The sequence below is a fragment of the Acanthopagrus latus genome, chromosome 23, assembly GCF_904848185.1.
Source record: "Acanthopagrus latus isolate v.2019 chromosome 23, fAcaLat1.1, whole genome shotgun sequence".
Lineage (NCBI taxonomy): Eukaryota > Metazoa > Chordata > Actinopteri > Spariformes > Sparidae > Acanthopagrus > Acanthopagrus latus.
Window position 1 is genome coordinate 10487815 of NC_051061.1, and position 139840 is coordinate 10627654.

Here is a 139840-nt window from a genome sequence, read left to right on the forward strand (position 1 = left end):
TAAAACATCTTTATCAGACAACTGTGCCTAAAGTATCAATCAGAGGCAGGATTTTGATCTTGATTTTGATTTGAAATTACATCAGTGCACTGAAAAGGTCTACTTAAATAGGAAATGAGTCATTTTAAATTGTTTCATTATTTCACTTTATTGTTTCAACTTCATTACTTCTAAAAAATAAAGTTTTCATACATATTGAACAACTTGTACGCTGATACTGACACATCTGTGATAGACCGACTGATTTAACAGTCAGGCCTCAAAAGAAAACATTCAAAATACACATTCAGGTGTTTACTTTAGTTCTGATCACTGCAAATTACTACATACCTAATTAGATAGCCTAACGTGCATATTTCAACAAAATATCAGAACAATTGTAATACAAAAAAATCATTGTCTCAACATAGGTAATTAACAGGGGGAAGTTTCATGGTGAAATATACTAGCTAAAGATTTTACTGTAGTCACCTGCAGTGTTTGCCTTTAATTGTCATCTACACGTTACATAGTTAACAAATAAGGTTTCAATAGTTTTGAACTAAAATGAACTTACTAATCGTATCAAGAAAGAAAATTCAGGTACAGGTAGTTGTTTAATCGCTTCCAGTAACCAGCGCTGCAAACAAAATACATCTTAATGAGAGCGCTTCGTCCACACTTGGCAGTGGATGAATTAGAAACATCACTTTCACTTTGAATGTTTTACTTTGAAAGTGTTGGCCAGATGGACAGTGGACCTGGGTGCGCTTACAATCATGAGCGTTCACTGCCCCCCGGTGGTCAAAGGGGGGAACTGCAAACACCTGCCACACCTCCTGCCTCTGCGCGTTCATGTCCCAAAGCGAATATAAACGCGATACACACACACATGCGCTGTTTGCTGGCTGTTTGGCGATCACCTCATAGAATTTGAACGCACTGATGGCGATTCAAATGTGTCCCCCACTGTCCATCACTGTGCGCTCGTCCAGCCTTCATGGTCAGGGATCCTTATCATGTGACATTCACAACAGTTAGCCGATTCTACAGATCTATGTGGAGAATGTGGCTATTTCTGTGAGGAGGAGGCATCATACAGAAAACATATGCATCTGAAAATGGCAATGTATTAAAATAATTGGGTTGTGAATAAGAGACTAAATTTCACCTTCCCAAGATTAGTCATTTGTAGGACATGTGTTGAACGTTGTCAAACTCATGTAGCCTACATTCCCAAGTGACTGTTTAGATCGGCAAACAAGAGAGTTTCTGAGGCTTTTATTCAAAACGTTTTACCGCTGAGAGACTACGTCCCCCAGCATGCACCGCGCTTGCAACATGGCGCCCCACACCGCCGCTTGACCTGTGTCGACGGGACCAAAGCGCGGCAGAAGGTAAACAGCGGTGCGTAGCGAGCTTCGACCGCCGGTGCCGCGGACGGGAGGATGAGACCGCGGCTGGCCGTGTTGACTCGAATCCGCAGAGCAGCTCTGTGCTGCGGTCACACGCGTCGCCTGAGCTCCTGCGCCGGCAGCGGCCTGGTCGTCGGGTCGAGCCGGGAGGTCGTGCAGAGGCTCGGCTCTAAGGTGGAGGTGAGGACGGCCTTCATCAGCGAGGAGGAGGAGGGGGCTCTGCTGCGAGAGCTGGAGCCGGGCCTGAAGAAGAAACGCTACGAGTTTGACCACTGGGACGATGTAAGTGACGTGCAGAAGCGCGTGGCTGACGGCTAAAAGGACCGCTGCACCCAGGTGTATCCACCTACAGCCACCTTACGCGTGGACTTTATTCACTGTATGTTTCAATGTGTTGTTTAATGTGAATCCGTTTTTTAAGAGTGTCCTGGTCCTATGGAGTGTTAGTGTAAGGGCATTTACTCAAGAAGTGCGCTAAAGGTGCAGTATGCGACACCTGTCACTTTCACGCTCCCAAGGAAGTGAGGGCAGCGTAGAGCCAGAGTCTCCACCTCCCCAGATCTGAGTTTTATTAGAACATTGAATGGTGGTGAACGGAGAGAGATAAATTCTTTTGAGCCCACTTCAGTTGTGCCATAAATCGCACATGTGATGTCTGCCAATTGAGAAAAAAACAAACATTTTCAAGTTGTAGATAAAGTTTGTTTAGGTTTTGACGTCAAACCTGCTGTTTCTTCGCATTCTGCCAATACTTTTGGCTCGTTTTTGAGTGTTTTCAACCGAAAGTCTTAGATGTTGCACCTTTTAAATAAAATTGAAGGTACTTTGTGGCTTCAGACTTGAGCTCCCGGCTGCTTTTTGGAGACAAACGTAGTAGGCTTTATAACTTTAGGTTCTAGTTTCTTGGCTGATTACATTAGGGCGGAGTATCACCAGGTACCCCGTGATACGATACTATCACGATATTTTGCCCACGATAACGATAATATCAAGATTCAGCGACTCTGCGATAATCGATATATTGCAAGAAATTTCATCCACGATACATCACGATATCTGTGTCACTGGGGAAATTCAGAATTAAGTCACTGCACTGAATCCATTTCAGAGGAATTACAAAACACTGTCAATCAATTTCACATAAATGACAGCCAAGTAAAACAAAGTGTATCCTGCACAGTCGCTCTTCTTAATACACACAGATCACAACTTAAATATTATTAAATATAGAAATTTGGCACCAGTGTATCAGTAACGTACCTCAAGACGAAATATTGTGATATATTGTAGTATCGATATTTTGATACACCCCTAGATTACTTGCTGCATTAGACCTCAAGTGAGAAATGTATCCAGAAGATATTGTATCTGAAAAGCAGTCAACCTACAGTATACAGTGTATTTTTGAATCTTGTACTTTTAATATATTTGAATGGGTAACTTTATTACTACCAAAGTAATATTCTAACACAATATATTTTACTTTTAGTCAATTATGGCTGATGGAACTTTTTACATCACTGTAAAATCACAATATAAGCAAGAATGCAACACGTGTAATGGACTTGTGTTTTTTCTGGGTCAAGGGGGCAAACGGTAAAAACAAAGTATTTCTGAACATCATCTCCCAAAAAGATGCCATCATTGGGAAAAGCCACACACTCTTGACAAAAGAATGATTCACGCAGGCAGCTTGTCAATGCAATGGCTTTTAAATTGAAAGACTGTGTAAAAAGGTAATGCGCAAACATGTTTGAAGTGAAAGTGACTTTATTTGTGCCGTGATCGCTTTCCCACATTCAGGCTATTCACGGGTACCGTGAGACTGAGCGTTTGAGCTGGGGGGCGGCGTGTGAGGAGGTCCTGAATCGGGTCCGATCTGCAGCATTTCCTGAGGGCAGTCCACTCCTCGGGCCTGTGCACATTCTGGATCTAGACAAGACCGGCTACATCAAGCCTCATATTGACAGCGTCAAGGTAGGTTTGTATGGAGTTGGAGAACTCCACAAACACACAAAACATGTTTTATTCAGGCCCAATGATTCACAAACAAACTCAGTGTTGTATAAAACATCATTCACAAACTACTGCATTTTGTTTTGCTTATAAGAAACATACCGGTCAAACAAATACATCATGCTTCAGAAACAAATACAGCATGTTTTACACATACAAAGAAGCATGTCTCTTTAATTACAAAAAAAATCCCTCAAGTACAAAAAACTGTCATGCGACTTTTGGCACTAATTTTCCACCTTGCAGATTCACACACAAATGCCAGCGAACTTTCTAACAAGTTTCCTGTAATTTGCACTCAACAACAGCAGGTGGCGCTGTTGAGTCAATGTAAGGCCGCTAGGTCGATTCCCCCCCAATTTTATTTTATTTTTATTTTATTCAAGGCCACCAACAGGAGATACCATAGACCTATATACGTAGACGCCTCATTTAAATTTTGTGCGGGGATGGGAATCGTCCTGGCGAATCTTTGAGTGTGAGCTAAAAATGTTTTGTGTGTTTGTGACGTTTTGGCATGATTTTAATTCCATAGGTTTCCCTTTTTCTTCCTCTTTTTTGTCATTTATCAACAACAATCACTAATGTCTGGTTTTCACATGGACACTATCTTGCATGGACTGTGCTGCTATCCCAGTTGTGCTCTGCCTGTAATTCTTCCTGTCCACTCTCTGATTTTTCAGTTCTGTGGGAGCACCATTGCTGGATTGAGTCTTCTGTCTGATAGCATCATGCGCTTGGTAAAAGAGGGCGCCGCCGATGAATGGCTGGACCTGCTGCTGCCCCGACACTCCCTCTACATACTGAGGTTATATATATATTGTACTAAAATATTTTTACCTCACAATGCTGTTCTGCCTGTTGCTCTACTACAGGATGTCAAAGGCAGTGAACCAACACATACTTATGAATACACATACAGGTTACTTATCTCCAAATCTGGGCACAAGGAAAAGAACTCTGAATTACCCTTTCTTTTCTTGGTATCCTATTATGATGCAAAGATTGTGTCAGTGCAGTATTTGTAACAGTTGTATTTCTGTTCTGAACGATACGGCAACAATCATTATACCACATGTGACTTGTGTTCTTAAACAACTGTAAAAGAAATTGTCGCTTAAACCAGCGCAGTCCTGTCGTTCCATCCTGTCCTCTTCACACCCACACAGGGACGAGGCCAGATATAACTTCACGCACGAGATCCTGAAAGATGAGGAGTCCGTGTTCAACGGAAAGAAAGTGCCTCGGCTGCGTCGTATCTCCGTCATCTGTCGCAACCTTCCGAGCTGACACCCTCTTCGCCTCAGCCTGGATTTTAGAGAGCAACTCCACCAATTTTACGTATTAAATGTTGTGCGGGGTACTGCTGCATGTGTGGAACAAAGTTGGAAAATGGCTCCAGCATAGCAGAGATATTGTGTGTTTGTTCCACACATTCTTTCTTGCTTTTGAAAGCCTGATGCCTACATTGCCCACAATGCAGTTAAGCCACTGAGTGACATAACTGGAGGCAGTTTGTCCGATTACATGCAGCTTCTTCTCAAGCAACAATTCGTACTCCTTGAGATCTGTCAACACACTTCAGTGCGTAAAATGAACAGAACATGAATTCAAAGGATTATGCAGGTGATCTCCATTTATTTATATGTCAAAGGTGACATCCCTAAACTTTTCATGGTTAATGTATTTTCACCATATGCATCTATGATGAAGTGTCCAGGACATTCACGGCCGTTGCAATGATTTACACTGTGTGCATTATGAAATACTGATCAGAAGGTCAGGTCACACCTGTCACAGTCGAGGATACCGAATTGATCTGTTCGTCGCACATGTATTACAGTATTCATATTTTCATTACAGGGATTGAGTCCACCATTATGGGATGTCATTCATTTGGGCATCAAGTTTTGCTAGCTAGCAGCAATTTTCTACCACAACCTTCCACAACAACTCCATCATTTTGGCCTGTAGTTTGAACGTCATTTCAGTTTCCTGTCACTTCTGGAAAGGATTTCAGTTTAAATAAATAATTTTTGTGTGTCCTTCTAATTCTGGATAATCCAGAGCCTCTGTGTACATAAAGTGAAATGCAAGTTAAACTTGTCAATCATGCTCAGCGGCTACTGATGGTTTTGTGTTATTAAAAAAATGTAATCTAAATACTATTGATAACTAAGAGTTTGTAGACGTGCAAATAATACAATTCCTCCATCCTGTTCTCTACATAGTAGAAAGGAGTTCTTGCCATGTTTTCTTCCAGCGTGCTCAAACAGGTTCAGTTCAAGTATCTCTCACAAAGCTTTGAGGCGTGTTTGGTCCTACTGCAGTATCAAGTCAAGTCAAGTCAAAGCTAGACTAAGGTGTAAAAAGGGGGGCAGTGCATGGAAGTCAAACATTTCAGGAACTCAGAGACAGGCCGCACCCTCTGCTTTGCATCTTTGTACAGAGAGATTCAGACTGCAGCAGGACTATGAGCCCAAACACACCTCAAAGCTTTGCAAGAACTACTTGAAGACCAAAGAAGACTAAGGAGTCCCGACTTCACGCTAAAACTCTGAAGCTGACATTATCACTTGTAACGAAATATAAAAATAAAAGTATTACGTTCGAAACAGAAGTATTTCCACTAGTAGTCTGTTTGGTCCACCTGTATTTGCAGATTTAACTTCATGACGTGATCAATCTACACGTTCTTTTGAAAGAGTATATATACACTGTATTGCCACAAGTATTCGCTCACCTGCGTTGAGACTCGCATATGAATTTAAGTGACATCCCATTCTTAATCCATAGTGTTTAGTATAATGTTGGTCCTCCCTTTGCAGCTAAAACACCTTCATCTCTTCTGGGAAGCTTTCCACAAGGTTTAGGAGAGTTTATGGGATTTTTTTGACCATTCTTCCAAAAGCACATTTGTGAGGTCACACGCTGATGTTGGACAGGAAGGCCTGGCTCTCAGTCTCCGCTCCAATTCATCCCAAATGTGTTCTATCAGGTTGAGGTCAAAACTCTGTGCAGGCCAGTCAAGTTCATCCACACCAAACTCTCTCCTCCATGTCTTTATGGACCTCGCTTTGTGCACTGGTGCAGTCATGTTGGAACAGGAAGGGGCCATCCCCAAACTGTTCCTACAAAGTTGGGAGCATGGAATTGTCCAACATCTCTTGGTATGCTGAAGCATTCAGAGCTCCTTTCACTGAAACTAAGGGGCCAAGCCCAGGTCCTGAAAAACAACCCCACACTATAATCCCCCCTCCACCAAACTTTACACAATGCAGTCAGACAAGTACTGTTCTCCTGGCAACCACTAAACCCAGACTCGTTCATCAGATGGAGAAGTGCAATTCATCACTCCAGAGAACACGTCTCCATTTCTCTAGAGTCCAGTGGCTGCGTGCTTTACACCACTGCATCCAACACTTTGAATTGCACTTGCTGATGTATGGTTTGGATGCAGCTGCTCGGCCATGGAAACACATTCCACGAAGCTCTCTACGCACTGTTCTTGAGCTAATCTGAAGGCCACATGAAGTTAGGAGGTCCGTAGTGATTGACTCTGCAGAAAGTTGGTGACCTCTGCACACTATGAGCCTCAGCATCCACTGAGCCCGCTCCAAGCATGGGCACACATAGGGCACAAGGGGTGTTTGAGCCCCTGCCCTTTTTGTGTGTGTGTGTTTTTTTTTTGTTTTTTTTAATGAATAAATACATTCCTGTTTTGCAAAGGGATGTCAAAAAACAAAACAAAACAAAACAAAACAAAAAAACAGCGGTATGAAAACACCACAGTTATCAAACACATGCATTTCCTTGTTATATGATGTTGTGCAGGGACGTCAAGATTTAGAGGGGCAGGAGCTCAAAGTCAGAAAAGGGCAGTACCTACAATTTTTTTTTTATCATAAAATAAAGTTTAAAAAAAAACATATTATTATTATTTCATTTGTTTGCATTCATTTCCTCCCGTTTTTGTATCACTCATATACACATAAAGTCAATGATGGGGAGAGTGGTGGCGGCACAGGTTCAACTACTGGGGCGGGGAGCAGGCGATTCATATTCATAGAGCAAAACCAATGCAATTAGTCAGATAAAGTCAATCACATCACAAATTCATTCCACATAAATCACATTTCAGTCATAATAATATTGTGAATAAAAGCTAATAGTTTCACATAATCCATTATTTTTTTAATTGTGCTCTTCATGCATTGATCATTTATGTTGTATTTTAATGCAAATGCAGGGGCACTTTTTAAATATTTTGGAGCACCCTCTGCCACCAGCCAGGATGAGGAGCTATCTACCTCCGCAGCAACACATATGTCTCCACAAATGCTGTCTGATCCTGAGGATGAAGACCCAATTACCTCTACTTCTCCCCAGCAAGACTCCTCAGGTGAATTTGTGTGCACATGTCAGTGAGTGTGTGTGTGTGTGTGTGTGTGTGTGCGTGTGTTCGCACGCATCCCTGCAAAGCATGTGTGTGATCTCTTTGCCTCAGTGGTTGTCAGGAAGTCAGATTAGTAGATGGTTAAATGGCCATTGTCCTGGGGAATGCATGATCAACACCAACACCTGTCATGAGGTCTGTTGTCCTGTTGTTACCATGACAGTATGTAAGGCAAGACAATCTGAAAGTCTACAGAGAACATTCTGCTTGGGTCTTCTCTCCATCTGATTCATCACACCGAGTGTGTGTAATCCTGGAGAGAATTAGCAACTCTCAAAACCTCAAAAAAGACAATTTGCTATACAGCACTCCTTTTTCTCTTGATGGCATTTGGGTGTGGCACCAGACAAGAACAGAGTAACAAAATAACGAAAGGGGACAAAAGACAAAGGCTCAGCCACTCCACCCTCCGACGAGATGTTACTAGTTACTAATTACAATTGACAGGAGTTGCAGAGCAGCATCGTTGCCTTTGTCACCATGCATGTGCTGGTGACTGATGGAGCTGGGACGGCCTTGGCTGAATATCTAAAAGAAACAAATGCATAATGGCTGAAGGGAGAAACCAGTTCTGTTTGTCTGACAGGTTGTCAGCAGCATTATAAAGACCGCCCAGTGTTGCCCACCTCAGTTTATCAACTCAAAGGTAAGGAACAGAGAGGCTGTTTAGTTTACTGATATTTGTTCAGCTGAGAGTCTTAATTTATTATTGTTATTATTATCATTAATGTTATTATTATTTCCTCGTAATACAGAACAACCAGCACACATAGAGAAGATGGAGTCGGACACCAAAGCTGGGCCAGTGCGTGTGATGGTGACTGGTGGATCTGGGATGTTGGGCAAAGCCATTGAGCATGTGGTGATGAACGAAGGTCTGAAACGGGAGGGAGAGGAATGGATCTTCCTCTCTTCCAAAGATGCTGATCTTCGGTAATGAAGTTGCTTCAGTTTTACTTTTGTACCAGCGGCTTCCTGCAAACAAATGACATGAACGTAATTGATGTGTGGTGGTGGAGAGTAATTAAGTAGTCTACTGTAGAAAAAAATGTCCCACCTTAGTAGATGAATTTACATATGTACACAGATATAACTTCTATTTAATTTTATAATATGCACCATTGAGCAATGTTGAGCATTTCTGCAGGTTTGGGATTTTGTGGTTGTACTGAAAATGTTACATGGGCTCAGCTAGGTGTGTTTGTCCTCATATTATTATTAATTCTGAACAATTCTGGTGCTGTTCCTGGTGCACAGTCTTTAGCCGGTTTATCTTGTGAAAGTCGTTTTTATCAGCTGCCAATCACAGTGCAGAGCTTATGAGATAGAGATGAATGTTCCTGTCTGACCTGCTGGTCTCACTGTTGTTATGAAAACAATCATGTAATTGAGTTTTCTGTTTAAACAAACAGCTGAGTTAACAGTGTAGGTCACCACTCCCTCTCTCTCTACAGAAACATTCTGGCATTGAGCCTGACATCTACCTTCATATGCTGAATAATGGAAACTTCCTTTAAGGAAGAGGCTGGTCAACAAACATGACCCACAAAAGGGTTTCATGAATACTTGTCAAGCTCGTCAGCTTAGGTATCTTTGACGATTAAATGTTTGAATACTGAACTTTTTGAAAATTGTGTCATTATGAATGGCAGTACGGCAGCATCGGGGTGGGATTAGAGAATGTGTGGGTGGGCCGAGCCTCTGCCCCATATCTGTGTTTGCACATCTCTGGTTGAGCCTGTATGCTCTCACTGAGCTACGCCCTTGTTGATCTCATCAGACATGTAATGTGTTAGCTTTGAGTCTACTCCACTGTTGTAGGGAGTTAACAACCTTGCTCAGAGGCACCTAAATAGTTGAAAAAAGAGAGCCACTGATTCTCCTATCAGACTTCAGCACAGGAATTCAAACAGGCACCCTGAGGTGACAGAGTTCTTTTTCTAACATGTATGTTTTTACAATCTTTACAACCAAATTTAAACAAATGTGAACAGAGACCTCGGGCAGACCAAAGCTGTGTTCAAGAAGCACCGTCCGACTCATGTCATCCACCTCGCTGCAAAAGTCGGGGGCCTCTATGAGCACATGAGGGACAACCTGCTTTTTCTGGTGAGACAATCCTAGCGTACAGTACATAAATGATTCACTAGCACAGCTGTCTAAAATGCAAACTGTAAACTTTTGGATATGTGGAAACATCTACATTGTTTTTTTATCTGCAATGGCCAGTCAGTGACAGTTTAACACCTTCACAGAGCGACAACCTCAGAATCAACGACAACGTGCTGCAAACAGCCCACGACACGGGCGTCATCAAGGTTGTGTCTTGCCTGTCCAGTTGCATCTTCCCTGACAAAATCACATACCCCATTGATGAGACCATGGTAAGCTTTTCTTGAACCCAAATGCTCTTTTGTCAGACACTCTGCCTTTATACTGATCAGTAATGTTTAGGTATGTTTCAAACTTGATTTTAAAGCCATTTATGAGGGTATCTATTTAAAGACCTGGAGAAGGCTGAAAAATATGCTTTTTGTGCAAATACAGAAAAGTCATTGAAATCAAGGGACATCAAATGTTCTGGTATTGTTTTGCTCAGTCCAAGTACAATCACAATTCTCAGTTTTGGTTTCTCTCAGTGACATTAATCATTGGTGTGCAATGTGAACAGAGCCATCAAAAGGCCATCGTTTTACCTTTGCTTTATCTGTATTGCATATCTCTGTCCTAGATACACAATGGATTACCTCATGACTCCAATTTTGGATACTCCCATGCTAAACGGCTGATTGATATTCAGAACAGGTAAGCAGATGTGCAGCGTAAACAACTACAATAAGCTATAAGCTCTCATCAAATCAAAAGCTCGAGTCGAGTTTTCCACATCTAACTGTGTTCAGAAGCAAGGAAGATTTTTGCAGCATACGACTCATTACAAACATGGACAAGTCTGCCAGGGCAAGCTATAATATCAGAATAATATGAGGAAGTTGAACACTTAATCCTAGCTAAAAGCAACACAGTCACAGCTGTCGAATGCAGCACGGATAGCTGACAACAAATTCATCAACTGTGTATATGAAATTGGCCTATAATGTCACAGCCCCATCATCAGTCTACCACAACTGCTTGGTTGGGTTGTTGCACCTCTACTAGACCTAGGTGTCAAAACTAATTGATGAGGTTTCGGCACAAAAACTTCTTGGTCAGGTTTAGAAACCAAAACGACTTGTTTAAGCTCAGGTCAAGAAACTACAATGTTTGTTTTAAGTACCAAACTACAATGTAAGGTTTGCCACCAAAACTATTTTTGGTTTGGGCACCAACACTTCTCAGTTAGGTTGTAGCACCAAAACAACTTGGTTAAGTTATTCACCAAAACTACTTGATCAGGTCTTGGCACCCCAACAAGGCTTTGATGCCAAAACGTTGGACACCAAGAAGTACTTGGTTAGGCTTAGGCGTCAAATCTACTTGCTTGAGTTATTCACCTAAACTGTGCGGTCAGATATTGGGACCTTGACAACTTTCCTTGAAGCTGCCGAAACAACTTGATGAAGTTTAGGCACCAGAATGACTTGGCTAGGTTTAAGCACAGAAACTATTTGGTTAGGTTGAGACACCAAAATTAGAAGTTGATGGTAATATTAAGATGGTTTGGGTGCATATAATATTGTTGGCTACAGACACCACGGTGCTAACGGCAGCTGCCTAAGCAAAACGGGGGCTATGAAGTTTCCAGTTAAAGATGACATTTAATGCTGTTTGATTACTGTTGAATGTCGGAAATCGAACATGAGTCATCTGTCGACTTTGATGGCCACACCTTTCAGTCACTTAGGGGATACAAGAAAACACAAATTCCTCTTGAAAAGTGTTCATTGGCATTGTATGTGCGTCTCTGTTGACAGGGGATACTTCGAGCAGTATGGCCATCGTTACACTGCAGTCATCCCGACCAATGTGTTCGGTCCCCACGACAACTTCAACATAGACACAGCCCATGTGATGTCGGCACTCATCGGCAAGACATACAAAGCCAAAAGTGAGTAAATAAGACTCCCCAATCCATCTCAATGCATAGAAGCTGTGAGCAATGAATAACACATAAGAACTTATGTCTCTCTTACAGTGGAAGGAACTCCTGTGACTGTATGTGGCACTGGAGCTGCAAGAAGACTGTTCACCCTTTCCTGGGTATGAAATCTACAAGCTTTAACTGTCGTGTGTCTACTGTATAGGATGGGATTTAAGAATGTTAAGTATATGTTAGTGGATAGGTTTGGATAAAATGTCTCTCTGACTGTACGAGGAATAAATAAGTATGATTACATTATTACATGTCAGCTAAGAAAGCCTACTAGGTCTCATGATCTGTGTTTCTTATCAGGACGTGGGCCGTCTGATTGTTTGGGTCCTGAGAGAATATGATGAAATTCAACCAATTATCCTCTCTGGTGAGTACAGACGTTGTTGCTTCAAAACACAGTGATGCGAGGCAGAGTCACTACATGTGCAGCTCACTCAGTCACTGTTCATTTCTTTTCAGTGGGTGAAGAGGATGAGATCTCCATCAAAGACGCTGTGGAAATGATCGCAGAGGCTCTGGACTTCAAGGGCGAAATAAAGGTATCCTTTCAATACTCCCAAGTGATCCTGCACCCTGTTCTTGATTCTAATTAAACTATGCTGTACGCAGCCTATTTAGCTCAAAACCCACAGAGTTCATATCAAGTCTCTCTTTGACCCATATCATCAGTATGACACCAGCCTGTCGGACGGCCAGCTCAGGAAGACAACGAGCATTGCCAAGCTAAGACGCTACCGTCCGGACTTCACCTTTACGCCCGTCAAAGAAGGTCAGAGTTCACTGTGCATCACTGTGCATCTTAATGATACTGCTGTTGCTTTAGCACAGAGTTTCTTAAGCATATCTAGACACGGTGCATATATAGCAGCACAAAGACGGCAGAATAAACACATGATACTAATAGCTAAAGTTCTAACATGTTGTGTTTAGGATAATTTTCATATTTGATTCTGCACTGTAAGCGATGGCTTTTTTTTTGCAATCATCATGAAATAACAAAAAAATTAGGCACAAGTTAGTTTTGTTCTGCTCTAAATACAAATTACAGCTTTGCATAAATATTTGCCTCCATACCACACCTGCTGAAAGTGACACATCTTTGTTTTTCATCTAGGTATAAAGATGACCTGTGACTGGTTTGTGGCCAACTACAACAGTGCCCGCACATGAGGATATAAGTAATAAGTAATACATATGATATTAGTAATATAATTTAATACCTGGGCAAGATTTCACATCAAGGAATTATTACAGGGCTTATTGTTCCTCAACTTTTCCTAAATATATCATGAAATTGTTAGATGATTTGGAGAGAACCTGATATTGAGTCTGTGTTATATACACATGTATATATTTTATACATCTAATCTCTATCTGTATTATTTGTATTCAAAGTTCAGATTGCCATATACATGTTTTTGTATAATTATTCTAGATGAAACATTTCAGAATGTCCACATGTACAAGAAATCATTTGACATACCATGAAAATAAAACTGTGAATGACAGAAAGGGTACAAAAAGAAACGGTTATTTCGTACATACCCTTGTGCCAAAGTTAAAATCAGGTGAAGTATTTTATAATCAGTTTGGAGATGATACACTGATCTAAGTTCCTAGATCAGTGTAATCCAAAATAATGTAGTAAAAAAAAGCTGTAAGTTACTTTGTATTTTTGATGTTATTTATGACACACTTTTGTAGATTTGGTTCTCTGGCTCTAGTTCCCAAAGTTATTTCGGTATAAGTAAATAACTTAATATATGAAGACTGGTAACAATGTACGAGAGTCTCTCTGAGAGAGAGAGAGATTTCGATTTAATGGAGCAACAAGAGGAACAACAAGTTTCAGCTGGATCCATCATGTGTCCTGTTTTGAGTTGCATGAGCACACACCTTGCTCTAGTTTACTGGCAGCAGCACGGAGTGTACTGGAGGTGGAGGCGGAGTCTATGGATGGTGTCCCGGGGCGACTGCCGGTCCTGGAGCTGCCAGCAGAGCCACGCCCTCCTCCACGTTTAGGAGGCATGCGCTTCTTCTGAGAGACGGAATTAGAGACAGATATTTGATGAGAACAAAGAAAAACAGAACTATTCATGCATTCACTGCCAAAGTATAATAGCTGCTAAAACTCAACATTAGTCACTGCTGGTGTATAGAATTTGCTCTGAGCTATGACAAAGCAACAATACTGACTCAAGAACAGCCACGCATGCACAAATATCAATCCAATAATCACCATGAACAGAGCGGAGGCCGTCTCTCCTTCGATATCACTGTCGTCTGAGCTGTCTGACTCGCCGCTGCTGTCTGTGACACAAAAATCTTATTTTTTACCCTTTTTATCATTTGAAATGGATTTTTGCATATATCAGCTTATTTGTATTCAATCTTTTCAGGCATGTGTTATATGTGTTTATGTAGGAATACAGTTAATAGAGTGAGTTACAGTTTGCTGACAGGTGAGTGCAGGTGTAAAGCATAAAGTTAAGACAGTGTAATTAAATAATATAAAATGTTTATAACAAAAAAAGGATTATTTAGTGATTTATCGACTACCTTTTTTCTTCTTCTTTTCCATCTGGACCGGGGTTTTCTTTCCCTCCTCCTCTTCTTCCTCCTCTTTTGCCTCCTCTTCATTCTGCTTCTCCTCCTCGCTCTCTTCCTCACTTTCAGATGCCTCATCAATCCCTATGAAAGGACAGATATGTGACAGTCAAACAGTTTAAATACAAGCCATTCATTCAGTTGAGACAGTCAGAAACACTGAGATGCACTGAAATAGATGTCTGTAATAATGTTATTCCTCACAGCCAAGTTATTAATAGCCCAGTGATCATTCTCTACATTTAATTATGTGCATTATATCTTAATGATTTGTTTATGATCATCAGTGTCTCTTCTTTATTCAGTAAAAGATCAGTAATGTTCAACAGTCAGACCTTTAGGATGCTCCTCTGCTTTACTGGGTTTTCCTTTTTCTGGCTCTTCATCTGAACTGTTTTTGGAAAACAAAATTAAATGAAGTTAAAGAGTTGAAGAAGGGAAAAACACATTGTCCTTCCATGAAGTGTGAATCCTTTAGTGCAACATCTGCAATGATCTGACCTGCTTTCATAGACCCTCATAATCGCCGTCGTCACTGTCCTCCAAGGCCTCCTCGTTGCTCTTCCTCTTCTTTTTCTTTCCTTTTCCTTTCCCCGTCTCTTTCTTCGCCCTTGTCTTGCTCTCCCCATCTGTCCAATAAAGAGAGGGGTGGAAGAAAAAGAAAATCTGTGTAACACAAATGATACAGTATACTGAGTTAAGATGGGATTCCAGACTGAGGGAGTTTAATGATGTCTCTGCACTTATTCTATGAACTTAATACTTGTGTATTTCTTCTTCACGATGAGCAACCGCTCATTCTCATTCCTTCCCTGCCTCACCTGCCCCACTCCTCCTCCGCCTCTTCGGCAGTGAGAGTTCGGTGCTTGGCCAGCGGTATGAAGTTGTACCAGCCGTGAACAGGGAAGGCTTCAAAATTTTTCAAGATATTCTCACCACATTAACAGTTGATTCAGAACAGTTGTGTACACTGGTAAAACAAAATATTAAAGAAGAAGAGTTGCATTTAAAAAAAAAAAAAAAAGCTTAAATTAACCACTGGTTTTCTGTTTCCACTGGGGTCAGCAGGCATTAAACTGCTATAAAACAGATGCAACATAAACCTTGATAATGTCTTTCAAAGAGCGGTATTTCCTCAAAAGATTCCTGTGCCGTTATTGTTAGCACCTGATGCTAAAGTAAACAGCAGCGAGCCGATTTAGCTGCAGTCTGTAGCTGGTGCTGACCGCTGCTGGCACAGCCCTGCTTCAAGCTCAGGTGACGTTTATGTGAAATAAAGGTACAATACAAGTTGTGAAAACACAGAGGAAGTAGTACTAGCTGCCTGCTCCATCATTTGTTTCGTTGTTTGGCTGATGGGCACTTTGTTGGCCCTGCTCTCACAGTGAAAAAAACAAAACATATGCCATAATTGTGACTACTAGAGCAATGAAAATGTCTGCTCCATGATTATTACTTCTAACTCCAGTGTCTGCGACGCTATCATGTCTACCTCACAGTATATTAGTAATATAATTTAATACCTGGGCAAGATTTCACATCAAGGAATTATTACAGGGCTTATTGTTCCTCAACTTTTCCTAAATATATCATGAAATTGTTAGATGATTTGGAGAGAACCTGATATTGAGTCTGTGTTATATACACATGTATATATTTTATACATCTAATCTCTATCTGTATTATTTGTATTCAAAGTTCAGATTGCCATATACATGTTTTTGTACAATTATTCTAGATGAAACATTTCAGAATGTCCACATGTACAAGAAATCATTTGACATACCATGAAAATAAAACTGTGAATGACAGAGAGGGTACAAAAAGAAACGGTTATTTCGTACATACCCTTGTGCCAAAGTTAAAATCAGGTGAAGTATTTTATAATCAGTTTGGAGATGATACACTGATCTAAGTTCCTAGATCAGTGTAATCCAAAATAATGTAGTAAAAAAAAGCTGTAAATTACTTTGTATTTTTGATGTTATTTATGACACACTTTTGTAGATTTGGTTCTCTGGCTCTAGTTCCCAAAGTTATTTCGGTATAAGTAAATAACTTAATATATGAAGACTGGTAACAATGTACGAGAGTCTCTCTGAGAGAGAGAGAGATTTCGATTTAATGGAGCAACAAGAGGAACAAGTTTCAGCTGGATCCATCATGTGTCCTGTTTTGAGTTGCATGAGCACACACCTTGCTCTAGTTTACTGGCAGCAGCACGGAGTGTACTGGAGGTGGAGGCGGAGTCTATGGATGGTGTCCCGGGGCGACTGCCGGTCCTGGAGCTGCCAGCAGAGCCACGCCCTCCTCCACGTTTAGGAGGGGTGCGCTTCTTCTGAGAGACGGAATTAGAGCCAGATATTTGATGAGAACAAAGAAAAACAGAACTATTCATGCATTCACAGATGAGCAGGAATATGATTGACAGTTACAAGTAAAGAGATGGTAAACAAGCACATTTATTAATACATTCTTTAAAATTAACTGACTTCCGTTTGGTTTGTAGGTTTGATATGTGCTTCGGACACTTTCCTCTTTGCCCTCTTGGTTTATGTTAATTATGTCAAGCTACCTTCAATTGCACCACGTAACACATTCCAGTTATCAGGCCTGAAATGTTCACAAGATTCTCTCAGCATGCTGTGTATTTAGAATCGTGGGTCTTCTCTGCCCTCTATTGGTCACAGTCAGTCAGGACCATGATAATTAAATGAACGTCAATGTTCCCAAGATATTGATTTGAATAAATAAGTCCCAGAATAAGTGTTTTTCCACAAACAACAGTAACATTAATGCCAATATGTGGTCTGGGGACCATTACCAAAGAGCATAGATTTCTCCATGACACATGAACGTGACAGCTTCTAATACAAGACTGATACCAACACTACACACAGAGCCACTCCACAGATTACAAAGAGCCAGCATAAATGGGTTAGGGTTAGGAATTTAAATTACATTAACAGTCTCATAGTCATATAAATAGCCCACTAGTTTATCTTTTCCTTATTTCAATTGAAGGTAGCCTGACATAATTAACATAAACCAAGAGGGCACAGAGGAAAGAGTCAGAAGCACATATCAAACCTACAAACCAAACGGAGGTCAGTTATTTTTAATGAATGTATTAATAGAAGTGCTTGTTTACCCTCTCTTTACTTGTATCTGTGTCAATGTCAATCACATTCCTGCTCATCTCGGCTTTGGCCGGCGGTAAGGTAGACAATGGGGAGAGTTAGAAGTAATAATCATGGAGCAGACATTTTCATTGCTCTATAGTAGTCACAATTATGGAATTTGTTTAGTTGTTTTCACTGTGAGAGCAGGGCCAACACAGTGCCCATCAGCCAGCCAACGAAAGAAACGATGGAGCAGGCTGCTAGGAACCAATATTTCTCGTCTACGTTTCCCGTCGACTACTTAAACTAACGGAACAAATACGGGAGCAGTGCGCGCACAGGATAAATCGCTGAAGTGATTTTCTGTTACATATTCTTAACTCTGTGTACTTCTCTGTGTTGTCACAACTCGTATTGTACCTTTATTTCACATAAACGTCACCTGAGCTTGAAGCAGGGCTGTGCTAGCAGCGGTCAGCTACAGACTGCAGCTAAATCGGCTCGCTGCTGTTTACTTTAGCATCAGGTGCTAACAATAACGGCACAGGAATCTTTTGGGGAAATACCGCTCTTTGAAAGACATTATCAAGGTTTATGTTGCGTCCGTTTTTTTTTTAAAGTTATTAGTTTGATACCTGCTGACCCCCGTGAAAACAGAAAACCAGTGGTTAATTTAAGCTTCTTTTTTTTTAAATAAACGCATCTCTTCCCCTTTTTTTGTTTTACCAGTGTACACAACTGGTCTGAATCAACTGTTGATGTGGTGAGAAAATCCAGAGAGAAGAGCAGCCATGACTTCACTGGTAAGTATTCACTCAGCTTCAGTCTCACCAGCAGAAATAATCTTAGTGTTATTAATGGGGTCTGGTCTTGGTGCTGTAATCTGATGAAAAGCTACCTGTGCTGTAGCCTTCACATGTAGACCCCCAGGGCTGTGATAAAGACACCACTGTCTGCTCTGTTTTGTACTGCATATCTTTTAAACTACCTTACAGATAGGGAAAAATCAAACTCCATTAAACAAAATCCTCTGAATCTGTCTGTGTTGCAGGGGAGCAGCAGTTCCTCAGCTACAGAATACACTGTGCGAGTCCCCAAGTGAGTATCATAGCTTGACATCCAAACACAATGATGCTTAAATCCACCTTGATTTATGGAGGCCATAATGTAAATGTTCCTGTGACTGTGGTTGTAAGTTAGTTTATGATCTGCAAGCTGTTCTTGTGACCCTGACTAGGAATAAGCAGATGAAGTTAATGGCTTTTTGTTTGTATTTCTGTCCGACCCACAGAAACACCAGCAAGAAGTACAACATCATGGCTTTCAATGCAGGGGACAGAGTCAACTGCTCAACCTGGACACAGGTGGGCTTCATTTCAGTGTGTCGACAGATGGTCTGAACTGCACCACACCATTCTCATACTGAGAGCGAAATGACAAGCAGTGTGCTTGCAAAAGGAGAACTCACAGAATACATAAACTCCGAAAAATGAAGCCATCCTTCAGTTTTACATTTCGCCAACCTCTCCCTCCCTGTCCCTTCACAGGCTCGTATGGAAAGGGACATGAGCGCTCGGCGGATATACGGGGAGGAAGAGACGCAGGAAGGTGCGGCTGGCAGTGAGTTTGGCAAGAAGCAGCGTGAGGAAGCACGGCGGAAGAAGTTTGGTATTGTGACACGTGAGTTCAAAGTGGAGGACCAGCCCTGGATTCTCAAGGTCAATGGCAAGGCCGGCAAGAGGTGGGAAAAAGACCCAGCATATCTAGTTTTGAACCTGTCTACATCCAAAGAAAACCCATTCATACTTATGATGATAGTGTCATAGTGTCTCCTTGAACCTCTGAATGTGTTTTCAACAGCAACTCTCTGCCTCTGTGTTTATGTTTGTTTCAGGTTCAAAGGTCAAAAGAAGGGTGGTGTTACAGAAAATGCATCCTACTACATCTTCACACAGTGTCCTGATGGAGCTTTTGAAGCCTTCCCTGTTCACGGCTGGTACAACTTCACACCACTGGCCAAGCACCGAACTCTCACTGCCGAAGAGGCGGAGGAGGAGTGGGGCAGGTGAGGCAGGGGAGGAACGGGAATGAGTGGTTGCTCATCGTGAAGAAGAAATATAACATATATGTAATTAGTTTACAGAATAAGTGCAGAAACATCATTAAACGTCCTGAGCCTGAAATCCCATCTTAACTTAATCTTAATCTTCAAATTTGAATTTAGCTATTACAGAACCATTGTAACTGAAGAATTTTTAATGTCAAGTGAACATAGTCCCTGTCCTAAATGGAAAATATCTGCCAAACATAGCAGAACCACTGTTTATAGGTTTGTATGTCAGTGACATTGACCAAGGGGAACAAAAAGAACCCTGAAATATTATAATTGAAAATGCTACTCAAACCGGGATTTTGGAAAAAGAGAAACTATCGTCCACGGTGGAGAGGCAAATACTGACATTAGTTTTAACATTTCCCAGATCATGTATTCAGACAGATATATCTTCTCCTAAAGTAGCAAAAAGGACATGCTTGTCTTTTCTTGTCCAGTATAGCTACCTGGCTCCAAGTGAAGTGAGACAGCTGTCAAGGATACAAGCATCAGTTGGAGGAGTGACAGGATGAGGGTTAATTAAAGGCTTTAGTTTGCAATTATAAAAAGAATGAGATACAATGTCTGAGAGAGGAAAGGACACAGCCATGAGATCAGGAATTGCTTCTATAACAAGAAAATAGGATTTTTCCTATCCTAGAAATTGAAGATAGAACTAGCAGTTGGTTAAAAGACCTTGGTTGTGTCAAAGATTTAATATCGTACACCCCTCTCTCTTCTACAGAAGGAACAAAGTGGTGAATCACTTCAGCATTATGCTTCAGAGACGTTTCCGGGAGCAGGAACGCGGTGAGGATGACGAGGATGAGGCTGACAAGTCGGGGAAGAAGAAAAAGAAGGCGGGTGGGAGAGGGGGCGACCTGCGCATTCACGACCTGGAAGACGACCTGGAGATGAGCAGTGACGACAGCGACAGCAGTATGGGGGATGGTAAGACGAGCATGGTTAGACAACCACTCCTGAATCGTCTCCCATGAATCGTGACATCATAAACTTGTCTGTTAACGGCCACATCATGTCATCGTGTGATTTTCTTTTTCTTCCACCCCTCTCTTTATCGGACAGATGGGGAGAGCAAGACAAGGGCGAAGAAAGAGACGGGGAAAGGAAAAGGAAAGAAAAAGAAGAGGAAGAGCAACGAGGAGGCCTTGGAGGACAGTGACGACGGCGATTATGAGGGTCTAGAGGTGGATTACATGTCAGATGAAAGCAGGTCAGATCATTGCAGATGTTGCACTAAAGGATTCACACTTCATGGAAGGACAATGAGTTTTTTCCTTCTTTAACTCTTTAACTTTATTTAATTTTGTTTTCCAAAAACAGTTCAGATGAGGAGCCAGAAAAAGGAAAACCCAGTAAAGCAGAGGAGCATCCTAAAGGTCTGACTGTTGAACATTACTGATCTTTTACTGAATAAAGAAGAGACACTGATGATCATAAACAAATCATTAAGATATAATGCACATAATAAAATGTAGAGCATGATCACTGGGCTATTAATAAGTTGGCTGTGAGGAATAACATTATTACAGACATCTATTTCAGTGCATCTCAATGTTTCTGACTGTCTCAACTGAATGAATGGCTTGTATTTAAACTGTTTGACTGTCACATATCTGTCCTTTCATAGGGATTGATGAGGCATCTGAAAGTGAGGAAGAGAGCGAGGAGGAGAAGCAGAATGAAGAGGAGGCAAAAGAGGAGGAAGAAGAGGAGGAGGGAAAGAAAACCCCGGTCCAGATGGAAAAGAAGAAGAAAAAAGGTAGTCGATAAATCACTAAATAATCCTTTTTTTGTTATAAACATTTTATATTATTTAATTACACTGTCTTAACTTTATGCTTTACACCTGCACTCACCTGTCGGCAAACTGTAACTCACTCTATTAACTGTATTCCGACATAAACACATATAACACATGCCTGAAAAGATTGAATACAAATAAGCTGATATATGCAAAAATCCATTTCAAATGATAAAAAGGGTAAAAATAAGATTTTTGTGTCACAGACAGCAGCGGCGAGTCAGACAGCTCAGACGACAGTGATATCGAAGGAGAGACGGCCTCCGCTCTGTTCATGGTGATTATTGGATTGATATTTGTGCATGCGTGGCTGTTCTTGAGTCAGTATTGTTGCTTTGTCATAGCTCAGAGCAAATTCTATACACCAGCAGTGACTAATGTTGAGTTTTAGCAGCTATTATACTTTGGCAGTGAATGCATGAATAGTTCTGTTTTTCTTTGTTTTCATCAAATATCTGTCTCTAATTCCGTCTCTCAGAAGAAGCGCACCCCTCCTAAACGTGGAGGAGGGCGTGGCTCTGCTGGCAGCTCCAGGACTGGCAGTCGCCCCGGGACACCATCCATAGACTCCGCCTCCACCTCCAGTACACTCCGTGCTGCTGCCAGTAAACTAGAGCAAGGTGTGTGCTCATACAACTCAAATGCACATACCTCTGCAAAATTATGAATAAAAACAGGGCTCATGACAGATCCAGATGAAGCTTGTTGTTCCTGTTGTTGCTCCATTCCAATGAAATCTCTTTCTCTTTCTGCACAGGTAAGAGACAGACTCAGGGTCCTTCTACTGACTCACCAGCTGCTAAAAGGCTAAAGATGGAGCCCAGTACTCAGAGCCCTGTTCCCTCTGGGAAGAGTACGCCTCAACCCCCATCAGGCAAATCCACTCCTAGCTCAAGGTACATTGTTACCAGTCTTCATATATTTATTTTAAGTTATAAGTTATTTACTTATACTGAAATAACTTTGGGAACTAGAGCTAGAGAACTGAATCATCATAAATAACATCAAAAATACAAATTAATGTAAGCCCAAACAGAAATAGTCTGACTGGGTGTTTGTGAGCGGGTTAAAAATGTTTCTATCCGTCTGCTCCACAGTGATGTGCAGCTAACAGAGGAAGCGGTCCGGCGGTACCTGATCCGTAAACCCATGACCACCAAAGACCTGCTGAAGAAGTTCCAGACGAAGCGCACTGGTTTAAGCAGCGAGCAGACGGTCAACGTGCTGGCACAGATCCTGAAGCGCCTCAATCCAGAGCGTAAAAATGTGAATGACAAAATGCACTTCTACCTCACAGAATAACTGATGGAGGCAAGGGGTAGAGAGGAATTTTGTGTTTGTTTAAAATCCAGAAATCTCTGATGTGTCGAGGTGATGATCTGACATGCCACAGGATCAGAGGTTGAAACTATCTGCATAGTTATCATTGAGTATTTTGTGAAGCATCTTGAGTCAGTATTTCAGAGTCAGAAAAACGTGTCAATACTGAGAGAAAAGCAGCTCAGTCTCTCTCTGGTTCTAATAATTTGATTAAATGAAACAATACTTTGACTTTTTTTTCTTTGATCAAAACATTAATAATAAAATGTTAAACCTGCTGCTCTGTAAGTCTTTATTCTTTATCTCTCATCTCTCATTTACATACGTTTTTTTTACTACATTAGTTTGGATAACACCGATCTAGGAAATTATCTTTGATCTTAACTATACTATATTTATATAAAAGCCAATTAGCCTGACCCAAATATTTTCAAGAGTATCTTAATATTACTTTAATTCAAGTAATTCAGTAATATTTTGTTTACTGTACTTTTTATTTTACTGTGCAAACCTGTGTTTGTTCTTGTACTGTATCAAAAAAAAACCCAAACAGACTGAAATGATAATAATAATTAATTTCTCTGTCTTTGTTAGCTGTTTGTGAAATATGCTTGCGCGCTACGTTCTTTGACATCCAGTTCATCTCTTGGGGGCTAAGCTTCCCCGTCCTTAAAACCTAGTGATGCCCGTGCTACCTCGTATACTCATAATATAAAGCAGAGCTGCACAGCATTGCTTTTTAATTCAGCTCAGTGACCACTCTCTGCCTGTTCAGACGGAAGCGTGTGCCTTCCGCGTTGCGCACTAGATGGCAGCGCCGAGCTGAGCAGGATTGAAATAGTTTCCACGGCATCCAGGTGAAGAAGGAAAAAGACGCTGCCAGCATTTGTGAATCAGTAAGTTTAATGAATGAGACAAGTCCGCGGAAGGAGACGCTGTTGGTATGTGTAGAGACGCGTCTTTATATGTTTATCCTGCACAGCGGATTTAGGTTGCTGTGTGAGGCACCGCACACTCAGTTGTTTGGACTTTAATTAATGGATGAATTACCCAATCTAATGTTTGATCATGTGAACGGAGATAATGGAAAGCGTGTTAAAATCCTCTGTTTAAGGTAAAGTGTCCTATTTAGTTTTGCATATACGTTTATAATGAATGTTGTCAATGGATTTTGTTTGGCAATTAACTACAGTTTATTTAGATTGTGTAGGCCCATGATTGGTTTAATCAGACTGAGTTGAGAATGCACTTGTGTTAATCATTAATTTAATTCACTTGATTATTAATTTCATATTCATATTCATTCAAATGTGATTCAACAGTAAATTTGGTAACGTTGTGTAAATCTGTTACTTTATGATTTGTATTGAAAGTTATCAACCTGAACCTGACAACTGAAAATCTGAACCGGAAAAGAAGGAAATAAAAAGGGAACTGAGTCCTCTGTTGTGATTTAAGCCTCTTGCCAAGTTTGCATAAATACTGAGGCAGGAGAAACCACATAACTTGACAATGTGGTTGCAATAACTTCCCCTGCAGCCCAAAAGGCAACAGTAAACCGACACAGGTCTATCGCTCACTCCAAAGTCACCACACTTCAGCGGCCTCGATCGGTTAGTTTGTATTATTTTGTGTCTCTGTTAGTTCGGATACACCCAATTCACACAATAACATAGAAAACGTACCAATCAGTGCAGCGACAAACCAGCAACTTCCATGCTCTGTGAGGTAACATAAAAGTTCTGTTTTGATAAGATAAAGTCTCTGGAAGCCATGAGACCCCAAACTGACAAGACATAGACGGTACTTATACACTTTTAACAAAATCCTGTGGACTTCAACACTTCACCTGATTTTAACTTTGGCACAAGGGTATGTACATAATGACTTTGTCAATTTTGCGTGAACTGTTTCTTTAACTTAGAGCTTCATTGGTATCATTCACAGTTTTATTTTCATGTTATGTCAAAAAACATACGGTAATCTGAACTTTGAATACAAATAATACAGATAGAGATTACATGTAGAAAATATAGACATGTGTATATAATACAGACTCAATATCAGGTTCTCTCCAAATCATATAACAATTTCATGATATATTTAGGAAAAGTTGGGGAACAATGAGCCCTGTAATGATTATATTAAAATGTATTACTAATATTATATATATTACCAAAATATTTTTAGCTCAGTGTTTGGTCTCTTCATATCCGGGCGCTGTTGTAGTTGGCCACAAACCAGTCACAGGTCATCTTTATACCTAGATGGAGAGAAAAAACAAAGATGTGTCACTTTCAGCAGGTGTGGTATGGAGCAAATATTTATGCAAAGCTGTAATTCGTATTTAGAGCAGAACAAAACTAACTTGCACCTCAATTTTTTGTTATTTTACGATGATTGCAAAAAAAAAGCCATCACTTACAGTGCAGAATCAAATATGAAAATTATCCTAAACACAACATGTTAGAACTTTAGCTATTAGTATCATGTGTTTATTCTGCTGCCTTTGTGCTGCTATATATGCACCGTGTCTAGATACGCTTAAGAAACTCTGTGCTAAAGCAACAGCAGTATCATTAAGATGCACAGTGATGCACAGTGAACTCTGACCTTCTTTGACGGGCGTAAAGGTGAAGTCCGGACGGTAGCGTCTTAGCTTGGCAATGCTCGTTGTCTTCCTGAGCTGGCCGTCCGACAGGCTGGTGTCATACTGATGATATGGGTCAAAGAGAGACTTGATATGAACTCAGTGGGTTTTGAGCTAAATAGGCTGCGTACAGCATAGTTTAATTAGAATCAAGAACAGGGTGCAGGATCACTTGGGAGTATTGAAAGGATACCTTTATTTCGCCCTTGAAGTCCAGAGCCTCTGCGATCATTTCCACAGCGTCTTTGATGGAGATCTCATCCTCTTCACCCACTGAAAAGAAATGAACAGTGACTGAGTGAGCTGCACATGTAGTGACTCTGCCTCGCATCACTGTGTTTTGAAGCAACAACGTCTGTACTCACCAGAGAGGATAATCGGCTCAATTTCATCATATTCTCTCAGGACCCAAACAATCAGACGGCCCACGTCCTGATAAGAAACACAGATCATGAGACCTAGTAGGCTTTCTTAGCTGACATGTAATAATGTAATCATACTTATTTATTCTTAGTACAGTCAGAGAGACATTTTATCCAAACCTATCCACTAACATATACTTAACATTCTTAAATCCCATCCTATACAGTAGACACACGACAGTTAAAGCTTGTAGATTTCATACCCAGGAAAGGGTGAACAGTCTTCTTGCAGCTCCAGTGCCACATACAGTCACAGGAGTTCCTTCCACTGTAAGAGAGACATAAGTTCCAATGGGTTATTCACTGTTCACAGCTTCTATGCATTGAGATGGATTGGGGAGTCTTATTTACTCACTTTTGGCTTTGTATGTCTTGCCGATGAGTGCCGACATCACATGGGCTGTGTCTATGTTGAAGTTGTCGTGGGGACCGAACACATTGGTCGGGATGACTGCAGTGTAACGATGGCCATACTGCTCGAAGTATCCCCTGTCAACAGAGACGCACATACAATGCCAATGAACCACATGTATCACATGCTGTGCGTAGGGCACCAAGTGCTGAGGGGGCACTACAAAAACATAATGAAAAATCATCATAGTCATAATGATTATAACGCCAATATTATTTCAGTATAGAAATATTAGGCACTTTTTAGACATGTACATCACAAAACAGGCAGAATAAGAGATATATTTAATCGCTCAAGAAATGATGGTGCCCCCCCCCCCAAGCACACACACACTCAACTTCCCAAGCTCCCCGTGGGCGCCCCTCCCTATCTCAGTGGTCTGTTGGATTGCGCCCGACAAAGATTGACAACAAGCTGTCAACTTTTTTGGAAATGGCCTCGAAAAGACAGCAGGAGTCAGGAGCAGAGAAAAGAAAGCAGAAGAACGGAGAAGAAACTGTGAGATGATGCCCGTGCATCACTTGCACTTCCATGTTTAATCATTCTTAAATACAGGAAATGTGCTGCTAATGTGATCCACTCAAACCAGCTGACGTTATTGCTAATGTCAGCAAAGTCAAATATGTTAGGTGCAAGTTAAATTGAGATTTTACTGTTAAACATTATCTATGCATTTTACACCAGCTAGCTGTTACTTTAATTAAGATATTGATCAGTACTTTATGGTTTATTGTGACGTGACGGTGGTCAATACTTTCTCAGTAACAGTTAGCAGTCAGAGCACAAGGTAGGCTAACAATTCCTCTGGCCTCAGACCATTTAGTACCACTTAGAATACGGTTAATAGTCTTTAGCCAGGCATTTAGCAAAGTTTACCTAGCATAGTGTCATTTGAGAACACATTGCAATGCATAACAAACCCACCATCTTTAGGATTGTCATTCAGTAGAATTCAGCAGAACGTAGGCTATAATCTCTCACACAAATTAGTTGAGGTGTCGGATGTGCAGTAGGAGAGAAAATGGCTCTTGATAATGTGAAGTCTGAAGAACTCAGACTTTTAGTGTTACTGCTACAACTAGCTTAGCTACAGCTGAATGTGACAGAAGCTTCGTGGTGAAGAGAACTGACGTTTTGATTGCATTTATGTCAGGATGCAAAGACATGCACAATATCTGCCGGTGGAATTGAAAAACGTTTTGTAGCAGACAAAATGCTCTATACCATATTTAAGTTGTATTCAATTAAATGCTAAAATAATGTTGTTTGAATATTTTGTCTCTTTCTATACTGATCCTTTTTCTTTGTACTTCTAAATTCAGGTATGAAAATCACTCGCCTTCAAGCGCTTGCTGTGCAGTTTGAAAATCTATTAACCATGCAAACAAGGGCAGCCATGCATTGCATGCACACTGTCAAGAAGTGCACAGGAAGAAGGCGCAGGTCATCGCATCAACAGGTGTAAGAGACAAAGAGACAGCAACTTCTTCAAAACCCATATTCATCTTGTCAAAACACACTCTTTAAACTCTTGCTTTTTTCTGCGGCAGATGGCGCTTACAAAGTTGTGCTGTTATGCATTTCATGAGAGAAGTTTTCAGTCTCATTTCTTATATAGCATAATGTGACCATGTATAGATAGATACTTTATTATACATTCATACTGTCTTGTAATTCTTCTTGATTATTCTCTCAAAATGCATCAGATTGATGCTTTACATATGAAATATTCAAAATTTTCTTCCAGGACCCCGCCAGAGGGGTCGTGTCGTTCTGAACTTTTTCACCCCTGTCCCATTTTCATGCCTGTACATTAATGCAGGGTCGAAGCTGAGATACATACAAGGAGGAGCAGGTGGCCAAGAGGAAGATACAGAAGACGAGCAAACATCTACAAGCAGTTTGCACATCAACCCCAGCCGGTCAGCAAGTCTGTAGACTCCACAACAGCCCTGATCCACCACCCTCAACCAGCAGTTCTGGGACAGATACTCAGCTATCCGTGCCACATTTGACAGCTGTGATTGTGCTGCTTTTAGCCAGGATTAAGTGTTCAACTTCCTCATATTGGTCTGATATTATAGTTTGCTCTGGTAGACTTGTCCATGTTTGTAATCAGTCATGTACAGCAAAAATCTCCCTTGTTTCTGAACACGATCATGGCTAAATGTGGGAAACTTGACTCGACCTTTTGATTTGATGAAAACAGCTTATTGTAGTTGTTTACGCTGCACATTTACTTACCTGTTCTGAATATCAATCAGCCGTTTAGCATGGGAGTATCCAAAATTGGAGTCATGAGGTAATCCATTGTGTATCTAGGACAGAGATATGCAATACAAAGAAATTAAAGGTAAAACGATGGCCTTTTGATGGCTCTGTTCACATTGCACACCAATGATTAATGTCACTGAGAGAAACCAAAACTGAGAATTGTGATTGTACTTGGAAATCTGAGCAAAACAATACCAGAACATTTGATGTCCCTTGATTTCAATGACTTTGCACAAACAACATATTTTTCAGCCTTCCCCAGGTCTTTAGATAGATACGCTCATAAATGGCTTTAAAATCAAGTTTGAAACATTCTTAAACATTACTGATCAGTACTGATCTGACAAAAGAGCATTTGGGTTCAAGAAAAGCTTACCATGGTCTCATCAATGGGGTATGTGATTTTGTCAGGGAAGATGCAACTGGACAGGCAAGACACAACCTTGATGACGCCCGTGTCGTGGGCTGTTTGCAGCACGTTGTCGTTGATTCTGAGGTTGTCGCTCTGTGAAGGTGTTAAACTGTCACTGACTGGCCATTGCAGATAATAAAAAAAAACAATGTAGATGTTTCCACACATCCAAAAGTTTACAGTTTGCATTTTAGACAGCTGTGCTAGTGAATCATTTATGTACTGTACGCTAGGATTGTCTCACCAGAAAAAGCAGGTTGTCCCTCATGTGCTCATAGAGGCCCCCGACTTTTGCAGCGAGGTGGATGACATGAGTTGGACGGTGCTTCTTGAACACAGCTTTGGTCTGCCCGAGGTCTCTGTTCACATTTGTTTAAATTTGGTTGTAAAGATTGTAAAAACATACATGTTAGAAAAAGAACTCTGTCACCTCAGGGTGCCTGTTTGAATTCCTGTGCTGAAGTCTGATAGGAGAATCAGTGGCTCTCTTTTTTCAACTATTTAGGTGCCTCTGAGCAAGGTTGTTAACTCCCTACAACAGTGGAGTAGACTCAAAGCTAACACATTACATGTCTGATGAGATCAACAAGGGTGTAGCTCAGTGAGAGCATACAGGCTCAACCAGAGATGTGCAAACACAGATATGGGGCAGAGGCTCGGCCCACCCACACATTCTCTAATCCCACCCCGATGCTGCCGTACTGCCATTCATAATGACACAATTTTCAAAAGTTCAGTATTCAAACATTTAATCCTCAAAGATACCAAAGCTGACGAGCTTGACAAGTATTCATGAAACCCTTTTGTGGGTCATGTTTGTTGACCAGCCTCTTCCTTAAAGGAAGTTTCCATTATTCAGCATATGAAGGTAGATGTCAGGCTCAATGCCAGAATGTTTCTGTAGAGAGAGAGGGAGTGGTGACCTACACTGTTAACTCAGCTGTTTGTTTAAACAGAAAACTCAATTACATGATTGTTTTCATAACAACAGAGAGACCAGCAGGTCAGACAGGAACATTCATCACATTTGCATTCATGATAACGACATTAGACAGTGACAACAAAATAAGATACACGACAACAAAAAATGGCCCGTTGTGACTTTTCCAAATATCACACAGTAGCTTAATGTATGTTGTCTTTTTCTTTTTTCAGGAAAGGAAAAAAAATAGTATCTATTGTGAATATACATGTGAATTTTACTGTTAAAAAAAAAGAAAAGAAAAGACAATTTTCTATATGGATTATGCGTGACTTTAGTGCGAGAGTTTATTGTGCTTTTCCACTTCACATCACGTCATCAGTCTTGTAAACATTTGAGTCAGGGAACTTTCCACAGGACAAACCTTGCTATATTGCAAATTAATTTTACTCATAAGTTAAATGTCGGGTGGTAAAGCACAATCCTTGCCTCTGAACTGTAGTGGGGTAGAAGTAGACTACTTAGTTACTGTCCACCACCACGCATCAATTACGTTCATGTCATTTGTTTGCAGGAAGCCGCTGGTACAAAAGTAAAACTGAAGCAACTTCATTACCGAAGATCGGCATCTTTGGAAGAGAGGAAGATCCATTCCTCTCCCTCCCGTTTCAGACCTTCGTTCATCACCACATGCTCAATGGCTTTGCCCAACATCCCAGATCCACCAGTCACCATCACACGCACTGGCCCAGCTTTGGTGTCCGACTCCATCTTCTCTATGTGTGCTGGTTGTTCTGTATTACGAGGAAAATTACACAGAAAATAGATTTCATTAATTCAAATAAATAATAATAATAATAATAATAATAATAATAATAATAAATTAAGACTCTCAGCTGAAGAAATATCAGTATACTAAACAGCCTCACTGTTCCTTACCTTTGAGTTGATAAACTGAGATGGGCAACACTGGGCGGTTTATATAATGCGGCTGAAAACCTGTCAGACAAACAGAACTTGTCACCACCTCCCTTCAGGCATTATGCAAAATGATCTCCATATGTAGCCACGACCATCCCAGATGCTTTGGTGTCTGACATCATCTTCTCTATTTGTGCTGGCTGTTCAGCGATGGTGAAAGCTACACAGAAAAGACGTTTCATGATTTGATAAAAGTTTTATTTTATTGCATTACCATGAATGCATCAGTTGAATAAACATAAATACATGTGCTCTAATACATAATATTGCCATAAATTAGGACTAGAAAGGTAACATCACATTTCTAATGCGTTCCTGTTCCTTACGTTTGAGTTACAGGGCTGAAGTGGAGGGTTACGTATGTATTTGTGTTGCTACCTGTATGCAGTCCTGTGAAGCTGATCCAAAATGACCCGCCTTCATTTTGTATTCTGTCCTCCTCCTCCTACTTGAACACAATCCAGCATTGTGTTATGCAAATGCCTTTTGTACAGGTGTAGAAAGACACAACTGCTCAGTCTCACTGAAACAGAAATGACAAAAGAGGCACTTTTAAGATTGACTGACTGTATTGTCGTTTTCAGCTCAAACTCATTTTCAGTGGGAGTGCATGGGTCACTTTTACAATAGCATCAAAATCGTTATTTTTAAAACACTAAGAAGGCTCGACACAACATGAAACTTTGCTCGTAGTGTCACCAGGGTCTCTACACAGCTGAACCACATACACTCTACCCAGACGTGTTTATCCTGAGTATGTCTGGGCTGCCATGACGGTGGCTAGAGGAAGAAGCTACTGCTAAAGTGAGTTGTTCAAAAACTTTCTTTTCAGTAAACTCTGTGAACACAAACAATTTTCTCAATGCTCGTGTTCATGTGTAGAGACCCTGGTGATACTACGAGTAGGCAGGCTCAAGGATTTTACTACAATCACTTATCCTCAACAATTTATTGTCGTAATGTAACTTCTTCCACATGCTTACCTTGTCAGGTTACAAGTGCCCATTTGTATCACAGACCTACTGCATAGCATTGCTTTTTAATTTTGCTCACTGATCCACTCTCACCGCAGACACAATAAATTCCCCTGCAGCCCAAAAGGCAACAGGAAACCAACACAGGTCTATCGCTAAAAATACTGTTTTGATCAGATCAAGTCTCTTGAAGCTGTGAGACCCCAAATCGATGCTAGCTATGCTGCTATATAAGGCTTTTCTCTTTGTACCCCATCTGTCATTTACAGTTTTATTTTCATGGTGTGGCAAAGAATGATTTCACATACATATGGACACTGTTTTTTTTTAAAAATAACTATACAAAAACAAGTATGGTAATCTGAAGTATTCATGAAACCCTTTTGTGTTTGTAGACCAGCCTCTTCCAAAAAGGACATTTCCATTATTCAGCATATGAAGGTAGAGGTCAGGCACAGTGCCAGGATGTTTCTCAGTCTCACTGAAACAGAAATGAGTGCTCGACACTCTTTAACTCCTTTCCTAAAACATTTTCAGTGCTAAATGTTTAATTTACCCACAACACCTGACATTATATTTTTTTATAAATCTATTTATTTATAACACTAACATTTTAATTATATTTAAGGAAAGACCATCTTGTTTCAACATAATAATGATAATACTAATGATAACAATAATAACAACAATACTACATTTAATTTATGTAGCGCCTTTCAGGGTACCCAAGGACACTTAACAATAACTAAGAGACTTAACTTAATAACTTAAGAATAAATGGATAAACAAAAAAAAACAAAAAAACAATAAGATAAAGAAAGAAATAGAAAAGTTGATAGATCGGGCTGGACCTAGAGCTGATTAAAAAGATGGGTTTTTACGTCTCTTTTGAAAGTCTCCATAGAAGTCAGTTTGCGGAGTTCAGCTGAGAGGGTGTTCCAGAGAGTGAGGGCTGTCGCACAGAAGGCTCATTCGTTGAGGGTTTTTTGTTTGGTGTGAGGGATGGAGAGCTGGTGTGTGACATGATGACCACGGCCTCCGAGGCTGGGTATGGGGGTGAAGGAGGTCAAAAAGATATTGGGGGGCAAAGGAATGGAGAGATTCATCCACCTGTTTCCTCAGAAGCCTATGGGGGCTGCCATGACAGATAACTACTTCCGCCGGCGGTTTTCTGTTTCCGGTTGCCTTGCAACTGCATGACGGACTGCTGCCGCCAAGCTAGCCCTAAACAATTAGCGTTAGGTCATAAGTGCTAAATTGTTTTTAAAATGAGCTCAGGTACAACATGTGCCGTTGTTGGTTACCACAACAATTCATGAAAATTGAAGTTTTTTTCAGAAAGTTCTCGTGTAGTACATCAACAACTGAGACAAACATGTCCGTGCCCTGCGACCTAAACGCCATACTGAGGAAGGAGGAACGGAGACTAGCGTCGCTCGCGGCTTTGCCACTAAAATAAATATCTGGGTTCATGAATATCTTCCACAGAATAGCTGCTGCATGACTTCCCTAACCCGACAATGTCCGAGCAGCCGCCTGTGTCCACGACTCCACTTTCCTTCAGCATTATCCACGCTGTATGTTTAGCTTGACTGACGCTGTGGCTGGGTGCTAACGTTACTGCTGCCGTCTTCAACAGTACTTTCCCTATTTTGTTACTGTGCAGGTAGTTGTATGCTTCTGTGCTTTTGTAACTGCTTAATTATCCGCCGTCAACACCTTCAGAAAATATTAGATAATTAACTGCTGATGTAGCTAACATAGGGGATGATACTGGAGCCTGTCCAGGGTTTTGGAAGGGAGCTCAGACAAGACTCCATTACAGTATTCCAGGCAGGAGGTGAGCAAGGCATGGATGAGGGTCTCTGCTGCAAGTTCGGAGAGGGAGGGCCGGAGTCTGGAGATGTTTTTGAGATGATAAAAAGCTGATTTTGTGATGGATTTTAAGTGTGGCTGAAAGGATAGCGTGAAATCGAGGATGACACCCAGGTTGCAGACTTCCGTGGATGGAGACATAGAGCGGCCGTCCACATCCAGGAGAAGATCTCCAACCTTCTGGAGCAGGGCCTTGGATGCCACAACCAGCTCTGTTTTAGTTTGAGAAGATTTAATGTCATCCAGAGTTTTATATCATGCAGGCAGTTGATGAGTGACTGTGGGGGTAGCTAGGTGGATGGTTTGGTGCAGAGATATAAAGCTGAGACTGTGTTTGTGAATTATCTGACCAAGCATGAGCATGTGTAAGATGAAAAGGAGGGGTCCAAGCTCAGAGCCTTGAGGCACGCCTTGTTTGAATAAAACCGAGCTGTTTTCTTTTATGTAAGTGTGTTGGATTCAGAAATGAATAACAAAATAACTTTGGGATTAAGTTGGGACTAAATATTTATGTTTTTAGACCCACCCAACCTGAAATTCTCCACAGTGGCAAGCTACAAATGCTAGCTGATGATGGTCAGCCAAGTCAGAGCACTGGCAGCCAAGATAGGTAAAACGACCCTGTTGCTAGACTGACTACTGCTGAGAGCTAAGATGAACATAGATCAATGATATGATGTTCTTTGGATCCACAATAGTCACAGCTTTGTATTCACACCCACTTGATGCAACACACAAACTGTTTAAGGCACACAATATGCAGTATGCCTCAATTAAGGAACAGTGAAAATAACAATTGTTATCCCTCTCTTCAGCTCAGCCTCAGCAGGCTGAAGAGAGCACTCAACAACTTTTCTTTGGGTTCACAGCATGTTTATTTAAAAGTGCAGCACATCTGTTGAATAATAAAAAAACACAATAATGTGGCTGGTGATGATCTGCTGCACAGCTCCTTGCCCTACACCTAAAAAATGAATAAAACAAACACACTTCTATTACATGACATTTCATGCCATATTACATGATTTACTTTCTACATCTCAAACAGTACTGCTAAAGGCTCAATGGTCGATATGGCTAACTCAACACGCTAACGCAGTTTCACTCAAAGAAAGTAAAGACAGAAATAATAAACAATAAAATGGTGACACAGTGATAGAAAAAAAAATGTGACAAGACAACTCAAATAACATAACATGAACTTAAACTTATATAAAGGCAGTTTCATAGGTTAATATCTGATTGAATCACAGAGCTGGTACATTACATACCACAGCTGCGGTCGTCAATGGCAACGGGGAGAAATTGATGTTGCTGTAACTAATTACAACAAAATAAAAGGAGCCTTCCATGAAAATAAATATAAAAATATTAACTTTTTTCACAAGAAAATAATGAGAATGGCAAACAAAAAAAATACATTGCTTGCAAAATAAATTATTGAAGGAATATGAAAATACATTTTGACAAACTTGATTAATCTATAATAACCCTGTTACAACTGCAGGCAAAAGACCTGATCTCTACCCCAAATTGCATGAATTAAACATAACATAAAGTGGACATGTCTGCAAAGGGTAGACCTGCGGGTACCCATAGCATCAATTTTCATACAGTTATACTGAGGGACTCCTTTGAAAATGGCCATGCCAGGTTTCCCCACAGCAAAATGTAACCTAATTTTAGTGCATTATTTTACCCCCTTGCCCATAACCTTAGTTATTATGAAAATATAATTTATCTGATAAACTACAGACCTCTTTTGGAGGGTTCTCAAACCCCTTGATGTGACACTACTTTAAAATATGATACCAGAGACCATTTCAGTTTATTATAACACAACAATATGTCACAGTGTTAACAACTTCCTCAACACCAAAACCAAAGAACAGTGGACATTTTCAACTCAGCTTTGGTTACCTCATTTCCGGGCAATGTCATAGTTGGCCAAGAACCAATCACATGTCAGCTTTATGACTAGAGGGAGAGAAAAACAGAAACACGTCATCTTCAGCAGGTGCATTGTGCAGGCAAACATTTAGAGTACCAGAGTAGGTTTATCTCGACCAAAGGTTTTTTTTTTTATTTATTTTTTTACTATTCTATTGGATGCAGCTTGCCACAAGAGCCATCACTTGTAGTCCAGAAGTCACAGCAACTGTTGTCAACATGTTAGAATATGTTTGGATATTACTGTAGCCTAGTGGATTTGTTCTTCTGCCTCTGTGCAGCCCTACTAGATCAACTGAAGTAACTCTGTGCTAAAGCAACAGCAGTATCATTAAGATGCACAGTGATGCACAGTGAACTCTGACCTTCTTTGACGGGCGTGAAGGTGAAGTCCGGACGGTAGCGTCTTAGCTTGGCATTGCTGGCTGTCTTCTTCAGCTGGCCGTCTGACAGGCTGGTGTCATACTGATGATATGGGTCAAAGAGAGACTTGATATGAACTCAGTGGGTTTTGAGCTAAATACAACCGATCAGTTACATACAACATAGTTTAATTAGACTTAAGAACAGGGTGTAGGATCACTGGGGAATATTGAAAGGATACCTTTATTTCGCCCTTGAAGTCCAGAGCCTCTGCGATCATTTCCACAGCGTCTTTGATGGAGATCTCATCCTCTTCACCCACTGAAAAGAAATGAACAGTGACTGAGTGAGCTGCGCATGTAGTGACTCAACTTTTTCCCATTTTCTTTGGAGTATCACACAATCACAAAGATTCACAGAAGGGCATAATAGTGCTGGCAGAGGGGTGGGCACAGCACTGTACTCACCAGAGAGGATAATCGGCTCGATTTCGTCATATTCTCTCAGGACCCAAACAAGCAGACGGCCCACGTCCTGATAAGAAACACAGACCATAAGAGTTGTATGAAGGTTGTCATACCTTTTTCATTCTTAGCAGTAGGGATGTGAAATCGGCCCTGTCTTCCCATCATTCCATCGTGGCCACTGTCGATCGCCGATAGGTGATGCAATCGCCTGAGAGGGTGGGCGCAGTAATGTCAGCAAAAAAAAAAAAACCTCACCTGGTGCTAACATGTCCGACAGCAGTTTGGTGGTTTTCCCGGATGTCAGCAGTGAGCCTTAAAACCTAACGCAACCTATTTGCACAATATGCAAAAAATGTGTGCCTGTGAAGGATAAGCAGACGACTAATTTCTTTGGGCACATACGAGTTCATCACTCCTCCAAGGCCGCAAAACTGTCCCCAACCTGCACTGCGAGATCAGGTGCTGCGGCCGAATTAAGTACAAATGCATCTCGGCAGCCCACAATATCAGCAGCTTTTGCAAAATCAACCAAACACAAGCAAGGCAGCGAAAGATGGGCCCAGTGTACAAGAGCTGTTGCAAGATATCTGGCGAAGGAGTCAGTCCCATTTCAGACAGTTGAGAGAGAAAGTTTCAAAAAAATGCTGGCTACACTGGATGCACAATATGAGACGCCTGGCAGGAAATATTTCTCGGAGACTGCTATACCGCTGCAGTGTTTTATTGCTTAATGTTTTGTTAAACTTTAAGTTCGTTCAAAATAATGTCTAAGGATAGACAAACCTCTATCATTTTGAAGTGATTTTACATTGGTTGCATTTATATTTTTGTAAGACAATCTACCCTCGTTCTGAGCTTTTTTGTTTGCACATTATTTCATTTATTACAGCCTATTATTTATTCATCCTATTATTATCTTATGGCAGTAAATTAATTAAAGATCGCCATTTGAAAAAAAGATCATGATGCTCCCTTTGATCGCCGATAGACGATCCGATCGAAAATCACTCCATCCCTACTTAGCAGTCACAGGGAGCACATTTGTCCCAGACCTATCAGCTAAAATGTAAGGGCAATGTTCACTTTAAATTCTTAAACACCAACTTTCTATACGGCACAGTCAGTTTGTAGAACAGAGGTATCATACCAGGGAGTAGATGAACTGTCTTCTTGGAGCTCCAGAGCCACACACAGTCAAGGACGTCCCTTCCACTACGAGAGAGACATGAGGAAAAAAGATTGTTACCCGATCACTGTCTGCGTTTGTGTGTTATTCACCGCTCACAGCTCATTTGCATCAAGATGGACCAGTGTGTTGATTTACTCACCTTTGGCTTTGTGTGTCCTGTGTATGAGCGCCGACAGCACGTGACCATTTTCTATGTTAAAGTTGTCGTATGGACCGACCACATTGGTCGGAATGGCAGCTGTGTAATGACGACCATGCTGCTGGAAGTATCCCCTGTCATCACAAAGGCACACATCAGGCAGCACTGGGAGCAGACAATCATTAGCAAGAGGGCAGGGAGTTTTCATTTACTCCATCCTTACTACATTTACTGCTTCGTTTACTCCTTTTGTAGTGTAACGTTATTGCATTCGAATTTGGCCACACTCAACAAACTGAACTGGTGGCTGCAACATATTCGAAACTGCATCTGAAGGAGTATGAAGCGTCCTGATGTTGTTAGAATTTTTTAAAGCTCCTCTCCACTCTGTCGGCCGAGTCCTCCGCTCTGGCCGTCAGCTTTCTGTCCCATACACACGAATGTGAAAATCTGAAAATGGCTAAAAAAGAAGGAATTTTTAAACTCTGACTGTGTAAGATGCATGAACGATATGGAAAGTTGAATTAATGTCAGAGAGTCCTTGTCTTTGTGAATATTTCAAAGTTGGAATGGAGTTTGTGGCTGAAAGCGTGAATGAGAAGTTAAGCCTTAGAGAGTTCTTGAAAAAGTGACACAACGTGTGGAAATGTGGAATTTTTCCTACATCCTGATGTTCATTTTAATGGGGACAAAGCTTCCTTCGGTATTAACAGAGGCCACTACAGCACTTTTTTGAAGATGTGAAGATGAATGCAACAGAAAGAGACTTCACCCTTATTTGCACTGCAAAGCAACATACCTGTTCTGAACGTCAATCATTCTTTTAGCATAGGAGTATCCAAAATTAGACTCATGTGGTGGTCCATTGTGTATCTGTGACAGGGAGGGTTTAGATAAAAAAGAAAGAAAGAAAGAAAGAAAGAAAGAAAGAAAGAAAGAAAGAAAGAAAGAAAGAAAGAAAGAAAGAAAGAAAGAAAGACAAACCAATGATTTTTCTGATCTTTTTCATTTTTTCCATTTCTATTGACCTGTGGTGTCTCTAAGGGAGGCCAGAGTTGAAAATTGTGATTTGTTGTTTTCTAAGGACAGGAGCAGATTCTGAACAGCCTGTTGGAGCGCCGTTTTACCAGTGGGTGGACTGCAGAAACCATGAAGGAATCGTTTCCTCATTCTGGGAGTTGGCAGGCTCAGGGAGGATCGCTTTATATATGTGGAGACCGGGGAAAATGTGTTTTTCATAATATGGGACCTTTAATTTCGGTCAAGTTCGATTTAAAATCGAAATCCTGACACCCTCACTGTCTTTACTTACAATTTGACAGTACCACATAATTTTCCAACAAATAAACCCATAAATCTCCCTGAAATTAAGCTTGAAGCACCATTTAAAAAGTAACTGATAAGTATGTATGCAGAGCGTTGCTTGAAAAAAAGAGCATTAGTGAACTACACTGGGTAAATAAAGGTTTTAAAAGAAAGCTCACCATGGTCTCATCAATGGGGTATGTGGTTTTGTCAGGGAAAATACAACTGGACAGGCACGACACAACCTTGACGACATCCATCTCATGGGCTGTTCGCAGTAAGTTTTCATTGATTCTGAGGTTGTCCCTCTGTTGCAGTCAGAAGACAAAGTCGATATTTAGAGATGATATTTCCCACTACACATGCAAAACGTCTGCAATTTGCATTCAAGACAGCTGAGGTGGAGGCCGATCATTCGTGTAGGGCAGCGTCGTCTCACCAGAAAGTTCAGGTTCTCCTTCATGTGTTGATAGAGTCCCCCAACTTTTGCAGCGAGGTGGATGACATGAGTCGGACGATACTTCTCGAAAACTTCTCTGGTCTGCTTAAGATCTCTGTTCGGACATTAGTTTAAAATTGGAGATTGGGAAGGTTTGAAAAGGAAGAGTTTTGTGACAAAAAAAATAGCCTTTTTTTTCTAACTCTGGTGGTGTTTGTGATGGAGTTGTGGAAGAAGTAGTCAGATCTTTTGACTCTTTTTGTTTTGCTTACATTTTATAACATTAACCCAAATCTACAAAGTATCTGAATTTGCTGAATACATTTAATGGAGTTAAAAGCACAACATTTGCCTCTGATATGTAGTGGAGTAGAAGCAGAAAATGGAAATACTTGAGTAAAGTAAAGTACAAGCAACAACACCAGGGGACAACACCAACCTTAACTGCACAATGGCCAAAATGTGTCACCCCTGTTAAACTTCCGTCCCACCGAGTGACACGCACATAAGCGCCACAGCAGTGACTCACAGCACACGCACTGCAACGTAACTGAGCTCAGCAAAAGACAGCAGTGTCTTCTCATGTGTAAGGAAGCTCTGAGGGGCAAGTGACAATTTTCTTTTCATGTGTGAAAGAGAATGAGAAAAAAAAAAAAAATCAAATTTCCAGGTGTGAACTTGTTTTTTTCTCTGTGCGTGTGAAACCCAGTAAAATATTTTCTTTCAAGCGGAAACTGCGGCTCATTCTTCAGATTGATCCAGATCAACGAGAAGTGAGTGATTAATAGAGAGCAAAGACAGACAAATTGTTACGAGAAACTTACTTAAGTGCAGGATTTGAGTAAACGTTATGTTCCACCACTGTGCATCAACTATATTATCATTATTATACTTCATGTGTGAGGAAGGTAGAATTGAAGCAACTTACACAAAATCAGCATCTTTGGAAGAGAGGAAGATCCATTCCTCTCCCTCCCGTTTCAGACCTTCGTTCATCACCACATGCTCAATACCTTTGCCCAGCAACCCAGATCCACCAGTCACCATCACACGCACTGGCCCAGCTTTGGTGTCCGACTCCATCTCCTCTATTTGTGCTGGTTGCTCTGTATTACGAGGAAAATTATACAGAAAATAGATTTCATTATTTCAAATAAATACATTCATGTACCAGTACAACTATTGAAAATAATAATAATAATAATAATAATAATAATAATAATAATAATAATAATAATAATAATAATAATAATAATAATAGATTAAGACTCTCAGCTGAAGAAATATCAGTAAACTAAACAGCCTCTCTGTTCCTTACCTTTGAGTTGATAAACTGAGGTGGGCAACACTGGGCGGTCTTTATAATGCTGCTGACAACCTGTCAGACAGGACAAACAGGACTGGTCCTTATCGCTCTTCAGCCACTGTGCAAAATATTGTTTTTAAATATTTAGCCACGTCCATCTCAGCTCCGTCACCAGCTCATGCATTGGTTCTGCTTTTGTGCAAGTTACAAGTTCTAAATGAGATAAATCTGATGAGATAGTCAGGAAAAACATGCAGCAGGAACTAGATACTAGAACTAGATAAAAATAATGCAGTGCTGTTTCCTCCTTACAGATAAAGATGGCTGTCCAACTTTGTCATAAAGAACTAATCTAGAAAAGATAAAAACAAAATGGCCTGAACAAGTTGTTTTCTACAAATTAAAGTAAAACAAGCTCTGTTGCAATAAAAGAATGTTAATTAGGGTCCGGGCAGCCAAGCTGCCAGGACACTGTTGTTTTAGGAATTCTTTCTTTCTTCTTTCTTTCTTCCAAGGAAGTCAGATTTACTTAATTCGAGGACATGTCAATGTTCCTCCTGGGGGGCATAATAAGCGTTCAAATTTTAAATATTTTAAAAATACCTACAAAATCAACAGTACATGCTACAGTTTTGAAACTTTCACCAAACTGTAGCCCCAATACTGCTGAAACTTTAATCCACTTAAATTACAAATTATGAAGTCCATCACTCAGTTTTTTTCAAAACCTGTAAAACTTATAAAACCTATCTCCGCCCACAATCTTTGCTCAATTGTCACCAAACTTGCTAGAGAGCATCTTCAGACTGTCCTCCACAAAACTTGTTTCTCTGATTTTTGATTTATCATAAATTAAGCCTACAGTCCATCAAGGTGTTTGACTGTAAACAGTACGGTGAACATATACTATCAAATTCTTGCTAAATACATTTTCAATCTTCCTGAAAAAAATTGAGAATATTTTGGAGTCATGGTTGATGAAGTTTGGCAAATGTCAGAATTTGATCTCAAAAACTGAATTTCTGAGAGCATTTTGAATTCTGCTCTCATGGGAACAACTGGACTCAGTGTAAGAGATGCATTTTTAAATATCAGATTTTCTCTTATGAAGCAAAACACTTGGAGTTAAAAACAAATCACCAACATTTCCATGCTGTCAAGATGCAATTTATGTATTATCAGATTTTTGTTCAGGTAACAGAATTTCTGTCATCATGACCATTTTTGAAATCTGCCTTGACAACAGCTGCCCGGACAGTGATGGCCTGAGTTGACAAATGAAGCTACACAGCAGGTCCACATCACTTCCAGCCAATTAGCTCAATGAGTTAGGAGCTGGTTCTTGGTGTCCGGGGTTGTAGGTTTGAAACCCAGCAAGGATGATGATGATAATGACTGATCAAAATGTCAGATGTCCTCAACATGAAACACAAGACAATTGTCCTGATGGTGGCATCACAGCAAGCCTCTAAATTAAATGAAAACAAATAGCTTGGACCAGACCATGGGTGGAAGCTAACCAAATTTTGCATAAAGGTCCAGTCTCATGCCAGATTACCTCAGCTGTAAACCCAAGCATCTAAACTTCAAAACTTTGAAAATTCATAACAAATCAACCACAGCTTCAGAACTTTCATCAAGCTGTAGCCTCAATATTGAAGAAACTTTTGTACATTTAAACCTATTAAAATTTTAAAAGACAGCTTATCATCTATCCAGATGCCCAGATATATTTTAAATGGAAACCCATTCAATACGACTCCCATTCAATGTAGAGATGCAGTGCCGTCGCTCCCACCACGTGCATCACACACTGTGTGAAGGGCACGTAGAAACTGTTGAGACACCCACATACAAAAAGTCATGCTTCAGTGGTAGTTTGCTCTACAACCGGTCTCTCCAGGAACTTATCTGTAATGACGCACAGACTCACAAAAAGCAGAAAGGTTAAGGCCGGTGAAAAGAGACAACTATGCTACTGCCACTCCTTTCAATTTCAAGGAACATCGCACATGATAGAAGGAAATACTAGGAAATAGAAGTAACACTAGGAAATAAGACCTCATGACAGGTGTTGGTGTTGATCATTCCTTCCCCAGAACAATGACCATTTAACCATCAACTAATCTGTCTTCCTAACAATCATTGAGGCAAAGAGATCCCCCCTCATCAGACTTCTCCAAAACTCAACTCTAATGAAGGACTGAAACTGAAGAGGGTCACCATCAAACACAGGAATATTTCTTGTTGGCAGAGCAGATGTTAAATTTTGTTGAACCAACAGTGCAGTGATGACAGTCACAGCCGGGGTCGCAGGATGACACTCAAAGCATCTTTCTTATCCCTTTTTTCTGGAACAAAGCGGTCAGCATCAGGATTCAGTTGGCTTGTTCTTTGAGCACTGTCTCATTCATTCCATCTGATCCTTTAGAGCCACACTTTGAATTACTCTCCAGCACATGAAGTCTTGCATTGACTTCAGCAAGTTCAGTTTCCATAGCCAACTGTTCCTTTCCCTATTTGTTTCCTCCTCCATAAGTGTAGCCTTATCCGTTTCTACCTTTATCCTCTCAGATGAGATGGATGACACTCTGGATGACAGAGTGGGTGATCTGGGATGATTCTCCTTTAAACACAAGATGTCACAGCACACTCTTTGTTTCCACTGTTCACAGTGCGGATAAACATGATTTGTAAAACGACAGCAACCCTGTTGCTAGACAGGAGTTATCATTCAAAAGGTAGAAGAAAAGTGATAGCAGGTGATCGCAGTCTGGCTGATTGGGATGATCCAATAATAAGAGGGGGTAGGCACTCGGGTCTGGTCCCTCTCTCTCACCTTGCTGTCAGCAGTGTCAGAGGTATTATGCCTTTGATTTATGTTAATCTGATAGGCGCGGTAGTTTAGTTTTTGTGGCTTGATTTAAATTATGTTTAGTTGCTTTGTTGGTTTAGGGTAGTTCCGACAGCCCTGGTGGGTTGGTCTGGGAGTTTGCTCCTCTTTTGTTTATTTTAGTTTCTTTATTTTGTTTGATGATTGATTAAATAAAATTCACCTTCGTTTTCTTTTCTCATTCATAATGACATTTTACATTTATATCTTACCTAGAGGAATAAGAGCAAAATGATACACCTTACACAACACTACATTTATGAATCTTAAATGTTTTTTTTACCATTTAATTGAATACTTATTTATTGAATTGAATTGAATAATTAAAACATAAAAATGGTTACGAGAGCATTTTGTCTGCTACAAAACGTCCATGTCTTTGCATCCTGACATAAATACAATCAAAACGCCAGTTCTTTTTGTCACGTAGCTTCTGTCACATTCAGCTGTAGCTAAGCTAGTTGTAGCAGTAACACTAAAAGTCTGAGTTCTTCAGACTTCACATTATCAAGAGCCATTTTCTGTCCTACTGCACATCCGACACCTCAACTAATTTGTGTCAAGAGATTATAGCCTACGTTCAGCTGAATTCTACCGAATGACAATCCTAAAGATGGTGGGTTTATTATGCATTGCAAACGCCAAAATATGTGTTCTCAAATGACACTATGCTAGGTAAACTTTGCTAAACTTTGTTTTTCTTTGATCGAAACATTAATAATAAAATGTTAAACCTGCTACTGTGTAAACCTTTATTCTTTGTCCCTCATCTCCCATTAGGTTTTTTTTTTTTACTACATTATTTTGAATTACACCGATCTTGGAACTTCATTTTCATCTCAACTACAAACCTGTAAAGTTTTGTAACTGCATCCTGAACTGTTGGGACGCTATTGTAATGAAAAAATGTCTGTCCACAGACCAGGACTTCAACACTTAATCCTTTGACAACAGATCTGTACAGGATAGAAGCTTTCCATGATGACGCACAGACTCCCAAAAGGTGAAGACAACAGAAGTCGAGGCTGGTGAGAAAGACAACTATGCTGGCCTGCAACTACTGTCTGTTTTAAGTAGCCTGTGGATGGCATGACTTGGCATTTACTTAGTGGGAGAACTGTACTGTTTATTCAAATGTCTGTTCAAACAGGAACTGTTGGAACAGCCGCATGAAAAGCACGATTGTTTTCATATCAACCCTCAGACCAGCAAGTCAGATGGAACCATTCACCTCAACCTCACATCCCTCCTACATACAGTACTTTTACTGCAGGATGAGACATGTCAGAGCAAAGGTGGGAAACAGTGGCGGTTACAGCAGTGAGCTAATATGCAACTTCTGCCCAACGACAACACTGAGGGGATACGCTGCCTTAAATCTGCAAACAACAAAGTCATCGCCCATCACCATGTTTCACTGCAGACATCAGCCAACCCTGATGCCGCCCACTATCAAAACAAAACTATGTAGTGTTGCGTGGAGTCGGATGAAAGAGTCTGTATCAGGAGCCGGATCTGGGTCTGGTACAGAACCGGTTACAGATGTCACCTTGAGTAAACTTTGATTCTTTATGCAGGCACACACGTGCATACCACATATATCTCTTTTTTAAGAATAATTCCTCTCATGAAAATACGAACAGATAGTGAATGTTTAGCTGCATCAACACTTCAGTAGTAACCAACCTTGCATAGTAAGTAATTATGAAATTTAAAAAAAAAAAAACTGAAATTAGTTGAACTGAATATCCTGGTATTCCCTCAAATATGAAAACAGTACTTTTCAGCGAAACACTTACACGTCACCAACAGTGACACATTTGTACTTGGGTAAATTTCCAATCTTGTGCTGCCTATAAAGAGCTTCACGTGGAAAAATACATTAATTAGAACTGTCCATAACATTATCCATTGTGAACTTGTAAAAGTCCATAAATCAAACTGGACACAAGTAACAGTCCATAAATCCCACCACATTCTGCCCCTTTTTAAAAAGGCAGGCGGCTGAATCTGATCAGATCTTGTGTGCACTGAAACATATGATCCAGTATGGAGAAGACTTCCTCATCAACCTTGTAGACCCACAAACTGCTGAGGCAGAACTTGCGTGATTAAGACGAGGAAAAGATTATGTTTTTGAAAAGTTATCTGAATTCTTATCTAAAGTGATTTCTATGATGATGATACACAATCGGTATAGTTATCTAGCCACCAATCTGTGAATTATTCCAAGAGACGCTTATACCGCAGCCTATTAAGTTTATTATTGTCAAGCTATTTCATTATACTCGCAATTAAATACTTTATTGAAGGTGTCTAGTATTTTATTTCTTTTTTTTTAAAAATAAAAAATAAAGTTAAGTTTACTTCCTTAATCGACTTTCCATCGCAAATTTCTTGTTTGCAGTGACAGACAACAGGTCAGTGCCAGTGATACACAACAAGTGTGCCCCCTGTTGGGCTGAGATGTCAACAGTTGAGATACTCTTTAAGATCTGATTTTAACATTCTTTACATTTATTTTAATGGACAAAATACCACATATTGATGACTGCTTTGAAGTTTGCATTTTAACACGTTATTCATTGTTTCATTTTCTGGTATGGATGATATTTTAACCACTCTGTTGCCTCTTGTCTGACCCATTTGGCAGAAAAGTTGCACTGAAACACACCGCTTCGACGTGCTGCCTACTCCACAGTAGCGTGTACGTTCTGCGTTTGCACAAGATGCAATAAGCGGGTGGCAATCAGAGAATCCCATGGCTCAGATCTCCTCCTCAGACCTCGTATGCTGAATCGGAGCCAACATAGTCCGTGCGGCTTCGAAAGCTTCCTATGCAGCTGAACACACCAAACAGATTTGATCCCAATCTCATCCGAGTCTCCCCAAATGCTTCAGACATCCAACAGCTGGGCCAGTGTGTTCCTGCCTTTACTTGGAGACACACAAAAAAAGAAAGAAACATTAAGTCATCATTACCACAACCACTGTCTGCATTGTTGTTTCGTCTTTTACAAATTTCAACCGCAGAAGTACGCTTATACTGTGTATGTTCTGTAATTGGAGTGCGGCATCATTAATGAAACATATTCTGATAGAAACTATCAGGATATGTTTGTGGTATTTAATTATTTACTCTTTATTGTTATGTTGATCATGTTTTCATGGTAGATGACTGCAAACGGAAACACTGGAGCAACATTTGATGGCAGGGCCTGTTACATTACATTACAGAACAGGATAGTTTAAACCAGGTAACAGCATCCCCTGGTGACACAAGAGTTGGGTGAACACATTTATATTCCAGACAACGATGCAGATGGACAGGCTGTCCAGATGGGCCAGCACATCATGACAGAGGTGCATGACATACTGGTGGAAATACATGGCTATACACCTGCAGGCCTCAGAAGAGGACTACACTTCCCTACTTGCCATTTACATTAGTAAAAACAAAGGAGGAGCTAAAATGCAAGACGCTGACTACGAAGACCATCCCACTGTACTTTGTACCTGGGAGTGACGTCTCTACAGTGGGGGCCCTGCACTGTGTAAAGCATCTGGGTCAAAGGACTCAGACTTGGATTCTGCTCTGTATCGACAAAGGAAACCGTAACTGGCATTTGCCTCCAGTACTCATGAAACCTGCCCAGAGGTCAAAACAGATATAACATGTATATCTGTGACATCTGTCTGAGATATTATGAGTTTGTAAGAACACTAGAGGGGCCATGACGGTCATTTTGACTTTGTCAAATACACAGTACATGTGCTTAGTTCAATCAAACATTAAAATGCTGCTGCTACCCGACATATTTATATTCAAAAGGTTTTTTTAGACATACATTGCGCAATAGGTGAAAATAATCTGATAGTAATTAACTTCTAGTGTTGGGTCATGTGATCCGCAACTTGAAAGTGAAAGAAGAAAATAAAGGGAGGAGGCGAGTCTATTAAAAAGCCTTGTCATCCCAGCACAGCAGTATCACACTGACGAGAGCCACATACGAAAAGGTAAACACTTTCTATTGTGTTTCTCAGATATAGTGGCAAGATACGAGGGACACGGGATATGTGATTTTGATCACATGATATCTCAAATGTCCGCTCACAGATTAGTGTGCAGCAATCTTCAAACTGGATGGGCCCGACATGAGGCCCACCAAAAGGCCAGTAAGGTTCATCTTAAGGGTATATATTTATATCCTGAGAGTTTTCATCAGGATATGTTTATGGTATATTATTATTTACTCTTTATGGTTGATCACATTTTCTTTCGTCCCACTTCAGGGAAGAGGGACAGTATGATCCGCGTAGTGTGGGAACTATTATTTACAAGTTCTTAACCCGCTAATGCATTACCGTAGATATGCTAGGTGAAGTGCAAATTGTATTCAGCAATTGGGTGTGCCCTTATTTTAAACACACATATATTGAAATGTCCATGATATTAAACTATTTGATAGAAAGCCTTTGTACGAGTCTATTGTTTGTTTGATATCATTCGATTCTCCATGTATCAACATAGAAGTTGTGTAACAGCAGTAACATAAGTTGTAAATTTACTGAACAAGAGAAGTTTTGATTGCATGAATTAAGGTGATTGAGCTCTTTTAACCTGCAGACCTTTCAGTGTCCTGCATTAGGAAATGTAGATTGTCTGAGACAGCTTGCCACTAAGAGATCTTATATGCCTACAGTTGGTTTGATGAGTGTAATTTATTGTACTGACTTCATGTTGCGAACAAAAAAAAAAAAAAAAAAAAAAGAGTCCCACATTAGCTACTGTGATGGATTGAGCTGCAGTATTCCCTGATATAAACTTGACACACTTCATATATTTATGTTCATTCTGGGATGATATACTCAGACACACTCGGACATTAAATTAAAAATGTTTTGCTTTTGTTTTTGACATTTTGCTGATAAAATGAGTGGGGTTTTGATAGCAGACCTTATACTTTTAATTGAATAGGTTTACGTCTCTTTATTGATGCTTTTAAAGGATCTGAACATTTCTGTCAGCACTGGGGTAAATTCATGCACATTTACAGGTTATTATCTCACTTTACAGCTATGGGGGGAGGTAAGTCCTGATCTGTCACACTTTCACTTTCAAAATATTAGTAAATATTGTAAAATGAATCCAGTTTCTTCACAGAAACTAATGCATAGTGTTGATTGAAATACATCTTTGTCTTACTGTATGTTAACATCTCTAATTTGGTCTTCAGCACTTTTGAGTCAGCCATGGAGGACTGTGCCAAAGTGAGTAAACACAAAGTCCATGTGCATATTGTGCATTTAATAATCAAGTGAATACAGGATTTTATTCTGAAAATGTATCTTCAACACACAGGAGCAACAAAGACAATCTCGATTTTGTAAAATCTTATAAACCTCGAAACAATAAAGTCATACATCTCAGGATTCTGCTTCATGGACCCGCTGGTGCCGGCAAGTCCAGCTTCATCAACTCTGTTGACAGTGTTTTACAAGGCAGAGTTACCGGTCGGGTTCCAACAGATGCAACATCTGAGAAAACCTTCACCGAACAAGTAAGAATAACAGCTGATTGTGATTACTCTGAGCTATTCATTAGGACTTTCATGCAGTTTCTTATGTACGTATGTATTATTTCGGTTCATCTGCAGACCTCTCGTTCTGGCACAGTGGAAAGAAAGGTTAAACTGACATCAGTTACAGCTGTTATAAATATTGGAGAAATGCCTCACCCGCAAAATTATAGTAAAACTGACTTGCACAAACCATTCCAACACATGGAATCATGAAATTCACAGCACAAGTACAATTTCTGTAATTTAAGGCTGATTTTGGAAGGAAACAGTCATAAGGTCATGAAGTTTTTAGTAAAAGCGTAACATGTGAAAATCATTTTCTAACTTGCTGAATAAATTGTATTAAAGCACATTTATTTTTATTTTGTTGCTTTAAGATCTGAATATTTAGCTGGGATTTGATAAACGACGCAAATAATTGCACATTCTGTTTTACAGTACAAAACTTACAAAATCCACAAGGATCAAGAGAACTTTTACTCTGTAATTTTTAATGACACCATGGGCTTGGAGAAATCGCCTGACGATGGAGTTCATGTGGAAGACCTCAAACTGGCTCTGAGGGGACATGTGAGAGACGGTTACCAGGTACAATCCTCTGAACTCTGACGTTGTTCAAAGCGGCCCTGTGGAGTTTTCTTGCTAACAGACAAACTCATATTTCCATTCAGTGTCTCACAAAACATCGACAGAATTGTGTACTGTGTCACCCGTGGTCAGGCTGCCTCAATTTGTGCATGAAAAAAACAAAATGAGGTCCCATTATGGAAAAACTTTGCTGTAGTGCCTAAAAGTCTCCACAGGGTACCTTTAAGTAATCTATTCCTTTTATTAAATGATTGTTGTTTGGCATTTAAGGTCCTATTTGCAAGAAAAGTTGATTTTAAGTCTCATTCCTGCCTCATCAAATACACTGACACTGCAGGTTTGCAGGAAGGGTCGGCCGCCATCCAGGAGCTGAGAGTGACACTCCAGAATTATTTTTGCTTAACACTTAGGAACTTTAAACACATTTACACTTCTAAACCCATTGTTCATTTGACTGTTTTTCATTGTTTTCTACAGATCAATCCTAAACGCAAAATGCAGACGGGTGATCCATCTTACAACCCATCTCCCACTCTGGATGACAAGGTTCATGTCCTGGTTTCTGTCATTCCTGCTGGCTCAGTAACTTTGCTAAGTGAGGAAGTTTGGAAGAAGATGAGAGAAGTCAGACTAGCAGCCAGGGACATGGGTAAGACTAGACATCACAATTGTTTTACTCTGTGTGGAGTAATGATGACATCTTGGGCTTTATGAATCGAAATACCAGCAAAATAAACGTTTAAAATACCGATCAGGTTTCTGTCTCGACAGGGATTCCCCAAGTGGCTATTCTCACCAAAGTTGAAAAAGCCTGTGCTGAGGCGAACGAAGACATCAAAAATGTGTATAAGAGCAAGTACCTGAAGGAACAGGTAGGTTCCTGTTGGTGATATCTTGAAATGCAATTCAGGTAAAATCTTCTGCGTTTGATCCCAAAAATCTCCTTCGGTCAGCACTTACCACTCAACTGAAATTCTGTTTTGTCAAAAAAAATCAGGTTGACATGTTCAGCGAGATGCTCGGACTTCCACTGAACTGCATCTTCCTTGTGAGGAACTACGAAACAAAAAACAGCATGAATGACGGCATTAGTGCGCTGATATTGTGTGCACTGAGACATATGATCGACTATGGAGAAGACTACCTCAGGGACCTGTAGACCTGCACGCTGCTGAGGCAAAACCTGCGCGATTAAGGCGAGAAAAACATTTATCTCAAAAATATCTGAATTCTTCTTCATAGTGATTTCTGTTATTGTGTAATTCATATCAGATGTAAATCATCAGTTGTCACGATATCCCACTTCCACTGCACAATTATCATGGCCAAAAGAATTCACAATAACAATATTTAACAATACTTATTACTTGTTATTTGACTTTGATGACCAGCATGAGCCAAAAGGATTCGGAAAACATGGAAAAAGTGTGTAAGACTGAATATATACGTAACAAATACCAACAACCAGATGTGCTTGGCGAGGCTTTTGTTGGACTGAGGTAAAAAACATAATGAGTGAGAAAGTCAAAGCCCACGTAATAATGACTGTTTTGAAGTTGGGCATTCTAATGGACTCCTATGGGGGACTGACTCACTTTTGGGGCCATTCTAGGAACTGCAGCTGTTGGTACTTTGGTGTTGGCTTCAGTTCTCAGACCCAGAGACGGGCTCTCGATTATATCTTGTCCAAACTATGTTAACCTCACTCAAAACAAGCCAAGGTGATCTTTAAGACAAACCTTTGACACAATGTTGTTGGGCATGTTATAGGTGGTACAAGAAGCCCTGCTGAATTTATGGTGAGGAGAAATCCCCCCCTGCACTTTCTGTATGACTCGTTGCTGTGGCTGACAGGCCATCAAATGTACGTGTGTGTCTCTACTTCAGCTGTGCTGTTATTCATTCTTTCATTTTCTGGTATGGATGGTGTTTACTTGAAGACAAATTCAAAAGAATAGAAATAATCATTAACTCATCATTATTGCAATCATTGTACACCTCTGGTTTCATCCTCTGCATACTACAACAGCAAAAGTATGCATATACTGTATATGTTCTACAATATGTGCAGCATGAATGAGTGTATGAATTTCTCTTTCATTATGTAACCCCGTGTTGTATAATGACTAATAAATTACCTTCTACCTTGTACCTTGAATGATGACATGCCAACTGTTGTGTGAGTCTCAAAGTCTCTCGCCACAGACAAGTGAAGGCAGCTTAACTGATCCCTATGACCTCACAACTACATGTTTTAAATGTGAGAGAAGGTTACCAGGTATGATCCTCTGAACTCCGACATTGTTGGAAGTAGCGCTGTGGTGTTTTCTTCTTAACAGACAAAAGTTGTATGAACATTCCACCTTACCCACCAAATGCTTTGTGTGAATTCTTGAGGTTTGATCAATAAGATAAATTCATTCCCTTCCTCAGAAAACACTCAATAAAAGATTGTTAATAATATCCGGATCCAGTCCTGCAGAAAGCAGTCTTCCTCTTTCCTGCATTTCTGGTGCATGACCGCCACCTGTAGATCAGTGAAACAGAGCGAAAAAAAAAAAAAAAAAAAGTTTGCATAGTTGTGCTCATGCTCCTAAACGCCAAATTGAGACGGGTGATCCATCTTCCAACCCCCCCCCCCCCCACACTCCAGATGACACAGTTCACCTCCTGGTTTCTGTCATTCCTGCTGACTCGGTATATTTGTTAAGAAGGGAATTTGTGAAAGAGATGAGAAAAGTCAGACTAGCAGCATATGAGTAAGAGCAGACATCACAGTGGTTATATCCTCTGTGTGGGTTAACGGTGCCATATTTGGTTTTATAAACACAATACCTGTAAAACAAATGTTTAAAACACTGATTGGGTTTCTGAATTGGCAGAGAGCTATTCTAACCAAAGTTAATGAAGCCTCTTCCAAAGACCTCGACAATGTCTATAAGAGTCGGTACTTGAAGAAGCTTGTATGTTTCTATTGGTGATATTTTAAAGGTGCTTTTAAATTCATAATCCTTGAATACAAATCTTTTTTGTATGTACAAATACATTTTCAATATTCGATCACTAACATCTCCTTTGGTCGCCACTTTGCAATTACTGTTCAACTGAAATTCTGTTTCTTTAAAACCCAGGCTGACAAATTCAGCGAAATCCTGGGACTTCCACTGAACTGCATCTTTCTTGTGAAGGACTACGAAACAGACAGCAGCATGAATGAAGTCATGAATGCACTCAAACTGTGTGCATGAGACAGATGATCAGCTTTGGGGAAGACTATCTCAACAACCTACTAACTACTCAGGAATTTCTTCCATGATCATGACATGAAAAAAGAGAATGTGAATTGTAATTTATGTTGATTTCTATCCTTGTGTAATTCATATTCACTATATAATGTGATTCTTCGTCACAGTCTCATTTTGAGGGGTATTATTTGTGTTTTGGCGCCTGGTTCTGTTTTCTGTTTTGCTTGCAGAGGTGCACTGAGAGGCTGGGTGGAGTTTGCTGTCCCTGGAGTCGCTAACGTTTTGTTGGGCTGACTTTATGTACATATATCATATGTAGATATGAAAAATGTCATCACACTTTTTGAACAATTACATACTTTATTTAAGGTGTAGGAGTTTCAAATCCACTTTTTTTTTTTTTTTTCAAAATAAAACCTCATTTCACAATGTTATTCCTAATTTGTATTTCCTAAGTCCACCTCTCATCGCTAATTACCTGAATGCCATTATAGCCACTGAGAAGTGGAGAGATATACAGGACAGATGTGAGGAAGTTGAAACTTTATATACAGATACACAGTCCACATAGTTGTTGTTTTTCTTCTTTTTTTTTTTCTTCAGACTTCCGGTTACACATACTGCACCTGTTGTTCCAACAGAAGTTTCAGTGTCGTGCTTTTCAATCACTTAGTTGTGCTACAGTAACGCTGTTTGGTTAAAACCAAGAAATGTGTCATTAGTTTCCCTTTATTTGATAGTTTCTATATCATTAAACTATGCTGCTATAGCCTGCAGTACATTCCCTTTAAAATGATTCCGGCGGGCCTTCTCCTGCACTTTTTTATGTGGTTTTTCAAATCAAACTGTCAATTTCAACAGTTTCTGACTGAATGTATGAACACACCCATATTTTAAAGCTCAGAACTCTTAATCATCAACCCGAGTTTGTACACTTATTGACATGACACACCTGAAGTGAACGAGGAAGTCAGAGATGAACCAGAAACTCAGCAATCTCTGCATTCCTCCATCTGCATTTAGGCCTCAGCTAGATCTCGGGGAAGATTTCACTTTTTTCACAAAAAAGACTTGTAGCACGTGTGACAAAGAGCATCATCAGCATCTGCTTTGATTAAATTTACCAGACTTTTGAGCAAACTGTCAGTGGAGCAGGTCTCTTTACAAAAAGAAAACATCCCACACACAGAACTTGTACATATACATCTCAACTCAGTACGTTTTTTTTCCCAGAGAGGTGGCTGTTTGGAAATGCACCGTGCACACTAACTTTAACCCTCTGACTGCACTAACTTCCTCACATTTTATTATCCTTATCCTCTTGCAGGAGCGGTCCTGAGCTACAGCTGCAGATGTGAAACTGAATCAGTCAGCATAATATATGACCCGTAATCTGCGTAGCATGAAGAAGTTTATGAGCTTCTCCTTCCGTTTTGAAACCCAGTTTTGTACAATGATTTATAAACTACCTTGTACCTTACACCTTGAATGATGACACGCTAACTGTTGTGTGAGTCTCAAACTTTCTTGCCACAGACAAGTGAAGGCAGCTTTACTGATCCCTATCACCTCACAACTACATGATATGAAGCTAAGATCATGGTAGATGACTGCAAATGGAAACACTGGAGCAACATTTGATGGCAGGGCCTGTACCATCTGATTCTGTTAGACAGGGATTGACAGCGGTGATTACAGAACAGGATGGTTTAAACCAGGTAACAGCATCCCCTGGTGGTGTGTGTGTGTGTAAGGATTGGGTTAAACCAGTTAAGCTTTATATTCCAGACATTGATGCAGATGGACAGGCTATCCAGACGGGCCACCACAACATGCCTGAAGTGGGAGACATGCTGATGGAAATAGATGGCTATACACCTGCAGGCCTCAGATGACGACTACAATCTCTATTGGCCATTCACGTTAGTGATAAGAAAGGAGGAGCTAATATGCAAGATGCTCACTCCGAGGACCATCCCACTGTACTTTGTATCTGAGAGTGAACTCTCTACAGTTGGGGCCCTGCACTGTGTAAAGCACCTGGGTCAAAGGACTCAGACTTGGACTGGATGGAAGCCTGTCCAGAGTTCAGAGGAAATCAGCAGTCTTTGTCCATCATTAGAAAACAAGCAATTTCATCTGAGATGGATGTATCATAAGAGGTTATGGAGTTTGAAATGTAGCTGTCAAAATGACCACAGTTATAGTAGCCATGGAATTCTGGCTCCTCAACTTTTCAGTCACGTGGCCTTCGATACTTTGAAAGTGAAACAAAGGCAGGAAGCGAGTCAATAAAAAAGTCTCAGCACCATCCCGACACAGCAGTATCACACTGACCAGAGCCGCACACGTAAAGGTAAGCACTTTCTATTGTGTCTTAGATATAGTGGCAAGATACAAGGTGTATAAGCTCAAATGTCCACTCATAGATGAAATCTTCAAACTGGCCCCACCTGACGTGAGGGTCACCAAAGGGTCAGTGATATAGAGTTTAGGAAAACTTAATTTTCAGGGTAAAACATTTCTATCCAATCTGCATGTTGTCTTTTGCTTTGATTAGGACACATTCTGAGGGTTTGTGAAATGTGCTGGGTGTGGATTTAATGTGAAATGCTTCATATCAGAATATATTCCACAAGTCTGGAATGCAAAAAAAAAAAAAAAAAAGAAAGAAAGAAGAAGAAAATAAAAACTGCTACTGAGCTACTGTGAGGGTGAAGACAACATGGAATTTCTTTATTTTGTTTAATACATTTTATGTATTTGGTTATATTTGATATCTGTCCTCTTCTGTTAACTTCATGATGTACTGAAGAGCTGAAGCCTTTTTTATTCTTTTGATGACTTATTGAAATTGAAAGCGAATGGTGACTGGACTTTTACTGAAATGCAACTTGACATATTGTATAACTTTGTGTTGTAGTTCAGTCTGAGATGATAGCATTTATCCTTTTATTGGAAAACTTTTTTCATGCATATTTATATGTTGTTATCTCACTTTACAGCTATGGGGGGAGGTAAGTCCTGACCTGTCACACTTTCACTTTCAAGATGTTCCAGATATTTTAAGATTATTCCAGTTCCTTTACAGAAACTAATGCATGATGTTGATTGAAATCCACCTTTGTCTTACTGTATGTAACTTGCCCTTCAGCGTTTTTCAGTCAGCCATGGAGGACTGTGCCAAAGTGAGTAAAAATAAAGTCAGTGTGGTGCAAATGTGACTGTTGTGCTTTTAATAATCAAAATAACAGTATTTTAATCTGAAGCTCTTTTCTTTAATAAACAGTAAAAATCAGGACAATCTTGATTTTATGGAAACTTACAAACCTCATAACTATGAAGCCACCCACCTCAGGATTCTGCTTCATGGACCCGTTGGTGCCGGCAAGTCCAGCTTCATCAACTCTGTTGACAGTGTTTTAAAAGGCAGAATTACCAGTCAAGCTCCGACAGATGCAACATCTGGGGGCAGCTTCACAATGCGGGTAAGATGTTTATTGTGGTTACAGCTGGTTTAAAACTGCTTTCACATTTAAATGCAGTTTTAAACCTATTGTAACCACAATGTCGATGGGTAAAATAGCTTCTTGGAATACTGACCATGTTATTGCATTTCTGATGATATCCAATAATATTGTAGTTGTTAATTAAGTTTCTAGCTGTAACATTATGTCCGTATGATGTATTATGTCAGTTAATCTTCAGACCTCTCAGTCTTGCACAGTGGAAACAACTGGCAGTAGTTATAACTGTTATAATAAATATGAGAGATATGCTTCCTCCTACAGAACCGTAGTACTATACATGCACAAACCATTCCAACATATGAACTAATGATTTCCCAACAAAAGTATATTTTCTGTAATTTAAGGCTGATTTGGGAAGGAAACAGTCTCGGAGTTTCTGTCTGTTGGTTATAAGACAGAGGCCCATAGAAATGCTTGATAACACTCTCTGATGGAGGAGGGATCTTTCACATACGGTCCTGTGTGTCTTATCTCTGACGTGTGACATGTACATCTTGTGAAATACCCTCTAAGCATGAAGAGAGAGATGCTTAACCAGCAAGACAAAGCAGGTCTAATTCACTCCACTTATTTCATTCTCGCAAATAAGTTCATTTAACTGTTCCTTTAATCAATTATGCATGTTTTTAGTAAGAAGATAACATGTGAGGATAAACATTTTCTCGAGACGTGTTTCCTTGCTGTATAAATTGCAGTATAGTTAATGTAAAAGTGTGTGTTCACCCTCTGCTCTACAGTACAAAACGTACAAAATACGCCAAGACAGCGGCGCCGTGTACTCTTTTGTCTTCAATGACCTCATGGGGTTGGAGGAACGAGCTAACGCTGGAGTTCATATGGAAGACCTCAAACTGGCCCTGAGCGGACATGTGAGAGAAGGTTACCAGGTACAGTCCTCTGAACTCTGACATTATTAGTAAAAGGGCCCTGTGGAGTTTCCCATTTAGCCGTATTCACCAAATGCTTTATGTGTGTTCTTGATGTTTAATAAATGTCAAAGAAGATAAAACTTGATTTTTCATGAAATGTGAATTTGGCATTGTTAACATCCATGTTAAGTCCTGCAGCAAGCAGCCTTCTTCCCTCCTCTGTTTCTGCTGCATAACCACTTACAGGAATGTGTACCGTGTGCACGAGACAAACAAAACTTTTAACATTTTTAGGATTTAACACATTTTCACTTAAAACCCATTGTTCATGAAAATAATTTAAAAACAACTGTATTTTATTGCTTTCTACAGTTCAATCCTAAAGTCAGAATGCAGAACGGCGATCAATTTTACAACCCATCTCCCACTCTGAATGACAGAGTTCACGTCCTGGTTTCTGTCATTCCTGCTGCCTCAATATCTTTGTTAAGTCAGGAAGTTGCCAAGAAGATGAGAGATGTCAGACTTGCAGCCAGTGAAATGGGTAAGAGCCGACACAACAGTTGTTTTAGTTTTTGAGGACTAATGGTACTGATCAGGTTTCTGTATCTGCAGGGATTCCCCAGATGGCTATTCTCACCAAAGTCGATGAAGCCTGTCCTCAGGTGCCAAAAGACATCAGCAATGTCTATAAGAGCAAGTACCTGAAGGAACAGGTAGGTTTCTGTTGTGATGTTTTAAAAGGGTTTTCAGATGTGTAACCTTGAAACGCAATTTAAGTTAAAGTTTTAGTATTCGATCATGGGGATCTCCTTCGGTCGCCACTTTGGAATTACTGTTCAACTGAAATTCTGTTTTGTTAAAAACTCAGGTTGACAAATACAGCGAAATCCTGGGACTTCCACTGAACTGCATCTTTCTTGTGAAGAACTACGAAACAGATATCAGCACGAATGAAGGCATTAATGCACTGATACTGTGTGCACTGAGACAGATGATCAGCTTTGGAGAAGACTATCTCAACAACCTACTAATTGCTGATGATATGCCATGAGTAACTGTGAAAGAATTGAAAAAAAAACTGAGCTTTGACTTTTTTTTAAAAGGATCTGACACAATATTGAGATTATTTTTTCACACTGGTCCAAATCGCCTCAGTAATTTTCACTGTTATTTCACTGTATTTACAATGACATGTTGTATTTAAGGTACAATGTTGTTATTTCCCAGTTACTGTTTTCCCAAATCCACCTCTTGTTAATTTTCTGATCACCATTATAGCCATTACAAAATTAGGAAGTAGAAAGTTACACAGAACACATGTTCTTAGTGTGAGGAAGTTGAAAGTTTCTACACACACATTTACACACACTTCTGGCTAAACATACCACATCTGCTGTTCTGACAGCAGTTTCAGTGTTATGCTCTTTCATCGCTTCGTTGTGCTACAGTACCGCTGTTTAGGTTGCATCGATAAAAAGATCATGACATTTGTCATTAAGTTTCCAGTATTCAATTATTTATAGTCCACAATGTTAACTACATTATCACAACCCACAGTAGGCCTTCTCCTGCACTTTTCTGTATTTTCAAACTATCCTTTTGTTTTCCCAGATAATATGTGATTAAGTGAAAATGCAGTAACGCCTTTCAATAAAAGAACAAAGCTAAACTGAGGCGTGAAGTGCAACTAGAGTGGCCTTTCAATAAAAGTGAAATGTTTATATATATATGAGCTGTATCAAGCTTCAAAACAACTACAACTCCTGAACTCATGTATTATTTCTTTTTTTAACAACTTTATGCACCTTAAGTACATTTGCTTCACTTGCAAATGTACATAAATCATAGACTACTTTTTAAAGGATTTTACTCATTATCATGACAGCTGTAGCCTAGAAAATATGTTTTGCTGAGGTCTACTGATTGTTTTCTCTTAATTTGGTTTATTTTAAAATCATTTATTCCACTTTTTGAGTTTCATATTTCACGATTTTCCTTGTCTTATTTCCATTGCAATTTACAACTGCACCAATACAAATTACTTTGGTTTGAGGATGTGCACTTCAGCTTTTGCATGACATTCTTGCCTTAGCACATATTTTCAGATTATTATTTTAAATTGCAAATAGGCTTTTTCAATTCAGTGTTTGGTTTTAAGCACACCTCTGACCTGATTAATTCTAGTGGTCTAATAAGAATGTTGGAAAAAAAAAAATCTTTTAAAATTGTATTAAGTTATAATATGAAGTTCTGCATTTGGACTTTTTTGATAATGGCTTAAACTATCTTGACACACCTGAAGTGAACGAGGAAGTCAGAGATGAACCAGAAACTCAGCAATCTCTGCATTCTTCCATCTGCATTCAGGCCTCAGCTAGATCTCGGGGAAGATTTCACGTGTAAAGCACCTGGGTCAAAGGACTCAGACCTGGACTGGATGGAAGCCTGTCCAGAGTTCAAAACAGACAGAAGACATGTGTAAAGGGGAAATCAGCAATCATTGCCCATCATTAGAAAACAAGCAATTTCATCTGAGATGGATTTATCAGAAGAGGTTATGGAGTTTAAAAATGTAGCTGTCAAAATGACCACAGGTACAGTTGCCATGGAATTCTGGTTCTTCAACTTCTCAGTAACGTGCACTGTTGCCAAAGTCGCTATTGGCTGTCCTAAAAGTCGCTAAAGGTCGCTAAATGACGTCATCGCCCAATTTGCATAACTGGCCATGTGCATTTAGTTGTGATGGGCGCTGTGGGAGAGATGAATTAGGTTGTGGGGGGGACACAAAGTGAGTAACAAAACACCATAAATATATTAAGAACTACAAATGAACTCATATTTTAGAGCAGTGATTTATTTTAGACAAAGCAAATTTTACATATAAAATAGCCAGCGGCGACATTGCGCATGCGCCATACGCAGCATGGACGTGAAGGGCTGTGTAAGTGTAAGAACAGTACGTGCTTTCACGGCAGAGTCTCCAAAAGTCTGAAGTAAAACCAGAAAAAGTCGCTAGATTTGTCACTAGTCGCTTTTTTTTTTAAAGGATTATCTAAAGGGGTCTTAAAACTTGCAAAAATATAGCGACAAAGTCGTTAAGTTTGCAGCACTTGAGTTGGTCTGCAATCATTTGAAAGTGAAACCAAAGTCTATAAAAAAATAAAAGTGTCGGCACAGTCCCAACGCAGTATCACACTGACCAGAGCCACACAAAGGTATCTGGACAAAAGGTAAGCACTTTCTGTTGTTGTGTCTCTCAGATATAGTGGCAAGATACAGGTGCATAAGCTCAAATCTCCACTCATAGGTTAGTGCGCAGTAATCTGCAAACTGGACCCACCCGACGTGAGGGTCACCAAAGGGTCAGTCACACAGAAAGTCCTCCTGTCTGTCCTGCCGACTCCTCGTCACATTTCTGCCCGAGAAACAGCGTCTGTCACCGGCAAAAAAAGTTTAGCTCACCGACTGTTTGTGTTGAGAAAATTCAACGCGATGGTCCGCCCTCCAGACCGGACTTCAGTGAACTTTCCCCCAGAAAAACAGCCTCCCTCCCCGCCAGTGACAGTCAGACAGCATCCTGTTTACTGATGGCGATTATGTAATTATATCATTTAAAGCGAAAAGAAAGAAGCAGAAGAAGAAAACTGAGCTATTGTGAGGGTGAAGACAAAATGTAATTTGTTTATTTTGTTCAATATATTTTATGTATTTAGATTTTAAATCTGTCCTCTTCTGTTTGCTTTATGATGTACATAAGAGCTGAGGCCTCGCTGGCTGGACTTTTATTGAAAAGCAGTATTCCCTGATATAAACTTGACATATTTTATAACTTTGTGTTGTAGTTCAATCTGAGATGATAGCATTTATCCTTTTATTGGAATACTTTTTTCTTCCTTCATGCACATTTACATGTTATTATCTCATTTTACAGCTATGGGGGGAGGTAAGTCCTGACCTGTCACACTTTCACTTTCAAGATGTTCCAGATATTTTAAGATGATTTCAGTTCCTGTACAGAAACTAATGCATGATGTTGATTGAAATCCACCTTTGTCTTACTGTATGTAACTTGCCCTTCAGCGTTTTTCAGTCAGCCATGGAGGACTGTGCCAAAGTGAGTAAAAATAAAGTCAGTGTGGTGCCAATGTGCCTGTTGTGCTTTTAATAATCAAAATAACAGTATTTTAATCTGAAGCTCTTTTCTTCAATAAACAGTACAAATCAGGAAAACCTTGATTTTATGGGAAATTACAAACCTCATAACTATGAAGCCACCCACCTCAGGATTCTGCTTCATGGACCCGTTGGTGCCGGCAAGTCCAGCTTCATCAACTCTGTTGACAGTGTTTTAAAAGGCAGAATTACCAGTCAAGCTCCGACAGATGCAACATCTGGGGGCAGCTTCACAATGCGGGTAAGATGTTTATTGTGGTTACAGCTGGTTTAAAACTGCTTTCACATTTAAATGCAGTTTTAAACCTATTGTAACCACAGTGTCGATGGGTAAAATAGCTTCTTGGATTACTGACCATGTTATTGCATTTCTGATGATATCCAATAATATTGTAGTTGTTAATCAAGTTTCTAGCTGTAACATTATGTACGTATGATGTATTATGTCAGTTAATCTTCAGACCTCTCAGTCTTGCACAGTGGAAACAACTGACATTAGTTATAACTGTTATAATAATTAATAAATATAAGAGATAAGCTTCCCCCCACAGACAGTACTATACATGCACAAACCATTCTAACATATGAACTAATGATTTCCCAACACAAGTATATTTTCTGTAATTTAAAGTGAAAATTTCACCAAAAAGCAACATATAACAAAATATGAGTCATACATTGGTGTAAATGTGTAATTACGACGAAAGAGGCACTTTTAAGATTTAACGTAGTTTTGTTTATGGGCAAGCTAATTTTCAGTGGGGTGCGTTAGGCAGTTTTACGCTTGCATCAAAATCGCTATTTTTAAAACACTAAGAGATGGCTCGACACGACATGAAACTTTGCTCGTAGTATCACCAGGGTCTCTACACATGAACACAAGTATTGAGAACATTGTTTGTGTACACAGAGTTTACTAAAAAGAAGGTTTTTGGACAATTCACGTTAGCAGTGTATGTGTATATATATATATATATATATATATATATATATATATATATATATATATATATATATATATATATATATATACACATATATACATATATATATAAATTGTAGTATAGTTAATGTATTAGTTTGTGTTGTTGTATGAACTGCACATTTACCTGGGATTTTACACAACTGTGTAAGATACCTCACCCTCTGCTCTACAGTACAAAACGTACAAAATCCGCCAAGACAATGGGGGCATGTACTCCTTCGTATTGAATGACCTCATGGGGTTGGAGGAACGAGCTAACACTGGAGTTCATATGGAAGACCTCAAACTGGCCCTGAGCGGACATGTGAGAGAAGGTTACCAGGTACAGTCCTCTGAACTATGAATTATTAGTAAAATGAAACTTTGAAGGGGCCCTGTGGAGTTTCCCATTTAGCTGCACTCACTTAATACTTTGTGTGCATTCTTGATGTTTAACAAATGACAAAGAACACAAAACTTGATTTTTCATAAAAGGTGAATTTGGCATTGTTAACATCCATGTTAAGTCCTGCAGCAAGCAGCCTTCTTCCCTCCTCTGTCATCCATCAATGTGTGCACAAGACAAACAAGACTTCTCCATAGCACTACAAAAAAATCCACAGGGTACCTTTAAGTAATCTGTTTGATTCATCTATTAATTGTACTATTTTGCATTTAACATATTTTCACTTGAAACCCATTGTTCATGAAAAAAAACAACAACTGTATTTTATTGCTTTCTACAGTTCAATCCTAAAGTCAGAATGCAGAAGGGTGATCAATTTTACAACCCATCTCCCACTCTGAATGACAGAGTTCACGTCCTGGTTTCTGTCATTCCTGCTGCCTCAATATCTTTGTTAAGTCAGGAAGTTGCCAAGAAGATGAGAGATGTCAGACTTGCAGCCAGTGAAATGGGTAAGAGCCGACACAACAGTTGTTTTAGTTTTTGAGGACTAATGGTACTGATCAGGTTTCTGTATCTGCAGGGATTCCCCAGATGGCTATTCTCACCAAAGTCGATGAAGCCTGTCCTCAGGTGCCAAAAGACATCAGCAATGTCTATAAGAGCAAGTACCTGAAGGAACAGGTAGGTTTCTGTTGTGATGTTTTAAAAGGGTTTTCAGATGTGTAACCTTGAAATGCAAGTTATGTTAAACTTTCAGTATTCGATCACGAGAATCTCCTTCACCGTTCATCTGAAATTCTGTTTTGTTAAAAACTCAGGTTGACAAATACAGCGAAATCCTGGGACTTCCCTTGAACTGCATCTTTCTTGTGAAGAACTACGAAACAGATATCAGCACGAATGAAGGGATTGATGCACTGATACTGTGTGCACTGAGACAGATGATCAGCTTTGGAGAAGACTATCTCAACAACCTACTAATTGCTGATGATATGCCATGAGTAACTGTAAATGAAAACAGTTCTGACAGAATATTGAGATTGTTTATTTTACTTACTTAGAATTCACACAATTTGTTGTCTTCTGGCTAAACATCTGCTGTTCTGACAGCAGTTTCAAAGCTAAACTGAGTCATGAAGCGGCCTGCATAAACAGCTGATACATTTGTGGGAGTAATTTAACGTCTGTCCATCAGAGGGCATGGCAGAGTGCAACTAGAGGGGCCTTTCAATAAAAGTGAAATGTTTCTCCTCCTGGATAATTATGTATAATCGATAATAATTATTATTTTACCCCACACTCTTTGTCTGATTATGTATATACTTAGGTCTGTATCTCTTTTTTCATGTATTATTTCTTTTTTTTAATAACTGTACTTTATGCTTCTTATGTACACTGGCTTCACTTGCATCTCAGTTGCATTTGCTGACTTTGTTTCACCTGAATTATTAGAATAGTGTTATTTTCTCATGAAAGGGTTAAAGTAAGACTGAGCAGCTTTTTTGTTATTAGTACACTTTATAATTTTGTAAGTGCAACACAGTGTGCAAATAATCTCACATTGTCGGCATGACGTGACGTCATCACGTGATATGGTCAACAACTCAGCTGTTGTGATGGTGCCTTCAGGTACCGTCGAAAACAGGGCACTTGCAAGGATGAAAAAAATGTTACTCAATAGAGAGGGGAAGTTCGTGATTTCCCATCACCGCCAAGGTGACAAGATATACATAGAGCACAACATATGACATAGGTATATTCGAGTGTATTTGAATGCGTCGCAAATAAACACCCTAGACTGTGAGGTTCCCCAGTGTTTGTGTGTGAATAATCCTACAGTATATTACACGGACGTTATCGTGATCGTTTTTTTTGTTGTTGTTGTTTTTTTTGTGCATGACAGGATTTCACGGGATTCATACGTCCTACTGAACAGTGCGATTTCGTTCCTTCAGTGGATTTGGGAAAGCGCGAGCTTTGGGCGGGATCGTGAAGGCAGCATGGGACAAGCGAGGGGAAACAGAGGAAGAAATCCACGTAGCCGATCCTGCATCGTAACGGTCCGGCCGCGTAATGTCCTCAATGTGTACGTTTATTTGACGAAACGCCGCTGCCAGTCAAGCTCATAACGGTGTTCATAGTGGCGGGCTAACGCGGAGTAACCCCACATTTGGTCCTGTTTGCTGGAAAGGGAGAGGGGGCTGAAAAAAATGGAGCTGGAAGACGGGGTTGTGTACCAGGACGACCCGGGGACATCAGCGATGATGTCGGAGCGGGTGTCGGGCCTGGCCAACTCCATCTACCGTGAGTTCGAGCGGCTCATCGGCAAGTACGACGAGGACGTGGTGAAGGAGCTGATGCCGCTGGTCGTGGCCGTGCTGGAGAACCTGGACTCGGTGTTCGCGGAGAACCAGGAGCACGAAGTGGAGCTGGAGCTGCTGAAGGAGGACAACGAGCAGCTCATCACCCAGTACGAGCGGGAGAAGGCGCTGAGGAAACACGCAGAGGAGGTGAGTTGAATGGAGATGGAGGGGCGGAGAAAGAAACAACAGGAATAGTCAGCCTATTGTTTTTGTTTTGTTTTGTTTTTTTGTGAGTGACCCAAAAATGCCCCAGTGGTTTTGTCCTCCCCAGCATCCCTGTGCGGTGACTTAGCCGACACACGTGGCCCGGGCAGCATCCCGCCCGTCCTGCCGTGGTGCTCAATGGTGGGATGTAAACAAGGCAGTGTCATGGCTAACGTCAGGCTGAGATGGCCCCCTCTCTTTTGTACGAGCTGTGTGTCTGGTCAGTGACATAACGCCGCATGTACTGTAATCCCGGGACGGGAGCTCTGACTCACTGCCCTCTCGCAAACAGAGGCATCTTTCTCACGGGCAGCACGTCTTCGTGAAACACACCTATACTCCCATCAGCCCGCCCATTGCATCAGATAGTTAAGTCGCGTCTGAGCCCCGTGAGACCCTGACTGGAGGAACAGCAGGTGAAGTGACTCAGCGTTTTGGGACATCACTGTAACATGACTTATAAGAAGAAGATGGAGACAGACAAGCAGGCGGAGGGAGGGCAGATTGATTTGTAATAGCAGGGCATAAGTAAAAGGCAAAGGAAGCAATACTGTCAGAAAACATCCAGCTACAGCTCTACCCAAACTGAAGCTATATATATATATATATATATATATATATATATATATATATATATATATATATATATATATATATATATATACACACACACACATATATATAGGATCCTAAGACTTCACACCCCACACCAGTGGTGGACCGAATATCAGGGCCGATATTCAGTGTCTTCCAATTATCGGTGTCAATGGTGTCAATGTTCCACCCGCAACATTATCTAAATGGTAACACGTCACAATTAACAGCCTAGAAACTGAATCCTGCATAGTGACATGTAATTAGATTTATCAAATAAATGTAGTAGAGAGGAAGATATTAGAAAAGGGAACACTCATGTAAAAGAATGTCAGAATTGTACTTAAGAACAATGCTTGAGTTAATGGTACTTTATTTTTACTCACTGATTTGGTCGAAGTTTTGACACAAAGATTTGACATTTTTACTGCAAATAAATATCGGTCCCAAATATATGTTTTCATTCGCCTTGATTTCTAATAATCGGTATCGTCCTTGAAAAAGCCATGTCGGTCAACCGCTACCCTGCACTGATGAGCAGCAGGTCACCATGGCCACCTTCCACCCATGACCAAAGCAGTTAAACCATATCTTCACACCCTTAATCACTCACTCAGTCAGATGTGTGAGGGGGGGAAAAGCTTCACTGCGCGTTCAAGATTCCCAGTATACTATAGTATCGGGATGTATGCAGAAATAATGAAATATTCCGATCAGCCAAATGTGAACATTTCTGACGGTATGATGAGCTGATACACCAATGTGTGCATTTTGAAAAAACATTATATGTCTGCATCTTCCAGTACAATTAGTTGGAAAAAAAGATATCGGTATTGGCATTTGGCCAAAATGAGGTGCAAAATAACAGAAAAAAACAATGTTTTACAGCCCTACTGTAGTATAGCTGTAGTAAAGCTGTGACACTTGCAGAGGTTGTCACTGTGTATTGTGGGCCTTTGACTGCATCAACTGCCTCTGGTCCTGGAGTCAGAACTCCCTGAAAGCTGTTTGAAAGTTTTTCGAAATCAAAATATCAGCTTTTTTTCACCCCCCTTTTCACCTAACAGCATTTAATTGGTTCACCATTCAGTTGGTTTTAAGTTATTATCTCCTAAAGAAACAAAGGTCTCAGTCAAAGTTGGGCTGTCTGATAATTTCAGTGGTGATCGATGTTAAAGTGGTCCACTATCTACTTTAATAAATAATAAATAAATGTCGTCTTACACTTCCAAACCTCTTATAATGTCATTGACCAGCAGATCCGCATCACATGAACTAACAAACAGAGTGATGTGAATAATGTGAATGAATAACCCAGTCATAGCTTCAGATTCAACATGGCCTGTAAATGCCAACACCTTTCACACTCCATACTGTACCTACAGTTTATAACTCAGTCCGCCTGTCTTTTATAAATATGTAGTTTGTGAACCCAAGCTGAGATAATTATAGATTCAGACTTCAGAAAGCGTCTCCAGAGCCACTGAAGACATTATGCAACTGTTTTCACGGGCTGTGTTGTGCTCCTCATGATTTTGTCCTGTAAAATCAGGGGAGTGGCTTTTTTAAAGTAACAATGAAATCGAGTGAGCATCTGCTGCTATGTTAAGTTAAGAAAATATGAGACAAAAGGGTGCATTTTGTAGAAAAAGCTCATTTTGGCTTGATCAGACATTGCCAACAATAGTGAAACCCTGATGCGTGTGTGTGTGTCTGTCGCCATGTCAGTGATCTTGTGTTTTGCTCGCAGTAATGCTTTCGATGTGTGAATGCGCTGCCTCCCGGCCTCTGCGTCTTTTTTTAAAAAAAAATTATGAAGGGCACTGTGATGTGACTCAGACCGTATGTCCCAGCTTGCTTCTTTGACTCAGGCCATCGGGACAGCAGGGACACTCGCCCACTGCAGTGTGGACACGCAAAGCCCTCCGTACACGCAATGACACTGAGGCCGTGTGACAACCAGGCACACAAACACCCATACACATGCAAACTGACAATCCTAGTGTACCTTTCATCGTTATGGCAACATAAATGCCCGTTTGCTTGCATTAAATCAGTGTTTGCGGGGTTGTCCTGGGAAAGACTCTTTGTCCACGCCCCTGCGGAGGAGTGAGCAGGGGTACGCCGAGCCGGTCGGAGAAGCAAAGTGTTACTTCCAGGTCATGTGATCCTTTGTCAGAAACTAGCAGAAAGGGAACGTTCCCCAGCTTGCATTTCTCCCTTTTCTTTCCTTTTGGTGTCACATTTCTTTTTAGGAGGCTGTTTTCACATGAGATGAACAGCTTAAGCTTTTCACATGTATTGACTTTTTTTTCTTCTTTTTACCGGCTGGATTGACGAGTGATTCTACAGACATGATGAAGATACCATCATCCTGGACGCTCTGTTATTATTGCTCCTAATCTCTAATGTAATTTGAAGAAACAGACACAAATTAAAAATTGCAGATAACTTATGCTATCCATGACTGTGAAAATCATTCTGAGACATCTAAACAGCTGTTCAAATCAATAACACCATTTTGCAGCCCCTCTCCAGTTTCCCAGCATTTCCTTCATTTTCATCATCACTTATTTTCTGAAACGATCAGATAATGTCATAAAATGGCAAAGAATGCCCATCACAACTCTCCAGTGCCCAATGTGACATATTAAAATGCCTTGTTTTGTTCAGCCAACAGTGTAAACAGAATGATATTTAGCTCATTGTCAGAAAAGACAGAGAAAACAAGCAAACAATATGGGGTGTTTTTGCTTATAACTTCTATGGATGACTAATTATCTAAATTATTAGTTGTTGAACATATGAAGTGGGCAAAATCCGAATGAAAACCAAGCAGCAGCCACTTTAAATCTACACCAATCAAAATGATACAGATGCAGAAGATTAATTTAATTTTGGGATCGAAAAAAACATGATTATCATTTTTCAGTCATATAGCAAAAAAAATGACTGAGTAACTGCATCTCTGCGTCTGTGTACATTGAAGTACAGCAAGACTCGGGCATCCAGTGGAGGAAGGGCAGCCACATAAGAGCCTTGGCTTGCTCAGCTGGACAGGATGTGGATGCTGAGACACACACACACACACACACACACACACACACACACACACACACACACACACACACACACACACACACACACACACACTTAACTGCCCAGTGGTCCGCCCAGGAGGAAACTGGGAATTCCTGCCTCTACCAATGAGTCAAGATCCTGTCCTACTCCTGATTCAGACATATTTTATTTATATCCATCATCATTGAAGGTCGTGGAACGTTATCTTGGCACAAATGTTGTTATAATGTACTACACTGTGTGTACACTTCTGCAACTAATGATTATTTTCTCTGAAAAGCCATTTTAGTTTGAGAAGCTGCAACCAGAGAACATTTTGTAGGTTTTTTTTTACTATTGTGCCTCAGAAACAACTGAACTCTAATGTGAAAATCTACATACAAGTAAAGAACAAATGACTGGTGCATTAATTGTTCCATTGGCTTATTAGATACAGCATCCTTGTATCCATGGTTAGACTTTGCTCCAGTTTTTATATTTTTTTCTTGTCTTGAAAAAAAAAAAAAACCCTCAGATTATCACTTTGTACAGCATCAGACTATTCATGACTAAGCTTTGTGTGTGTGTGTCTTTTGTGTGTGTGTGTGTGTGTACGTGTCTCTGCGTCTCTGCTTCCCTCTGAGTAGAAGTTCATTGAGTTTGAGGACACTCACGAACAGGACAAGAAGGACCTGCAGAACCACGTGGACAGAATGGAGTCCCACTCCCGGCAGCTGGAACTCAAGATCAAGAACTACGTAGACCAGAGTAAGCACAAACACACACACAAACACACTCTTACAATCACATGCACACATGTTCGTAAATGTGTTACGACACTCTCGCATTCACTGTTCTCCATTGTGTGATGGAGAAACATCCATTCATCGATAAGAAAGTTCATTTATGTCCCAGAATTATTTCTTTATTTATCAGTCTGTTCACATGTAAAAGACAATTCTGTTCTCCCCTCCACTATTAGCCATTTCTTTTTTACTCTCTTCCTCACTTGTTTGATGTCTCTCTCATGGCTTGTAATGCCGACTTTCTCTCTCTCCTCACACACCCTTTCTCCCTCTTTGCGGGGGTAACAGTAATGGGATTATAGGATTTCTGTTATTCCCATCCTCCTAATGCGGCAGTGCATTACCGCCCATCTTATTGGTGGATTAAGGAATGCAAAGTGATTGGCTCCCACGTTCTGTCTTGTTGGAAATAGTGGATGCACACAATGACCGTCCCGGTGTCTGGTGGCAAAGCAACACAGCTGGTCAAAGCGAATCTTTCATTCACACAAAGCTGTGAGGGGGGCCGTGGGGAGAAAACCCCAAACGTGAAATTCTTCCATATCTCACTTTAGCAGAAGTTTGGTTTATTTTTGAAAATTTCATGTAAATAATTTTGTAATTTTCCTCCCATGTCTACCTTAAATCACCATATTACCTGACTGGGGAAAAAGGAGAGTGTACAAGCCGCTAGTCTGTTGGTTCAGTCAACCCTCTGCCACCCCCACTGAATAGTAAATCATTCATTCATTACTGTTTGTTGCGGCGCCTGAGCTGGTTGTTCCCTGGGGCATTTAGGACAGAGTCCACAGCTATTGTAGAGTTTATAAAGCCACAATTGGTAGCAGATGATGGATAACAATAGCACAGCTCAGATCATTACAGCTCTTCATCTGCTGTCGTCTTGGCTCTGTTTACTATTTTAGTACTTAAAAGACCAATAAAGTACCTACTTTTTAAATGAAAAAATGTTTACTTAGTATACTTGTTGGAGCTCACATTAGAGACATTAGAAATTAAGGTTGGGCTGTATGTTAAGTTTGTCTAACTGCCCACCATTTGCCCAATAACCAGTGACTGTGGTGCGAGCGGGGGGTGGTGGAGACCCCACTCCCCACACAAGTGTTAAGGAGACCTGTCCTTTAAAGTAACCCAGTTAGTTTCATCACCCCTGCCATTATTGAATCCACTCATGAGGTGTTTCTTGTCTGAGAGTGGCAATTCTTCTGGGTTAAATAAGCTTTTTAAGATATTTTTAGTCCAATAAATATAGAACATATTCTCATGATGTCAAGAAAGGAAATATTTTGAGACTTTTTTTCTCTTTAAACATAAAAATGCAATCTAACACCTTCCGACATCAAGCTTCTCTAAGACTAGCTTAATAGCCTTGTAAACTCATCACTTCATTCAAACACGATAGAAAATGAAACTTGAACTCATCAAGATAAATATGTAAACATTTCTCACTCTATGCACTGTTTTTCCTAGCTGCCTCTCCCTGACCATCCCTGACTACTAGCTCATCGAATGAGAGTGTGTCAGTGAGCACTAATTCTTCAGAGTCATATTATGACATTTTCTATGATGTTGTTTAGTGTCACAAGTCCTGTGAGGGGAAGAAAGCTGTTCTTGGTTTTCAGAGTTTAAATTTCGATCAGCTATCTTAATGTTCAACAGCACATTAAACTTCTCCACACAGTGATTTGTCAGACATCACTATAATGAACACACAGGAGGGATTACTTCCAACTTCAGCCCCTCTTCCCTGTATAAAGCCTCTCTCACTTCACAGCACTACATGTCTACAAGAGTCATAATAGCAGAATGAAGTCAAAACACACATAGGCCAGACTTCGTCACACATGACGCAGGAGCTTTAGCAGCTGTAATTGATACTATCCAGGCTTCATTCTGTCAGTCGCAGTAGCGCTCTATGTGGCTCAGCCTAGACCTGACGCACTAATAGGGGATTAGGTGTTTTTGTCACTTCATAAGTCGGCGCGACACTGAAACCCGTTTGACTGAGATTACCCCCTCTGCCTAGTAGAGTAAAACTATGCAAGTGGAGGGACTTGCATACTCTTTCATGGACAATGAAGGTCTAAAAATTGTTAGGAATGTCTGAATATTTTGAGCCATTTTTACTGGCTCTCTGGCCAAGAGCGGGAGTAGAGTGAGACCACTCTCATGTCTGCACAGTAAATATGAAGCTACAAGCAGCTGGTTAGCCTAGCTTTGCGTCAAGACTGGAAATGGGGGAAACCAGCAGCTTAAAACTCACTATTTGACATATGAATGTTTCATCTTGTTTGTTTTATCTGCAGAAAAATCAGAGAGTGAAGACGTTGATTTAGCTGTTTTAGGGGGGGTTATGAGCTGAGAATTGCCCTGGGCAGGTGTAACCAGTGGATGTTCCAGGAAGTTACTGCTATCAGGCAAGAAATTGTCTGGAACATAACCCCATAAAACAGCAAATTCAATGTTTTTACACTTTGATTTCTGTACAGTCGTTAGATATAATTGCTCAGCTTTAAAAGTGCTGTTAGGAAGATTTTATTACCTTTAGATGGAGTCAGGCTTGCTGTTTCCCTCTGTTTCACCCTCTTACCTTTTGCAAGAAAACAAATAATTATATATATGTTATATCTTTCTTTAGTTATTATCATGAACACCAATAGCTGCGCTACATAGACATTGTTTTATTTTAAAATTTGACATTTCTCATTCACAGTTTTTTAAAAGTTTTTTTTTAATTTTATTTTATTATCGTTTTACTACTAGTTCATAGACAGAATGTGATCTTTGTCTGGTGCAAATTGACTACCTGAAACTGAGCTGGTGTTGTGCTCTGTTTCAGTCGGCAGGCTAGAAGAACGTGAACTAGAGCTCAAGAAGGAATACAACTCCCTCCATCAGCGACACACGGAGGTAAGGGGGGGAGGAAGGATGGAGGGGGAGGAAGGAGGAAAGGAAGGAAATGTTGAGTTGTAATCATTAAGGACATTCATGACTAAGTTACCCCCCGGTGCTTTGGTTTGTCTTCCGCAGATGATCCATAATTATATGGAGCACGTGGAGAGGATCAAAATGCAGCAGATTAGCGAGACCTCAGAGTCGAGCGCGGTCAGTCGAGTCAGGTAAGACCACAACAGATGAGTTTGTATTAATGCTTCATTCATGTCACGGTTGGAAAGATCCTGTGTTTACAAATTTGTGTTACCAAGATGGTTTCGTTACAACAAACAGACTTTGAGTAATCAATCAATCAGTCTTCAGCCAAAAGATTCTTCAGTTACTATCATGAATGACAAATCCTTACTTGTAAGAAGCTGGCAGCAAGGAAGTGTTTTGACATTTTGGTTGATAACTGACTAAAACGACCAATCCATTGTTAGAAAGGTGGTGATAAATTTCCCTTTTGTATTGATTTCAACCAAAAAAGTAATTTTACTGGGACATTTATAAAGAGCAAAAACATAAAGGCATACTTTCAGATTACATTATGTATCCGGTTGCATACATACAGTTAATATACAGGTAATCCGTGCAACGACAAGAAATAGTGCCCGCATGTCGAACTACTACTGATGTTAAAAGCTTCAACTGAGACAAGAATTGTGAAATGTGGCTTTGAGCGAACAATGATCACCAAACTTTTTTTGTTGTCCCTCCAGGAGAGAGAGACCTCTTTCTTTGGGGATCTTTCCACCATCTGCTGGGGTGTCTCTGCTGACACCAGACCCACAGGTCAGGGCAGAGACACTGGGACCAGAGGCCTGGAGGTTCACTGACCCAGCACAACCACGGTCAAACACTAGCCTCAAGGTGTGTGTGCGTGTGTGTGTGTGTATGGCACCACCGTGACACTCAGACATGCAGTGTTGCATAGTGAAGGAAAAATAATACCACATCTTATATCTAGACCCAAAAACCTAACAAACGTAGCCTTCCTGTGTCCTACTCCTGTCATCATTCTTCTCCATCCTGTCTGGTGACAGATAAATACTGTTCATCCAGGCTGAATTATGACGATCTCAAATAGTTACAGAACATTGTGTTATCTGAACACGTCATTAATCATTTTTCACGTGCTCCAAATGATTTGATACCTAAAACTACCTGAGCGCTGAGGCTGTTTGATCAAAATGAGTGTCAAACAGTAGAGAAACTTTAAAAGATGGAGAATGATTTCATCGCTTTAATCCCATTTGCTGGCTGCGTTTCGAGCCCTCCTGCCAGCACTAGAAGATAGAGGAGTTTTGGCTTTGGATTAGCATTTAAAAATAGAGAGCCTTTGATAAGGCTCGGGCGTGTAGGCAAATTTTTAGTAGGCATCTGACAGGGCCATCTCTGTTTTCAGACATCCTCCTCTTTGGCCATTGATGAATATGCAAACGTGTCTGCTCCCCTGGTGCAGCAGTCAGAGGAGATCATTAAATGCATCTTGTGAATATTCATCACCGCGACGATATTCTATTGGGTCAATCATATGATGTGATTTTTCAGTGATTTCAATACCACTAATTTAAATGCTACGGGCAACACACATCCTTCCTCTCACATACACATTATAATGATTGCGTTATGTTTTCTCTGCAAAACAGTGACTGGTTCTCTTCCAGATGATTTGATGTGTGGGTTCTGTTTCATCTGTGTCAGTGAGGACCTGGAGGGTGACAATGTTAATTCATCCTACTGCTGCGTTTTTGTTTTTTTTGTTAAAAACTGGGACATCAGCTATGTGGTGCGATGCATGATGGGAGTGATGCGGCTGTATGGCTCGCAGCCAGTCACCGAGGGAGAAAAAGGGCTAGCTGGAATGCGATTGGCTCTTATGTAATCGGTGCTACAGGACGGTTATTGTTGAGCTGCGGCCTTTCGAACACGAGCGGCTTTGATAGGCAGACAGGCTCTCAGAGCAAAACGGAGATGTCATATTTATTCACGGGAGGCGTTTCAAGTGAAAAGGAGCGGCAGGTTAATAACCGCATACGCCTGCATGTCAGCCATGATGGAAACCTTATCTACAGTATGAGTCATATAATCAAGACCATTCCATTGCCTCGAAAACTGGCTTAATTATACTTTGTAAATCATTGCTCTCTGTTTAATTCAAAGTGACCTTGACAAAGCAATGCCACTTAAAGGAAAATCCACCGATTTGACACATCAGTGTCTGTTTGCAGGTCAGGAGCAGATTATAACTGTGTCTGTGATGTGAGCTTCATAAAGCCTGTGGTGACTCTGAAGACAAAAGTCTGAGTGGAGTTTGAAGAAATGGAGCCTACCAGACTTAGGCTAGCAGCTTGAGGCTTCATAAGCTGCTACTAGCACAATAACACACCCAAATTGGGGGGGCTGAACTGGCAGTGGTTCAGGTGCATTGTGGATAACGAAGGCTTTGGATAAAGATGTAGAAGAACAAGACTGTATCCTAGGTTCTGCTACATCTATTGGGTGTTTCACATCAGTCTGACAAATTCATTGAAGTGTAAAGCTAAATTGGTGGATTAGTGTTTTAGACAAATCAAAGTAGAACTGGTACAATACTTTAAAGGAAATGATCATTAGAAACTGTAAATATTTGTAATTTTCAGAATTCATTAACATTCTTACTTCTTTATTAGTGAAAAGTTTACAAATTCTGGATTTACTCTGATTTTTCAAGTTCATATCAGCTCAAGTACATGTTGAAAGGCATTTTGGCTGTAAAATGGACTATGGAAGCATTTTGGTTGGGGAAGCAAATGTTGATTACTGTCAAAGACAGACTGCTACAATTTACCCTTGTGGTGCATTTCTACACACTCAGATACAGTGTGTCGTGGTATGCACCTTTTAAGCTGGTTTGTGATCCTCTAATACACACAGAAAGAGAGGAGGAATAAGAAGGCTGTGTTCACACTTTCGATGTCAAACTGCTGCTTCTAGCGAGAGAGCTTCTAGTAATACAAGTTAATCAACCTCCTTAAACACAAAAATGTGCAAATTATTACCTTACTGGTATCAGCCATGAAAAGTAGGTAATTATAGATGGCGTCAGATTGTGCATCACTGAAAAATACCCATTACAATTTCTTACTGCCCAACATGACATCATCAGATGTCTTAATTTGTCTGAAAAACAGTCCAAAATCCAAACACATTCTGTTTACTATTACAAACAAAGGAAAGCAGCAAATCTCCACAATTGAGAAGCTGGAACTGTAGATTTTGGATGATTTTTGTTTGAAAAATGACTTTGTTTTGTCAGTAGACTAATCGCTTAAACAGCTGTTGAAACGGTTGTTTCAGCTTCACAGTTGTTATTTGCACAAAATGTACTTGAGTGTGCACACAGGTTTATTTTTATCTGCACACTGTCACATACAGTAGCACTTTTCCATTTCACAGACATGCACACTTTGGGGTGTATGCATTTCTGCTGATCTGCTTCTTCACATGTGCGCTTCATTCTTACTCTCCCCTCCCCTCACAAGCAGTTGGACTTTGTCGACCCCCCGAAGGAAAGGGAGGGTAAGAGTGCGCAGGACTCTACTTGGGGGAATTCACTGGCAGACGACTGCAAGGTAGTTGAATGAGTGGCGGCCGGTGGCTCTGCGGCAGCAGCACGCCTGCACTGGCTGTGGACTGCACAGTGTCTGTGTTTGCGTGTGTGTGGGCTTCAGTAGTCTCCTCCACTATGCTGTTTCATCTTCAAAAGCATCGCCTCTCACATCACCAGACCACCTGTGCTAGATGGTGCTACATGCAACCATGTCCTGTGTCTTTTTAAAATCTAAGTGCACACAGCAATCAGCTAATTGGATGAATATTCATATTTTACAGTCAGTAACAGCGTGGTTGCATCTGGCCTCTAATTTGTTTGTTTCTCTTCAGTTTGAATGCATGAGTTTTATATTTCACTTGCTTTTTGCTCCATTCATGCAGATTCAACGTAACAATAACATTTATGACCATTCATTGTACAATAACAGACATTAATTAGTATCCTGTTATTTAATGCTGTAGCTGTGTAACATTGGATGCATTGTCTAGTGTTTAGTTTTAGTTAACCTTTTTAGTTTTTGGATCTTTTGTGGGTTTGTGTTGTGTACTAGAGGTAGAACGGCAGCTCCCATTGTGGCCATGTTTAATTTCACTTGATGTTGTGTGAAGCCCCCTCCCTGCAGTCCATGTAGTTGTGTGTGGACTTCTGTGTCTGTGTTTGTGTGCAAGCTCTGTGTCGCTCATGTTTCTTTTTGGTGTTAATTTGTAGTATTTCTTTTTAGATGTCACAATAAACATTACCTTAGTAGTTCAGATTGTTTGTAAGGTGATCAGAGGTAAATTTTCACTTCAAGATAATTACGATCCCCTTATCTGAGAGAAATTGTGCTCTTGTGTTTTCTGTTATACTGCATGTGTGTCACGTACGTAGTGAACTCTCTAGTGTGTGATTAGCATCAGCAGCCTGTTAGACTGTGAGCTGTGTTGTTAAGCTGCTGTTTTCTTTGTTGTCCCGATGTTTTCTGTGCGTTTTCCTTTTTTATGTTGTGGCCCTGGCTCATTTAAGCTCTGCCTTTCATTTTGACCCTTGATTTTGAATGCAATTATTGTTATAAAGGGGACACTTTTGATTACAGGATGAGTTGTCCGACTTCACCGGCTCCAAGTCGGCCACACCGATGTCCACCACAGCTTCAGACATGGACAGGGACGATGGGAACAGTAAGAGCATGGAGGTGCAGGCTGTACCCGGGACTAGATCCATATCAGTGGGTACGGTCAAATATTATGAAACTGGCACTTGTCACAGAATGATTTAATAGTCATTCATTAAGTCATGCATTTGCAGAAGAAAGTGTTTTTTGTTCTTACTTCAATCTAAAAATTCATGTTTCAGAGAGCTCAGATGTGCAGAACATTATCGAGTCCACCCCTGAGCTTGACATGGAACTCATGGGCTACAGGCCATGCAGGTAGCGCAAAGAGCACAGTCGGATCACTTTTTAGACATAGTTTTAACAGGTAGCATTACATCGCCTCCTGGTTTTGTGACTCTTTCAGTACACCCACTAAAGGCATCGAGAACATGGCATTCGACCGCAACACAGAGTCCCTGTTTGAAGAGCTGTCGTCCGCAGGCACTGGGCTCATAGGGGATGTGGATGAGGGGGCCGACCTACTGGGTGAGTAAAAACGTCATCTTCATCGTGTCAAATCGTCCGAATACTGTGTTCTGCCGAGTGTTGTTAGAAATGTTTTGATTCTGTTGTGACCTTAAGTGATTAAGTTCAACGACAAACAAACAAACGACTGACATGTCTTTTCCTTGATGGGCTTTGTAAAAGTTTCCACTGTTTTGTTGTGTGACGACAAAGCCTATAAATTATTTGTGACAATTATACCATGGCCAAGGAAAATACTCATTTGTAATTGTTAGCAGTTTGTTAAAATTCAGGCATCTTAATTGTAGTGCAGAGCAGAAGTTTCACCACCATCAGCTATGTAGAGTACATAAAAGGGAACCACGATGAATGGAGTTCTACCATTGAAAGAGAATGTAACTTCAGCCACGCAGCCATCGGAAACATCAACTTTTCTATAGATTTAAATTGCATTTTTTACTGTTATTTCATGAACAAAAACATGACGTGCTGTCTGCCTCCAGGGGGGGAAGTTGATCTAAGTTACTACGTTAGCGCATTGAGCAGCACCAGACTTATTTTCATCCCTCCCACATGTCCCCAAATGTCAACGAGCTCCGTCCCCAAGACCACAGTTTTTATGCTCTCTGTTGGGCGCCTTTTTGAATCATGATGTCACACTGGCGCAGGGCTCAGTCACATTTAGCAGCGGTACTAAAGATATTTAAACATTTCAAACAGATCGCAATTTTTACTCAGCCCATCTTATTTTATTTTGTCAGTGGCCATGGTATAATAATGTGTTAAGTTATTGTTAGGTCTGCTGACATAGAAAGTAATGGACTCCGTGGAGTGTGGACGTGACCCTTTATTATATTGTGCTGCTGAGAAGATTCTGTGCCTTTTTATCTTGTTGCATACAAATGAACTCCATATTAACCCTGAATGTTCTCTTTTTAACTGAATCTCCTCGACTTTGTATGGCGAGCAGCTGATACTGTGCTAGATTAAAAGTCATTGTAACTCCCGGCTCCCACTGTTTGCTGCAATGCCACACCTCTTGCTTTGGTCCAGCTGTTATACGCAGTGTTAGCCATCTACCCATGTTAACATCACCTCTCTTTCTCCCGTGTCTCATCCTCTGGCTTTTGTCCATAATCCCAGTGGAGTACTCCGGTGTGTATGACCTCAAACCTTTCCTTGGTTAAAACATTCTTCTGTGATGTCCCAACCTTTGACCTCTCCTCATTAGTCACCTTTCTGCCATACCCCACCATTGCTGCAGCTCACAGCTTCTTCTTCATCATGTTTGATAACAGTTGACTTTTGACAAAGTTCAGTGCATGAATGATGGAGTTCAATGCCTCCTTTGTTGGCCTAACGGTTCTTTTTACAGCTTGAATTATTCTTTTGGCCCTTGTATTTTCCTTCTCTGTATTGCTGCAATTGTCGTATCTACTTGGCGTTAGAGGCCCAACAACATCAGTTGCTTGTTGAGCCAACAGCTACACATTTAGCTCTGGCTCCGTCATCATTTTTGGTCATTCCACTGTCTCAAACTATATCCGCATTTCTTTCTCTCTCTCTCTCTCTTCCTTATTCTTTCCGCCTGACTTGGATTGCATGGTTATCTCAGACCTTAGTTTGATTGGTAAGACCCCACCCACTCTCTCCATCCTTCTCCTGTCAGTCATGTGACATGTGCTGTGAGTTTGTGTGTGTTGTTGTAGTTTCTCGTGCTGTGAAACCGACAGGTGCAAATATCTCAGTAGGGGATATTTCACATCCTGAGTAGTTCCTTGTTGTAATTTACTGTAGTAAGAATAATCTCCAGTGAGCAATGCATCTTAATCAGTAGTGTTGATGTAGTTACAAACTGAAGCTTTTTTGTCAGAATGTGTTTTTTTATGGACTAAATTCTGATTTAAATCACAAATTCTGTTCAGGAATGGGCCGGGAAGTTGAAAATCTCATTCAAGAGAATTCACAACTGCTCGAGACAAAGTAAGTGATTACAAAATGTCTTCCAGTGCTGTGACTTTGATATTTGATTTCTTAATAATTCAGTTAATCCAACATTTCAAAATGTGCCATTACACCAACTATAGACAAATTGTTACAACTTGTTGTCTTGCTTTTCAGTGTTTAAAAACAAATATCTCCAAACTAGAATGGCTCTCAGTAGAGTGCATGTCTCCGCCAAGGCCCAACAGTTCCCTTTCCATCAAGCCTAATCCAATATCAAACCCTGAATTTTATATAACAGCTTAACCTTGATTTAAGCTCCTCCTGACACAGGTGAAAGCATAACCTCCTTCGTGGTGGTAGCTAAAGACATGTTGAGTTAGCCAACTGTTTCTTACTCACTCAGATACAGACTGTCTCATGTTACGTTACGTAATCTCTGCCTGCGCATAGAATTCTGGGAGACAAAAAAAGTGTAACTTCACCTATGATTAAATAGCAATAAATCAACCCAAGAGTCTTGTTCTTCGTTACATTGTGTTTTTCATATCAGAACATATTAGACACAGACACCAATTTGGAGATATGTATGAGAGGCCAATATCGGCAACTGATACCAGTTGGGTAAGTGTAAGTATACAAGTATACTAAAATGTCCCCGCTCCTGTCTCTGCAGGAATGCTCTGAACGTGGTGAACAAAGACTTGATACTGAAGCTGGACGAGTTGACGTGTGAGAAGGAGATGCTACAGGGAGAGCTGGAGGCTGTGCTGCAGGCCAGGACCAAGCTGGAAGACAAGAACAAAGAGCTGGAGGAGGAACTTAAAAAGTTAGTCAGCAGCCATAGCAGGGAGCCATTTCTTACTGCTGTCGCAAAAATGAAAAATAACAATAGAACATAGCCACATGATAACGATCGCTCTTTTCCAGAGTGCGACTGGAGGTGGAGGACGTGAAACAGAAATCTAAAGATGAAGAAGACGTGAGTGTTTTGCACACGGAACATAAACATACACATAACGTGCTCGTCCGGTTTGTGTGGAGATGCATTTCTGCGTGGTCATGTGTGGGTTTAATTTTGTGCTGCCACAGAGTGATGTGCCCACAGCCCAGAGGAAGCGCTTCACCAGGGTGGAGATGGCCCGAGTGCTGATGGAAAGGAACCAGTACAAAGAGAGGCTGATGGAGCTGCAGGAAGCTGTGCGGTGGACAGAGATGATCAGGTACAGTCGGTCTCTGACTCATACTTAATATTCAGTACCTAAGATGACAGAGCGTCCAGTACTGTGTTGATCAGAATGATACAGTGCATTAGATGATGTTGCTTCTTCTACACAGCACAGTTACTTACTAATGATTCACACAGTAAACGGACGCATACGTTGGCATATTTACTTAACGGATTTCTTGTTTAATATAATGCAACCTATACTTGTGTGTCTTCAAACCAGGCAACATGATTTCATCTTGTACTTTTCTTTAGGGCCTCAAGAGAAAATCCAACACTCACAGAAAAGAAGAAATCCAGCATCTGGCAGTTGTGAGTCCTCCTAACTGTTACTGTCCGTCTGACTTAAGTGTTGAGAGTCCGTTGAGTTGAGTATCGAGTTCATTTTTATCCATTCAGATTCTTCTTATGGATTCTGGTTCTTTTTGATTTTTGACTCTAACTCTCACACTGTTGTCATGTTAGCACTGCTTGCTTGTATCCATACAAACTGACACTGTTGCGTCGATACGTTAACACCGACAGATCCTGGTTGATATGTAGCCTTTATACGTAATAGTGAGGACCTGACACCTTTAGGAACTGATAAGCAGAACCAAAACTTTTGAAATACTTTTTTTTTGTTATGAGTACCCGATTCTTGTCGTTTTGGATTCAGTTGTAATTTGGAACTGAATGTCAGTTTAGGACAATGCACGTAGCCCGAGTGAACTCCTGTGACATTTTTCTCTCAAATATTCAAACATATCTTTTTTTCATCTTTTTTTCCGGGATGTGCTGTTGAATTGGCAGCATTAGGTAAAGATGGTTTAATGAACCTTCTCCCAGCCAAACCTCTATCTTTCCCTTCATTAACACAGAACCGCTCCCCCATTACAAAATGGATCCAACTTTGATGTGTCTTTATCCATGATACTCACTCTCCGTGCCGTGCATCAGTTGTTGTTATCACAAAGTGCTCAGACATGACTCTCCTTGTGCCCCCGGGCTTTCCTGTCTCCTGCCTGCTGTGTGCCTTTTTGATGTTTTCCCACTCTGTCTGCTCATAGGGAGCTAAACAGGGACAGAGCTTTGATACATGTACATGTGCTTTTTTTCTAAAGATTTTTAAACAGATTCAGTGGATGTTTGTTTTATCAGGGATATCTGTGTACGGTGGGAAAATATTGAATGTGGGCAGTAAGCTAGAATGAAGCTTTGGCACAAATAGTCAGTGATGGGAAATGAAAACATATCACTGATTAAAGTGAAATATATTAACATGTTATAACAATGTTTTCTGTATATCTGACACATGGAGGGTTCTATTGTAGGAAAGTGCCATGCTTGCAGTATTGTTTTTTTAATGCCATTATCTCAAGATCACAAGTTAATTACTTCATTATCTCGAGATGGTAAGGTTTTCTCTTGATAACAGGTTCATTTAGCTTCTCGACATAACAGATAATCAATCAGGAGAAAATGACTTCACAAGAATCGCCACAGTGGATGATGAACAACACGCACTGCTCTGTATGGTGTGTTTTCAATACAAACCATATGAAGGTTTTATTATCGCTCCCTTTTGCTGAAAGTGGTTTTCCACCTGGAGATTTAATATGAAATTATCCGACTGGCTTTGCTCACACACAGTGGTCAACTTAAAGTAGATATCTTGGTATCCAGTAAGCTACAACCAAAATATTTTTTCTTGGCACAGGGTAAAACAAAGTATTCAAGTTGCTGGATGTTTGAATGGTCGAATCATTTATTAAGTATGTCTAGAAATGAGTAAGACTGAAGTACAGATCTGATCATACTACCTTCTCCTTGATACATTTTGAAAATATGTTGTAATGAGAGCAAACAAACCTTTGTTTTCTTGTGATACCAGGTGCATTATCTTTTTTATCTTGTGTTTGTTTTTTAAGAATAGCTAAATTATTGGCTTGTGATCTAAAGATAAGGGTCAGTGTCGACTTCCATACTATTATATAGTTGATATAGTAAGTACGAATAGTACAGAGCGGTACGATTCTAACACCATTTTGAAATACTGATTTAGACATGAGGATATTTTATTTGCTTTCCTTCAACAGGTATATTTTTGTGTGTTTCAACTTAATAAAACACTTAACACTTAATAACACCTAATAGTGTAATTATGGATAATTTACATTAACTACTTTTCAGATAGACTTTTCCTGGGTATTGTCGTATTTTTTACACTGGTGAGACCTTAGTCTCAGTACTGATGAAGACTACCTTGTAAAAACCTAAAACAATCACAAAAACTTGAGTTACAGTTGACATTTGGTGAGAAAGTTGCAATCTTGTTAGTACATATGGTATTGATTTTCAGATAGGAAGTGCTCAGCTCTTCCACTACTCCCAGCATGCTTTACGTCACTGTTACAGTAAATGTTGGTGGTGCTTCCTCAGTTGTCCGGTTGGTTGGTGACCCCCTTTCCTTGCTTCTTCCCTGCACTCCTTGTCTGCTCTGTTTCCCCTCTTGGCTTTCTGTAACCTCGCCACCTGCAGCTTCAGCAGACTGTTTAGCTCCTCCTCCAGCTCCCCCGTCATAAAGAAGGTGGACTCCCAGTCCAACATGAAGTACAACGCCCCCGGCAGCCTGGTGAAGAGGAGTAGCACCTTCTCCCAGTTCCCCACTGAGAAGTCCAAGACTTTTGACTTCTTGAATGAAGAGTGAGTTAACCAAGTTGGAAAATGAAAACTGATACAAAGCCAAAAACCTTCAAAATAAATGACAGTGAAGACACATTCTCTCTTTGCTCCTCCCGTAGTATGGACCAGTGCAGTTCACCATCGCGTAAAGAGCAGAAGAGAGCCCAGTACAGACAGGTGAAGGCCCACATGCAGAAGGAGGATGGACGAGTCACTGCACACGGCTGGAGCCTGCCCAGTAAATACAAGGTGGGAATCAATTAGCAGGAAGTTTGTCTTTTTTTTTTTCATTGGATCAATGATAATGATTCAGACGGTCATTCTTTAGTTCGGTCCGTTCATCTCTGCTACACAGCATTGATTCAAACTGTCCACCAGATGGCGCTCAACCTCATGAGACATGCGGTGACAACTGAGGCCCACTGTCCTATATAAACATCCGCCCCAAAACCCTACATTTTGAAATGCCGTACTATTCTATTCTAATGATGTTTCTGGGGTTGTAAACAGGAAGTAAAGACAGTATGTTTTAAAAGTCTGTGTCCTTTGCATGTGTGGGTTGACAGGTTACAAATGGTGGACAGGTGGAGAACAAAATTAACCTACCTGTACCAGTATACCTGAGACCTCTGGACCAGAAAGATGCTTCTATGAAGGTAAAAAAAGTCACTTACTTACATACAATTAAATATTTGTGAAGAAAATAAGGTATTTATAACAGATTCTGTCTTGTAGCTGTGGTGTGCTGCAGGGGTCAACCTGTCTGGGGGAAGGGCCGCACTCACGTCAGAGCTCGCTAAGCAGACAAAGGGTTCTCAGAGTAGCCTGGACCAGTTGGAGCAAGAGAGTAAGGTAAGACCAAGTCATCAAAAGAAGAGGCTTTGGCTATCCTGTCCATAAAGTTCGTCAAATTTTAGTTCACATTCTGTCAAGACTGTCGGCTGATTTTGTGTCGTTCCAAAGGATGTGGAAAAAGGGGACCAGGAGAAGGAATTGGTCGCTCAGGACGAGATTTCCAGCAGGGTGTGGGTGTGCACTAGCACCCACTCCTCCACCAAGGTTATGGTGCTGGACGCCAGTCAGCCCTCTGACCTGCTCGACAGCTTCTACGCCTGCAACACCCACGTGGTCTGCATTGCCAGTGTGCCAGGTAGGCTGAGTTCTCACATTGTTTGCTGGGTTTCTGTGTCTTTGTCATCCATGCCTAAATGATTAAATGTTTTATCAACTATCAGCACTGAGGTTTGACTGTCACATTTGTGATGTTTTTCAGGTGTGTTGGAGACCGATTTTCCCGCAGGTGAGGAGGTACCACAAGATCTGGAGGCCAGCCAAGGTGACGGGGTGTCGCTGGCAGGCAGCGTGGCCAGTGTGGGCTCCACAGGCAGCGATGGTGCCATGGCAGCAGAGGGCACCACCGCCATCCCCCAGACAGCCAGCGCAGGTTGCACTGACCAGCCAGCTGAGCACAGCGGTATCTCTGGCTCAGGTAGTTCTCAGATAGAGTACGATCTTCTCTAGTGTTACAGCCAGACTGTTAGCATCAAACACAAGTGGGGTTAGTTGGTAACTAGTGCGATAAATAGTGTAGGTTAATTAACCTTCTCATTGACCCACAGTTGAGCTGTCCAGAGAGACCAGTCCATTAGAAGACGGTGTTCCTACGGCGGAAGAGGCAACAGAAGCTACGGAGGCTAATGCTGGTGTAGGCGAAGATGGGCAAGAGGACCAGGGGGCGGATTCAAACCAGCCGGGGATCTACACAGAGCATGTGTTCACCGACCCACTGGGGGTGGGACCTACCGATTCTCCCTCTGACACGCAGAGGTGAGTTATAATGGTCTGCAGTACAAACACCCTCAAACAACATCAGAAGAACACTGTCAACATTGAAATATAAATAATATTTAGTGTAGTTTGTCAATGTTGCATTTGTTGAGCTGACAAATCTTCTGCCTCCTGTGATCCAGGGGCTCCGGGCAGGACGGTGTGACATCCTTGGCAGAAGACTCAGACCTGTCAGAGGGGGAAGTCCTGAGGATGAGCAGCGCCCTCCCCACCATGTGGCTGGGCGCTCAGAACGGATGGTGAGCTGGACAACGGCCACTAGAGGGCGCTATTAGTGCAGCAGCATACATATCATCCATGACTCAGAACAAATAGTATAATAAAAGTTTTATACATGTTTATGAAATCAAGCCTGTTTTAAGCCAATAATGGTTTTGTTGCTGTCGTGACCCCACCCTGATGATGAGCTTTATCCATCCAGCTTTGCTTTTTCATGGCTCTGTATTTCTCATTTAATCTGAAAACCTCTCCACATAAGTGTTACCAAGTGTTACACTCTGATCCGCCTTTCTTCATTTTCTCTGTCTCTCCCTTTTCAAGTCTGTACGTCCACTCGTCTGTGGCTCGGTGGAGGAAGTGTCTCCATGCCATCAAGCTGAAAGACTCCATCCTCAGCATAGTGTGAGTACAAATTCAGAAACAGAATTAGAGCCAGATTTCTTGCCAAGTAAGTTTGACATGCACAAAAACTTTGCCTTGGGATGTTGTAGTAAACTAAGAGAAAATAAAGAAATATGAATCAACCATTTCAAAAGTCAACAAACATAGATAAAAAAGAGAAACGTTAACGATAAGAAGAGAGGATTTTGACAAAGGACTGTGCAATAGTTCCCAATATGAAGTTTAAAGAATGTATGCCATGTATAAAGATAATAAATTTGCATAAATGTGACATTAAGTGCAGCCAGTCACCTTGTCAGCAGCTCGAATGATGCCCTGCAGTCAAGATTAAACGCTATATTTAAGCTAAAATATAAATATATACATTTGTACCAACAGGTAAAAATGTGAAAAAAATGTCTATCTCTTGTTCCAGGCATGTCAAAGGGAGAGTCCTTGTAGCTCTGGCTGATGGGACATTAGCAATTTTCCATAGAGGCATTGGTAAGTCTGTGAGTTAGCGCTGTTTCTGTTTGAAAAGTTATTGAACAGGTTTTTTTAGAATACTTGAAATAGTTTTCGTCAAAGATCATCAATCCTTTTGTTTCTCCTAAGCAGACGGTCAGTGGGATTTAACTAACTACCACTTGTTGGATCTGGGCCGGCCCCACCACTCCATCCGCTGTATGACAGTAGTCCATGATAAGGTGTGGTGCGGCTACAGGAACAAGATCTACGTCATCCAGCCGAAGGCCATGAGGATAGAGGTACAGCTTTTACCTCATTTAATACATTCTTTCTCATTGTTGTAGAACCAGAGTCTCCATTCAGTATTTCCACCACATTCTAACATCACGTTATCTCACTGTGTCACGACCGCGCAGAAGTCATTTGATGCTCACCCTCGCAAGGAGAGTCAGGTGCGGCAGCTGGCCTGGGTTGGAGACGGTATCTGGGTGTCCATCCGACTAGATTCCACTCTACGCTTGTTTCACGCACACACCTACCAGCACCTCCAGGACGTGGACATCGAGCCCTACGTCAGCAAGATGCTGGGTATGCATGTTTTTCTTAAATCCTTATTCCAACTCTGACTCTTTAGGAGAAATAATTGCTGACTTGAGGTTCTGTATGAAAGAAGATTAAAAGCAATCTTGTTTCATGAAAGTCTGAAGGCAGCGTCTTTATATTTCAGGTAGATGCTGAACTCTGTTTTCCAGGTCATTTGCACAGGGATTAAAACAACAAACAAGTGCATGTTCTGTGTGTGTTGCAGGTACGGGTAAACTGGGCTTCTCGTTTGTGAGAATCACAGCTCTGATGATTTCCTGCAGCCGCCTGTGGGTGGGGACAGGAAACGGCGTCATCATCTCCATCCCACTGTCTGAAGGTATCAGACAACCAAATTCAAAAATGTTCAGTCCGATTTTAAGTCACAAATTATTCACATGTTCACTGGTTTCACAAATGTGTCATCGTTTCGTCAGTAGCGTTTATTAACTTCTCTGTCTTTTACACTCAGCAGCCAACAAGACGACGGGAATAGTGCCAAATCGGCCCGGCAGCGCCGTCCGGGTTTACGGTGATGAAAGTTCAGACGGTGCCATGTCGGGCAGCTTCGTGCCGTACTGCTCCATGGCCCACGCCCAGCTGTGTTTCCATGGACATCGAGACGCTGTCAAGTTTTTTGCCACCGTGCCAGGTGAGCAACGAGTAAAGACAAACTGTGGGGTCCAGTGGCAAAAACACCAGCAAGTAGTGCAACATTAAACAGCTATGCATCCATGATAACTGACAGCCATACAAAATGTATGTAAGAGTCAAGTTAATTACTTCTGATGTAATCTGAATCTGATAGGATACCACAAAGAAATTGTCCTCACCATTGTGTATATTTGAGACATGTTTGTTGAGCTGAACAATTAAGGAACTAATAGTTTAAAGCAATTTCAAGCAAAAATGCCCAAAATTTGTTTGTTGCTGCTCAAATGTTCCCAACCATGGTAATGTCATCTCTCTACAGCCATTATTGCAATCGGCATTTACTCCAAATGATAAATTAAAGCAAAAATGTTATCTATTACCAGTTTACTCTGTAAATGAATTGAGTAAAAATGGCAGCCGCGGTTCAATCTGCTCCTCATTACTGTCAACACAAACACTTGTTGTTTGACTTGTCTTCACAGGTCAGGCGATGCCCCCTCCAGGCACTGTAGATTCAGGCTCCGATGACCCTCCGTCTGAATCCTCTGACACAGTGACCTCAGAGCCCAAAACGTACCTGGTCATGAGTGGAGGGGAAGGCTACATTGACTTCAGAATGGGTGAGTTTATCTCACCCCTGGCACCACTGTCGAAGCACAGACGGTGTAAAATGTACTCCCCGCTGTGACCCACCTGGCTGTTTGTTTGACTCATCTTCTTCCTCCTCAGGTGATGAAAGTGGCGAGTTGGACGGTTTATCAGAGCCAACAGCCAGCCAGCCATCAGCGCCGACCAAGGCTGAGCAGAGCCACCTCATCGTCTGGCAGGTCACGACCTCTCACGATTGAGACAAATAAAATCACGGACTGTTGTGTCGACGCCAGGGCCGTCCGGCAACCCCCGCATGCCCCTCTCGAATTTTTAATTTGATATTACTGATCGTTCTTAATGCCTGAGTAGTCGACTACTTTGTAAAAAAAAAACAAAAAAAACAATTATTTTTAGTCCATGTTTTGTACAGTTTATTCTCTATGAATTTGAAAACAGATGAGGTCTATGTTAACTTAAAGAATCCGTCCAAGGTCCGGGTGTTCCCTTCTGTCCGGGCTGCATGATGGAAAAGCCGGCACACACAGGAAGTAGACGACTAAAGTCTGATCAGGTAACGTGTGGACGCCGTTTGTCTGTTTAAAAAAAGGGGGGGGGGTTCAATGTGAAGGATGAAAGGGGAAAAAAGTGCTCGAAGCATTTTGAAAGAAAAAGGGAGCAGGAAGTTTTAAGTTGGACTGAAGTATATTTTATATATACACATTTGTAAACCACATATCTGTACATGTGTGAGCATCAGGCGTGTGTAGGCATTCACTGTGTTGAGCGTTTTGTATTTTTCCTTTACCATTAGGGCCAGATAACGAAACATGAAACCTGCAATCCAAAATGTATAGGAAACCTCAAAAAGGTTTAATTGTTTGAATGTGTTTTTTTCCTGAAGCTGATTACTCCACTGTTGTGTCTGATTAATAGAAAAAAAACAGCTTGCACGCACCGGTGGTAAATTATTAAATGTGCTTTAACGCAGCAGAAAAAGCTTTTAGGATGAAAACGTTGCTCGAAGAAAAAAGGTCTTACTAACACTGAATGACACCGAGCCCCGTCCAACACGTTTATATTTTGTGATATGAATAATCTCTTAGCGGTTTGGGTACTTTAAGGTTTCCTGTGACTAGAAGAACCAGTTTACTATCCAGTACTGTAGGTTAGCGTTGGCCTGCATGGGGGGAAATCCCGTATCCTCGTCCATGTGTGTGTAACCACTCAGACGTTTCACAGCTTAAACCCCCGTGCCCACCCCCCAGACGTGGCACTTCCTGTCTGCTTCAGCTCATTGGCACTTTAAAAATGTAACACGCAAGTTGCTAAAAAGGGTCGGAAAGAACACCCACGGTAACGTACAGCTAGTTGTGTGCTAGTTGTGTGAAGGGAATGAAAATGTAAAAAAAAACAAAAAAAAACAACCCAGTAACCAAAGGACGAAAGAAGAAGAAGGAGCACCGTGAAACTATGTTTTTAAACATCTTGTGAGTCTTATAATTTGAGGGTATACGTGTGCGTTTTTCAGGATGACGTCTTACTGGGAAATAAGTTGGATAAGGGAATCTGACAACATTTTTGTGTGGCATCGTCTCCACTAAAGAGAATCTCTCCTGATTGCTTCATCATTCCTTGTTTGGTTGTTACGAATACATTCTAGATTAATAAGATCTAAAAGGCGATTATTGTCAGTATTTTTTTGTTATTTTGGCCTTTGTGCTTGTTTTTTTTTACATATATTCAAGTGTGAGACACTTTTGTTAAGTACTGACTGTTCGGATGATGACTATAACTTAATAGCAGAATCTGAATTTTAGGCAGGTTGTTTTAATTTGTTTTTATATTGAGAAAATTAAGGCCAAGATTGGTCTTCAGTCCATTTCAAAAACTAGTAACTTTATATTGTGTTTTTGCCATTCCAGTATTTATTTCCGCCGTTATCGAGCCGATCTCGGTTCAGAATGTAACTTTCTACATGAGCAAACTATAACGGGAGGCTACTGTAGTCCAATGAGTTTACGTGATTGTTAATAATGGTTCAATAAAAGACATTAATGTGATCATGTTGGAAGTTTTTGACAAACCGTGTGATCAAAGTGTGCAAACAATAATGTGGTGGATTTTGGACGACGACACATTCATGTACTAAGCTATGCATGTTTTTTTTAAGAGAACACTGCTATGTTTCCAGCTGAATCTCTGTTTATTGCCACCGTTTTGGGTGGGGTGGATGTCTGTGTAAACGTGCGTCTGTGTGTACAGTACATGTGTACGTGTGGGGGGGTTTGAGCGCAAGACACATTTGTCGATGTTTGTTTGGTTTTTTTGCAAACGTGCGGTGTATGTGTGCCCACCGTGTGTCCATCTGTAATACCCCCAGAGATCGGCCACATTTACCCATTGTTACCGGGTGTGTCTGGACGCCGTGACGGCGCTCCCTTCCTGGTTCAATGTTTGCTAAAACAGCATCATAGCCTTATTTTTAACAATCTATTAAACTCAGTTTCATGGAGAAGCTTCTGTCATCATGTGTGTCTTCTTTATTCATTTATGCAGTGTGATGTTAAAGACCCTGAAAACATGTTTGTTTTGTTGTTTTTTATGACAAAGAACAGTTTGGGTTATTATGAAGTGGGAAATTTTTATAATGTCCTTCAGTTAATCACAGTTATTCAAAATCAGCTCATTTGGAGACACGTGTTATTTACTGGACAGTAACAGAATAAAAGGTAGGGAATAAAATAAGACAAAATTTGCCTCTGATATGTTTGAAGTGAAAATTGAAATTCTCCAGGGGAGCTCGAGCACCTCAGTTTGTATTTCAGCAGCAGTGCTCCATTCCAGCACAAGTAATTGGACCATGTAACCACTAGATGGTGATGTGTGTTTATATTCCAAAATCGACTGGAGTGTCATAGACAAATGTGATTCTCCTCTCAGACATGATGCTGAAGCTTTTTCTCAGTCGTTATTCCACCATTCCATTTACAGCTCAGATAAGCTCTGTGTGTGTGTTTTAGGTTGCAGAACAAACAAGGATTTCATTCATCTAAAGTGTTACAGCTGCTTGATGCATTCAGACGATATCCTCAGGGCTCCAGCAGGATGTACATGATGTGGAGGCTTGTTGATGTTCAAGACGAGCAAACGCTGCTCAGTGTGTGAGAAGTGGCAGCACTGTGTTTCCCCCCCCCCCCCCACTCAGACACACTCGTCCCTGCCGTCCGTCCTCGTGTGGTCTTTCCCGCGGCCGGTAGGAGGCCGTGCTGCTCGACTCCTCTGTGGGATGCAGCATCACCGCACATAACAATTTCCATGAAGTTACATCACAGCGCAAAGCCCACCTCCCACTTCCGTCTCCCTCTTTGTCCCCTGTGTCCCACCTCATCCACTCCTCCTCCTCCTCCTATTAAGCCGTGCGGGGGCTGACAGCGAGGCCTGCACACACATACAAAGAGCTGCATGACGTCACGGAGTGTGTTGTAGCCCAGACAGGGGATTCTTGAGACTGTGTGACATGCCGAGCTTGTGCTGCATTACAGGCGGGATGCAACAAGAGGGGAGCTAATCGCGGCTCCCCTGCGTCAGAGGCAGAATGTGCTTTGAACATCAGCTACAGATTCTGATTGAACAGGTGTTTAGTCACGCAGATGAGGAAGACGTGTGTGTGCGTGAAACTGTTCAGCACCTGAGATACAAAGTTTGCCTGAACTTGGCTCATTTGTGCAAGTTATCGTAGGCCGATGGGTTAATATTATGTATGATGATTGAAAAAAATAATAATACGTTTTATTTATGTGGCATCTTCCGTAGAATGTTGCTTAAAGTGGGAAAATGTGGGGGTTGCAGTTTAAAAGCAGGATGTGGAGGAATAACAGTTTTGACTTGAGGCCTTTGTAATACGTTGAAGAGATAGCTCGTGGAAGTTAGCATGCTAACCAGCTAGCCCCAAAGCCTGCCCACCGCTCCCGTCGGCGCTCCTAGCTCATGGTCGGCGCACGGCTAACTATGCTACGCTAACTGGCTAACAGCAGCTGCAATTAGCGGTCACCCTGGTGATGTGTCGCCATTCACCCTACCACAAGACACTTTACTGTAAAAGCGATTGTGTCGACAATGAATGATGATCAAGCCTCATCCGGCCGAGATGGACGGAAAGAACGCGTGATGGACAGCAGGTTGCTTGGCTTGACTTTTGTGATTAGACAATATTCGAATTGGCTGTGCAGCCAATTCGAATATTGTCTAATCACAAAAGTGACCCAGTGCACTATCCAAACGCATGTCAGAGACGTCCCGGTCCACACATGTTATTCTTCAGATGTACGAAAACATGCTGATTTGGTGCAGACCCCATTAAATGTCACTTCCTCTTGACTCCCAACAGTTTTTTTCTGTGAAAATGAAAACCGTGACGCAAAAGTGATCACCTACGGGCTGCGTTCTCGAGAAGCCTGTTCCCCCGTCAAAAGGTCAGATCTTTTGATGTGTTTGTTCCTTTGTTGCACGTTAATTTGTGCCGACGGCAGAACATCTCCTCTAAAAGCTTTCGTTGTGATCGCGCAGGAAAGGCTCAGCCGCTCTGAAATGTCGTTAGAAGAACGTCAGAGGAAAGTCAAGGCCACTGCGTTTGGAGTAAAAGTTTGTCCACGGGTGTGATTGCAGTACCTCTTTCACGGAGGCCCGTGGCGTGGCAACATCGAAATTTAGAACCGGGGTCAACCTGAGTCGTTCTTGACCAGCGGTGAACGTTTGGCTAGAAGTCTAGAAGAACAGGGGAGTGAGAGAGGGGAGGAAGTCAACAGAGAGAGAGAGCGGGAGAGGGGGGAGGAAATAGGAGAGGCTAACCAGATGATACTGGAGTAAAAAAAAAAAAATATGGCAGCGGCGAGGAGACAGGGGAAGAGATGAATCAGCTATCTGGAACGTCGTCCCTCCGAGTCGTGCAGCTGGGGAGCCTTGGTAAACAAGAAGCATGGCTGACTCCAGAGCATGATCGTCTCTGCAGGCCTGTGGAGAGAGACGGCACGGATACTCAGAGATTTGGTTCTTTTTTTCTTTTCTTTTTTTGCGATTTCACATTTCGGTTGCTCCAGTTGCTCTTGTTTTGTGTGTTAGGCCCACATTCCTTATTTCTTTTAAACTACAGGATCCTCCCGACTCCACACATATGAACACAGTCAAAGTGTGTCTCTAGGCATTTGGTAGCACGACTGCATACTGGGAGGCCTTTTGTGGCTCCAGAGGAAGCTGCTGAATATCCTCCAGTGATGTCGCTGAAGTTGCAATGTTACATTGTGGGTAATGCAGGCCAGGTTTTGAAAAGGAAGCGGAAAGATGTGTTGGATAAAAAAAGAGAGAATTTCATGTGGGTGGGTCCCTCCAAAGAAAATTTTAGACTTTCACCCTAGAACTAAACGCACTGAAAACACGTACATTTGTGTGCATTATACGTACAGTAACTAACCCTCAGTCTCCAGGCTCTGTCTCCTGTGAGTGTACATTGTGTGTACAGCAGACAGAACACAGTCAGCTATCCAGTCCAGAACACGAGCATACGAGCAGAAAAGGTTTGGCCTTGTATATGTAAAACATGTCGAATAGCTGCGAACTGTAATACTGAGCCACAATGTCCCTGAACATCTAATGTGCTAGAACTGGTGTCTTTTATTGTGTGTGTGTGTGTGTGTGTGTGTGTGTGTGTGTGTGTGTGTGTGCGCACCTATAATAGCATGTGATTTAAAAGCCTCCCTCGCTCCTGGTGAGAGTGCCTTTGGCCTCCCGTGGAGGTGTGCAGTATTTCACAGTGATGGGCTGGGCTAAGCATTTTCTGAGCCAATACAGCAGAGCAACACTGCATTCTTAGAGCGCACTGCTGTGCACGCTGTAAACAAAACACAGGCCTGCAGGTGAGGCCTCTGGCGCTGAAAAATAAAAGTGGACACACTTAATGGGCTACTGGCTGCAGTGTGTGTGTGTGTGTGTGTGTGTGTGTGTGTGTGTGTGTGTGTGTGTCTATTTATAGCAAATGACTAAAGTGCTGAGGGGACAGAACTGGGGTTGTAAGCGGGGACACAGTTTAGTGTGACACCGTGTGCTGGCTAGCAGTGAGGCGGAGGTTATATATGGGTGCAAAACAGTCAGATCCTCGTCCTCCCCCCTCCCTCTCTCTCCCTCTCTCTCCCTCTCTCCTATATTTAGAGATTTAGAGCTTCTGGAGCGCACAAGTGTGAGGTTTAACCTTGTTTGCGGAGCGGGAGGAAAACTGAATCTTACATCCACCCCGCTGCCCTCTGCCTCTCTGTGTGCTGAACTCTAAGTGTAAGAAGTGCGAGAGAAGAGGAACAACTTGTGAGGGTGGCGGTGAAAGGCAGTCTGCATCTTGCATTGTCAAAGCGCTATGAATTATTGACCGCCCAGATATCGATGAGGACTCGTTTGTGTGTGTATAAATATCTATGCGGTGCGCTGAATAATTAAGCATCTGCAGTGTGTTTGTGTGCGTGCGCCTCTCGACATACTCCATGTATGTTTGTGTATTCGGGCGCAGGGCGAGCCAGCCTTCCTCTGCCGTCTGAGTGACATCACTGCCCAGCAGTGCATGACAGGCGGCAAGGCCACAAGCAGTGGGGGCATGTGGGTAATATTACCCACACTCCTCGCTCCTTTATTTATCCCCTCTGCCCCAAGGGTCCGGTTACTCTTTCATCGATGACGTAGATGCACTGCTGTGCTGTTATCGCTCTCCTCCTCTCTCTTCCTCGCCTTTTTTCCCTTTTGCACCATTGTGTTATTGCATGCAGGCAGCGCCTGGATGATTTTAGTCTTATGAATCACTCTCCTTCTCCCTTTTGAATTCTATGATTCACGGAGCTGGCAGTGGTTTTCTCTCTGAAGAGGCACTTTAGAGCTTTCGAGCACTCTGTACACTCTCTGACGATCGTTCTGCTTCCGCGATCCCGCTTTATATCTTACGCACACAGGTAAACATGAGAGCTGAGCCCCGGCAGCTAGTCGTGAGAAAATTGTGCTTAATTGACGCGGCTCCGTCTGCTTAGTCAATCATCATCCAAAAAAAAACAAAAAAATGCTTTTCCGAGGTGTTTCTTGAAGCAACCACACCTGTAAGCACAAGTCCCTTGAAGACCGGGGCGTTAATGTGAGCTAAACTTTGAATTTCACTTTGCTATGAATTGGGAATCAATCCTGTTAAAGTTTAAGTGCTCTGTTAGTTTATTTAGTATAGAGATCCCGAAAATCCTGCCCTTCTTTAGGATTCACCTCTCAGTGTCATACGGCTCTAAAGCTGGCAACATCCATCAATTGGTCCGCTGAACTGTCTCGTTTCGTCTCTCTGTCCGACCTTTATGAATATGTGTACGTGAATCTAAGCTTCACCTCCACCTCTGACTTAAGGTACGCAAGTCCATGTCCATCAACCCCCCCCCCACCCCCACCCCCCCCACCCCACCCCACCCCACCCCACCTCACCCCCCAGTCCCCTCTCACAGCATCTGTTGGAGCAGCTTCATTAGCGAGCGGAACACGTGTCTGATTCGCATAAGTATGCGTGACACATAGGTGTTTACAATATACTGTATCTGCATCAAGCTGTCAGGCTGGAGATACAGCATCTGAGTAGACACCTTGCATATTGCGTCCCACTGATGCTTTTTTTTTCTCTCTGACGCAGGATATGCCAAGAATTTGGCCCGAAGGCCGCCTCAACACGGCTGAGTTCCAGGTGACTCAGGGTTGCCACTTCCTGCTCACATCTGCTGTATCCATCCAGCCGTGCACACTCGTCTCCTCCCCTTTGCTTTCTTGCTCCTGTACTCCTCACTCTCAGCCTTTCCTCCGTCTCCCTCCACCTCCCCATTATCAGTCCTCCTTGGTACCCCCGCTGCAAGGTCTCACTGCTGGGCTACATCCTCACTTTTGATCCCTCTGTGTTGCATCTGACGCGGGGCCCCGTCGGGGCTCTGAGCTGTACTGACCTTTCCCGAGGGCCCTCCCATGTCACGCTCATCTGAAGACCCCTGGAGAGAGGCCCGGGAAAATATTGACATCTCCTATCATCAAAAAGCAGCTGACTTCCTTCTGTGTTGTGTGTGTGTGTGTGTGCCTGTGTGTTTCTTTAACTGATGCATGTTTATGCTTTTTCCTCGTTGTCTCATAAATGTCGTTATTCATGCTGCCATTTTTTTTTCCCCCGGGCCGGCTTCTCCTCTATCTCCGGATAAGTGAGTGCATGCGAACATGATGTAAGTGCCCCGCACATCTTACAGATGGCGAGGCCCGCTTTGAAGTCATACGCGGCTGATTAATACTGATTAGTCGAAGCGTTGGCGCAGGAGATAACGGACACTCACGATGTGCTCGGACCTTGATGTCTTAGGCTTCGGTTAGCTGTTACTGTGATGTAAAGGTGAGTGGAAGACATGTAAAAGACAACCCAATGCACTTGTAAAGACGGCAGTGTCTAATATATATTTGATAAGTGTTTTGTTACGTGGCTTTCATAATTCCTTGTTAACTCTCAGACAATGGATCGTGCGTCACCTCGAATTGAATGGCTTTTGCTTAGAGGCCTGAAATTAAGTAAACACAAGTGCAAGAGATTTTCATGCTTTGTTCTGCAGCACAGAACACGTCTGTGAAAAAAAACAACCCGTGTTTGAATTATGAAACGTTTGTGCAAGTGTCATTAATTTGTGTTTGACACAGAGCGTTTTACCTGCAATGTTCCAAAATGAAACCGAAAGCTCTCGTAGACTGAGTGATGCTAACTTCTGGTTCATCCCTGCAGCACTCTGTACACCAAGTTAAAAGTTTAAAATGAAAAAGCTACCCGCTGACTTGTTTGTGTGTCTGCTGAGTACAAAGAGCAGAAATGGTGAGCAGCTAGCCTGGCTCTGTCCAAAAAAAATCTTTCCACTAGCAGAGTGTAGTGCAAAAAAACCTAAGTGTGAAGTGACAATTTGCCATTTTGCAGAGTGTTACGCACGGGACACTTTCTGGGCCTCGCTGCAACTTCCTGGAATCTCCCCTAGTTGCCTGGCAACTGGCCGTGTTATGTGCAGTGGGCCCGACGTTGGGCCGTAGCGCTCCTGGTTACTGGAAGATGTTACTGATGAGAATGTTTGTTTAGGAGTTAAGAGGCACCCTGATTGATACAGGCCATCACACATTTGCCCGGCGCACGCCATTGTGGTGTTAAAGTACGCTGTATCAAACCCAAACACATCCTTCAGCCACTCACAGCTGCCATCACATACAGTGACATACTGTAGTTTCCACTCTCTTGCATTTGCCCTTTTTTTTTTTTTTTTTAACATTTCTGCCGCCCTCCTATGTACATTGTGGTCTGTCTTTGTGCGTAGAGCTTCATCTGCTGGGCTGCATGAACTCCACAAAACTTGATTAAACAAGTCTGTTTTTCCGAGCCCCGAGATCACATGGAAAATAAAGTGAGAGTAAACATATGGTGGAGAGAAACTAGCGCACTTCTATACATCCTCTATCGTGTAATGGTACTGTACAGACATTATACTGCATGTCAATACCGCTGCCTGAAATGCAGAAGAGTGCTGACTACACCACCGTGTAGGATACTGTATGCACTGTAAAAAGACGATCAGGCACCTGATCAGAACCTGTCAGTTGGTTCCATGAATAACACAAGGAATGGGAAATGAAGACGTGTTTACACCCCACTACCCCCCCATGCTCGTATGCTCAGATGTGGACGGAAGTGCATATTTACATGGCTCAGGCACACACACACATATTGCATTAGCACCGCACGTGTGCATAAGCAAATGTTTTGCTGTCGTGCGGCATGATGTGATTACCGGGCATCTCCGGCTGCAGTGGCAGGCTCGCGGTGAGACGGAGTCATAAATCTCCGACGGGGTGGGGGGGGCGGGACAGACGGAGAGACGGACAGCCCGACATGTGGGGGCAGAGAGAGACCGAGTCTGCCATTTGTTTACTGTGAGAGCAGCACATGTCTTTGGTGCGGCGCCGATTTGTCATTTTTACATAGCAGTGCAACTTAGTGAATCTGGAATCTAAGAATGTGTTAGACTACCAAATACAACTTTACAGCAAACTAAACCGTTGGAATGGACCCACAAGGGGTTTGAGTGGGAGCATTAGCATTCCGAGTTCTTTTTTAAGACTTAAGGAAATAGTCTGACACTTTGGGAAATCCACTTATTTACTCAGGGTTACATAAGACGACTGACACCACTCTCTCAAGCAGCCACTGAGCTTAGCTTAGCACAAAGACTGTAAACAGGGACGAACTGGTAACCTGGCTTTCTCTAAACTACACCTACCTGGATTTCTTAAGCTCGCTAATTGGCATGTTACGATACATCTTGTTTGTCGTTTTTTCCGAGGGCTCCGGTGCCAGACTATTTCTTGACCAGCGACAGGAACTTTGCCTGGCGACTGGTCCCAGCTAAGAAATAGATAACCATTTGTTTTTGGCACCAGGCGCCGACAGACTAGGCCGATGATGTAACAAACAGTATATGACCATTTCCAAAACAATGCGACAAGTTGTGTATGTGATGTTACACGCATTACCTAACATCAAACAATCGCCTGTTCGGTTAGGTGAAGGAATAGATCATGCTTTGGGGAGAGACAAGTACGTTATGTTGCGTACTGTCACAGTCGACTTTTGGTTTGACAAGACAACAACAGTCTCTGAGGTGAAAGTCCTGTGTTTGACCCATCGATCGAAGTCACCTGACTTCCCTCCTTCGCTTCTGTCACAATTACTAAAGCCACAAGAGCTGCCAATGTAAACACTAGTCATTTTGACCCCCTTGAACAAACACAGTTGTTGTCCTTTTTCTCGTGAGGGTGGGATGATCTTTGGACTGAGCCACGCAGGCTTCCACAAGTTTCAAGTGTTTGTGCCACATTAAGTTTCCAGATGGGGTATACGTATGTATATATAGGGATCTTTGTTTTTTGAGCATTTGCAAACAGTCCAAAACAGACGACCCACCCAGCATGGGTATCACCTCGGTGCGTTCAACTGTCCATCACTGATGGCTCCTGATGATTCTTGCGCCCCGCTCCTCCTCCGCCTCCTGAGTGAGTTTCAGTGTTTTTTTCTGCGAGCGAGCCAAGAAAAAGTGTCAAAGATGTGTTCCCATGACAACCTCCATCCAGCGTTAGCAACACGAGGTGTCAGGGAATATCCGTGTGCCTGCGTGCGTGCATTTGTTTGTGAGAAGGAGGGGGAGAAAGGAGACGGTCGACGTGGGCGGAAGCAATTTCAAATGGAGCGCAGAAGACCTTGGTAAATGTAAATATGAAGTGTGCATGTGTGTGGGTAAAAGGTGTAGAGTTTTCTCCTCCAGTAGAAAATTAATAGATGTTGATGTTGAATTATTTTTTTTTTCCCCGACACCCCGAGAGAGCAACTTTATTCAAATTCTCTCACGTGAGCAGGAAACACGGGCGCAGATGCATTTACATGTATGGAAAACGCGCATGCAAATTGGCGATCGCCTGCTCACGACTCATTGCGCTGGGGACGACCTCCGAGTGGGACAAAGTTGTGGCAGGCTGAGATCCCAGCAGACGGACGGTGCAGGATGTGTTTGTGTGGTCATTTGCGTCACTGGAGCTCGGCGGTGAAGGACTGCTACAGGTGTTGTTAGGCACCAGAGTATCGTCTCTTAAAACAGTCAGAACAAGGAATATAATCTTCCTTTTACACAGCGACTGATGATGTAAACCTTTTTTCTGAGCCTTTGACCGTTCCTTTAGATTACAATCTTGTATTTTTTTTTTTTTTTAAGTAGGTCACAGTCGCGGTTACTGATATCGACTCTCCTTGTGAAATAATCATCTTGTGACGTGTTTCTGGCACCTGTCAGCTCCTTGCCTGAAGTAGTCAGTCACAGTGTGCTCCAGCCCATCGTCCTACCTATCCTCTCTTCTCCCTCACTGTAGGCGTTATTTCCAATCTCGCTCCCCACCTTCACCCCCCCCCCCCTTACCTTCGTATCTCAGTGACATGGAGGAGCAGAATCTTTCTTCAAAATCTGTTGTTAGCTGTTTTTTTTTTTTTTTTGACGTTCGGTTTCCTTTAAAAGCCCACACAAACACCTCAAAAGTAGTAGTAGTTTTTTTTTTCTTTATTTTTTTACACGACTTCAAAGCTCCGATTTATAATGGTTACCTTCGGGGGATGTGATCCCGTATTTCACACACGTCAAACTGAATTAATCCCTGCTCTCGCTTCCCTCTGTCTCTCTCCTACACCGATTGAAATACAGCAGCGGCAACAGCGTCTCCCTAGCTTTTTTTTTATTGGACACCGCACACAGCGGCGCGGCTAAAAAGACATACAGCAGGGCTGAGGGGAATTAAATCTACTAATGTATCAGCCAAGGTCGGGCCGCGGTGGTCGGACCGTGGCTTCCTGACCCCCGGGACGCCTCGCGAGGAACATCCGTCTCTTCTGTGACAGGTTGAGGTGAAGAGCTGGTACATCTCAGCTGGAGGGCGGGAACAGCGTCTCCGAGCGCACCGGCGTCCATTTTTTTATGTGACACAGTGCCTTGGTCTTTATGGGGGGTTGAGCGTGCGCATAATAGGATTGTGAGGGGTAGATTGATGAAGGATTGGAAATCAATAAAGCGCGGTGTAGGATCTGGTGTGACTGTGTAGTCGGATTCAGTTTCACGTGGTGTCATTTTGCGAAACGGTGTGATGGGATGTAACTGAGCACATTCAATCAAGTACTCAGGTACAATTTCAGTTGTTAAAATTAGCCATTAGCCAAATTAGTCATTGCATCGGTTGCATTTTGATTTGATGTAACAATGCCTATATGTATTTTCCCTGTTCATGAACTGATGAATAAGACATTAAGCCAGACCATAGTCAGGTGACCTTTGTTGTCCACAAAAATAGACGTGGCATTATGGTTAGGGTTAGGTTAGGGTTTAGGCAACAAAACTATCGACCTCAGCCTCCTACCTTCTTGGACTTGCTCTTGATATGACGTCATGTAAGTTGTTTTCTACAAAAAAAAAAAAAAAAGAATATGCAAAGAAAGGATTGGCGAATAACAGATAAACCTCATTTTCACAACCACATTGCAAACCTTGAATGTTGCCAGTAACTATGGTGGCCATCCCAGGCTCCTGGCTTCATTGTGCATTGGGGACATCACAGTGTTTTGTCCCTCCTCTCTCCCTGTAGGAGTTTGAGTGTTTGCCCATTCCTCCCGTGTCCTGCCGGCATGTTGCGCAAATTTGGCCTTTTAGTGAAGGAGAGCTGGTTGGGTGTGAAAATGCCAGTGTTTGTTAAAAAAAAAAAAAAAAAAAAGAACTTCTTGTGCACCGAGTTGAAGGGAACACTTCCAACCCTGAGGGATGTTTTACTTTTATAGGAACACGGGCACCGCTGACTCGAACATTTCTAACCTTTTTTTTTTTTTTTTTCCCCGAGGGAGCTTTGAATGTGACTGCTCCTCACCGAGTTGAACCGGTAACTGTCCTTTCTTCCCCTGTAGCTCGCTGGACCGACTCCGGTGCTCCAGTACCCTGCTCTGTCTCGATGAATACGACCTAGATTGTGATATCACAGCTTATATCACATTATCAGTCAGGAGCTGAGGCGTGACCTTTACATGGCCCGTGGTGTGTTGAGACCTGTGTGTGTGTGTGTGTGTGTTTGTGTGTGCTTGGATCGGTTTCTAGGCAATCTCCACAGGCTCGTTATGTCACCGTGCAGGTCCTCCCTCTGCTGTAAGTCTTATCACTATGCGGTTGTGTAAACTTGTTTTGCCGTGGAGCAGAGCTTTCCCGTGAACCTGGATGAATGACAAGCGGTGTGTTTACGGAGCACTTCAGGCCCCAGTCCAAGTGGTCCACAGCTCTTTTCTCAAGCCCAATGTCCCCGACAGTAGTGGATGAAGAACTCCTTATTCCATCCGACACACTGGACCTTTTAATGGAGCAATTTCAGACGCTTGGCGGGGATAGATCACCCGATGAAGGTCTAAGTAGCGAAACGTTACTGTCATTAAACTTAACTGCAAGTGAAGTGGGCGGTGTGTGGGAGTCTTTTTCCCAATTTTGTCGGCCTTCACACATTCCCTTTAGCATTTCATAGACTCAACAGCGAGCAGCAACCAGACAGTTTTTTTGTTTGGGTCACAGGCCAAAGAGGCTAGCAATCACAGTTTGAGCCTGCCTCGCATTTTATATGCTTATCATATGGTTTCAAAGGGGCTATATGTAGCTAGTTAGAAAAAATCAGTGAATAACTAAAATGATCTATTGTATTGATCTGTTCTATTTGCTCTGTTGCGGAGGTCTCTACTGAAGTTAGCATGCTAACCAGCTAACAGCAGCTCATCCTGGTCTGAAGCTCCTGTGATGTAAACACTAACACTCCCAGTCTAAATCACTAGCTACTATCGATTACATTTTCAATTCTAAGGTCACAGTTCGATTTGATTCTCGATTTTTACTTGTTTTTTTTTTTTTTAAAGCACAGGTTGCCATTTTTAGACTAGACTTTTATGCAATATAATATCTTACCCTTGTTCACAATGCACTACACTACATTGTCAAATTTAAAACATTTATTAACAACATAGTGTAACAATAACTTAAATATTCAGTCAACTGGAAACTTAAACAAAATAACCTGCCATCTAGTTTCTGCAGAACTTGCAAATTGTGACTTAATTTTGGTCGAAATCGTGACACCCTTAATACTTTGCCAGTAACATGCTGGGAAGTGGTGTCACCACAGGTTGCTGAGTTCTATTTTTTTCTCGATCTTTCACCGGCTGTTGATGATCAGAAGCGTTGATTGAAAGTCTAAAAAAAAAAGGTTTTGGTGGCTTTTCTTTAATACCTGAATCTCTTAATCCAACCCTGTCTCTTTCTGTCTCCCCCTTTGTCTTTGCTTCTTTTGCGTATCCTCACACACTTGCACATTCCAGTCGTCATCCGTGACTCATTGCAGATTCTCTGTCATTCTGCACCGTATGTTTTAAAGAACTCCAGTCTAGATTTAGACCGCCTTTAATTAATTCCCTCGGTGAGCGATGTTTTTTTAAAAAACTGCTCAGACTCAGACGCGGCTGCTCTCAAGCAGCGGAGAGGAAGGTTCAGCTATCTGAATTTTAAATGCCAGATTTGTGGGTGGCAGAAGGTGGAGTGGTTGCTGAGGAGGAGACACACTGATGCTGCTCGAAGTCAAATGTTGCTGACAGTTGATTGAACATGCACAGGGGACACACACACACACACACACACACAGACACTTGCGCGACAGAACCGTGCTGATCAGCCGCTTTGGCTGAGGCGTGTCTGCCGTCCAGGGCATTTTGACCAGTCACATCCTTGAGGAGAGCATGTGAGGAGACAGAGAGCTTGAGAGACTGGCTGTGGCCCGGGTATGAATAGCAAGTCTAATCGCCCCGGGCCATGGGAACCAGCGAGCTGCAGGGCTAAGAATATGCCGGATTGGTGCTTGGTTTGACAACCAGAGAGAAGTGCTCCGCCGGGCAAGACGGTGACCCACAGTGGGAGGGGATTGAGGTCAGTCTGATGCTCTCTGCCACCAAAGCTGGCTCAAGCTTATACAAGGGGAATAAGGAGCAGAGTTATTTTGGTGTACAGTATGTACGAGACAGATATGGGTGAGACAGAGAGCTGTTCGATAAGCCTATTGTGAGCTTATAGAAAGTGTAACAGAGAACTTTAAATAGCACTTATAAAGCCTAAAGATAGACCATGGATGGGGAGCAACACTGACCCATCATGGCTTTAATACAGACTGGATTGTTATTGACAACATTGGCCTGCTGTAATTGTTTCCCCGTGCCTCTGCACTGTATATTAATAATGTATTGAGATATGCTGGTTCACTGAGGTCGTGTTGTCTTTCTGCATTCAAGCACCAGTGCAGTGACATTACTGAAATATGACTCAACTACATGTTCTAAAACTTAAAGGTCGTATGAATGACGTTTTTATGTAGACAAGTGTTCTTTTATTTAAGAGAATATGTTCACAAAGCTCATAGAAAGGTACAAAACAGACTTTTTTGTTATTATTATGATGATGGAGTAATACTTTCAAACATTTTGTGTCCAAAATGATAGTTTTGTTTATGTCTGTGTGAGAATTCTGTTCAGCTCCAGCTTCTAACAAGGTTTGTTAGCCGATAATATAACGCCGTTGGAATCATGTGGTATCTTGGTAGTTGTCAGCTTATATCAAAAATCAAAAAACCAACAACAACAACAACAAAAAACATGCGCCCAGCGTACTGTACTGCCCATTGGTACTGCCAACTATTTCCTCACAGACACAACGGTCATGTTGATTTTCTGACTGTTCGGCCTGTCATGTGAAAATGCCCTTTCTGAGTGCAACACCACTGTGGTAAACACAAACTAACCCTTCGTCGCCCATCGCAGCGAACAGCCACGTTCAAAAACAGAATCACTTGCACTCGGCTCCCTCGGGCTGCAGCTCAGATCTGCACAGAATATGACCCTTGAAGGTCTTCAAACTGAATAGTCTCTCTCTTCATGAACTGCCGCTGCATATCAATACCCACGGCGAGAAAATCGTTAGCCCGCGGTGCTGAGTTCCCTCAGGATCGAAGAAACCCTAACAGCATCTGACCTTCAATAATCACCTCCCGACTTGAGAAACATGTTGGCTCTAATTGAATCCTGTCATTCTGCACCTGATATGAGGGCACTGCGTCCAAACCCCTCTACCCAGTCACTGTCCATAAATTTTTCAGGCTGTATTGATGCGCCCTGTCAATATTTCTGATACGTAAAAAGGGGGCCATTAAAATTCATGAAGGGTACGTGTGTGTAGGTCATAGAGCAGCAGAAATGAACGCCATTCTCGTTAACCCCGGATGAAATTCGTCGAAATCAGAGATGCACGCGACTGGAGCTTTATCGGTTTGTGTCCAGTGAGAAGAAGAGGCATTTTATTTTTTTTTGGCAGGGCTCCGCTTTGCCTCTTCTTGTGAGTCCGTGCATGTGTATGAGACCTGAATTGAAATGATTGAAAAATACACCGAATTTGCAATGGAGGCCGGTCTACTGCATCTCTAACTCGGTTATTTTCGACAATTCGACGAGCAGGGGGGGAAAAAAAATAACGAAATGTGTTGCAGAAAATTGCAGCTCAGACTTGTTTTCATAGAGCTGCTGAAACATCGTTGCCCATATGAAAGACCTCCCTCGTTAATTCGGGCGGCTGGCGATGCCACTTTGGACTGGATGCCGGCCGATAGCCCGACCTGAGAATGTGCCAGGTCACTACACACAGGGAGGAGTCAGCAGAGCTAATAACGACTAACTAAGATCCATCCGTCCTCAGATTAGCGGCGTGCCAGGATGCTCGGGAAATAATCAACAGCAGTGAGAGCGGTGGCCTTTTCTCTCTGTGACAGCTGCATCATCTTCCTTTCTCTCTCTCTCTCTCTCTCTCTCTCTCCTTCCCCCTAATCTTTGCTGTCTTGCCGACTCCTCTCCTCGGCGTACCTCTCTCGCCGTTTCCCCCAAACAGACCTCTGTCTCTTTCACATATCTTCCATTTTAATATCTTTGTGTCATAATCTCCTTTTCCCTGTTCTCCCCTTCCACTTTCCCTTTGTCTCTATGAACCTTTTAACGAACACTTCTTTCCCTTCCTCTTCATCACAATTAGGCCTTACTGTAGGGACGCCTATTATAACTGTGCAGACAGCAGCTCTTAGCCTGGACAGCAAAATAATTGTAAGGACATTCTGATCAGCAGTAAACAAATTCGTAATGCAAGTATGAAAGACAAATGCCGCGAACGCGACGCCGGTAAAGTCACAACCATCCATCCGCAAAAGTACTGTACGCGTTTGACATTTTCAGCGGAGTGACTGTTGATTAATGACCATAAAGAGCATTCGCTTCTGCAGCCCTGTTTATTCCTTTCCTTTCCTGCAGACAGTCTGCAGTTGTGCTCCGTGTTGACAGGGCAAACATGAGGGGGGGAGGTGGGCCCGCCGCATCAGTAAATGCCACGGCCAGGTTGAACTCCTAATTCCGTCCATATTAGTTGAATTTCGTCTACTCGCCGGTACTTCAGAAAAACCCAGCCGTGATCCAAAATAAGCCTGAACCTTTTCCAGCTCACAAGCAACTTCGTGCCCTAAATAGCCCAGAGGAGGAAATATCATGGTGCAAAGGAAGAAAATCATGCAGGGGTTTTTACATTTATATAATGTCTTTGGGAAATCAAGAGGTTAACAGTTGTATTGGTGAGGAATTGAGGATTCGGGTGAGAATATCACATATGCTACATTCAAAAAAACATGCATGACAGCACATTTAACTCCTTTGCTGATCACTGGTGACGCCTGAGCACAGTTCAAACACTTGCAAAGGTGATTAAGATTTGACTAACTTTACTGTGTAGACATTTGTGAGTAATGTCGACAGAAAGAGAAAGCAGGTCCCATCTTACTCTCCTTCAGACAACATGTCTGACTGACGAAATGGCTGACATTAAGTCGCATTTTTGTTTTGATTTGATGACATTGATGACAAATTGTTGTTTTTTTTTAATGCATCCACTCAAAAGTTGTAGAAAGGTCGGCAGGTAAGCTGGATATGGCGGCTGGGTCAGCTTTGAAAACAATGATGCTCAGTCCACCCTTCTTCTTCTCTGCGGTTGGGTTAGCAACCACACAGAGTACGCAAAGTCTGGTTAGACTTTCAAAATAAAGTCTGTTGACATTTCACATGTGCAATTACTGGCTTTTGGACTGTTTTTAACATTTGTAAATGGGTGGAGTTTGGTTAGGTTTAGACACCAAACTGCGATTGAGTCGGCCGCCCCAGACTCAGACTCTGACCTGCTCTTTATAATACTGCAGAGGGGCACTTCCAGAAGCGATGCTCGATGGGAACCTACAGCGTCAATCTAAAGAGCATGGGGCCACTGACCAGGCCGCTGTATTTGAAGTGTTGGGAGTGAAAATAGCCTGCTAGATAGCACCAGGGTTACAAGAATCTGTAGTCTTTGTTCAAGAATCAGATCCAATTTGGTCTGCCATCCCTAAATAAGTGGCTCTGGCAGAACTGATTGTGATAAAAGTCATTCAGGTTCAGTTGAGTATGCAGTTCAGTGTACATTTCAGCCTGCACATATATGATGACAGTGCAGGCTGCAAACTGTTCAAAGGAGAAGCTATAGAACATAAACATAAACACTCTGCTCAGAGTACAGTCAGTCATGTTTAGATCCTTTTTTTTTCTTTTTTTCTTTTTTTACAGCACATCATAACTCTCGCCCCTTCACACTGTTGGGAGGTGTCAGAACAGTGTGTGCTTTATGACCATCTCAGGGGAGACTGAAAGATTGGATGGACACGCCTTAATACCATCAAGGTCACCATGTTGACGTTGCCTGATTGTGGAACAAACATCAGACTCCATACAAGCTACATACACCGTATTGTATCTACTGATAAAAACAATATAGGTAGTTTAGCTGAAACTTTGGTCACCGTCGGACCTCAGAGAAACAACAAAAATGAGTCTGTAATGAAGGGTTTTATGGCCTTGTATATATATGACCGTTTTTTATTTTTATTTTCATCGGCTCTCTACTGTGGGATTTACGCCACCGCTGTCTAAAAGTGCCCCTACCCTGTGCTTTATGGCACTAATATGAATCAGAGTGCAGAGAGCATAGGGAGCGTAATATATGTCGACTGGCTCACCTCTAGCAAGCCCATCACTCTGCCTTTACTGCAGGTTCCTGTTGGGGCTCACTGTGGATTATAGACGGTAAAATGAAGGGACAAAACATTATACTTATACTTTCAGAATTATACTTTAACCGAGACATGTGATGACAATTCTCATCCAAGCCTTTCATGCTGAAGCAATTTCTGCCCCCCATAGTGTGGTTATGACTTTACACGAATAACCACTTGCCAGATTCATATTTTTGTCATATCTTCGCTTTCATTTAAGCAGGTGATGATAATGCATCATGTCACAGTGGCAGTTTAATGCCGCAGGAACGTAACAGGGAGTTAATGTACAGCACCACCTGGATCAGTCGCTCACAGAGGAGCGGGAGGAAGCGGTCCAGTGGCACTTGTCCAGGATCCAAAAAGAGAGGCGCTATGACATTAATCCAAACAGGCTCCTGCTGTTTGATCCGATTGATGACGGAAGCTGTAATTGATTGAACATCAATTGATTGAACATCAACAGCGCCCTGATTTTTAATAATCCTGCTTTTATCTAACTATTTGTACTACATAGGTACCATTTGAAGCAGCCTATTTTATGACTTTTCATTAGGCTATTTAACAAGTTTTTGTTTAACAATTTCAACTGTTATTCTTTTTTTTTTTTTTTTGCCATTTCATTATTCATAATGTAGCCTTTCAACTGCATAGCCATTACTTTAACTATTTCAATAATTTATCCATTTCATTTAGATGACATTAAACTAGTCTTCTCACTTGCTCTCTCCCTGAAAGGTAGCAGGCTTCAGTCTGTGAAGCTTTGTGGCGCCTCATGGCTCTCTCGACTGCTGGTGTGATTTTGAGAAAGTAATAAAGAGCACTGAAACTTGTGAGAAGTACCGATACGCAAAAAAAAGACAAAGTATGCCAAAGAAGTGCCGAAACGTGCCAGTGTTGCTTACTGGCAAGTACCGGTCTACCTAAATTGTGGTTGATACATAGCTACTGGTTATTGTACATTTGCTACATATCACCATTGTACCATGTTTATTGTCCTCCTCAACACAAATCTTTGGTTGTATTTTTTAAATTGAACAAAATCAAAAATAGAGAAGAGTTTAAATAAGTTAGATTCATATTAGTTAGTCATATTGTCGCCGTTCAGAGATGTTTTGATGTATTTTTACTGTGCAGATGATACTTTATCTTGCAGTGTTCCAGTAGCTACTGCGCCATTATCAGCCTCAGTGAAACAATGCATGCTGTTTGTTTTGGGTTCGGGGAGCGGCTGTCAGTTCAGTGAAACAACACTGCGGTAACACTGTTGCCGAGCGATCGCTGGGAAACGCTGCCCAGGACATCGCAGCGATGACCGCACATCCCCGAAGTCGTCACAGTGTCGCTAAAGCAAACAAACCAGTAAAGCAGGGCACACTCACACACATTAAAGGACCTGATGTTGCACACTATGATGAAGCTACCTTCAAACGCCGTTCGAAAGCCTCCGCCTCTCCGTGAATCGTGTCATCTTTTAATCACCCTGCAACCTCTTACAATCCATTTAAAGAGGGGGATTTAAAACCCCTTTATGTGTGGCCAGTGTGTGTATTCACGCCCAAACTGATTTTCATTTCCGTGGCTCCTGGGAAATATAAAAGTAAGGGGCATGAAACCAACCTAGCGTGGTGTTCCTGCTCAGATCACTTATTAATTGAGACATAAAACTGCCAGGTTGTGTCTCTGACGTCGGAGACATGCAGCAACCCTCTAATTCTCCTGATTGCGTGGTGGTGGTGATTCACACACTCGGTCTGTGTTGACATCCACTGAATGATTATGGTAAACAACTGTCAGTACATGTTGTGCCTTTACTTAGGCCCCATGTACTGCACCATCCATTAACGCCAAGCAAACATCAATTACGCGCCATATGTCCGGCGAAATCAGACGAAAACACATATAAACATGTTCCCTTTATACGTATGACTTCCCGTCTGCATGCTCCGTCAGGGCCACTTTATTAAGCCGCCCCGGTGGGAAACACGCAGGTCAAGACCTCGACATATTAAAATGAAAAGCCACTTTCTCAGATTGAATCGTAAAACAATGACAGACGGCCGTCAGATGGGAAAGGTGCTTTAATCGGAATCAATATGGAAAAGCTGGCGGCGATCGATTCGTTGGCGTGCTGTGACTGCACACTTCAGCGTGTTCTTTTGATATTTCTCATGTCGGGAGGAGATGGGACTCCTCAAATAATATTGATTAAATGGTATTCAGGTCAGTCTCACGTTGGACATGGAGAGCTGTTTTCCATTCCAGATTTCCCCTTTAAACTGGACCTCGCTTGATTACTTTCCCCTTACCTCAGCGCGCAACTCCAGTTAATAATTACTGATTTTTATCACGTGTGCTATCGTGAAGTGCTCGGGCCCTCGGTTAATCTAAAGCTGATAAAAGATACTCAGCTGCCTCCAGTGCTGACCTGACTGTTTACTTTTCCCTCTCCTTTTTTTCTTTTCATCCTTCCATCTGTCCCTCACTGTTCCCTCGGCTTGAGAGCGCGAGCAGATGGAGGGGGAGCGCGCTGCCTGACGCCAGGTGGTCAAAACGACTGAGGAGTACAGGAAAGAGAGATGGAAGGAGGGAGAGCGGGGGAAGCCAAAGTGTACTCCTGCGGTCACGGCGCAGTGGTGCAGTCTGCTCTGACCTGTGATAAGACAGCGGTGACCCCTCTCCCTGAGCTGCTAGTGGAAAATCATGTGCATTTTTTTTTTTTTTCCCAGATCTCTGACCTTGCCCGCGGTGGACGACGATGAGAAGTCACCTGATGTTTTTCTACGCTTGTCCTCATTACCTCCTTACACACATTTCCCCCATTTTTAAAGGGCTGCAGAGCAGCTGTTTCTCATAGCCCTCAAATTGAATTTAAGACTTACTGTCAAAACAGTCTCCCTGTCTCGTCTTGTAAGGCAACAGCATGAATGCACAGCGTTGAATAAAACATGAGAGGGATGTCGTAGCTTATTCTGACGGCTGCCTTTATCTCCCTGTCGTCCAAAGATCAGAAGCTCGGCTCTGCATTACATTGCTCAATGGGTTAACATTAACCCTGGCAGTGTTTTGTCCTCTGATAGCGTAAGAGGAAACATTGCCACTGCCCTCCTCCTCCTCCTCCTCCTCCTCCTCTGCTTTTGTTTGGGTTCAACTGCAGTCTGTGGAGGGACATGGTGACAGCCCAACTGCACAAACACACGCAATATCTGTTGAGCCCGAATCCCATTTGCACCATTCAACTTCTCTTGCTCAAGACCTCTCCCGGGTTACAGTGGTTGCTATGGGTCAACTTCATATGCACTTTGTGCTTGTAAAAGGTTGTCTTCCTGGAGAGTTTATTTACCCTGGGAGGCGGTGGATAACTCGATTCTGGATGCTGGCAATTGTGAACAACCTGGCGATGCAGCTGGATGTGTGTGTATGTGTCTGTGTGTGAGTGTTGGTACGTCAGTGTGTGCATGTTAGTTTTAGGGGGGAAAGAACACGCCAGCGCCAGGCCAAGGGAGGCAGCGATCTTTGGAAGTGGGCCTGATAAGGAGGGAGACAGAACATGTGCTAGCAGGAACATGGGCACTTACTATTGTTTACCTGATGGTAAAATGGAGGAAGACATACTATTTTCTTTTTTTTGGGGGGGGGGAATACTACTAGCAGCAGTATGCGCCAGTATGCGCTGCAGCATGCGCATACTGGCGCATGCTGCAGCGCTGGATTACCCCCTGAGATGCTCTGTTTTAGCTCCTGTCTTTTTAAGGCCCCACTCCTGAATATCCAGTCTGCTCTGATTGGTCAGCTCACACATGCCTGAGTAAGTACTGCTAAAAACAACAGAGCAGCTGTGCTGAATCCATCCCTATGTGCCGAACTAGTTGGTAGGCTCAAAGAACTGTATGCAAAAACCTCACAGAATTAAAGGCGGGAACACTGACTAGTGTTTTCTGTAGGAGGGAGAAGCTCCTCTTGGTGCAGACTTTTGACCTTTTTAACTTTTAGGATCTTTCACAAGCACAAGAAGCTAACACATAACCTAATAATGCTTAAGAAAAGCGAAAAACAAAGCAGCATGACAGTTCTCCTTTAAAACACATCCAGAAAGATGATTAAACATGGCATGCTGGTTTGCCATTTGTTTACCATGAGAGAGTATTTACGAAGCTCTGCTGTTTGGTTCATATTACAAACTAATTCCTGTTCTGCCTTACGCAATCAACTCCTCAGAAGAAATTGTGCGCCGTCAGTTCCCTATTTTGAAAACCCAACAATAAATGCACAGCTCAGTGTGCAAAATGCAAGGGAGGCGTATTTATTTATCATCTTTCCTGTGTGGCAGTATTTGTTCCAAACAGCTTCTCCCTGTGTGTTTAACAGATCGGGCTTCCTTCCCAGCATGTTATTTCAAATGTTTGATTTTCAGATCCAGTATTTGCAGAGCTTTTACAGCTGATGAAGTGTATGCACAATGTTACTGCTTCTACCGCTGACTGTTTACTTCAGAAAATTGTTTTATTCTATTTTTCAGACTAAGTAAGTGTTGGCTATCCTCTTAAAGGAGATCTGTTGTGCTTTTTTTTTGTTTTTTTTTCCTCTTCTCTGTTTTATGGGTTCTCGTGTATGCGAAAGGTCGTAAAAGTCAAAAAGGTCAAAGCAGCAACAGAAGCTCCTCTCTCGCGCAAAAAAGACTGCTCCTGGAACAGCTCGTCAGGAGTCCCGCCTTTAATTCTGTGACTTTGTGACATCACATTACCTCACAATGTCACACATTTGCATAATTTATGCCCAGCAGCTAAACTGGCATGTGAAAATTGATCTAACTCAGGGTTGCTGGCTCAGGCATTTGCGAGCTGACCAATCATAGCAGACTTGGCATTTTGGGGAAGGGGCCTTTAAGAGACAGGAGCTCAAACCTTTCAGAGGGCGAATACAGTGCTGCAGCTGTGGACAGTAGGAGAAAACCTTTTGGAACACTAAAGCATGTGAATCTATTCTACAGTCATAGCAATCAAAAATAAAACGGAGTACCTGAAAATGAGCATAATATGTCTCCTGTAATGCCTATATTATTCTTTAGTAAGTCATTAATTGGATTCCAATTTTGTTGTTTTACACAATGACAATAACGACTTAACTCTTGAATCTTTTTACAAGGTGTTTTAACGATCTGTTAATGCACAAGACAAATAGCCCGCATCTACCGTAACCAAGATGAAGATGATGTCTCCTCAAGGACAAACAAATACATCAGTGCTGCTGTTCATTCAGTGTTTCCCCTTTGCCGTTAGACATGTAGTTGAAGGTCATGTTATAAACATCAGTCAGTAAACAACAGTGCATCCAAACAGTTCCCTGGTGAGAAAAGAAAAAAAAAAGAAATACATGAACAAAGGTGAAAAAAAAAAAACATTCAGGCTATCCAACTAATAAAACATTTGTTCCGGAAACGATTTGATTACATTTCTGTTTGTGGGATGAGTTATTTTTTTTTTTTTTACGTGGAAGGGAAGAGGAGCGGCGCATCCATTTGCTGCATGATGTAACATGATTATGAGTGTTTTGAATCAACACTGCCCTGATTTTGCGAGATTAGAATTCGGGACAGACATCAACACGCAGCCTCCCATTTTTCGTCTGTGACACAGCACAGACTGCTGGGACGCTCATGCCAACTAATTAGACGACGAGAACGAGGGATTAGGATGAAAGGAGGACTGTTCGAGGTGAGGTGGGTGGTTGATTATCGCGATGGAGGGGCAGATGGCATGGGCTAAGGAGAGGACAGAGCGTACAAGATTTGCAACGGGAAGATAGATTAGTCACTCTGGAAGCCCTCGCACATACAGCAGGTGTAGGTGCGGTTCGAGGGGGTGGGGGTGGGGGGGAGGGATTACATTATGCAATCTCACACCTGGGTGCCCCCCGATTCGACAAAAGCCGCGTGCTGCTGATGGCGAACATTGGAGCAGCAGGGCAGGCAGGGAGCAGATAGCCTGCCTCTAGAGCCCCGAATCACTGCCCACAGCTCCGATTTTGTTGAGCAGTACACATTTTGAGCTGCCACACAGTGGTGTAACTAATATCATCGATAATGCCTGCCAGCGCCAGATTGCACGAGGTGGGTCACTGCAGAGCCTAAAGCACGCCTAAACGTAAGAGCGCCATCGCTAATATTAGTAATAAAACCGTACTTTTTCCTGCTGCTGAAGAGTCGCTTTCTAAAAAGATTTATTCATAGGTCTGCTCTTGTGAGGGGTTACTTCTTCTTAGTCTATCATAATATGAAGCAGTGTGACCATGTCCTTAAAATCGGGTAAGTCATTTAATTAAAGCATTAGTCCATCTCAAAAGGGATATTTTGTCATTGCGACCCCTTTTCACTGATTGGAAAAGACACACTTTCAGAAGCAGAACTCTTAGCCAGTGAGCTAAAAGCGTTAGCACACCCTGACACCCTGTCTGAATCAGGGGTGAGCTGGCAACCCGTCCATTCCTCTCTTTCATTATTCAGGGATGGCTGTCTGCATCGGCACGTCATCTGGGCACCAACAGAGTCGCCTCAGCAGCTGACCCCGGTTCAGTTTGGTGCATTTCCCAGTCTGTCTTCTTCATCTTATCGCCGGCGAAAACGGAGAGCAGCAGTGGCAAAATCTAATCCACCCTCCACACAATAACGTCACTTAACTTTCACTTAAGTTTGACTGCGTGCGTGATTCACTCAATAATCCATCATCATTGTTTTGATGTGATCCATATTATGCCAGGGAGAAGCAGTTATGCTTTATACACCCCCCCCACCCCACACACACACACACACAAATATGGAGCAGAAGAGGGAAAAAAAAACAAACATTAAACACAGTTAGCCTTTCTGTGACCTTTGGTTCAGTGTGAAAGTCAGTCGAGAAGCGTTGTAACCCTGACAGATGCTGGATCGGGTTTCTGAACTGTGCGTCCTCTAACTTTAGCAGCCAACGGATCACACATACCTGCCCGCGGAGCAGTTGTTAGGATTTGTGACAGGCGGCTGTGCTCGGAGAAGACACAGGCGGGTGTTCCAAGAGGTGGGGCCGTGCACGCTGCATCGGCCAATCGCGGCGAGGGGTGGGGATGTGCTCCTACCCGGCAACATACCCCGAGGGTCTCCCGTTGCTCGGCGGGACTCAGGTGGGGCTGACAGGACACCCTTGGGCCCTGAGAGGAACTTGGTTTGGGCCTGTTTCACCATGTAGGTCACGGTGCATGGTGAACACAGTGACGTTAGACCCAGAGAAGAAAAAAAGAACTGCATTTAAGGTTTGATTGAGGCACTGGGGTATGAAAGGAGTCGCTGATTTAGGCTTCAATCAGGCTGACGTGTGTTTTGTGTTGGCCATGTTGACGCAGCAGAGGGGGGGGCGGGAGGAAAACGAGGCAGCAGAAGTACATATTGCAGCGCATGAGGGACAGTTATCGAAAAATGTCAAGAAGGGAAGAGAGTGAGAAAGGGTGGGGGGGGGGGGGGTTGTGTTAGCACAAGCAGTTTTTCTCTCGGCGAGGCCCTACGGTGCATTTTTTAGGAGCTCTGCGGATAGACTGGCAGAGTGAGTGAAACATTGACACTCTCCTCAACCTTTGTGACTGCCAAAGGAACTAGAGTTGGAATGGAGACAAGAGGGGATCTCAGTAGTCAGCCTCCCAGTGTGTGTGTGTGTGTGTGTGTGTGTGTGTGTGCGCGCCTGTGGGTTTGTCTGTTCTACTTTCCCAACACTGTAATAACAGCCCCTCTTCCTATACGCTCTCTCCACCAGTGAAAAAGACACATGAAGGGATGTCGAAGCCCCCTTGGTGTAATCTCATCGCTGCTTCGGGGGGCGTTCAGTTATGAGTGTGAACTTTCCCTCCGCGCTTTACTTTTTGAGCGATGCCCTCCCATTAAAAGCTGCTCTAATGCATGCAGAACACTTTGTCCTTGAAAGCATGGCGCGTATGTTGTGCACGCCAGCATATTAACTCGCGGACCATTTGTTTTGGGTGTTGACACCTCTGTTAATGCTGAAACTGTAAATCACTGAGCGAGGGTGACAGCGGTGACATTACCAATTCATGCAATAAGGGAGATTGCTGAGCACACAGTGAGAATGTACAATCCGCACATTCAAAAAAAAAAAAGCCAAATTATGTTTTTTTTTGGCTACCTTTCGCACTGTTGTATAATTCTAAGCAATTCAATCACACTTCATCAACACCAGCATTTTTATAGGGAGAATCATTAGTCTAAATACAAACTGCACATTTACAGTGCGGGAGTTTGAGATTAGTTTTTAATGCAGACAAAAAAGTTAAGGCTTTGCTGTCTCAGCAAAAGTGCCAGTACCCTCACACAGTAACCACTTCATCAATCATTGATACTTAGATATAGTCTGCGGGAGCAAACACAGAAAGTAGGGATGCCGGGAGCAGAAGTAGATAAATAGCTCAAAGAACTTACTGTAAGTGAGCACCACAAACTTTGGAGGATGATAGACGTGCCTGCTGTCTGAGGGTGCAGCAAGGAGTTTTATGATGAATTTCACCGACTGTCTGCAAACTTTTAAAACCTCCAAAAAAGAAATGGGTTCGCTGTCATTGGTATAGTGTGGACAGTCATGGTCTGATGATGCACATACAATTCACATGTGATTTAAGATTTATAGAGATTTAAAAACATTTGGTTATAGATGAACTGGTGCAAAACATTCCCCAGTTTCCCTTTCGCTGCACTGGTAAGTGTTTGTTTTGAATCCAGTTCCTTCAAATTCAAATACAGAAGACAGTGTTGGTCCATGCCCTTTAGAACAAGACGCATTTTCCTATATTCATTCGTCTGTCTCCGGCAAGACAGTTCCAAAATCACGGGTCAAAAATGAATGTTTGATGGGTTGAAAATGCTACAGTTAAAGGTGCAATATGTAAGATTTTTTGCAATCAAAATGAGCAAAGATCACTAACGGACTGTTTTTGACGTAATGTCGAAGATGCATACGTGTAATGTTATAGAGATAATAACTGAAGTTAGCATGCTAACTAGCTAGCCCCGAGCAGCACTTAGCAGTTACTCTGATGACATGCTGCCTCCTATTTAACTAGAGTATGAATTTGACAGGTGGCCAGTTCTTGCATATTGCTCCTTTAAGGTTTGTGTAGGTTAAGTCGTTACAGCTTAGTTATGTAAACGTCATAGTTTGGGTTAAACTGGCTGTGATGAAGTAAAGGGAGATTCGTGGTCACGGTTGTAATACTGTCTGCTGCGTCTGCCAGAGGCCTTTTCACTTTCACGCGAACATTTCTCGCTTGGGGGCTAAAATGACTGATTCTGTCGCTCCTGTCGGGAACACACTCACAACCTATCCTGCGAAGCTGTCCACTGTCCGTCGACTCCCTGTGTATCTGGATGAGGCACGTGGCTGACTTCACCCGCGGGCCGGCCGCGGTGTTGGGGCGACATGGGCAGGGTAATTGGACGTTCCGAAATTAGGGGGGAAAAAAAGTGGAGGAGAAAATGCAGCCAGAGGAGTCACGTTATCACCGACATTTTTTAAGACAGAGTGAAATGTGTTACTGTAGCTTTTGATTGTTCAGTCAAAATGTCAGTGTAAGAGCATAGCAGCTGCAGGCTGTCGTCTGGATGGTCAGAAAGAAGCGTGTGGATAGACAGACAGACAGACAGACTGCGTATAACAAATAGGAGAAGATATCATACAGATTGCCACCTCAGGGCTCGAAGTTTCCAGCAGCAGCAGCAGCCCAACATTAATTGGACTTCCACTTCAAAATGCTCTAACACTGACTGAGTCCTGCTGAGCTCCGTGCCTTAATTTATGGAAATGAACCCACTTGTGTCAGCCAGTCATTTATTAAGGACGGGGAAAAAAAGTGAGATTGACTCTCTCGGATGCTGGCTAAATATAAATGGCGCAGCACTGGAGTTCTAATCAGGCTGTGAGGATTCGGTAATGAAAACGGGTCCCACCCCGTCGAAGGTGTTGAATGAATTCAAAGTCTCTATTGTGTGAATGTGGAGGCCAGCATAGCTTTTTTTTTTCCTCCCCTTCTTATCCAAACACAGCCTCAGCCTGAGCTCCAGCTCTGTCCTCCACACAGAGAATATTTCAGTGGACAGGATGTGTGGCGCACGCTCACTTCCCCCCTAAAAAATACCTCCCGGTGCAGATACAGAGGTGTCCTTGATTTGTGCCTGCATCACTTCAGAGTTATAAACGTGCACTTCAAACGCGACCACGGTGAGGGCCGGCATTAAGAAGAAGGTCAACTTGGTGTTTCCTTAACATCTTCTTTGTTATCTCTGATTACAGACCATTAAAAGATAACAAGGGTGAGATATTGGATTCCCCGGGGGTTCACATGGCTGCTGCACTGAAAGTAGCTCTCTGCAGGCTGACGCCCAGAGGAGCCGAGCTCACTTTCTTATTAGCATAGTCTACAGTCAGACCAGCACTTTCGGATGCCCTCCAGAGATTTTCGGTCAGAAACGACTGGAGGCACCAAGCGTGATGCTCCATTATAAACCACTTTGGTGATGACACCTCAGTAAAGAAAAATAAATAAATTATTTGTTTGCATGCAATGTATCCGTTGGATTCGATACATCTGTCTCCCCCTGCTTTTCAGTAAGACGGAAACATCTCCCAATTACATTAAATTACACGGCGAGCACGGTCCCAGCTGATCTGAGAAGGAGCTGTTTGACAATGCGTTCGCCTCGGAGCACTGCAGGAGCGCGGCGACATGACCAGAATTTCACTGAAAGAAGCCGATGTCATTGAAGATGCTGATTGCCTGCCCTCGTTACAGGGAAAGAAGAGGAAAAGATGTTTTGGCTACTCACGAAAGCACAACCTCATTTTCTATTCAGCGTTTCAGCACTACATCTCAGCGGTTTTATGTAACCAGACGCGTTGATTAAATCTTTATTTAAACGTGTAAGAATAATGGGCTTTTTTTCCTTTTTTTTTCAGAATAGCATCCAAAAGAAAAAAAAAAAAAAGCTTCTATTTTGTCGCATTAGACAGACTGTGCTCATTACAAATGAATCATTCATCAACTTTACCCTCTTTTAAAGAAATAAATGGAAGGCAGAACAGCGCTGCAAGCCCAAGCTCTCGGAATAGTTTTTTTTTTTTTTTTTTTTTTTACCTCTTTCGTCTTTCACATCGAACAAAACGAGAAGTCCATTGCAACAGCTGCTTGAGAAACCGGGGCATGCTGGGGTCAGCTCCTGGGGCGACTTGCTGGCAGTTTGACAAAGCAAGAAAATGGCCTCCAAATTGCAGTGTGCTTTCAGATGTCTCGAGTGCCCCCGAGTATTGATTATGTGTTCAGAATTTGTGAAGGACAACAATGACTCAGCATTTTCCTCGTACCCGCCGGCCATGTCGGACTATCTCCCGTTCTACTCCTGCGCCCAGCGACCGCGCTCTCCTGTCACGGCCTGTTATTCAGTGTTTTGTTGTTTTTTTTTTAAACACCTGGATGTGCGCCTGCATTTTGCCAGCTATTGTAGTGCAATGCTGCGACAAGACAACGCACATTTTTTTCCACCACTGAATAAAACAACGAAATGTATTGCATTAAGTGCTGAATTTAGATAAAAAGGCAGGAGGGATTAAGATCTTGTCGTAGTTGTTTGGATAGAACTGTTATGTTACTCCTTTGCTCAACAACTCTCAAAGTTACGCGATTTCTTAAGGGAGTCTGGGGAGAACGCTGCTCCGAGTTTAACAGTGAGATCACATCGGCGGCTAATCTTTGCAACAAAGCGATCCCAGCTATGATGTTTACATGACAGCGAAGCAAACTGAAATCAGGCAGCGTGTTTCGTGCGCGCTCACGCGGGAAGGACGACAGTTGAACAACCTTCGCTGTGGCACGAGGACTCTCACACTTCGCCATGCCGCCTGTGAATGTGCTCCGAGCAATCAGAACTCATTGTGTCATGGGTGCGTTCACACCTGCATCCGGAGCAGTCCGCTTATGATCGGATCACCCGAGGGGCGTGTTAAAGTCGGACGCAAACAGCACTTTGTTTTCTCTGACGACGCAGGGCCTTGTGACAGGACGAGCCACAGCAGGAGAAGGCAGTCAACGCTGCTGCTGCAGTTCACTGAGTAAATAAAAGAGATGTTTTTTTCTCATGGGGTGATGATAGAGAAGTGTAATAATGTCTGCGAAGGCTAAAGCGCTGGTGCGGGACCTACGCTGTATTTCTCGTGGCACATTCAGACTCTCGTGGACACGTACACATGTGCACGTGGGGTGATGACAAACGCGCTGGGGAGCCAGCAGCAGCGCACCACAGGATTTCTCATCCTTATTTAATGGGGTCGTTAGCGTGTCCTTGGAGACAAGGTGGACTGTGATGTAATAAGTGATCTGGCTGGGCCGCGGCGGTAAATGAAATAATCTCCAGGATGAATGAATGACATTGTGAACCCATGATGCTACCCCACAGGGCACATTATCTGGACTCTGAGTCTCCTCCCTCCCAGGACCAAGTGGTGTTGAAAATCAACAAACTTCGCTTTCATCATTATTTGGCATGTGGTACTCTGTGTGTGTATGTGTGTGTGTGTGTGTGTGCTTGCTTTGTTTGCTTAGAGATGAATTGAATTGGCTCAAAGCAGCTGATGTAAAGGTGTGTAGGTTGACATTTCACGGCCCTTTTAACAAAAGGAGACGGTCGTCCTTCAGAGACAGCACTTTTACCTGCGTCGCTATAATCATCAGCAGCATGAAATATATTCACATGTAGATCTGCTCTCCTCATACGAGGCATGAAGACGCGGTGAAAAAGAGAAAAGAATGAATAGATCAAACAAAGCATTCGGATCTTTTCTTCTTTCTGCATGTATTATATCTCTCCTGTCGCTGAGAGATCGAAGGACGCCTTTTCATGACTGTTTTACATCCGTGACGTCCGTCCCGACCATTCAGCTGCTGAATATGGAAACACTGTGGTAACATGTTTGTTTGATGTGACCCTCCACAAGGAAGCATGTCGCTGTAAGTGAGGCTACCTCAAGCGGTTCTCCAGACTGAAAAGGCATCTGACAGTTGTGTGTCTAAAAGAGCGTTATCTGTGCAAATGAATTGGTAAATCATCAATTGGAGATGTTTTTTTTAAACAAAAATCTGCAGTTAATATGTTCATATTGCTGCTTATTTGGATTATGTTGGCACTGTTTGGGGGTGAGCATTAGGTATCAGTGTCAACAGGTGCATTTCCATCCATCTGTTTTTAACCACACAAACATGAAATGAGTCAAAGTAAAAATACCCTTTTTTTTTCTCCTTTAATTTGAATCCCCGGTTTCTACGTCTGGGATGAGCTGCCAGCAAGCAGCCGGCGGATGAAGCGCAGGACGGTCCGCTCTCTGTCCGCAGCATCCCGGATGAGCTGTGGGAGCTGAAGGCAATAAACCGGAGGAACGAGGCGGTGAGGAGGATCGCTGATTGAAAATGGGTTGACTGAGTGAAGCTGAGTTCAATCTTGCAGGGCTGGATTGTGTCCGAAAATGGAGTTGTGTCAAAGGTGCAGCATGTAAGAAGCGTCTACCTGTTAAACTCATGGAGGGCAGAATATCACCAGAGGAACTGCTAACTGTAGCTTACATTAGCTAGATAGCTCAGTTAGCTGTGCAGCTAATGGTCCTGAATTGGAACCGGGATGGGTAGCGGCTAGCTGGTTAGCGTGCTAGCTTCAGTCGATTTCCCTGCAACACCATACACAGATTTAACACATTGTACACACACATCATACATACACCACGTCACACTGTTAACCAAGCTCTGTCCATAATTTTTGGTTAATTTTTGTTTTTTTTAACTAAAATTCCTACATATGGCACCATTAAGTGTTGGTTGTCATTAAAAAAATAAGCCCAGTGAAATTTAGAAAAAGTACCCAAGCCTGTGTTAATGCATGTGCTCACACAGAGCAGGTCTAACTTTAGCGGACAATATTACTTTGAATTATGTCACGGCACCTGGGGTCAGGGAGTGTGTTTTGATCCACGTGTGTCTAATCTGTCACGCGTGGAAGTTTAGAAGGTAACACACAGCCTTCGACTAGACTATGTCAACAATCCAATATATATTGATAAGATGACCAATAAACCTCAAGGACAAAGACTCATGATGCATTAAGTGCACATTTGGTCCAATGCTCATCAACTGACTCCATCAAAATAATCAATTTATCACCCAAAGTATTGGCGGAGGTGTCATGAAAGATGCAAATTCAATCTGCTTGCTCTAACACGATACTCATCAACAGTGGGGTGGTGGTGGGGAGTGACTGAGGCAATTTCAGTAATAACTGTGTGACAGCACATGAGACAAAAGAGATGGTTCCATATAAACAAGCCAAGATTTTATTTTTTATTTTTTCATTAAATCCCGGAAAAAGCCGAGATAGACTTACAACTCCAGTTCCACTAAACTAGCTGATTCTGAGTCTGATTCGTTTGCTCTCTGCGAGCCTTTCCTCTCACAGGAGAGACGGCTCACAGTCTTTACAACTGAGCCTTCGTTAGCAGCAGAGTCGCGGTGACACAGTCGCATGCGCACGGTTCGCATGATGCAGTATTATTAGTGAGGAAATTCGAGATTCTTATTTCGTGGGGCGCATCGAGCGCTGTGCACATGTGCTGCGCGTGGACGTCGAGATGTAAATGGAGCCCTGGCCCATCAGTAATGTGAGATTGCGCTGTCAGATCACTAAATGCTACCTTTGTTGTTGTCCCCTTTTCTAATTTCCAGCGCTCATATTTCACCTCGCGGCTGCGTTCGGCCTACACGTATATTTAGCTCCGAGCTCCGTTTTCTATCGATCGTATCTGCTCTGCTGTTATTGTGGGGGCAGCTCGGAGGTAAGCCACATTCCTCTCCGGCCCTCCGTTGTCCTTGACAGTGCCATGTCATTACAGGCTCCTCTTATTCCAGGGACGTCAGAGCCTGAAGCCTCACACGTCAGTGCTGTCATGTCATGAGATATATTATATGTTACATGTTTTGCTTAAAGGAGCACTATGTGGTTTTGAATGTATGTAGTTAAACAAACCGAAAATACGAATTAGCTTCTTTTTCATGACTGAATACACTGAATAAACAAACTGACTTCAAAGGACAACACAGTTTGTTTCACTTCGTTTACATTAAGGCGGACCCTGCCACCTGTTTACCTTCGAACAGTGATCTGGGGACCTTATTTTCCCCCTGAGAGCAGCTTGTTTATTCAGTTATGGAAAAAAAAAATATCTCTGAGTTTGTATTATTACCTCATTAATATTGTAAAGATTAAAATCCTGTGTTTGGATTTTTCTCTTCAAATTACACAGTGCCCCTCTGATTGTGCAACATTAAGATTCAGTGTGTGTGTGTGTGTGTGTGTTTACCCGTTTGCAAACTTAACTGCCTCTAAAGCATGTTTGCGCTAAATTATCATTAAGCAGTCTTTCTGGGTGAAAGGTAAACCTGTTGTCCAGATTACAGCAACACAGACACACACACACACACACACACACACACACAGGCTAATGATATGATCCGGCAGCCTGTACACAGGATGCAGATATACAGGAATAGAAACAGCGTAATGTTTGCTGCTGATTCCCAAAGGCGCAGTGATATCATCAGCATCCCAGATGCTAAGACAATCTCCCCCCCGCCCGTCCCTTCCATGTCTGCCTTCTCCTCTTCACTCGCATCCCAGGCTCCCAAAGGCAAGGTACCAGAGGTCTCATACTTCTCTCCTCTGTTTCTTACCCTTCCCCCTTCCAGCCCGTTCAGCTCTCGGTCCCTTATTCGAAGCTGTGCCAGAGTAAGCGCAGACTGGAAAAAATGCTAGTGGAAGTCCAGTTGGACACAAAACAAACCTTCCTACTGTTTTATGCACAGCCTCCACTTTCACTCGCTGGCAGTGGTGATGTGACCTGAAGGAGCCCTCGCTGCTCAGATAATGATTATTCCATCCATTCTCGAGAGCCCCTCTTCCCATCTCTGCTGCAAAGTTTGTTTGCGCGTTGATTGTTCACGAGGACCTCTCCGCCAGTGACCTCCCCTCCACTGGCTCGCTCGCTTGTTACTTTCCATCACTCTGTCGTCCCTCTACATCCATCCATCCATCCATGTTTGCGCACAAAGGAACAAGTTTAAATGCTGCTTCCACAAAGCCTCACTTCTAGGGCACTAGCTTGGAACAAGGGGACCATTGAGCGGTGTGGTAAGAGGCAGGGGGCGGGGGGCAGCCCTGGCACTCGGTCCAGCATTTGACAGGGGGCTGATCAAAGGCTGTGAGAGTTGGTCTGCAACACAGGCCGCAGAGTGGGGGCTGATGGGATATATGCATGCCTGAACTCAACTGGGCATGTGTAATGTCAGGATTGTTTTGGGTACCAGACAGAACTGTTTCCATCACCAGAGGATCAAGCACACTGGTCGATTGTTTCAGGGGGTTAAGGAGACTAATGTTTATGTTGGCGGTGACCTCTAATGGCTGCGGTAATAGTTATTACGGGTGCAAAGGAGGAAGTCAGGAAGAAGACAAACACAGGAAATTTCCCAGGAGACAGCTGCTCATATCCAGTGTGAAAGTCAGTGTTGATATATTAAAAATGCAAAGGTTTGTCTGTGCTTGTGATTGTCTCCACCGTCGAGTTTGCAACAATACGTAAAATGCAACATCTTGTTGGACTTTCAAAATAAAGCGGGTTGGTGAGCAGTTCATATATTACGTCATGCTGTGTCTTTTGGAATGTTATTTATGTTGTCAGCATTTGCGGTGAGGTTAGGTCGAGGCACAAAACAAAACAGCAACTGGGTTATGATCACACTGGATTAGAATGGCTACATTCAGTTTTTACCTCTGTTATTTGTTGGTTGGTTGGTTTGTCAACAGGGTTACACAAGAACTACTGAAAGGATTTCCGCAAAACTTGTTACAAAACCGGGTTTCGACCCGGAACAGACCCTGTTAACTTTTGGTGGAGATCTGGGTACTGTTTTATTTGACATCGAATTAGGCTTGGTTGGATTAAAGGGGTTAGCTGGCAGAGGTATGCACTGTGGTTGCACTTGTATGAAAAAGATATATGGATGCAGTTGTTTTCATCAACAGACTATTCAGATGTTACTGAACCCAGAGGCGCCAAACTGTGAGGAATAATAATTAGAACAATTAGGGGGGAAATTGCGGGATCCATTTTCTCAGCTTGTGACGAAGATGCTTATTTATTTATTTTGGTGCAACGGCGTCATTCATTACTGGATTTTGAATTCTGTTCACATGACCCTTGGCTGACCGCCTCCTCAATTTTCTGCCTCGGTGTGTGTGTGTTCATATTTCCCCCTCTCACTCACTTTTTTTTCTCCACTGTGCCTTCCCCCTTCTCTGTTTCCTCTTTTTGTGTGTTGTGTGTTTCACCATCTGCCTGCTCACTGCAACTGCCTCCTCCCACCTTGTAGTCTGCTTCTCTTTCTGCATCCAATGGTGGCAGGTCGAATGTTTATTTTCCGTGTCTCGGATGTTTCTGATCTCCTTGTGACCGTTTTGGATTGGATAAATGTCGCATGTATAAATACGTCAGGGATAGTGTGGGTTGCAACCAGGTCAGTGTTATCTCAACATTGCATAACCACATGAGCGGGATTTGACCGCAGCTACTGAGACCTGACCTCTGGATAACCGGTCCGCCATGACCCGGTCTTCGATAAGAACAAACAAAGCAAAAAAACATGCTCACGATAAAGGACGTGTGCGTGCATGCTAGGTTCATTGCTCCACATCAGTTTCATCCACCTGAATCCATATACATGCATATAAGACGTAATAACGTGTCGCCCCTCATTCTCACACCATGCACCGTTCACGCACCTCGTACAATCCATATGTTCTCCTTCTCCGACATGATGGAACTGGCACAGCCGGGCCAAAGCCTGGGGTGGGGAAGAGTGGGTGTTTCCTCTGATAGTGCTCTCTAAAAATAAACCTGTGCCCTTACATAATAACCTCATCTGTGCGAGAGCGAGTGTGATCAATGCCAGCAGGTCCTCAGCACTATCAGCTGCAGAGGGGTTGTGACATTCGCAAGCAGCTTCAGAGCCCTGGGTGACATTTAAAAAAAAAAAAACAGGTTTATCCATCTGATGAAGGTCGTATCAAGTGATCGAGGAATTACTGGCACATCTTTCATATTTTATTCGTGTGTGGTACTTTTTAAACGGTCGCCTTTGAGCTTTTCAAGACTGGCTGGCACAGAGAGAAAAATAAGCTTACGTCAAAACACGTGATCTGCTCGCAAAACCGAACACACTGTTCAAGGTGGAACAGGAGGGTGCAAAAGCAGAAAAAAAAACATATTAACAGTGGCCCTCCGATATTGTGAAACAATGCTGTTTCACAATATCGGAGGGCCACGGTAAACCTTTCATCCAGTCGCCCTCCTCCACTTCTCTGCTGTACAAAATACAATGATCAAGATACGCTGTAACGGGAAGGTTGCAGGAATAATGTTATATACTGGGCTAAATCTATTAAGAACCCCATAATAAAAGCTATAAAAGTTTGTACCAGGCTGTAAACATGTTTATTTCTGCTGTAAAGAAAAGTTTCTATAGCTAATGTATCTATTTATGACAGAGGGTAAATTTGGAAAAAAAAAGAAAAAAGAAAAAAAAGAAAAGAAAACTTAGGCTAAGGCTTTGAGAGACAGCTAACCACTAGCTAGTTTTGGGGTAAACTCAAGCTGCCATTTTCTTTAGTCCGTGACTAGATAGGTAACTTAAGTCTCCAATGTGACTTTCAAGTGATCCAACTGTCAGAGCTATCTGCCAGTGTGAGATTGCAGGGCGCAGCGGGTTAGCTTAGCTTAGCATAAAGACAGAAAAACGGGTACAGAGCGAGTCTGGCCTCTTCTGAAGCCAACAGAATGCGTTATAAGAAGGTGTCATAAGTAGCCTACTAACTGGCACTGCATGTAAAACAAGTGCCATGTCTGGTTTTCATGAATGTGCTTCTTGGCTAAAACCAGAAAATAGTTTGGCACGTAACGCCCCTATGGTTTGTATGCGATGAGCAAACAAGAAAAAACATGTCAAATAGTGACATTTAGAGGTGCCACTCGGCTACTCTTACATGCTAAGCTAAGGCTAACCTGCTTCATATTCATCCTTGGACTTGAGAGTTGTGGTGACATCCGCCAGAAAGCGAATCTGCATAGTTCCCACACTATTTCTTTTAATGGGAGCAAATTAAATTCCAGTGAGCGCTGAGGTTTAATAATTAATAATTAATACTCGCAGCGGACAGCAGATAAGTCCGGGGAGCTCCTTTGGCCTGTGCCCGGTGCATGTCGGGGATACGCTGGTGTATTCCGCCTCCGTTGCAGCGTTCACTACTGTTGAGACCCTCATCCATCACCACTACCAATCCATCTCATCCATCTCAGAGGGCTGATGTCCGCTACCTCATCCCTCCCTCATAAATCAACAGACGAATGCATACTAAACAGCAGCTGTCTTTTCTTTTTCTCAGTCAGCCTCAACCTGCCGAAAAAGGACCTTCGAATGAATCGCAAATTAAGGCGTGCAGTGCCCACCTGTGTGAGCTGAGGACGAGAGTTGAAAATAGAGACATTTTTCTGCTTCCTCGCCGCACGGCACCGACCCGGGCCTCCCCCAACCCGATCCTGATCAGGAAATGACCTCACTGGCCATGTTGGCAACACTGGAGTAACACAGCGCAGCCTGTATGTTTGCAGGAGAACGCATTAGCGCGACAGACAGATGGACTGTCACTCTCACTCTGAGGGGATTTTAAAGGATCAAAGAGGGTGAAAGGGAAGGAGACGGAGAGGGGCGGGAGCGTGAGAAGAGTTTCCATGGCGACCGTGACGTCACCGGAGGCTCGTGCTCGTCCGCCTCACTGGGAGTTTTGTTTGCGTGGAGGTGAAGGCAAACAACAAGTCTCCGGAGGACAGAAGGAGGCACTTTGCGAAATGCAAGTGACAGAAACGTGGCTTTCAGAGAGGACAATCGGGAAAATTAAGCTCTTTTTTTTTCTTCCCTTTTTTTTTTTTTACTCTCCCCTCGCTGCCATCGCTCCCATCCCTCTGCACCTCTCTGTCGTGGGCGGCTGCTGAAACAGATCCGCGTTACGTCAACACGCCATTAACACAGGGCGGTTGTGCGGAGGTGAATTGTGCGCTCCAGTCAGCCCAGTCATTTTTAATTGAGCTATTACCATGAGGGACAGAAACGTAGAGGAAGGAGAAAGAGAGGAAATACAGGGCGCCTGTTCTCCTAAGCATCATTTTGAGTGGATGAGGGTTTTTTTTTTCTTTTAAGCGCTGTGTCATGCTTTTAACTATGGCCAGCCACCATATATTCTTACCGGGTGAACAGAGAAAGTCCAAAGAAATAGAGAAGCAGCTTGAGAATCATTCACAATCAAATCTACGACATCTAACAACGCCAGCACTCCCCTGGTGCAGTCGGCTTACGGGAGCGCTAGCTGCACAGCTAAGGTGGCCAATTGTTACGTCTTTCAGTAAATTAAAGTTTAAGTTTGGTGTTGACTCACAATTCTCACAACATGCTACACGCCTGTTGGAAGAGACTCAATAAATCAACTTTTCCTCCAGAAAGTTACATATTGTTGCTTTAAAAAAAAAGAAGAAAATCCATCCTGCCTCCTGAAAGCCTTTTGAGAGAAAAAGTTATCAATCGTCATCGTGAATTGTAAAGCATAAGTGGGACTCACTCTCCACTTCACCCAAATCACGGAGACGATCCATCTTCATCTTCAAGCAACCTCAGTGGCCAGAGCGCCAATACAAAAATACAAAACAAAAACATTTATTTATTATTATTATTATTATTTAACCTTCCTTTATTCTGTAATCAGTGCATTTTTTTTGCCAGAATCAGAATAAGCCACACATTTGTCACACACGCAGAGAAAAAAAAGCAAAAAGCAAAAGAAACGCACAGCAGGAGACTCTCCACACACAATAACTGTGATGATGTTCCCCCTTGATTCTATTCATTTTGCTCCTTTTTTCCCCACAGACTGTAATTGCAGCCATTTTCTCGTCTCTGCTGGGTGCCTATTTACCTGGTGGAGGTGGTTTAGAGCTGCTTTTATGTGTCTGAGATGCTGATGTGAATTGACCATTCCACGACAGGCCTTCCAGGCGGCTGTTCGGGTGCTATTTTGGGGATTTGTGCACAGCGTTATTCTTCCAGATGTCCAAATATGGTGGGAATGAAGTGACCTTAAGCTAAAGGGTGAGAGTGAAAATGGAATAAACCGCATTAACACTTTGGAACACGGCTAAATTATCTAGTGGCTTGTCGCACCGCCTCCTCACAGTTCTTTAACAGTTCTTAGCTCTCTTTGTGAGATGTGTTTGTGTTTCAAAGACATGTAGGTGAATGGGAGACACCAAGGATCAGGTTATGCTTAAAAAAAGAACTAGTCCACATAGCGTGTTGTCCAACCCGGTCACAAATCAAAGTTGACTGCTGTTCTAAACGGCCAAAGTCAAGGGCAGAGCGAGAAGCCGGCCGTCTCAGAGGGAGGGCAGATATGACACTGTTTAAATACGGTAATTGTAAGTGGAGCAATATCTTGCACAAGGTTACTCTGACATGTAGCCGGGGAATCAGACCAGACTTTCCAAGAACCGGACGACCCACTGTACCTCCTGAGCCGCGGCCGCCTGGAAAGGACATGTGCACATTTTCAGCCTGCCTCTCCTGAATGGAACTCATTGTGCTGCACTCGTGTTGTTCACATAAACCACCATAAACAATTCTGTGATGAGCCATCTGACAAGCGCTTCAATGGAGGCATGCTGGCAGATTAGACTGCCCATAGATGTTAAATCCGTGTTTTGTTAATCTGAGCAATCCCACTCAAGGAAGGCGATCGGCTCCTTTCCTATTGCCAGTGCACTAGTTAGCCGATCTTTTCTTTCTGATGACTCACGTTCCACGTAAGGAACAGGACAAGAGACAAAAGAACAGTACATTTGTTGAAAGCAGCATGAAGGTCACCGGTTACTTTTTTTGTTTATATCGTTTTCTTAACTCAGTCTAAAAACCATCAGTGCAACCGAACAATGTTTGAGCGCTGAATCAATCAGCGCTTGAATCAAAGTCACGTGTCTTTCCTTTCCTTTCCCACTTAGAAACCAAGACCTTTGCCACATTGCTCACGTGTCCCCTCAAACCTTCTCCACAGCATTCGCCAGTTGTTGTCCAAAGATATAATCTCCGGCACCGTTGTGTCAAAATAAGATTTGTGTGTGTGGGGGTGTCTGTGTTTATACGCGAGTGACGGAGCAAAGGTCAGGGCAGGAGACGCGACGCGGCTGTCCTACTGACACGGTCGACGCTTCGGGGGTGAAGGCAGCGACACCGCAGGCGGGTCAACGCGGATCAAAGGGCATTTGTAAGTGATTCAGAGAGTCATGCAGCACCTCTGCTCTCTGAGGTGAGTTTCGGATGACTGACGCAGACTTCTGAGTGTGAAGTGCAGCAGCTGGCCACTTCCTTTTTTTAGCAGATGGCGAGAAGATTTGGGAGGGGCGGAGTGTTGGTGGTGGAAGGGTGTTGTTTGGGGGCAACTTTGAACCATTAGCGCAACAAAGACTTGGATAGACGGGGGTGTGAGGAGCATGAAAGGTGAGTGGCTTGCCTCTGCCTCTGCAGCGTTTTGCGAGCCACAGCCTTGGTCTGTTGTTGTCGGCTTTCTAAGCTTGAATTAGCAGCGAAGTTGGAAAACAGACCGGTGCAGTGTATGTTGACACATGCATGTGTTTTACTCTTGCATTCATTTTGCTCATGTAACTCATTTTGCAGCTCATTAGATGATGGGGACATACGTGACAGGAAACTGCTGAAAGGTAAACTCTGATTTACACATCATAGTCACAGGGAACCCTGGGGGTCATGGGATTCCTGCGGGATTCCCACAGGATGGGAGTCAATTTCACAATTAATCATGTGACTGGAGCAGGCAGAATGAAAGTCACAGTAACCGTAGGTCAGTTTCTATATATAAATATGCAGGTCTAATGAAAAAGGTGTAGTGAAAAAACTCTGTTTTCTTTGTATTGAACATAAAAATAATGATTCTGTTGTCTGTTTAAATTTGTTTTTTTTTTTTGCTATGGAGGCTGTTTCCCAGCAGCCACCTGACTACTGCATGGCATGTGGGGACTGTGGACTGACGATGGACTATACAGGGATGGTATGGAACGGGGTCATTCTTCCAGGACCGGGACAAGACACTGGGACTCGAGGCATGTGTGAGCTGACCAATCAGAGCAGACTTTTGTTGAGCACTAAAACATGTAAGAATATTCTAGTAATAAGTATAAATAAGCATAATATGCCTCATTTAACTGTAAATGTATGATTGTGACATCTGAGAAGTCCTGCAGTTTCTTCACCGACTGAATCTTGCTTATGGGTACTTCAAAACATCCGCACACACACTCATCAGTCCATGGCCGTCTCCCACAGTCTAGCTCTTTTTGGCTGCACCCTGATTCTCATTCATGGCCAGTCAGTTTGCCATCTGATATCGGTTCCCCCCGTTGACTCCACGGGACGGATGCTAAATAAAGGAAAGGTTAATGTGCTGTACTCATTTTAAGTATGCATCAGCCACTCCATGATACCATATCTGTTTCCAAAACAGGTACAACCATTAGCTGTTGGGAGTGACGCGATCTGTGTGTGTGTGTGTGTGTGTGTGTGTGTGTGTGTGTGTGTGTGTGTGTGTGCGTGTGTGTGGGCACATGTCACTATGTTTGTGTGTGTGTGACTCACTGATAAGGCAGCAGGAGATCTAACATAGACCTGTCACCTCACACACACACACACACACACACACACACACACACGCACTATACTGAGGAGGGAGAGGGGGAAGTCTTCCTGCAGAGTTTATGGACTGTGAATGTGGTACATTGTGTCTTCAACCAACCAGATGCATCACAGGGCAAAGTGTGTGCAAATCCCCGCCCCAGATAAAGGCTTGTGCTCAGAGTCACATACTCAGAGCTGTGTCTTGCTGGAAAACTAGAATGTAATATCAGTGTAATGAATGTCGCTGGTGATTGTGCTCTCGCAAAGTGGCATTGAGAATTCCGGGAATGGCTGTCCTCTTGTGATGTTGTGCTAAATGTCTGTCGGCATGTTATTAGCTAGCATACGTTCTGCACCAAACATCTGCAAATCAAGACCAGAGAAAAGAGTACTTTGACGTGTGAGACTCGTGTTGTCATGTTTTTACTCGTTGTGTCTGTCATCTAAGTACTCATGTATTGCTGTGTTTTTACAACAATACAGTTACATAACTTGCTGCATATGTGTTCCATTGCACCCCTAGTTTCTGATTGTTTCTGAGAAGATCAGTGCCGACACCTTGGCTACCAGCTTGCAGCGCACACTGATCCGACCGGCAGATCGGAGGCGGTGCCAGGTCAAGGAGAACGACAGGCCAAAAAAAACAACTCTCGAAGTTTGGATTCTTTTTGTTGTGCACATTTTTGTCGCAACATTGTTGCATGTCGTGCGCAAATATGCCAGAGGAAGTCATTCATGCACAGAGAAAAGATGCACGGCAACAATTTCAGTGTAGACTTTGTAAGAAAAATAATCTGTTCAGGTATAATCCTTCGTAATAAAGTGTAACAAGTCCCTCCCCAGCATTGCAAGCAGGCGCACTGTGGCTAGTCTGGTCTCGGGGCGCTGTGTTATCTTACAGTTTGAGAAAGGAGAGCAGCTGTTTCATATGTCAGCAGGGTGAAGCCAAGGCAGACTGTTCCCATTCTTATCTCTCTCCGAAAGCTACGTAAGGCCGCTCCAGGCCCAGAGCCAAAAGAACAGGGAAATCAGAGGTTGGCCATCAGTCAGCGCGTTGATGATGTGGATGGAAATGTGGAATATGAACCAACAGAACTGCTGTTATCTCTGTGGGATAAGAGCAGTTGTATTAGTTATATTAGCAAAGTCATACTTTCGATTTGAAGGTAGTTAATGGGATTTAAAATAAGACTTCTCCTAACATTCCCTTCTGTTTCGGACACACACATGCAGTTACACCAAACAGGCAAATTCAAATGCAAAATTCTGTGTGTACTGGAGGGGTGTTCTTGGATTGGCACTTCATTAAGCCGCTAAATAATTCAGTAACGCGCATCATCAAAGAAAAGTATGGAGACACGTAATGCAGCATTCACAGACACACACACACACACACACACACACACACACATACATTCACTTTCTGCACTCTCTCAGCGAGGGGACCTGCTGGCCGTGACATAATGTGTCACCGAGGTGGGATGTGATCAGCGTATTCGACACAGACTCGCAATGTGAGCAAACCGTGGGACCTTAAACGAAACAGGGGCGCCTCACCCTATGGTGCGTGGATGAAAACAAGTTGAATCATCGCATAGAATCAGCACGAGCGGGACGTTTTTTCGGGACCTTTTTTCAGATAGCTCTATAAAGCCGGGCGCTTTATAAAGCTATCTGAAAAAAGGTAGAATCTCATTTGAGGGTGGATGAGATTCCTGCTGGTGCGTGACCACTTCATCTCCATCGATTACCCGACAACACACACACACACACACACATGGTTAGCAAAGAAGGAACGCGATTACAAATTCAGGGAGTGTGAGAACGGGCCTGCAGAGAGATGTATAGATGTGTGTGTGTGGGGAGTTGAACATACAGATTGATTATGATTATTAATATAGAGCAGCCTGCCTCTATTAAAGAAAACAGTGGGATTATTATTCCCCCTCTATCTTTCTTTCTTTCTTTCTTTCATGCTCCTCTGTCGTCTCACTCTATCCCTCCTCTTATCTATCGGGCACACTTCTCGGCAGACGGCCCCGGCTGTTTACTTTTAATTTCTCCCCGTGAATCCTAATTGCACGCTGTGTCTTTCCTGGGTCAGTTCTAATCAGAATTATGATGAGTGCGTCAGACTCTGCAGCCTCCGCCGCCTCTGAAAGGGGAAAGAAAAAACAAGTTGTTTTTGTAATGGGCTCTGCTGTTGTCAGGGAGGGTCCTCCCCACATTTTGCTGACATTACTTTTTTTGGAAATAGAACAGATTCCAGCGAGGTCAGAACTCATTTGAAGTTATCCGTGGGGTATTATTTCGCTGGATTATCCGTCATCCCTTTTCATCTAAACCAGGTCCGTCTTGATTCTTTTTCTCTCACATCTGTCTCTCGCTCTCTATATATAAGCCCTCAGAGGTCACTCCTGGCCCTCGGGGCACAACTGCCTCCTTTCTCCTCCTTCATATCCTCCCAGCTGTCCTTTATGCCTCCGTATTTCCCCCTGTTGTCCGCACTGGCTCCCTTTCTTGCACCTCTACACTCTTTCAACCTGGAGACTATTGCTTCCACCGACACCTCGGAGAGTCACGCCGAGCACTAAAATGGGTCCTGATTGATTGCATCGCGACTAAACAGCTCTATATACAGGTGTGAATGTGACCAGGATGCACCGGGACTGGTTTCCTCCACATTTGGAGGTGGCCAAGGACACAAATGTGGCAACAAATGTGGTCCAACGCGAATGCAAATGTCCCCTTGTCCACACCGAAGGAGGGAAGAGGTGTCGAGGAAGCCAAAAATAGCAGAAGCCAAGATTAGACAAGGGGTCTGTTTTGGTTTGATTTTTGAGCACGGGGCCTGGTTTATAGAGATGCCGTGTACGAGCTGATCCTCACACTGAGCAGGGAGCTGAAGCCACGAAAAGAGGACGCTCAAGAGACGCTTTAGACACCCCTGATGCCTGGTGTGACTGCAGACTGCAATTTGTCTGAGGCCAAAGAAAATGTCTTGACATATTTCACACAGTAAAAACATTACAGACAAGCAAAATAAAGTCTACAAAAAAGGATTCTGCAGTCTGTTGCTATACATCTGCACGTTAAATAGAGCATGTGTGAGCCACACTGACAGAGGTGTGGCAGAAGTAACGCTGCAGGACACTTTTATATGTGGACAATGAACGAACAGGACCATATCAATATATCAGTTTCTTTTTATGAAAAGCGCCTGTGAGCCATCCTCTCACCCGATGAATAAGAAGAAGAGATAAAGTGACCGATTCCCAATGCAGTGTTGGCTTTTTAAAGGACAAGTTCACCCAAAAAAGTCAAATTCTGTCATTATCTACTCAGTATCATCTACACAGCTAAACAGCGGTGTTTTGCAAAATGTAAAACAACCAGGGGGGAAAAAATGGCTCCATACAGCCTCTGGAAGATCCCAAATTGATTTGCGAAAGACAATATTCATCCCCTTGACGTGCTTTCCAGCTTGTACGCCCACCTCATATGAGGTGAACACGCTTTAAGTTTAGCAGCCACAGTGAAGATTTCTGCTTGGAGAGCCTTGAAATAACATCTTTTCAAATCAGTTTGGGATCTTCGGTATCTTTGGGGAAACTAGGACCTACGCCGGATACCATGTATGGAGACTTTTTGTCCATACAGGCTTGGATGAGTAGATAATGACTGAATTTTTTTATCCTTTGAGACATGTGCAGCACATTGAAACAAGGCAGAGAAATACATAATGAAAGAAAAGACGCAAATAAAGCAGGACTTTGCCTGCGAAAGAAGCTGAATTACAAAGTGGATTTTACCTTGCGTCAACATTTGTTTTAGAAGAGAGCGGGTGAGAACTTAAGACCGGAGCGTAAATTCTTTGTTTGTGCTGTATGTGCCGAGACAGAGACGGCGAGGAGTCACTCTCAATAATTCATAAGGCAGTGTGCTCTTTAAAGTTAGCATGCAGCTGAGGAAATCTAGTGGGCTCTTTGTTTACATTTTTTTTTATCATGTCTGGTCGCCAGCTCGGAACACGTCCACCTATGCTGTTCACTCATGACGCACGCGGTCAGGTGCTGTACACGCTGGTTCGTCGTGCCAGGGGAGCACCCTGCGTTTTAAAACCCCGCGAATGATTGGGGAGAGAGAAGAGTGCAGAGTAAAAATGGATGTCAGGTAATCAACATAATGTCACGTACCAAAGCGATGGATCAGAAATAAATCGGCACCTTTCTGTCATCTTTCCAGCGGCGGCCCACGTCTCATTACTAAATTGATTCTCCATGTCCTTGGGGCGGCAGAGGTGTCGCTCTATCAAACAGTTTATGTGCAGAGACCCCAGGGGGTGGGGAGGGGTGTGTGTGTGTGTGTGTGTGTGTGTGTGTGTGTGTGCCCACACTCAGCTAGAGTGCATGCAGCTATCTATTGACTTCTTCCCGAGCTCTGTCTGCCTGTATTTGAAATCATGAGCGGTGGACGGGATGAGGAGTAATGTAGGTAGCGACAACATCAGGAGAAATGTAGGATGAAGAGAATTAGCTGTAAAATGAACTCGTGACAAAGCCATTAATAACAACATGCGGCACAGAGGGATGATAGAATAGTGTACTGACCCCTTCCTTTGTGTATGTGCGTGTGTGTGTGGGCGACACTGACCACTCACTTCCCTGTCCGGAGGTTAAAGCCGAGGCACGCTGCCACTGTTTTTTGCTGAGCAGCGCCGCGAGGTCAACGCGAAAAGCAAGGCGCAAACAACAGAAGCAGCTGAACACAGCGTACAGCAGGCAGGCAGTCATTTTATTGTCAGCGGAGAGTTAACAAAGTCTCCCTCTCCGCTTCTTCACATGCGTCCCTTATTTTAAGTTTTTAAGTTGAAACTAATCAAGCCATTTCACGCAGCCTAAACTTGGTTATATTAGGACGCTCTTGTTCATTTCAGCCTTGTTTTTCTCTCTCTCTCTCTCTCTCTCTCTCTCTGCAGATGTCAGATGGATCTATTGATGTCGCCCCTGTAGGCTGCCGTTGGATGAATTATGTAACAGACTCGCCGGGTTATAAAGGCGACTGTGCAGGAGAAAAAAAAAAAAAAAAAAAAGAGTACTTAGGCTGCTGTCGTGACAACTGATAACATAACCTCCATATTTACATACACTGTGCCACGCATGCATGCGCGCTGTGTGACTCACCGCGGGGGCCTGCTGATGCATGATGTTTAACGGGCAGCCACAGCTGAGAGGCCGCTCCGGAGTAAAAGAGGAGGCACGATTTGTCATCCCGCGATAACACCGTGAAATGTTGGTGTAAGAACTCAGCGGCGCGTGAAATTTGGTTAATGAGATTTTATAGCAGAGCGGTCACTTCATGTATCAGTGACAGACTGGCCGAGGTCAGGACTCGTTTCGAAGGTTGCGGAAAAGAAAAATGTCTTTCTTGGAGTCAGTATTCGCTCGGTATGCTGAGCGAAAGCTCTTGGGCGCTGGGAGGACGCTGACTCTCTGCTGCTGTTACAGCTTCACTGCTGTTTTAGCGGACTAATGCTAATGCTACATGATGCTAACGGGTTCTAGGTACTGTGTGGCGTTGACATGCTATCATGCTCACAGAGATAAGTTAGGCAGGTTCATATCTAGTGATGTAACCCTTATATAATGGCAATATGTTCTCCCTGTATGTGTGGATCCATTACATATTAACATGCTTGGCTTTTTTTCTCATTATTTGTGTCAATTAAACAGTGTTATGTCGATATTTTCACCTCATATTTACATATATTTCTGACACGAGGAGTTGTTTGAAATTACTACCGTCTTCATATACACTGAAATTTACATTTAAAGGGTAAATCCAATCGATTTTTACACATTAAAGTGTGTTTGCATGTGTTGTGGCAATATCCCAAACATTTTAATGACTAAAATTGGTGGTGTTGCCCTTTAATATTGTACCTGCAACGTATCATTTATTGTATCAAATTATATATATTCTCTGTATCTTGACGGATATCCCAATTATTTCTGTTTTTCAAGAATTACAGGCACATTTGTGGATATTAGGAAAATAATTCCCTCAAACACAATTCTTTTCTCTAAAAAGCTCTCAAGATAAATCATATACAGTATTCTGTCAGTGGCAGTACGAGGATGAAATACACTGAAAGCCCTAATCTCAGTGATTTGTGTTGCGCACCGTACTCTTCCTTTCCTTTCCCGTTTCCATCGCTGCGTGTCTCACCCGCTCCCTCATTTACTCTTCAAAGCAGGGAGCAAAGCATCTGTCTATTACGAGGAGCCCAGGGCACTCTGCAGAGTTGTGTTAAGTAATAACAGCCAGTGACGTCAAAGGCTCTCCGTCTGAGCTGGAGAGAGGGAGGGCGAAGGGAGAAAAAAAGAAAGGGATGAAATGAGAAGGAGGAGGGGCGGGGAGAGACGGACATGGAAGAGGAAGTGTGTGAAAAATCTCCTCTGCTTGTGTGTCTGTTGTTCCTTCTCTCTGTTTATGTGTCACATAAACACAGTGCGGCCAGTTATTCCTTCGTCGGGAGCCTTAAAGCACCGATCTGTTCTGTTCATCTGCTGATGAATATTATTTCAATTATTTTTTTTGTCCCCTGGCAACTTACTGCTTTTTTTTTCTCCCACCGCTTCAGAGCAGAGCAGAAGCGGTCTATTATGCTCCGTCACGCATTATATTCCTCTATATGGTCCTATCACCGGAGCCCCTGTGTTTATGTCATATAGGGCAGCAGTGAAGGAAGACAGCCTCTGTTCACGCGCTGTTGTCAGGGAGAGATCAAGTTTATTATGTCACCTGTCCAATCCTTTGACAAATGTTGCTTATGCGATATGTTTCTGAAGGTGACCTTCAGTTTACTGGGATGATAATGTAAATAGAAATCCCAGACAGATCCTGTATGAAGGGTTTTGTATTCCTTCAGTGTAAAACAAGCCTTAAACAGCTCAGCTAAGCCCCCCCCTCCACAAGTTGGAAAACGCTGAAAATAAGCGATGACATTTTAGCAAATTACTCATTTAACTTAATTTCCCCCCGTGCTCACACGTTCTCATTCCTGGAGTCAAAGCTCAGGCTGAAGACTGATTGGGGGGATTAGGGATC

General features: G+C 42.3%; 8 protein-coding genes and 3 long non-coding RNA genes across 36 annotated transcripts; 8 read left to right on the forward strand and 3 right to left on the reverse strand.

Moving 5' to 3' along the window:
• Positions 1 to 259: 259 nt before the first annotated feature.
• On the forward strand, positions 260 to 6027 carry alkbh7 (alkB homolog 7). Its single transcript, XM_037089969.1, has 4 exons — positions 260 to 1676; positions 3198 to 3371; positions 4094 to 4218; positions 4580 to 6027. Exons 1-4 carry the CDS (start codon positions 1428 to 1430, stop codon positions 4698 to 4700), a joined length of 669 nt encoding a protein of 222 aa, XP_036945864.1. The 5' UTR covers positions 260 to 1427; the 3' UTR covers positions 4701 to 6027.
• A 632-nt stretch (positions 6028 to 6659) lies between these two features.
• Positions 6660 to 13489, forward strand: LOC119014373 (GDP-L-fucose synthase-like). Of its 3 annotated transcripts, XM_037089477.1 has the most exons (12): positions 6660 to 7812; positions 8453 to 8512; positions 8622 to 8799; positions 9861 to 9975; positions 10122 to 10250; positions 10598 to 10671; positions 11778 to 11911; positions 11999 to 12063; positions 12257 to 12323; positions 12416 to 12495; positions 12626 to 12725; positions 13071 to 13489. In XM_037089477.1, exons 1-12 carry the CDS (start codon positions 7635 to 7637, stop codon positions 13124 to 13126), a joined length of 1236 nt encoding a protein of 411 aa, XP_036945372.1. In that variant the 5' UTR covers positions 6660 to 7634; the 3' UTR covers positions 13127 to 13489. The 3 variants fall into 3 exon arrangements, with proteins under 3 accessions (XP_036945372.1, XP_036945374.1, XP_036945375.1); XM_037089479.1 differs by lacking the exon at positions 8453 to 8512 and having other exon boundaries at positions 6661 to 7812; XM_037089480.1 differs by lacking the exons at positions 6660 to 7812; positions 8453 to 8512 and adding an exon at positions 9321 to 9453 and having other exon boundaries at positions 8688 to 8799.
• Positions 13490 to 17969: 4480 nt separating this feature from the next.
• gtf2f1 (general transcription factor IIF, polypeptide 1) lies at positions 17970 to 23200 on the forward strand. Of its 2 annotated transcripts, none has more exons than XM_037089475.1 (14): positions 17970 to 18275; positions 18415 to 18488; positions 18737 to 18783; positions 18977 to 19049; positions 19233 to 19426; positions 19580 to 19750; positions 20523 to 20728; positions 20864 to 21011; positions 21122 to 21177; positions 21429 to 21560; positions 21809 to 21879; positions 22081 to 22222; positions 22360 to 22498; positions 22700 to 23200. In XM_037089475.1, the coding sequence occupies exons 2-14, from the start codon at positions 18477 to 18479 to the stop codon at positions 22902 to 22904; spliced, it is 1596 nt and encodes a 531-aa protein (XP_036945370.1). In that variant the 5' UTR covers positions 17970 to 18275; positions 18415 to 18476; the 3' UTR covers positions 22905 to 23200. The 2 variants fall into 2 exon arrangements, with proteins under 2 accessions (XP_036945370.1, XP_036945371.1); XM_037089476.1 differs by having other exon boundaries at positions 17975 to 18040.
• A 674-nt stretch (positions 23201 to 23874) lies between these two features.
• Positions 23875 to 28639, forward strand: LOC119014375. Its single transcript, XR_005072947.1, has 3 exons — positions 23875 to 24036; positions 27729 to 27867; positions 28229 to 28639. It is a non-coding gene; the product is annotated as an uncharacterized LOC119014375 (long non-coding RNA).
• Positions 24881 to 31518, reverse strand: LOC119014374 (GDP-L-fucose synthase-like). The gene is made up of 12 exons (XM_037089481.1): positions 31374 to 31518; positions 30954 to 31155; positions 30631 to 30808; positions 29337 to 29451; positions 29057 to 29185; positions 28651 to 28724; positions 26350 to 26483; positions 26198 to 26262; positions 25938 to 26004; positions 25766 to 25845; positions 25536 to 25635; positions 24881 to 25185 (listed from the first exon to the last, which is right to left on the reverse strand). The coding sequence occupies exons 3-12, from the start codon at positions 30783 to 30785 to the stop codon at positions 25130 to 25132; spliced, it is 975 nt and encodes a 324-aa protein (XP_036945376.1). The 5' UTR covers positions 30786 to 30808; positions 30954 to 31155; positions 31374 to 31518; the 3' UTR covers positions 24881 to 25129.
• A 3177-nt stretch (positions 31519 to 34695) lies between these two features.
• Positions 34696 to 43716, reverse strand: LOC119014795 (GDP-L-fucose synthase-like). Of its 6 annotated transcripts, XR_005073069.1 has the most exons (14): positions 43563 to 43706; positions 41015 to 41074; positions 40625 to 40802; positions 39697 to 39811; positions 39437 to 39565; positions 38752 to 38825; positions 37953 to 38086; positions 37772 to 37836; positions 36625 to 36691; positions 36399 to 36478; positions 36160 to 36259; positions 35765 to 35821; positions 35116 to 35164; positions 34701 to 34808 (listed from the first exon to the last, which is right to left on the reverse strand). XR_005073069.1 is itself a non-coding variant. In XM_037090271.1 (13 exons), exons 3-12 carry the CDS (start codon positions 40777 to 40779, stop codon positions 35766 to 35768), a joined length of 975 nt encoding a protein of 324 aa, XP_036946166.1. In that variant the 5' UTR covers positions 40780 to 40802; positions 41015 to 41120; positions 43563 to 43716; the 3' UTR covers positions 34696 to 34808; position 35765. The 6 variants fall into 6 exon arrangements, 4 of the variants coding, with proteins under 4 accessions (XP_036946166.1, XP_036946164.1, XP_036946167.1 ...); XM_037090271.1 differs by lacking the exon at positions 35116 to 35164 and having other exon boundaries at positions 34696 to 34808; positions 41015 to 41120; positions 43563 to 43716; XM_037090269.1 differs by lacking the exon at positions 35116 to 35164 and having other exon boundaries at positions 34696 to 34808; positions 43563 to 43705.
• A 31-nt stretch (positions 43717 to 43747) lies between these two features.
• On the forward strand, positions 43748 to 46891 carry LOC119014797. 2 transcript variants are annotated; one of them, XR_005073071.1, is made up of 4 exons: positions 43748 to 43863; positions 44816 to 44923; positions 45046 to 45190; positions 46549 to 46891. It is a non-coding gene; the product is annotated as an uncharacterized LOC119014797 (long non-coding RNA). The 2 variants fall into 2 exon arrangements; XR_005073070.1 differs by lacking the exon at positions 46549 to 46891 and having other exon boundaries at positions 45046 to 46256.
• Positions 46892 to 47809: 918 nt separating this feature from the next.
• On the forward strand, positions 47810 to 54205 carry LOC119014842 (interferon-induced protein 44-like). 4 transcript variants are annotated; one of them, XM_037090350.1, is made up of 9 exons: positions 47810 to 47912; positions 48973 to 48984; positions 49133 to 49166; positions 49258 to 49456; positions 49916 to 50065; positions 50543 to 50714; positions 50837 to 50937; positions 51063 to 51261; positions 53197 to 54205. In XM_037090350.1, exons 2-8 carry the CDS (start codon positions 48975 to 48977, stop codon positions 51222 to 51224), a joined length of 828 nt encoding a protein of 275 aa, XP_036946245.1. In that variant the 5' UTR covers positions 47810 to 47912; positions 48973 to 48974; the 3' UTR covers positions 51225 to 51261; positions 53197 to 54205. The 4 variants fall into 4 exon arrangements, with proteins under 4 accessions (XP_036946245.1, XP_036946244.1, XP_036946248.1 ...); XM_037090349.1 differs by lacking the exon at positions 53197 to 54205 and having other exon boundaries at positions 51063 to 52347; XM_037090353.1 differs by lacking the exons at positions 49916 to 50065; positions 53197 to 54205 and having other exon boundaries at positions 51063 to 52347.
• Positions 54206 to 55270: 1065 nt separating this feature from the next.
• LOC119013714 (interferon-induced protein 44-like) lies at positions 55271 to 65062 on the forward strand. Of its 3 annotated transcripts, XM_037088517.1 has the most exons (9): positions 55271 to 55666; positions 56316 to 56327; positions 56465 to 56498; positions 56600 to 56798; positions 57578 to 57727; positions 58082 to 58253; positions 58325 to 58425; positions 58581 to 58727; positions 64224 to 65062. In XM_037088517.1, the coding sequence occupies exons 2-9, from the start codon at positions 56318 to 56320 to the stop codon at positions 64257 to 64259; spliced, it is 849 nt and encodes a 282-aa protein (XP_036944412.1). In that variant the 5' UTR covers positions 55271 to 55666; positions 56316 to 56317; the 3' UTR covers positions 64260 to 65062. The 3 variants fall into 3 exon arrangements, with proteins under 3 accessions (XP_036944412.1, XP_036944410.1, XP_036944411.1); XM_037088515.1 differs by lacking the exons at positions 55271 to 55666; positions 56316 to 56327; positions 56465 to 56498; ... (3 more) ...; positions 58325 to 58425; positions 58581 to 58727 and adding exons at positions 60527 to 60942; positions 61644 to 61655; positions 61793 to 61826; ... (2 more) ...; positions 63596 to 63767; positions 63839 to 63939 and having other exon boundaries at positions 64077 to 65062; XM_037088516.1 differs by lacking the exons at positions 55271 to 55666; positions 56316 to 56327; positions 56465 to 56498; ... (3 more) ...; positions 58325 to 58425; positions 58581 to 58727 and adding exons at positions 61364 to 61385; positions 61644 to 61655; positions 61793 to 61826; ... (2 more) ...; positions 63596 to 63767; positions 63839 to 63939 and having other exon boundaries at positions 64077 to 65062.
• LOC119013715 lies at positions 56639 to 61351 on the reverse strand. The gene is made up of 3 exons (XR_005072808.1): positions 61053 to 61351; positions 60009 to 60157; positions 56639 to 56718 (listed from the first exon to the last, which is right to left on the reverse strand). It is a non-coding gene; the product is annotated as an uncharacterized LOC119013715 (long non-coding RNA).
• A 192-nt stretch (positions 65063 to 65254) lies between the features above and the next one.
• On the forward strand, positions 65255 to 91524 carry spag9a (sperm associated antigen 9a). Of its 12 annotated transcripts, none has more exons than XM_037088504.1 (32): positions 65255 to 65768; positions 70127 to 70247; positions 73125 to 73195; positions 73316 to 73404; positions 73942 to 74092; positions 76747 to 76836; positions 77893 to 78028; positions 78153 to 78228; positions 78317 to 78438; positions 79561 to 79572; positions 80033 to 80047; positions 80343 to 80400; positions 81038 to 81190; positions 81292 to 81343; positions 81454 to 81584; positions 81845 to 81901; positions 84110 to 84274; positions 84373 to 84502; positions 84820 to 84909; positions 84989 to 85105; positions 85217 to 85403; positions 85527 to 85742; positions 85873 to 86080; positions 86224 to 86340; positions 86642 to 86722; positions 87138 to 87205; positions 87317 to 87468; positions 87586 to 87757; positions 87978 to 88091; positions 88227 to 88403; positions 88888 to 89025; positions 89135 to 91524. In XM_037088504.1, exons 1-32 carry the CDS (start codon positions 65469 to 65471, stop codon positions 89251 to 89253), a joined length of 3885 nt encoding a protein of 1294 aa, XP_036944399.1. In that variant the 5' UTR covers positions 65255 to 65468; the 3' UTR covers positions 89254 to 91524. The 12 variants fall into 12 exon arrangements, with proteins under 12 accessions (XP_036944399.1, XP_036944406.1, XP_036944403.1 ...); XM_037088511.1 differs by having other exon boundaries at positions 76750 to 76836; XM_037088502.1 differs by having other exon boundaries at positions 65256 to 65768; positions 88224 to 88403.
• Positions 91525 to 139840: the final 48316 nt, after the last annotated feature.

Excerpts from the sequence above, each read along its gene's own strand:
- alkbh7 (XM_037089969.1), top strand. The coding sequence starts at position 1,428 with ATGAGACCGCGGCTGGCCGTGTTGACTCGAATCCGCAGAGCAGCTCTG. Across the intron at positions 1,677-3,197 it reads AGTTTGACCACTGGGACGAT|GCTATTCACGGGTACCGTGA; the intron begins GTAAGTGACGTG and ends TCCCACATTCAG. Across the intron at positions 4,219-4,579 it reads CACTCCCTCTACATACTGAG|GGACGAGGCCAGATATAACT; the intron begins GTTATATATATA and ends ACACCCACACAG.
- gtf2f1 (XM_037089475.1), top strand. Across the intron at positions 19,050-19,232 it reads ACTGCTCAACCTGGACACAG|GCTCGTATGGAAAGGGACAT; the intron begins GTGGGCTTCATT and ends GTCCCTTCACAG. Across the intron at positions 19,751-20,522 it reads GCGGAGGAGGAGTGGGGCAG|AAGGAACAAAGTGGTGAATC; the intron begins GTGAGGCAGGGG and ends TCTCTTCTACAG.
- LOC119014374 (XM_037089481.1), bottom strand. The coding sequence starts at position 30,785 with ATGGAGTCGGACACCAAAGCTGGGCCAGTGCGTGTGATGGTGACTGGT. Across the intron at positions 29,186-29,336 it reads GGGACAACCTGCTTTTTCTG|AGCGACAACCTCAGAATCAA; the intron begins GTGAGACAATCC and ends ACACCTTCACAG. Across the intron at positions 28,725-29,056 it reads ACCCCATTGATGAGACCATG|ATACACAATGGATTACCTCA; the intron begins GTAAGCTTTTCT and ends TCTCTGTCCTAG.
- spag9a (XM_037088502.1), top strand. The coding sequence starts at position 65,469 with ATGGAGCTGGAAGACGGGGTTGTGTACCAGGACGACCCGGGGACATCA. Across the intron at positions 70,248-73,124 it reads CAAGAACTACGTAGACCAGA|TCGGCAGGCTAGAAGAACGT; the intron begins GTAAGCACAAAC and ends GCTCTGTTTCAG. Across the intron at positions 86,341-86,641 it reads CTGGGCGCTCAGAACGGATG|TCTGTACGTCCACTCGTCTG; the intron begins GTGAGCTGGACA and ends TCCCTTTTCAAG.
- LOC119014842 (XM_037090350.1), top strand. Across the intron at positions 49,167-49,257 it reads CCATGGAGGACTGTGCCAAA|GAGCAACAAAGACAATCTCG; the intron begins GTGAGTAAACAC and ends TTCAACACACAG. Across the intron at positions 50,715-50,836 it reads ACTAGCAGCCAGGGACATGG|GGATTCCCCAAGTGGCTATT; the intron begins GTAAGACTAGAC and ends CTGTCTCGACAG.
- LOC119013714 (XM_037088517.1), top strand. Across the intron at positions 56,499-56,599 it reads CCATGGAGGACTGTGCCAAA|TAAAAATCAGGACAATCTTG; the intron begins GTGAGTAAAAAT and ends TTTAATAAACAG. Across the intron at positions 58,254-58,324 it reads ACTTGCAGCCAGTGAAATGG|GGATTCCCCAGATGGCTATT; the intron begins GTAAGAGCCGAC and ends CTGTATCTGCAG.
- LOC119014373 (XM_037089477.1), top strand. The coding sequence starts at position 7,635 with ATGTTGTATTTTAATGCAAATGCAGGGGCACTTTTTAAATATTTTGGA. Across the intron at positions 7,813-8,452 it reads TCCCCAGCAAGACTCCTCAG|GTTGTCAGCAGCATTATAAA; the intron begins GTGAATTTGTGT and ends TTTGTCTGACAG. Across the intron at positions 12,324-12,415 it reads TCAACCAATTATCCTCTCTG|TGGGTGAAGAGGATGAGATC; the intron begins GTGAGTACAGAC and ends ATTTCTTTTCAG.
- LOC119014795 (XM_037090271.1), bottom strand. The coding sequence starts at position 40,779 with ATGGAGTCGGACACCAAAGCTGGGCCAGTGCGTGTGATGGTGACTGGT. Across the intron at positions 38,826-39,436 it reads ACCCCATTGATGAGACCATG|ATACACAATGGACCACCACA; the intron begins GTGAGCTTTCTT and ends TCCCTGTCACAG. Across the intron at positions 36,692-37,771 it reads GACAGTTCATCTACTCCCTG|GACGTGGGCCGTCTGCTTGT; the intron begins GTATGATACCTC and ends GTTTCTTATCAG.